The sequence below is a fragment of the Haliotis rufescens genome, unplaced genomic scaffold, assembly GCF_023055435.1.
Source record: "Haliotis rufescens isolate VD_foot unplaced genomic scaffold, xgHalRufe1.0.p SCAF_11, whole genome shotgun sequence".
In the NCBI taxonomy this organism is placed as follows: Eukaryota; Metazoa; Mollusca; class Gastropoda; order Lepetellida; family Haliotidae; genus Haliotis; species Haliotis rufescens.
This window is the reverse complement of record NW_025963791.1, coordinates 19,121,167-19,244,742: the sequence shown is the minus strand read 5'-3', so window position 1 is coordinate 19,244,742 and position 123,576 is coordinate 19,121,167. Positions and strand designations below refer to the sequence as shown.

General features: G+C 41.8%; 4 protein-coding genes and 1 long non-coding RNA gene across 14 annotated transcripts; 1 reads left to right on the top strand and 4 right to left on the bottom strand.

The window, feature by feature from the left end:
• Positions 1–1,320: 1,320 nt before the first annotated feature.
• On the bottom strand, positions 1,321–16,462 carry LOC124137299 (ankyrin-3-like). Of its 2 annotated transcripts, none has more exons than XM_048392386.1 (4): positions 16,319–16,462; positions 12,945–13,119; positions 6,696–6,776; positions 1,321–6,366 (listed from the first exon to the last, which is right to left on the bottom strand). In XM_048392386.1, the coding sequence occupies exons 2-4, from the start codon at positions 13,054–13,056 to the stop codon at positions 3,260–3,262; spliced, it is 3,300 nt and encodes a 1,099-aa protein (XP_048248343.1). In that variant the 5' UTR covers positions 13,057–13,119; positions 16,319–16,462; the 3' UTR covers positions 1,321–3,259. The 2 variants fall into 2 exon arrangements, with proteins under 2 accessions (XP_048248343.1, XP_048248344.1); XM_048392387.1 differs by lacking the exon at positions 16,319–16,462 and adding an exon at positions 15,663–16,042.
• Positions 16,463–29,578: 13,116 nt separating this feature from the next.
• Positions 29,579–41,545, bottom strand: LOC124137295 (serine/threonine-protein phosphatase 6 regulatory ankyrin repeat subunit B-like). 6 transcript variants are annotated; one of them, XM_048392385.1, is made up of 5 exons: positions 41,326–41,545; positions 36,387–36,517; positions 36,340–36,347; positions 35,235–35,315; positions 29,579–34,923 (listed from the first exon to the last, which is right to left on the bottom strand). In XM_048392385.1, exons 2-5 carry the CDS (start codon positions 36,452–36,454, stop codon positions 30,560–30,562), a joined length of 4,521 nt encoding a protein of 1,506 aa, XP_048248342.1. In that variant the 5' UTR covers positions 36,455–36,517; positions 41,326–41,545; the 3' UTR covers positions 29,579–30,559. The 6 variants fall into 6 exon arrangements, with proteins under 6 accessions (XP_048248342.1, XP_048248340.1, XP_048248338.1 ...); XM_048392383.1 differs by adding an exon at positions 40,889–40,973 and having other exon boundaries at positions 36,340–36,530; positions 41,326–41,542; XM_048392381.1 differs by adding an exon at positions 40,889–40,973 and having other exon boundaries at positions 36,340–36,517; positions 41,326–41,542.
• Positions 41,546–55,355: 13,810 nt separating this feature from the next.
• Positions 55,356–56,721, bottom strand: LOC125378075. Its single transcript, XR_007220004.1, has 2 exons — positions 56,343–56,721; positions 55,356–55,968 (listed from the first exon to the last, which is right to left on the bottom strand). It is a non-coding gene; the product is annotated as an uncharacterized LOC125378075 (long non-coding RNA).
• A 3,487-nt stretch (positions 56,722–60,208) lies between these two features.
• Positions 60,209–98,956, bottom strand: LOC124137273 (regulatory-associated protein of mTOR-like). Of its 4 annotated transcripts, XR_007219956.1 has the most exons (33): positions 98,684–98,956; positions 97,961–98,063; positions 97,041–97,201; positions 96,190–96,270; positions 93,182–93,328; positions 92,668–92,843; positions 92,381–92,440; positions 91,290–91,390; positions 90,062–90,206; positions 88,266–88,446; positions 87,369–87,452; positions 87,013–87,123; positions 86,415–86,489; positions 85,927–85,992; positions 81,930–82,028; positions 80,901–80,993; positions 79,236–79,376; positions 77,392–77,551; positions 76,395–76,472; positions 74,261–74,496; positions 73,416–73,519; positions 72,729–72,921; positions 71,408–71,645; positions 69,564–69,681; positions 68,522–68,646; positions 68,298–68,405; positions 67,783–67,889; positions 66,247–66,377; positions 65,711–65,797; positions 63,841–63,957; positions 63,430–63,559; positions 60,399–62,600; positions 60,266–60,322 (listed from the first exon to the last, which is right to left on the bottom strand). XR_007219956.1 is itself a non-coding variant. In XM_046503508.2 (32 exons), exons 1-32 carry the CDS (start codon positions 98,831–98,833, stop codon positions 62,532–62,534), a joined length of 3,975 nt encoding a protein of 1,324 aa, XP_046359464.2. In that variant the 5' UTR covers positions 98,834–98,956; the 3' UTR covers positions 60,209–62,531. The 4 variants fall into 4 exon arrangements, 3 of the variants coding, with proteins under 3 accessions (XP_046359464.2, XP_046359465.2, XP_046359466.2); XM_046503508.2 differs by having other exon boundaries at positions 60,209–62,600; XM_046503509.2 differs by having other exon boundaries at positions 60,209–62,600; positions 77,422–77,551.
• A 211-nt stretch (positions 98,957–99,167) lies between these two features.
• On the top strand, positions 99,168–122,522 carry LOC124137272 (suppressor of fused homolog). The gene is made up of 10 exons (XM_046503507.2): positions 99,168–99,353; positions 103,338–103,472; positions 103,769–103,905; positions 104,868–105,013; positions 106,763–106,848; positions 108,171–108,317; positions 108,976–109,182; positions 109,936–110,074; positions 114,753–114,821; positions 117,015–122,522. The coding sequence occupies exons 1-10, from the start codon at positions 99,175–99,177 to the stop codon at positions 117,123–117,125; spliced, it is 1,356 nt and encodes a 451-aa protein (XP_046359463.2). The 5' UTR covers positions 99,168–99,174; the 3' UTR covers positions 117,126–122,522.
• Positions 122,523–123,576: the final 1,054 nt, after the last annotated feature.

Here is a 123,576-nt window from a genome sequence, read left to right as displayed (position 1 = left end):
CAAACAGAAAGATGATGTGTCTACAATTCGCGAAAACCTATGCAAAGCACATAAACGTAGCGTTTGGGGATCAATTTTACAGCTTCATCCAAACGCAACCGCCTGTAAAAAACGTGCAGCACAGGATCCTGCATTTAGGCATGCAGGCCCCCCTGCAGAATGGGTATAAAAATCCACATCAACGGCTGTTCATACAGTCCTTATAACGGCAGTAGAGGCGGTGACAGAATGCCAAGACTGAATGCAGCTCAACGGAACAACGCCATTGGGAGATTACAAGCTGGAGCAACTCAGCAAGAAGTGGCCAGGCTCTTTGGCGTATCCAGACAGACAATCTCTGCACTGTGGACCTGATACAACAACACCAACAGAGTTGATGATAGACCAAGGTCAGGAAGACCAAGAGTGATAACCCAAGCACAAGATCGATACATCCGGCTGCGACACCTCCGAGACCGCACTACCACAGCCACGTCTACAACCACACAGATCCCTGGGGTACACAGAATATCAGATCAAACTGAGGGAGGCTGGACTTTTTGCACGAAGACCTGTTCGACGTCATGTATTGACCCCACGTCATCTGGCGGACTGTCTGCTTTGGTGCCAACAGAGGGTTAGATGGGCACGTGCAAGGTGGAGAAATGTACTGTTTACTGACGAGTCCCGTTTCCTACTCACACATGCTGATGGGCGCGCACGTGTCTACAGACGTCTGGGTGAGCGTTACGCCCCCAACTGTGTGCAGCAGGTTGTCCCATTTGGCGGCGGGAGTGTCATGGTATGGGCCGGAATTCATCACGGTGGTAGGACGCCTCTCGTGCATGTGGCAGGTGCATTGACAGGTATGCGTTACAGAGCCTTGATCCTACAGCCTTACGTTCTTCCTCACGTCAACGATCATGGCGGACAGTTCCAGCAGGACAACGCTCGACCGCATATTGCACGTGATTGTCAGGACTTCTTACAGCACAACAACATCCAGATATTACCTTGGCCAGCCCGGTCACCAGATTTGTCCCCAATTGAGCATCTGTGGGACGAGTTGGATCGACGCGTTCGCAGAAGGAATCCACCGCCCCAAACACTTCCGGCGCTTCTTGATGCACTTCAGCATGAATGGCAGCAAATCCAACAGCGTGTTATTGACAACTTGATTGCATCTATGGGTCGTCGGTGTCAAGCGACGATTGATGCACGTGGTGGGCACAACCGATACTGACATTTTCTGTACCCCTGTGACATAAACTGTATCGTGTACGTGTGTCTGTCTAGGTCACACGATTTATATTTTGAACATTGTGTACATTGATCTTCAAACAGTGTTTCAATTATTGTTTCTGTGTCCTATTTTGAAACAATCGCATTATATTACATTTTGAAGGTCAGTGTCAAGTTTCTTTTTTTGAAGAGTATACATCCTTACTTCTTGACTTTCACAAACTTGAGGAAAAATACACCCTCATTCTTTGAAATTGTATTTATACTGTATGGTGCACATGGAATGTGTTGTCTGAAGCTGTTGCACCAAGCGACATTACCAGCTGGTCGTTACAACTCATGGTACAAGGTATCCTTATACGGATGTTTCATCAATCACATGCATGGTTTTAACATGAACATTGTTATATGCAAAATTATGAAACACAACACACTATTGCCATAGCCGAGGACGACTTTAACATGTCTTCAGAACATGCTGGCAAGAGTTTCCTAAAACATTGAAATTCACTTGAGTTTCAAAATAAAAAAAATCCAAGTGGACATTTATTGAAGATATTTTTGTTTTGATTGTTGTTGAACGCCGAACTCAGCGATATTCCAGCTATATGTGACGGCGGTCTGTAAATAATCGAGTCTGGACCTGACAATCCAGTGATTGATACGTGCATTGATCTACGCAATTGGGATATGATGACATGTATCAACCAAGTCAGCGAGCCTGACCACCCGATCTCGTTAGTTGCCTCTTAAGACGAGGAAGCATTTCTGAAGACCTGTTCGGAATCTTCACAGGACTAATTGAAGATAATGATATTGAGGCATGAATAACTAACTGACTGTTAATTCATGAAAAATAATGGATCATTTGTACAATAGAGTGATGTCACAGATATGTTTTAAATGTTGGTAAACATGTTTCAAATAAGGCCATACTTGGTGACACTGGTCTTGTACTTTATATATTTCTAGCTGTCAACATTTGGTTGAAATGAGCAAAGATGGATGTACACAGACACAGGATTCACCACATGACACGTCGCCATACAATATGGTCAATGTACTTTATATATTTCTAGTTGTCAACATTTGGTTGAAATGAGCAAAGATGGATGTACACAGACACAGGATTCACCACATGACACGTCGCCATACAATATGGTCAATGTACTTTATATATTTCTAGTTGTCAACATTTGGTTGAAATGAGCAAAGATGGATGAACACAGACACAGGATTCACCACATGACACGTCGCCATAATTGCCATTAGCAGGTTACATCTTTACATTTTGTCTTTAATTGTGATGGTATCAAGACTCAGCTACAACTTGAATAATACTTAACTACATTACAAGATAAAGCATCAAGAAGAGCATTTTGTAAATTCAGAATGTCCTTGCATAATTTTCACATAAATATAGTTCGTAGGTCTAAGGATATTGAAGGTATTAATGGAGTACATGTATGTACAAAGTGTTGTAGTGGTTATTGAAGATGGATGTCATGTTTAATAGATTTGTAATAGTTATCACACGTGGGAAGAACATATCTTCCTGGTGTGTGTAAAAAGCATGATGATAAGCAATTGAGGATAAATCATCTTCATTCATAACACATTACCATTTTCTACAAAGCATGGTGTATTCATATCATAAATCATTGATGTAATAAAATATATAGCTATTTTCTAAAAACATATAAAACAAGGTCAGATTGTTTCACAAAACCATGTGACTAAGTCACTCGAACATGCGAAGCAAACTGTACTATGAATATTATTTATCTGCAAGTGAAACAAACATCTCTCGATGAACATCAATTGCATGTTTCTGTAGACGTCAAAGTCAATGTGACAAAACACAACTATTCATTTTCACCTCATCCAAGTCATCTTGAAAAACTGAAGAAAAACTTTCCAAATGAGTTCACAGAAGAAACAGATCTTGAACAATTCCTCTTTCACAACGTTGAGTGATAACATTGTGTTTCATTGTAATATCTGGGTTTAACACTGTGAGCATGTGATAGTTATTATACTATTGCCGCCTTGGCCGAATGGAAGGCAGAAAAATCTCAACTACTAGTATTGCTATCCATTGAGTCAGGTCAGCATTCCTTGATATGAGGAGGTCAAACACACTCTCATGACCTGATAGAGCTGCTATCACAAGTGGAGTGTATCCGTTTATTCCCCCGGTATTGATGTTAGAAGGTGACACAAGATGTTGTACTATGGCCTTGTTACCACCCTGACAGGCAAGATGAAGGACACTATTACCATCTCTCTCCACAGGTGTCAGGTCAGCTTGCTTGGATACTAGGAGGTCAAACACACTTTGATGTCCTCTGACAGCTGCCATCATTACTGTTGTATATCCGTTCTGTCCTCTAGTATTGATGTTAGAAGGTGACACAAGGTGTTGTACTATGGCCTTGTTTCCACCCAAACTGGCAAGATGAAGGACACTATTACCATAATTGTCTACCAGTGTCAGGTCAGCTTGCTTGGATACTAGGAGGTCAAACACACTTTGATGTCCTTGGAAAGCTGCCATCATTACTGGAGTGTGTCCATTGTGTCCCCTGGTATTGATGTTAGAAGGTGACACAAGATGTTGTACTATGGCCTTGTTACCACCCTGACAGGCAAGATGAAGGACACTATTACCATCTTTATCCACCAGTGTCAGGACAGCTTTCTTGGATACTAGGAGGTCAAACACACTTTGATGTCCTTGGAAAGCTGCCATCATTACTGGAGTGTGTCCATTGTGTCCCCTGGTATTGATGTTAGAAGGTGACACAAGATGTTGTACTATGGCCTTGTGACCACCCTGACAGGCAAGATGAAGGACACTATCACCACTCTTGTTCACCAGTGTCAGGACAGCTTTCTTGGATACTAGGAGGTCAAACACACTTTGATGTCCTTGGCCAGCTGCCAACATTACTGGAGTGTGTCCATTGTGTCCCCTGGTATTGATGTTAGAAGGTGACACAATGTGTTGTACTATGGCCTTGTTTCCACCCGCACAGGCATGATGGAGGACACTATTACCATCTTCGTCCACCAGTGCTAGGTCAGCTTGCTTGGATACTAGGAGGTCAAACACACTTTGATGTCCTTGGACAGCTGCCATCATTACTGGCGTATGTCCGTTCGCTCCCCTAGTATTGATGTCAGAAAGTGACATAAGATGTTGTGCTATAGCCTTGTTTCCACCCTGACAGGCCATGTGAAATAAATCATTTCCATATTTGTCTTTGGTTTTCTTGTTAGATATTGATTGCAATACCTGATAACACTCATAAGATCCCATGCCTGCTGCAATCATTAGTGGAGTCCTTCCTTCGTCATCAGTAGAGTTCATTACACCTTGCTTCACGTCATCAGTAAAGACTTTGCTGGTGTGTTCTTTCAGTACCGTTAGTGTTTTCTTATGTCCAAACATGCATCCTATGTGTATGATGTTTCTCTTGTTTTCATTAACGGTAAACACATTGGCACCATTTTCTATCAGATAAACAAGTGTTTCAGAGCTCCCACAAAGACCAGCCAGCAAAAGCAACAGGTTCATGGCAAAATCAGTGCATGGGTGTTCAGTCCTGGAGAAGAGCCACTTCAGTACTGCCAGGTTGTTCTTCATAACACAACCAATCGTGCCTTCTCTGATCTCTGTTTGAGTAAATTCTCCTCCAGTTATATTTTCGATTTCTAAGACAAATTTTTCATTGTGTCCAAGAACAGCCCAAAACAAAAAGCACCTCCCCTTATCACTTTTGTGAAACCAACTCTTGGCCATGGATCTATCACGGTGCAGTTTTTCAAGCAGTTGAAGAGCCACCTTTTCTTGTCGGAGGATGGGGTGTGTCACTGATTTAGAAAACTGCCCATGCTGCATTGATTCTGCAAGTCGAGTAGTCAGGATGTCATAATACTTTTCGGAGACGTATATTAGGGGGAAATGATCATCAATTTTGCTTTCCTCCACAGGATGTGGTTGCACTCGTTCATATATGAAATTATCACTGCAGTGAGTCAGCACAAATGTTGGACTGATGTCATACAACGAACAAGCACAAGCATCATATATGGAAGAATGGGCAAATCCAACAGCATCACCACGTGTAAAGAATGTTCCTCTAAAACACTTTGCTGCCTCGTACATTCCTAAACGTGAAGCTGACGGCAGCAACTCTAAAACAGTTCTGACCATGTTGTCCAGTTTCTTGTCCTTGCCGTCTGCTTCCAACTTGGCCAAATCTATCCTATCTTCACATAGTAGCATCAGAACTAATATGGCTGATCGATCAGTTTTCGCCATCAGTAATTGTCTGAGTTCTTGCCTAAGATAAAACAGTGGTTCCTTGAAAAATTTCTTTGTATTTTGGAAAATGGATGAAAAGTCAAAAATAAGTTTACAAGTGAGAGGAAATCCAAAGATATCGGAATCCATCTCCCACAGTTCGAAGTATGGTATATCCTCATCAGAATGGTCTCTATGTATGTCCCTGTGGTGCTCAAATATAGCCTGTTTCTCTGCTTGAGTATATCTGTGTTTCTCTTGAGTGGTTAAATCCACCAGTGTTTGTCCCTTGAACAGCGAGAATCTTTCATACTGCAGCTGATCAAGTCCATCATGGAAGTTGTATGTCTTGGATGTGAAGACAACACGAATATCCTTTGTGGCTGGTTTTATTGGGTGAGAACCTCTACTTGATTCATTTTCATGTTTATCTCTTCCTGGTTTAGCTTGCTGTTCTTTTTGTGATTCCCACTTCTTGGTTGACTTTTTGCAGTGTTTTAAGTGTCTATCAAGCCTATTGAGAAATGTTTTCAGCTGTGAAACATTTGTCGATAATCCAACAGTACCAAACATATCATCTATGATCAGAAATACTCTAGGTGAAGAACTCAAGAAGCTGTCCAAGTCAAACTGTTCAATTCTGTCCACAAGTGCAAGTTTGTACCCCCTTTTTCTATACTGAGAACCAAGCTTGAGAGCTGCTGTTGTTTTGCCTTCTCCCGAAGCACCACAGATGGTGACATGGCCATGCTGCTTCAGTTTTTGTTTTACAGTCCTGAAGCTCTCTGTTTCCACAAAGATTTCTTCAGCATCACTTATTTGAAGGTCAAGGGTAGCTGCAAATGAAAGCAACCATCATTAAATGATTTATTTATGACATTATGTTAAAAGTACTCATGCTCTGACAGCTATGTGGTTTTAAAACCTATTTTACATAGGCTCTAGTGTCTGATCCAGTATGTTTGGCTCTGTAAATTTCTTCTCTGAAATTGCCACAGTTAGGAAGCTTAACTTTGGCATGTAATTTTCTACTACTGATGACATCATATTTAGTTAAAAGTGCCAGTTTTTGGCCCTCGGTATTTATGCAGAAAATACTTTGATATCAGATCTGACAGAATATTTTCTGCATATGCATAACCAGTGCTGACATGGCATTACCTACCTTCACCAACTGTCCCTGCAGGGGTTGGTCCAGTAATTATGTTCTGTGTCTGGACGAGAGTGAGGACCTTAGGGGCATCACCTGTCAACATTTCAGTGACACAAATGCATTACACTGCTTAATAATAACAAATAATCGAAAAGCAGGACAATAACCACATAGCTCACCTTCTACGGGATAAGGGGCGGTCGGGTAGCCTAGTGGTTAAAGCGTTCGCTCGTCACGCCGAAGACCCGGGTTCGATTCCCGACATGGGTACAATGTGTGAAGCCCATTTCTGGTGTCCCCCACCGTGATATTGCTGGAATATTGCTAAAAGCGGCGTAAAACCATACTCACTCACTCACTCTACGGGATAACATGTGCAGATATCTTTAATTGCTATCAGTCATCATTCAAATTCAAATCTTTATGGAACAAGTTTCATGTGTCTAACAAACGTTGCTAACTGTTGACTGGTCCTGTTTTGTATCATATTTACTATCACCATGCGAGTTCTAGGTTAGAATTGGTCCCAGACAACCTGTACTGGTTGTAAGAGGCGACTTAATGCAATATCTTGGTTGAAAGCATATCATTGTACCCCGACAGTGTGGATCAATGGTGCCAGGGGAACAGACTCAATTATTTACAGGCCGTCATCACATTAATAGTATAGTTTGTTTGTTTGTTGTTTAATGCCGCACTCAGCAATATTCCAGCTATATGACGGCAGTCTGCACCAGACCATCCAGTGATTCATATCATGGGCATCGTTCCACACAATTGGGATACGATGACATACATCATCCAAGTCAGCGAGCCTGACCACCCAATCCCATTAGTCGCCTCTTACGACAAGCATAGCATGGGTTGTGTCTAGTGGTGTGCCATTTAACTGAAATCAGCAAATTAAACAGATTGTTAATTTTGATAAAGAACAAAGATTCTATAACAGCCTTAGACTGATTGTACACAGTGTCATCGAGAAGTATACAACAGAATTGATATCAAATTGTTAAGATTGCTTCCATTTAATTCAAATTTATATTTATTAACTTCATCTAAAAACAAAAAGAACTGTACCTTACATGTTGGCAGGGTACAGTGAAATTTAGTAAAATCTAAATATTTTTTACATTTGTATACTTATCCTGCATTACTCCGTATTGCATTTACTGCTATGTTTGACAGAGAGACGAACTGTGTGAGATCCAGCTGCTGAAGAAAGTTGTCCCAACCAGCCCAGGAGGCAGCGCCCTCTCACAGTCGGCACGTGACCCGGAAGTCATGACGTCACACAAAAAGACATAACTGCTTTAAACATAACATCTGAAACTTCGTGGGGAGGTAGCGTAGCGAAAGGGAGGGCACTTAGACTTCGTAATGCAGGATAAGTATACAAATGTAAAAAATATTTAGATTTTACTAAATTTTTTAACTTATCCTGCATTACTCCGTATTGCATCTTTATCAGACGGCTTGGCCGGTGGGCATACCTGCAGATGTGAACCATATTTAACCCTCGTCAAGGTCCGATGAATCCGCACCGCATACAAGTGATGACCGGAACATCTAGGACCATTCCTGTCTTCAGGAAACAAGAGTCGATGCAAAAACGAAACGCCCGAATAGGTAACCGAAATACAATGAGGCGTGTAGCCAAAATATATAACTTACCGAAGAGCGAAAGCAAAACGCAGTAGAACCCTCTAATCTGAGGTGATAAACACCAGAGAGTTCGACGGGCCCGCTCGGGGAATCGAAGAATCAGCGGCGTCGGCAGCAAAATCTACGACCAATCCCAAGAGCGAATGCGAAACGCAGGAGAGCCCTCTAGGCTGGAGGCAAGGAACACCGGTGAGGTCGACGGGCACCGCTCAGGTACCAGAGAAGCCGCGGCGTTGGCGTCGGCGCCAGTGTCCACATCTACTACCATTCCTGTCGTCAGGAAACGAGAGTTGATGCAAAAAGTAAAACCCGGATAGGTGACAGAAATAGAATGAGTCGGGTAACCCAAAACTAAAACTGACCTAAGAGCGAATGCGGAAGGCAAGAGAGCCGTCTCGTCTGGGGTGATAAACACCAGAGAGGTCGACGGGCCCCGCTCAGGGTATCGGAGAATCAGTGGCGTCGGAGATAGATGACCTGTTGGGCTACAACCAGGGACCAAAACTGTGAACGTCGGCGACAACTTTCAAGGCTACATCACGGAAGTAGTGGTTGGTGAAGGCGGTGTCCGATCGCCACGAACAGGCTTCCCTGAACGACGGGATGGAACAGTATACCGTGAAGAACCAGTGTAAATACGATCGCCCTGATCTCATTTTATTTCAGGTAATAGCCTTTGGGGGGAGGGTCCAATCCGGCGGCTCATACGCTTTAAGGATGACCGCCCGGAGCCACAGGGAAAAGTATTCCGGCTGACCAACGACAGCGACGAAGGGGAGACCGGCAGAAAAAGGTGTTTCCTAGACTTGCGGCAGTCTTTAGATCGTAGAATAATCTTCAGTGCCCTTACTGGGCATAATGACGCTCATCCTCATCCTCGGCACCCACACTGGACGAGGGGGGAGGGGACAAGGAATGATCTATCAGGCTGTCCTGGGAGTTGAGTCTTTACGCTGACGTCCCAGTACGGTCCATGATGAACGGCGCCCTGGGTACCGCATTTGAACCGGGCATGGGAGACGTCGAGGGCGTGCTGTACATGGACTCGAGCGGCAGTAGTCAAAACCAGTAGAAACACCCGTCTTCTACTTAAGGTCGTAGAAGGAAGACGAGGGGAGTGGTTCGAAGGGCGTTGAAGACCACATTCAGATCCAACGCAGGCGGTCCGAACTTGGTCTTCAGGTCTTCAAGACTGAACGAGCGCAGCCAGGCCCGTAGGTCGGGAATTTTCGTCTTTCTCCGATCGTCCGGGATGGCCAGAACGGAGTAGATGGCGACCAGGTATGTGGGGGTGGTAAGCCCTTCAACCGACGGGTGCTACACAAGTACAGAACTGATCCAGGATCTACGGTGACGCTGTCATCGGATCCTGGTGTTTGTCAGAACAAAATGCCTGGAACAAGCATCATTTATCAGCATACAGTCCCCCTGTAGATGGACGGTGGGCTGAAGCAATAGCCTTGGTCGCTCTAGCCGAATAGCCCTTGGCTTTCTGCATGTGTGTCAGGCCTGCAGACGATAACATGCGGGTATGAGGGTGTGGCAACAGACCGTGTGGTTGGACCACACCGGAAGTTCCAGGGGTTGTCTCTGGCTATGTTTCGGAGGTCGATAACCCAACTTCTGGCTGACCAATAAGGCGAGACCAAAGTCAATGGCAGGGGTCGAGTGGCCTGGATCTCTGAAGAACCGTGGGAGGGAGAACCGGAGTCGGAAAAGCGTACGCGCGTAATCCTTCTCAGGAACGATGGAAGGCTTCGACTGCCACAGCGGTCGTATCCGGCACAGGTGGAATGGAAGACGACAGCTGGCCACATTCAGATATGAGGCAAACAGATCTAGGGTTGGGGTGTCGACCGTTTCACATAGTCTGGCCCGAGGCGCCGGAGAGCGTGAGGCGTCGGAGAGCTTGAGGCGCCTGGAACGCCGAAGATGGTGATTCTCGGGGGGGGGCCGGTCGAGTTTGTAGCGCCGGGAGAGGGGCGAGAACTCTGGGTCCGCGCTATCGTTCTTATAGCGAAGGGTTGATGAAACAAGGTTCCTCGTGACAGCCGTGTTGGTAGAGGAGGTCTATTGTTTCCAACATCCGTGCATGGATGGACTGCGACAGGCGCCTGGTTGAGTGGTATCACCAAGCGTACAGGTAGACATGGAAACCAATCTGTAGAAATACATGGCACCCCTTGCCATGGTAAGTTGACCTAAATCCGGTCGGAGTTGTTGACAGTCCGAGTACTTGACACGTGACATGTAAATCACTCTGCGCAGTAGCCGAGAAAACCGCCTTGGAGTCGGAACTGAGGTGCAAACTCCACACACAGACAATCCTCAATGAACTGTGTGAGAGACGATCAAGTGGTGTACCCGAGTTTTGCGATAAAACACGGAACCCCATGGGCGTCGTGGAAAACCCGGGGAGCGCCGAGGAAGAGTCTCTCTCAGGAACGCTGGCGCTAGGGTAGGGTAGAACAGCGTTGATGTCTGCGATGTCGACGAAGTAAACTCTTTGTAAGTGGATGTCGTCGTCGAATCTGATACAGACGCTGTTCACATGACGCTGTTTCGATGGAAACCCGCAGGTCATCTCTCCGGAATCATAGCGTTTTAAACGACAGGATTATGGATAACGTCTCAGTGGGCAAGTTGAATCAGACCAACTGTCTATTGGTTGAAATGATTCCACCCAGGAAGTAGAACGATAGTCACGATCCCGAAGACCGACGGGAGAGTAGCGACAGGAGCGGCGACAGTTGTTTCACCATGCTTCTCCGTGTTACGAGTTATGAGACGGCAGCAAGAGAAGAGGGCAGTGGCGCCAGGGAGGCGATTGCCGATGGTGCCCCTTAAGCCGCAGTAGAAGATCGGATGGTCGGCTCGTTGATCTGAGCTTGATAAAGCTTGTTGATCTGAAGCTTGTTGAGCGCCGAAGACATCAGAGGATGCGGAGGCGCCGGAGCGCGGAGACATCAGAGGCGCCGAGACATCAGCGGCGCCGAGTCATCGGAGGCGCCGGGAGCGCCGAGTCATCAGCTTGTCATGAACAAGTCATGAAGCTTGTTGAGTGCCGAGTCATCAGAGGCGCCGCGTCATCAGAGGCGCCGAGACATCGGAGGCGCCGGGGGCGCCAGGGGCGCCAGGGGCGCCGGAGACATCAGCGTTGACGGTGTTGGAGACCGTGAACGGTCGTATGTCGTGCCAGGGGAGGCAGACTCTACGTTGGGAGCGCTGGAGCCGCCGGTGGAGTAGGAGACCGTGAACGGTCGTATGTCGTGCCATGGGAGGCAGACTCTACGTTGGGAGCGCTGGAGCCGCCAGTGGAGTAGGAGACCGTGAACGGTCGTATGTCGTGCCATGGGAGGCAGACTCTACGTTGGGAGCCGCCGTGAAGCTCCGCTGAGCGCTGCTGCCGTCAACGTAGGTGGGGGTCGACGAGCACGTTGAGCGAGGTGTGTCCTGGATACTCGCATGAGCTGAAGGATCACAGCGACGAATGACTGCAACATCGGCACTGCCTTGTGAAAGTACAGGGCGTCGTACAATCAGGGCAGAAAGGGGCGGCCCCGACCAGATTTGTTCCCGCGGCAACAAGTGCAGCGAGGCAGAAAATCTGGAATTTAAGCAAAACATAACTATGTGGCAAAGCCACAAAGTGCGGGAAGCATAATGTGTGGCCAATCACAAAGTATGGGAAGCATAAAGTAACTCAAAAACAGTATATTTTATTAAAGTTTATGAGATAAACAAGTACGCTAAAAGGGAGCGAAAAGGCAAAGCCTTAAGCAAACACGTAACCATGTGGCAAAACCACAGAGTACGGGAGACATAATGTAACTCATAAACTTCGTATTATATTGAAGTTTATGAGAAGAAACAATTACGCTGAGAGGTAGCGAAAAGGCAAGGCTTTAAGCACACCAAAACAACATACATAAATGTAATGTATTACCCAAGCCAAAGAGAGAATTCAAAACGCAGAACACGACATTACGTGGCCACGTGGTGAATGGCCAAAATGGCGGGAAAGAAAACAAAATGGCGGGAACAACATTGCGCCCGTAAATTACTATGACGTGAGCCACAGACGAGCGATAAACGTTACAATTTACGAATGGGAAGACCCTAAGGTCACGGCCCATAACAGGTAACAATGTAGCAGCATATAATGAATGTAGAAACACGCAAAATATAAAAAACAAATAATAAGCTTTAATTTCCACAAGGGATACAAAGTACGTCCGTCCGTGGAGGTGACAAAGCAGTTATGTCTTTTTGTGTGACGTCATGACTTCCGGGTCACGTGCCGACTGTGAGAGGGCGCTGCCTCCTGGGCTGGTTGGGACAACTTTCTTCAGCAGCTGGATCTCACACAGTTCGTCTCTCTGTCAAACATAGCAGTAAATGCAATACGTAGTAATGCAGGATAAGTTAAAAAATTAGTAGAATGGGTCTCAGCCACTCAGATTCCGACAAGTACAATGCTTTATGGATGGGTTCATATGTTGGGGTCATGTTGTTTTAAATAAGTATCTCTGGATTTATTGAGGTCATGAAACTGGGCTACTTGATTCTATGTTTTATGAGATGGAAATGATAACGTACCAGGGCTGTCTCTCAGCGGAGTACCTCCGCTGATGACCTCAATCGTCTGGTCTTCAAGGTCCTCCTCCTCCTGTGTCAAGGCCACACTTGTCACATCACTTGAACTGGCCATCTCAGTCTAAGGTCTTTACACAGCTATGTCATGCAGGGATGAAGTTGCTATTGTCAGGTCCATCTGAACAAACAAACTATTTTAATATAATTCACAACCACTGATCTAACTTTCAACCGATACATACAACTGCATTACCTCCGAAGAGTATTTTGTTTATGTTAATATAGTTAAAGTTTGTTTGTTGTTTTACACCGCACTCAGCAATATTCCCGCTATATGACGGCAGTCTGTAAACAATTGAGTCTGGAGTCTTGAGTACGGATTAATGACATGCATGAACCATGTCAGCGAGCCTGACCATCCGATTCCGTTAGTCGCCTCTTGCGACAAGCATAGTCGCCTTTTACGGCTACCCCGGATGTTGATGTGTCTTTTGTTTATGTACTCATCAGGTGACACATTTTATTTTTGGGACTGTGGCACTAAAATGCTTCCATACTGATCAAGTCGTCGCTGTATGGCTGAAATAACGCTGATGCGACATTAAATTTTAATTCACTCACCCATACTGATCAAAGGATTGGTGAGCTCAAATGTCTGCTTATCCTGAATCATACAAATGTAAAGAAAAAGAAATACCCAAATAAAATACCATACATAAGAAGTAGATTTAAATGTAAAATGTTCAACAATTGTATAATTATAATACTTATCCCATCTAACATTTCTCTGTTCTCAGCCGATCATAGAGTGGAAACGATTAAAAAAACACCTCACCCGAACACATCCCAGGTATCACCACTAGCTGTTGCAAAACATGGACCTTCGCTACCTGACCACGTGATCTGTCCTGCCAACTTGTTGGAAGAGAGTTTGTAGGCTTGCGTAACTGAGAGGCTGGGATGGCTGGGTTCAAGTTTTTCGTGCGATAGGATGCATTTTATTAAATGTGTAAATTATACAATAAATTGTATATTCATATTACTTATTGAAATAGCCTATGTTAATCCATAAATTATTGTAAATTCATATTATTGTTATTAATTAAACAAAGATAACTTTCAAATTTAATATGCTAGTTGTATTCATATGAATGAAATACTGGAATTTATCAGTGACGATACAACTTTTTTATATCAGTCACTAGTGACTGATAACTTGATCTATCAGTCACTACACACTCCAGCGCAGTGGTGACTCAGCATAACACCACTGCCACAGGCTAATTTGCATATCATGTGACTAGATTTTTCTCTTGTTTGTAAACAAATGCGCTTTTTCAGAAATCAGTATAGAACAGACTAATGCAAGTATTTGGGGGAGCTTAACATATTGTTTTGCATAATTATATAGATATGCTACTACAACTGGGACAGTGAACTTCATGACAATATATATTTATACATCAATGTGACCATATCGCTAGCTCTCCGTTGGCCTTCAATGACAGCACATGGAGATGTACAACCAATGTAAACAAACGATAACTACGCAAAAGCAAGTAGATTTTCACGTTTTAGGATACTTTCTAAATGAACCGTAACCATTCTTTGACAACTGTTTATCACAAAGTGAAAGCTTGTCAAAAATGAAACGGATGAACAGCATATGCAATATCTTGAATGGTCTGTGAAAGATGTGACGAATCGTCACATGGTGCTGGCCTGTGGCAGAGGAACTATGCTGGCCGCAAGGAACTCTGGGTAGGAGAGCGCAGTCACTAGTGACTGATATAAACAAGCAAGCTCCTTCCCAGCGCGTGACACCTTCGTTACACTCTCGGTAACATCGCTGCCACTAGTGTGGGCGCAGCCATTACAAGAATCTTGAAATTTGCCCTCTAACCCCAAATGTAGAAACGTCGATACTTTTGTTTATATCTTTAGGAATGCCATGATATTTCATTTCGAAAAGGTTTACGACTGACCATGTTTTCCAGATGAATTTACTTTGTTGTTTTAATGATCAGATTGGTTCGAGATTGCAGACTAACGGAAAATCAACCAAATTCTCCCTTACATTCTTACTATATCAATAACACGATAGTTTTTAATGAAACAGAAATTCAAATTGACAAACGAAGAAAGTAATTGAGCAGTGATAAGTGTATTCGGCGTCATGTCAGTCATCACTTGTTTGTAAACGTAACGGTCATTTGGTTGTGAGTTCAACTCCAAGCATGGTTGTGGCCACCTATTCACAGTGGGGAGTTTTGACTGGTGGTGGCGATAGTATTAGAGAGCTTAACGAACGGGCTATTGCTGTGAGGAGCTTGATAAACAAGGTGCCGGAACTACTTTCTCCTGAATCAAAACATTAAAGAGTTATCCCACTTTGTTTACGTCTGCTTAGCAACAAGAAATAATGTAACATGTTTATAATAAATAGAAAATTTAATGTGTTTTCTCAAATATCAGACATGGAATCTGATGTCTGGAAATAACATCTATGGCAATGTTAATATCACTCTTGCGCCGGACATGCTTCGCCAGACATAAGGCACAACTGGCGACAGCGAGACGCACCACCGAGGCGAGAAGCGCCCGCTTGAATTTTCTGAGAATTGAACTTTCCTAATTTAATTCATGACAGCAAGCAACAATGTTTCAGTTCAAATGTTCGGGGTTCAATAAATGTGTTTATGTCAACTTTTTTATACTTACCTGAGAGAAAATCTGATCGAATTTTGCGGATTTTGTAAACCTGGAGAGCGCTCAGCTGATCGTTCGACATGGTCACAGTACTAACTGTTTATGTATTCCTACGCCAATAAAATACTAGCTGTTTGAAAATGATTTCTGTTTTCATTTTAAACAGGAATGTTTAATTATGACAAACAAACATGTCCACGGAACTTAATACTCGATATGAAATAATATATTTCGCATAACATATATTAACAGGGTTAGTTTTATTCACGAACTATATTCTTTTCGCAAACCCCCTTTATACGGTGGTGGTAAAAGGGCGACAGGGAGAACTTGGTTATTTATCAGACACTGTTTTCGAAAAAATATAGAAATTGCAAGTAATAAAAATTAAACATGTATATATAATAAATAGAAATTTCAAATGCCTGCGTCACTCGCAGGCTCTCCCCACTTCACTCGATGAGATGAAAGTTGTATTTGAGAAAACACATTATATATCCTCTATTTAGTATTATATGTCATTGAAAATATTTATCGTTTGGTTGTCCTTCTTCCGATTTCGTTATGTGTTTGAATTCGTCAGCATAATTAACAGTTCATTGACATTTCAGTTGATTGATATGTACATTTTCCTTATGTATTTACCTCATATATCGCTCACTTCTTACCTTTATTTACCGTTCAGTTTTCTGTAGAAAGTATCTTCTTTGCGGTGTTCCATTTCCTGGTTTGTAGCAAGCCGCCATTTTACGTCACAGCCTGAGTTGACTTTTAGTTTCGTATCTCGCATTTTGGTTATTCAGTAGCTTCAACTCAATTTATTATCATCTTAATATTTGTTTTAATTATTCTTTTAGAGACTTAGTTCAAGTGGGCTTTTATTGCTTTATGCTTTGCTATATCTATTGTACCTGGTTTGGAATGAGTTCGTTGATGACGTCACTCATCAACAGTGAGTTGATTTTACGACGCTTCAATTTAAGCTTAGTTTGGTCAAGTCTTAATTTATTTCCATCTTTTCTCTTGTAATAAGTATTGTTCATAATTATAATATTTATATAATTATTTATTGGCTTTAATCACTTGTTGGTTTTATGTTTGTGAAATATATTTAATTAACTGTGAGTGTTGGGGTGATTGAGATTAACATCCCCAAGCCTAACCCTGAGACCGTCACACTTATCCATCTCACTCTTTGCATTTATCCCATGGTTGGAGAGTGGGGCGCAGATACCCAAGCGTGAAACAAACCTCAACGCGAGGGAGCTGGTCCTAGAACTGTCCAATAAACGATTGTCACATTATCTGAGCTCGTCCTGATGAGAACGCGTGTGTGGGTCTTTCTAAACCCCTTTGTGCTACCAGGACAAACTATCATAATGTCCAGTAACATGTGTTCTGTGTCTTCGCACACTGTTCCAAGGAACTGCCGAGTAGCATGAAATGAGGGCAAACTCGTTTAGCCATGTCTTGTAACATACCCCAGATGCTAGAGAGAGCATCCAGACTTTGGTTCATCTCTGGTACAGAAGTGACGTTCTTCAAACTGACCCATACATCATACAGACGTAAGGCGAACAGTTTGGAATGTCTTTTGACGCTTTGTTCAACCAACCAATTACGACCGCAGTGGTTGATCAAGCATGAACGAGAAGAGGAACGATCGACACAACCTCTAAGGCACTTCAAACCAACCACCCAGACTAACAATACTCCTGGAGCAGAGGATAGCGAGTGGTGGGTTCGATGTTGTAGCCTAGAAGTCTCTACAGACGATTATCATCCCTCCACAGGAAATTCAAGTCTTGGTAACCCCAGTAACGAATAGCAACAAACAGACTTTATTTCATTATGTACAAGATTTGACAACACGATCAAGTCGGGGGTGGTGTTGTATTTATGAGGATGACTTCCTCATCTGGGCTGACAGGCTGCAGTCAATTGTTCAGCCAGTACAAGTGATCTCAAATAATGCAGACCCTGGAAACCCGAAACATGTCTCTCAGACAGTGTGAGGCAAACAACAATCTTCGATGATAGCCGTTAAGGTACAGTTGGTATGAAGTGCCATGGTTGATGCCATTGCCCTACTCTCATGCGTGTTAGATGCCAATGGAGGTGGTAATCGCTCAAAGGTATATGCTTGAAGGATGAGCGAGCACAACCAAAAGGACACTATTGTCAAGGATACCTATGTGGTCGGAGCTGTCAACAAGGAGATGAACAGACGCTTGCATCAGATCTTTCAATGCTTGAAGGTATATTTTGAGGGCTCTAACTGGGCAGAGTGAAAGATCTTCCTGATCGTCTGGGATTAAAACTGTAAGCAGCGGAGGGATGGTATATAATCTGTCTGTCTGTCCTGGGAGTTAATTTATAGCCACAAAGACCCACCGAAGGAACATTTGACCATGGCGCTTCCTCTCAAAACAAACTCTGTTGACGTCCAGTGCTGTGGCTAATGCTAACCAAAAGACGGTCCTGAGTGAAATATGCTCAAAGTCTTTATTAGCCAAGGATACATAATCCTCAGATGACAAATTCGTAAGATGACAATCAAATACCAAACTGGTGGTCTGAACTTGGAAGATTGGTCCACCAGCTTGTACGATCATAGCGAGGATTGCAGTTTCACCACTGACTACTCTGGTTGTAGCTATCACCGAGTTAAAGGCAGCTAAGTAAGTTGCAAGCGTAGAACCTTTCAACTACCTCAAATTTCTCAAGTGCTGAAGATATTCAGCTGTCTGCTCTGGTGATGCTATAGAAGGGGAACGGATGTTTCGAGCCTTGAAATATTCTTCGAATGCTTGACCCTCATGATCATAGAAAGCGAGTCAATCAGTTTGAAGAAGATCATCGTGTGAAGGAGTGATGCAGATTGTGTTGATCCCATCTTGTTTATGTACCCTACGACTGACGAATTGTCCGACTGAGGATTGTAGTGTCTCTGCCCAGTGTGTTACAACACCACTTGGAATTTGAGATTGTTGATATGTAAGCTTTGTTCGTCTGTCGTGTGTTGGTGTCAAAGAGACTTTGTTGCCCAAAGCCCTCAATGAAGGTGATGCTGCAATGACGTCAGGAGTTGAATCTTGAGCTTGTGGTTGTCCTTCTGCAGAAACGTCTTTAATGGCTGAAGTTGAAGCTTACCTCTCGCTGTGAGAGCCTGGGCAGAAGTTAGGAGATCTAAACCTTCTTGCCACTGATGAGTTGTCCGAGATTGTTTAGTACCAATGGCACTTGTGACTGTATCTTCACCCATCTGTCCCATTGAACAAACATCTTGCTAGCTTAGGTAAAATCTCAGGGACCTGACATTGGGACCTAATGTTTCTATTGCATGCTTGTCTCACAATGTACCTATTGTGTCTCGTGGAGCTAGTACTTGGCTGGCTACTTGTCAGCAGTGGTGTTGATCTTAGTGGCAGTCAGTGTTGATACAAAAGGGTCATCCAGTATTGTCAAGTTGGATGCAAAAGTCCCAAGTCTTCCACCTACTGGTGTATCGTACACTGGGGGCAGTTGACAAGTCATTGAGTAGAGGCGTCAGCACATGATGCTGATTCTCCTTTGTCATCCAAACTTTGATTGAAAGTGATGTGCCTGGAGAATGTGGCCACTAGACGCCAGCCTTTCTGACCTCAATGCTTGTTCGCACAAAAGTTAGCATTCTTGAAGTGCAAGTCCTCCTTCAAAATCTTGTGCGATTGTACTGAGCCGACCTCCTAAGATTCCTGCAGGTCGAATTGTGAACTACTGCTGATCCACAAGGGGCAGGTTCATTGAATGATAAAGGGGTTTGACAATTCTGATGCACCATGTCTGATCATCGAACCTGTTCCAATCCCCTTGAAGGTTCATTGACACATTGCTCCTGACGACTGTTAGATTTATCCATCTACATCCCTGGGTCTCTCTAACCGATGCTCCAATTTGTCCCTCATCAAACGTGTAGCACAGTTAGGGTTCGTTTAACCTCTCTGAAGATAATGTTGCAGGTCATCATGATAAGAAGCCAAAGATGGTGACAGGAGCTGGCTTCTCTACTCTAATAACAACCGATCAAGGCATAACAGATGATTCTCGAGGTAAGTCAGACTTAAAGAAAGAGTCAGAACCTTCTTTAAGGGAGAGTGACAGATCATCGACGAAGGTATAGCCCTTCACCAAACCCAAAAGTACTGCTTTCTATGTAGACCTTTTGGCTTTCTTGGCTGCCAACAGTCCTTGTTCATCAGACATAGTTTTTGAGCACATTTTCTCTTGTAGACGGACACATCGTCATCATTGAACCCTCTACTCCCGTTACATCTGTCTGACCAAATTGTGTAGTTAGTAATGGGGCTCAATGTTCCGTTTCCATGTGATATTGTGTTTTTGACCTTGATCTGATTGACCTTTGTACTTCAAACATACTGAATGCTGAAACTTTTCATAGCTGAAATTTAGTATAATGTGTAATTGGTCGTGGGGATTTCTTGCCTTTTTCGTGATATTTTTTTTTTTTACCTTTATTTGACTTTTGCACTTTGACAGTGCTGCACTTCCTTGCACTGTAAACATGTCATGAGAACTAACAGAACCAGTGAAGATGAAACTCAACATGATTGTTCCCAGTACTTATGAAAGCTTGTCGTTTATTTCTTAAATACACAACTAACAGACTAATAACATATTTGATGGCTTTTTGAAATTAACCTGTATTCACTTTTTACAAGACCAATACACAGGAACAGGTTTGTAAATGCTTTGTTTTATATCATTGTATGAAATGCAGTGTCAAAATACCTCTGAATTTGAGAAAATATGAACTTTTTAAAAATCCCAATTTTGAACAAAATAACTTTCTTTTCCCAGTTTGCCTGCCATAGGCACTTAGTTAAAAACCTGTATAAATCCATGTCGTCATCATGGTCATTTATGGATTTGTGTCGTATCTCTATCAGGATGCTGACCACTCCGACAGAGGTGAAATTGGGTTTAACGTCCCGTCCAAGATTATTGCACTTATATAGCGACGTGCATGCACGTGTATGTGTGTGTGTGGCTGCTTGTACTAGTCCGGACTGATGCCGATTTATAGTGCTAGCTCACTGAGATACCATGCCGCAATTTAACATGAATACCCCACTCAGACACAGTATACTGACTCCGAGCCGACCAGTCCTTGTTTTAGCCCCTTAATGCCGACCGCCAGACAGGGTAACAACAAGTACAATCTTTTAACGTCTTTTTGTATGATGCGGCCCGGGATCGAACCCTGGACCTTCCGCTCTCCGGGCGGACGCTCTACCACAAGACCACGGAGGCGGTCTCACACCCACAGAGGACACATGGCCAGGAGTGAGTAACTTGCCAGATTACAAGCCCACATTCCCTGCCTGGAAGTCCAACCAGCTGGCCGGCTCCGTCAAACAACTCGACAACATGGGACTAGATCTCCTCCAGGTACGGTAGCCACACACAGCATTAGGGCATGTAGGAATGTAAAAACAATGGATAACATAGCTGGAGACTCGTAGAGTTCATTATTAGCTCACGTAACTAGGAAGTCAAGTGAGCTAATGGTATAGTGTGTTCACTTTCGTGCATATCTCATCTCAGGGTTCGATGTTGCTATATCAGAGCTGCACCAGTGCAGGTAAAACATTGCCAGTGCAGGTATTTTTCATTGTCAGGCTGCACCCAGTGCAGGTAACATTTTCCACCACAAGTGCATAGCAGCAGTTTGTATAACTTCCTGTGAAAATGAATTACCGGAAGTAAAAAAAATAAAAAGTCACTTCTCATGCCCATAAATCAGTTACGTAGACCACACACTGTGTATGCAATCCATTGAAGTTTCATGTAACATCAGAGAGGTCAGTGTTGTATGTCACCAGCAAAGGCTATGGTAATTTGGATTTGTGCTCACAATTTTGTTACGTTCCGTGCAAGGTCAGAGGTCATTGGATAATATGTCACCCATGATGTTGAATTTGCCGACAGCTTTTCTCACTGTTTGTACAGAAAAGAAGTTAAATTTATGAATGAAAATGTCGGTTGTGTAGCAACCATCTATCAGAACATTCTTCCAGACATCCAGTAATGTGAGCAGTACTGGGGATTGTCAAGTTGACCAGAATACACCTCTCGGCCTGCTGTCAGTAGCAGCGACAGGATTGTTTATGGCCCTGTCAGTGAAACTGCCAACACAAACGCTTCTAAATGTAGAAAAAAAGGCTGTGTCCTAGTAGTATCAGTAATGATATCAAGAAATAGCTGGATGAATGGTAGAAATTGGCATCAATATGAAGAAATAGAAAGCTTGATATACTGTCTTTTAGAACTGGCTACAAATCTTTTAGACTCCAGGAAATAAAGGTTTATGAAAATAGTGGAATTCACAGGTCTGAATGCTGTGATTTGCAGAACTTTGTGCCAATACTAATTTTTCACAATTACCACTTGAAACATACACTCATGAGGTTACAATCCGGACAAACAGACACTTTGAAACTTCTGTGTAAGGTTGTTTACAGGATGGCAAGAGGTGAGAAGTCTTATACAAATTTCTGCAAACTATACTCAACAAAAAAAAAGCTAGGGACCACTTATATTTCCTTCCCAAAGTAATGGCATAAAAAGAAGAAGTTATATGATCATGATGAGTATAGCACAAACAGATATCCATAGTTAGGGCCCTCAACACCCTTATATAACGTCACATGATGCACGTGCATGGAGTCACAGAGCATGCCCAGCATGAGATTACTGTCACGTGTTGTGGAGGAGAAAAACACTGTTAGTCTTTCCTAATGTGTGCAATACTTACAGAAGCAAAATGCCTGGTAGGCGCCATCTCTCTACTGAAGAAGCAGGTAGAGCCACAAGTTTAATGGAAGCTTCTCTGGGAAATGTGAAGTTGAATGTCAATTCAACATCAGCCATAGTGTGATAATCAGATTGTGGGAGAGGTATCAGACAAGCGGGTCGTGAAGAACAGGACAACCAAAGAAAACCACACTCCAAGAAGATTGACAAATTGCACTTCTTGCAAAGGGAATTTTTTTTTTTTTCTGCAAACTCCCTGAATAATGAAACATTACTGGCGTGTGCATTTCTACTCAGACAGTTAGGAATATACTTCATGCAGCTCGTTTAAGCACCATAGATCTGCTGTAAGTCCTCCATTGACCGTTCGACATCGACAGCGCCATCTTGACCTATTCTTTTCACTGACAAGTCTTGCTTTTGTCTTGACCTTTAGACTAGGGCTTCATGTTAATGGATAATGCCAGACCTCACTGTGCAGAGGGAACGTATTGAGAGATTAGACTGGCCGGCCTATTCACCAGACTTGAGCATGCCTGGGGTATCCTGAAGAAATTAAATTTAGATCATCCTTTAGCACCGAGACCTTTGGATGAGCTGGCGGATGTGCTGGTAGAGGAAGGACAATGAATCCCACAAGCTGCTTTCAGGAATCTCGTTTGTAGCTTCACCAGGCATTTTCAGGTCATGATTAGAGCTCGTGGAGCCACACTCAATATTGACATTGCTGTGAACATTCCTGATATTGAAATCAAGACTTTATGTTGACAGTCGGTTAGCGATGTTATTCTGACTGAGTGATAGTTTCACGAGATGGAGACTGACTTCAGTTTAAGGCTACAAAGGATGGTAACTGGACATGCTACATCTTTCTTAAAATATGGTGGTGATATTTAGGTTTTTAGGGATGATCCTTAACTTTTTTGGTTGAGTATAGAATAAACTTCTTAAGTTTATTTTCTTCTTTAATTTATCTAATATTAAAACCCCTGAAAATACTGTTTTTGATTTCAGCTAACATGTGCAACCATTATTTTGGTGGTTCAGCCTGATGAATTCTCTTGGTTGCACCAGGTGCAGGTGGTAAATAAGAATGAAATTGTGCCCTGCATCTGAAACACACAAGGCCTATGATGCTGAATGGTGTCTCCCAAATGTGCTCACAGAATTCCATGGCTGTCATTTTGGGAATGTCAGTTTTCTCCCTGATTGATTGTTGTGTCCATGTGATGTAGAGACCCAAATTAAAAAAACTGTTGTTTGTTCCAGAAAACCCTGGTGTATGATCCCGCTGCACGAATCTCTGCCAAGGACGCCCTGAACCACCCCTACTTCAAGGACTTGGACAAGTCTGTGTTGCCGGCAGCTGCCCAGCACGCCTCATAGTCCCTCTCACAAGGCGTGAGAGACGGGCGACAACCGACCGACTGACTGACTTGTGAATGACTTGCATCACATGATGCTACCTGCTCCTTGTGTTCCAGGCATCTGTGAGAACATCACCAACCCGAAAGGCAGCAACAGTGGCCTGCTCTCGGCGGCGCGGAATCTATGAAATTGCATATAACAAGAGTGCGAACATGGTGTATTTGGGGACAGCTGTTAAGCAGTATTTTGTTGTGAAAATGATAAACAAGATATGCTGTTACTCTGAAAAAGTGCTATGGGAAATTTAGAATTGAGGTAAAGTAGCAGCAGCAGCAGCAGCATCAAGTCTGAAAATGGGAATTGATGTTTTGTGTGGACTTTGGTTAACATGGTTAAGGGTTTCTGTGTTAACACAGGGTAGACCCTTGGGGTGAATCGATACAGCAAGGTCACGATACATAGGTCACGACACATAGGTCACGATACATATTGCAACCTATGCATGTTCACGTCAAATTGTGTGGAAACTTCTTGACTATAAATATTTAAGCGCAGGTTAAAAAGGAAAAGCTAATTGTAGACACGTTAGTAGCGGCTATTTTTATCATGGAACTTAAAACGCTAATTACCATACATTTTACGATATTTGACTGACAAACACTGGGGGAGTATATTAAAAGAGTAGTAAGTAATTTATTTTTTATCCGGTGTATCATCCTGTATCGATACAAAACAAATGTATCGTGTATCGTTTCACCCCGAGTAGACCCATTGCAAGATGTGCTCAAGTATTCCCTTTGTTGTGATTATGTCTGGGGATGTTACTGTATGCTGTATCCCTCGTAGAATGAAGTCTGAAAAGTGTTAGTGTGCTACAGTATTTTTACACTTTCAGACATATCAGGATATATGGTACTGTGTGTCACAGCTTGAGTGAAGTACGTGTTGTACAAGTTCAGCATTTACCATTAATTCATTCATTATTGAATCAGGTCTCATTTAAACCAAATCTGTAATTTCCACGTCACTAATTATATCATGACATTGTTGACCTTTCCACTCTGTGAGCTCCATGTGTATGGAAGTGTGTGAGTGTCAGAGAGTTTGTCGAGTGTGGACGACCCTGAACGTCAAGTGCAATACCTCGTCTGTCTGTCTCTCTCTGTATTCTTCCCTCTCCTGTCTTATCTTCCTTCCTTCATGTATAAATGCCATAACACACTCAATAAACAATGGTTTATCCTTGTTCTGTTGGAGTTGTTTATCAATGCTCATTCTACTATGGTCTTAATCAGTGTAGCTAATGTTTACATCCTCTTGGGCAATGACTGATAAGGTTATGTGGTTTATTTCCATTTACATATGTCCCTAGTAGGGTTGGGACAAGTCTAAATATACCACCCAGGTATCCGACCCCCTTTTTGTCGATCCTGCTGGGTACCTGCTGTAGGTTTCAAGAGTTGGGCACAAAAGTGAGACGTATAATATGATCTGATCATTCATACACCGAAGTTGACTGAAATGTTATTTTTTCTCAAACCTAAAATTCAGGAATATGTGCACAGTCAGAAAGTGATACGGACATTAGCAACTTGTAATGTAACCATGGAGTTTTATTGTTATTGTCATCAAACAAAATATCCCCGAGTCCTTCTCAGGCCCCACTTGATAGGGGTACCGGAGTTACCTGTCCCAGCCCTAGCCCAAGTATACGAACATTAGCGACTTCTGAATGTGCTTGAAATTCTACAAATTACTTCATTTTGGAGTGTATACCTGAGTGTTTCATTTTGACCTGCATCAGTTCCCAGGGCTATCCAGCATAATGAACCAAATAACCTGACCTATAATTGTACTTCACAGATTGTCATGCCTGAGTGTGGCGTGGACAACGATCTCAGTATTCCAAAAAAGCTTAACATGACGGCAATGGAGGGGACTTAATCATGATTTTGGGTGGGATCAGTAAAGCTGGAAGAACTGATCTCCATGTCCTACAGTGGGGCACAGTGACAGGTGTGCGCAACAGAGATATGTACGTGAGCCAGCCCTGTCACCAAACCTCAACCCTATCGAACACACGTGGAACGAGTGACAGATTGCCCTTTCACAACGCTCTGTCCTTCCAGCAACTCTTCAGGAAATCAGCATTGCTCTCACTGAAGAGTGGAACAATCACTCCTTGGCAACCAGCAAGGCACTTATTGAGAGAAGGTGCCAGGCTGTGATCACATGATTTGGATCACATACACTGACACCACATGCACTGGAGGAAGTAGAAATGACAACCCCAAAAGAAAATTTAAATCAATTATTTATTACAAAGAAAGAAATCTTTTTTTACATAATTTCTATTAGCTTCTAATTTCTTAACCCACATGGGTACAATGTGTGAAGCCGATTTCGGGTGTCCCCCGGCTGTGATATTATTGCTGGAATATTACTAAAAGCGGTGTAAAAACCTTACTCACTTGTCCTCCATGATAAAAGTTGAATTGAACTCAGTCAATGTATTGTCTATAATGACAACAGTTAGTCACTTGTAAATTGTCCTCCACAACAAACGTTGAATTGACCTTTGTCAGTTGATGACATGCATCAACCAAATCCGCGAGCCTGACCGTCTGATCCCATTTGTCGCCTCTTACGCCAAGCATAGTTGCCTTTTATGGCAAGCGTGGGTTCCTAAAGACCCATACTATACCACTATTACTAATAATAGCAATAGTAATAGGGATAGTAATAGCAGAAAAATACAAAAAACACAGTTACAATCTTACTCATTATTTACATTTACAATATACATTCTACTAATCAACAAAATTTGATTATTTACAAACATTAAAATAAACAATTTTACAATACATAAATATATAAATGAATGAAGAAATGATGCCCAAAGGGCCTAACACTATCCTACAACTACATATATACTGCTGCTACTACTACACAACCACTAACCTACAAGAAATGCTATTACACTACTACTAAGACCCTACACTTTTACTATAACACTACACTACCAATACTACAAACACTAATTTCTTAAGATTTTAGACTAAACTACATTTTCATCTGCACTCGAATAGTACTTACATATACATTCAAATATTGGTACAACATAGCCATCATTGTGCTATACCACAGCAAATCAAATGCAATAACATATCTATAATATACAATCTAAAAGATTCAGGAATATATTACATGTTATTTCACATCACAAAGGGGGCGTTGGGGTAACCTAGTAGTTAAAGCGTTCGCTCGTAACACCGAAGGCCTGGGTTCGATTCCCCACATGGGTACAATGTGTGAATCCGAATTCGGGTGTCCTCCGGCTGTGATATTATTGCTGGAATATTGCTAAAAGTGGTGTAAAACCTTACTCACTTGTCCTCCATGATAAAAGTTGAATTGAACTCAGTCAATGTATTGTCTATAATGACAACAGTTAGTCACTTGTAAATTGTCCTCCACAACAAACGTTGAATTGACCTTTGTCAGTTGATGACATGCATCAACCAAATCCGCGAGCCTGACCGTCTGATCCCATTTGTCGCCTCTTACGCCAAGCATAGTTGCCTTTTATGGCAAGCGTGGGTTCCTAAAGACCCATTCTATACCTCTAGTACTAATAATAGCAATAGTAATAGGGATAGTAATAGCAGAAAAATACAAAAGCACAGTTACAATCTTACTCATTATTTACATTTACAATGTACATTCTAGAAATCAACAAAATTTGATTATTTACAAACATTAAAATAAACAATTTTACAATACATAAATATATAAATGAATGAAGAACTGATGCCCAAAGGGCCTAACACTATCCTACAACTACATATATACTGCTGCTACTACTACACAACTACTTACCTACAAGAAATGCTATTACACTACAACTATGACCCTACACTTTTACTATAACACTACACTACCAATACTACTAACACTTATTTCTTAAGATTTTAGGCTAAACTACACTCTCATCTGCACTCGAATACTACTTACATATACATTCAAATACTGGTACAACATAGCCATCATTGTGCTATACCACAGCAAATTAAATGCAATAACATATCTATAATATACAATCTAAAAGGTTCAGGTATATATTACATGTTATTTCACATCACAACGGGGCGGTGGGGTAACCTAGTGGTTAAAGCGTTCACTCGTAACACCGAAGGCCTGGGTTCGATTGATACTCATTATTTACATTTACAATATACATTCTACTAATCAACAAAATTTGATTATTTACAAACATTCAAACAAACAATTTTACAATACATAAATATATAAATGAATTAAGTACTTATGCCCAAAGGGCCTAAGATGTAGCGCTGACCCGAGACGTGTACCACCTTACATAACCCTGCACTCGCATGGACGATCTGCCTTCACAATGGTTCAAGCTACACGAGACTAATAAGTATAGATATCATTTTCTACAGCCTCCACTACATTTGACTAAAATTGTGCCTGCTTCATAATATACATCCGAAATATGGGGAAACAAGTATTGCTAATCCATCAAAAAAATTAACGCTTTTTTACTTAAGGAAACAACAAAATAGTAACTGTTGGTTCCTGAATAACAAATATCTTTTTTTCACGAGCCGACACGAGTTACAAAACACAATCCGACTTTCTCCAAATTAAAATACATCCTCACTTCTTGACTTTGACAAACTTGAGGAAAAATAAACCCTCATTCTTTGAAATTGTATTTATACTGTATGGTGCACATGGAATGTGTTGTCTGAAGCTGTTGCACCAAGCGACATTACCAGCTGGTCGTTACAACTCAAGGTACAAGGTATCCTTATACGGGTGTTTCATCAATCACATGCATGGTTTTAACATGAACATTGTTATATGCAAAGTTATGAAACACAACACACTATTGCCATAGTCGAGGTCGACTTTAACACGTCTTCAGATCATGCTTGCAACAGTTTCCTAAAACATTGAAATTCACTTAAGTTTCAAAATAAAAAAATCCAAGTGGACATTAATTGAAGATATTTTTGTTTTGTTTGTTGTTGAACGCCGAACTCAGGGATATTCCAGCTATATGTGACGGCGGTCTAAATAATCGAGTCTGGGCCTGACAATCCAGTGATTGATATGTGCATTGATCTACGCAATTTGGATACGATGACATGTATCAACCAAGTCAGCGAGCCTGACCACCCGATCCCGTTAGTTGCCTCTTTCGACAAGCATGGATTTCTGAAGACCTGTTCGGAATCTTCACAATGTTCACAGGACTAGTTGAAGATAATGATATTGAGGCATGAATAACTAACCGACTGTTCATTCATGAAACATAATGGATCACTTTTACAATAGAGTGATGTCAAAGATATGTTTTAAATGTTGGTAAACATGTTTCAAATAAGGCCATACTTGGTGACACTGGTCTTGTACTTTATATATTTCTAGTTGTCAACATTTGGTTGTAATGAGCAAAGATGGATGTACACAGACACAGGGTTCACCACATGACACGTCGCCATACGATATGGTCAATGTACTTTATATATTTCTAGTTGTCAACATTTGGTTGTAATGAGCAAAGATGGATGTACACAGACACAGGATTCACCACATGACACGTCGCCATACGATATGGTCAATGTACTTTATATATTTCTAGTTGTCAACATTTGGTTGTAATGAGCAAAGATGGATGTACACAGACACAGGGTTCACCACATGACACGTCGCCATACGATATGGTCAATGTACTTTATATATTTCTAGTTGTCAACATTTGGTTGCAATGAGCAAAGATGGATGTACACAGACACAGGGTTCACCACATGACACGTCGCCATACGATATGGTCAATGTACTTTATATATTTCTAGTTGTCAACATTTGGTTGCAATGAGCAAAGATGGATGTACACAGACACAGGGTTCACCACATGACACGTCGCCATAATTGCCATTAGCAGGCTACATCTTTACATTTTGTCTTTAATTGTGATGGTATCAAGACTCAGATACAACTTGATTAATATTGAACTATATTACAAGATAAAGCATCAATAAGAGCATTTTGTAAATTCAGAATGTTCTTGCACAATTTTCAAATAAATATAGTTCGTAGGTCTAAGGATACTGAAGTTATTAATGGAGTATGTACAAAGTGTTGTAGTGATTATATTGAAGATGGATGCCATATTTTATAGATTTCTTATTTCTTATGGTGTGTGTAAAAGGCATTATGATAAGCAATTGATGATAAATCATCTTCATTCATACCGGTAATACATTACCATTTTCTACAAAGCATTGTGTATTCATATCACAAATCATTGATGTAATAAAATATATAGCTATTTTCTAAAAGCATATAAAACAAGGTTAGATTGTTTCACAAAACCATGTGCCTAAGTCACACTAACATGCGAAGCAAACTGTACTATGAATATTTTGTATCTGCAAGTGAAACAAACATCTCTCGATGAACATCAATTGCATGTTTCTGTAGACAGCAAAGTCAAAGTCATTGTGACAAAACACAACTATTCATTTTCACCTCATCCAAGTCATCTTGAAAAACTGAAGAAAAACTCAGTTTTCCAAATGAGTTCACAGAAGAAACAGATCTTGAACAATTCCTCTTTCACAACGTTGAGTGATAACATTGAGTTTCATTGTAACATCTGGGTTTAACACTGTGAGCATGTGATAGTTATTATACTATTGCCGACTTGACCGAATCTTAGGCAAAATGAAGTAAACTATTAGTATTGCTATCCATTGAGTCAGATCAGCATTCCTTGATATGAGGAGGTCAAACACACTCTTATGACCTGATAGAGCTGCCATCACAAGTGGAGTCAATCCATCGATTCCCCCGGTATTGATGTTATAAGGTGACACAAGATGTTGTACTATGGCCTTGTTTCCACCCTCACAGGCAATATGAAGGGCATGATTACCATGTTTGTCCACCAGTGTCAGGTCAGCTTGCTTGGATACTAGAAGGTCAAACACACTTTGATCTCCTTTGAGAGCGGACATCATTACTGGAGTGCGTCCATGGTGTCCCCTGATATTGATGTTAGAAGGTGACACAAGATGTTGTACTATGGCCTTGTTTCCACCCTCACAGGCATGATGAAGTATATTGTCACCATCGTTGTCCACTAGTGTCAGGTCAGCTTGCTTGGATACAAGGAGGTCAAACACACTTTGATGTCCTTTGAGAGCGGACATCATTACTGGAGTGCGTCCATGGTGTCCCCTGGTATTGATGTTAGAAGGTGACACAAGATGTTGTACTATGGCCTTGTTACCACCCGCACAGGCAAGATGAAGGACACTATTACCATCTTTGTCCACCAGTGTCAGGTCAGCTTGCTTGGATACTAGAAGGTCAAACACACTTTGATCTCCTTTGAGAGCGGACATCATTACTTGAGTGCGTCCATGGTGTCCCCTGATATTGATGTTAGAAGGTGACACAAGATGTTGTACTATGGCCTTGTTTCCACCCTCACAGGCATGATGAAGTATATTGTCACCATCGTTGTCCACTAGTGTCAGGTCAGCTTGCTTGGATACCAGGAGGTCAAACACACTTTGATGTCCTTGGGCAGCTGCCATCATTACTGGAGTCTGTCCATTGTGTCCCCTGGTATTGATGTTAGAAGATGACACAAGATGTTGTACTATGGCCTTGTTACCACCCAAACAGGCATGATGAAGGACACTATCACCACTCTTGTCCACCAGTGTCAGGTCAGCTTGCTTGGATACCAGGAGGTCAAACAAACTTTGATGTCCTTGGACAGCTGCCAGCATCACTGGAGTGCCCCCATTGTATCCCCTGGTATTGATGTTAGAAGCTGACACAAGGTGTTGTACTATGGCCTTGTTACCACTCGAACAGGCATGAATAAGGACAATATTACCATATTTGTCCACTAGTGTCAGGTCAGCCTGCTTGGATACCAGGAGGTCAAACACACTTTGATGTCCATGGACAGCTGCCATCATTACTGGAGTGCGTCCATTGTTTCCCCTGGTATTGATGTTAGAAGGTGACACAAGATGTTGTACTATGGCCTTGTTACCACCCACACAGGCATGATGAAGGACACTTTCACCACTATTGTCCACTAGTGTCAGGTCAGCCTGCTTGGATACAAGGAGGTCAAACACTCTTTGATGTCCTTGGGCAGCTGCCATCATTACTGGAGTGTGTCCATTGTTTCCCCTGGTATTGATGTTAGAGGGTGACACAAGATGTTGTACTATGGCCTTGTTTCCACCCTCACAGGCATGATGAGGTATATTGTCACCATCGTTGTCCACTAGTGTCAGGTCAGCTTGCTTGGATACCAGGAGGTCAAACACACTTTGATGTCCTTTGACAGCTGCAATCATTACTGGAGTGCGTCCATCGTGTCCCCTGGTATTGATGTTAGAAGGTGACACAAGATGTTGTACTATGGCCTTGTTTCCACCCTGACAGGCAAGATGAAGGACACTATCACCACTCTTGTTCACCAGTGTCAGGTCAGCTTGCTTGGATACCAGGAGGTCAAACACACTTTGATGTCCTTTGACAGCTGCCATCATCACTGGAGTGCCCCCATTGTGTCCCCTGGTATTGATGTTAGAAGGTGACACAAGGTGTTGTACTATGGCCTTGTTACCACCCCAACAGGCATGAATAAGGACAATATTACCATATTTGTCCACCAGTGTCAGGTCAGCTTGCTTGGATACAAGGAGGTCAAACACACATTGATGTCCATGGACAGCTGCCATCATTACTGGAGTGCGTCCATTGTGTCCCCTGGTACTGATGTTAGACGATGACACAAGATGTTGTACTATGGCCTTGTTACCACCCAAACAGGCATTATGAAGGACACTATCGCCACTCTTGTCCACCAGTGTCAGGTCAGCTTGCTTGGATACCAGGAGGTCAAACACACTTTGATGTCCTTTGAGAGCGGACATCATTACTGGAGTGCGTCCATCGTATCCCCTGGTATTGATGTTAGAAGATGACACAAGATGTTGTACTATGGCCTTGTTTCCACCCAAACAGGCAAGATGAAGGACACTATTACCATCTTTGTCCACCAGTGTCAGGTCAGCTTGCTTGGATACCAGGAGGTCAAACACACTTTGATGTCCTTGGGCAGCTGCCATCATTACTGGAGTGCGTCCATTGTTTCCCGTGATATTGATGTTAGAAGGTGACACAAGATGTTGTACTATGGCCTTGTTTCCACCCTCACAGGCCAGGTGAATTAAAAGATTTCCATATTTGTCTTTGGTTTTCTTGTTAGATATTGATTGCAACACCTGATAACAGTCGTAAGATCCCATGCCTGCTGCAACCATTAGTGGAGTCATCCCTTCGTCATCAGTAGAGTTCATTAGACCTTGCTTCACTTCATCAGTAAAGACTTTGCTGGTGTGTTCTTTCAGTACTGTTAGTGTTTTCTTATGTCCAAACCTGCATGCTAAGTGTATAATGTTTATCATGTCTTCATCAGCAACCAACACATTGGCACCATTTTCTATCAGATAAACAAGTGTTTCAGAACTCCCGCTTTGAGCAGCCAGCCAAAGCAACGTGTTCTTGGCAAAATCAATGTGTGGAAGTTCAGTCCTGGAGAAGAGCCACTTCAGTACTGCCAGGTTGTTGTTGCGAACACAACCAATCGTGCCTTCACTGATCTCTGTTAGAGTAAATTCTCCTCCAGTTATATTTTCGATTTCTAAGACAAACTTTTCATTGTGTCCAAGAACAGCCCAAAACAAAAAGCACCTCCCCTTGTCACTTTTGTGAAACCAACTCTTGGCCATGGATCTATCACGGTGTAGTTTGTCAAGCAGTTGAAGAGCCACCTTTTCTTGTCGGAGGATGGGGTGTGTCACTGATTTAGAAAACTGCCCAAGCTTTATCGATTCTGCAAGTCGAGTGGTCAGGATGTCATAATACTGTTCAGAGACATATATAAGGTGGAGATGCTCGTCAGTTTTGCTTTCCTCCACAGGATGTGGTTGTACTCGTTCATATATGAAATTATCACTGCAGTGAGTCAGCACAAATGTTGGACTGATGTCATACAACGAACAAGCACAAGCATCATATATGCAAGAATGGGCAAATCCAACAGCATCACCACGTGTAAAGAATGTTCCTCTAAGACACTTTGCTGCTTCGTACATTCCTAAACGTGAAGCTGATGGCAGCAACTCTAAAACAGTTCTGACCATGTTGTCCAGTTTCTTGTCCTTGCCGTCTGCTTCCAACTTGGCCAAATCTAACCTATCTTCACCTAGCAGCATCAGAACTAATATGGCTGATCGATCAGTTTTCGCCCTCAGTAATTTTCTGAGCTCTTGCCTAAGATAAAACAGTGGTTCCTTGAAAAATTTCTTTCTATTTTGGAAAATGGATGAAAAGTCAAAAATAAGTTTACAAGTGAGAGGAAATCCAAAGATATCGGAATCCATCTCCCACAGTTCGAAGTCTGGTATGTCCTCATCAGAATGGTCTCTATGTATGTCCCTGTGGTGCTCAAATATAGCCTGTTTCTCTGCTTGAGTATATCTGTGTTTCTTTTCAGTGGTTAAATCCACCAGTGTTTGTCCCTCAAACAGCGAGAATCTTTCATACTGCAGCTGAGCAAGTCCATCATGGAAGTTGTATGTCTTGGATGTGAAGACAACACGAATATCCTTTGTGCAGTGTTTTAAGTGTCTATCAAGCCTATTGAGAAATGTTTTCAGCTGTGAAACATCTGTCGTTAATCTAACAGTACCAAACATATCATCTATGATCAGAAATACTCTAGGTGAAGAACTCAAGAAGCTGTCCAAGTCAAACTGTTCAATTCTGTCCACAAATGCAAGTTTGTACCCCCTTTTTCTATACTGAGAACCAAGCTTGAGAGCTGCTGTTGTTTTGCCTTCTCCTGAAGCACCACAGATGGTGACATGGCCATGTTGCTTCAGTTTTTGTTTTACTGTCCTGAAGCTCTCCGTTTCCACAAAGATTTCTTCAGCATCACTTATTTGAAGGTCAAGGGTAGCTGCAAATGAAGGCAACCGTCATTAAATGATTTATTTATGACATTATGTTAAAAGAACTTATGCTCTGACAGCTATGTGGTTTTAAAACCTATTTGACATAGGCTCCAGAGTCCAGAGTCTGATCCAGTATTTTTGGCTCTGTAAATTTCTTCTCTGAAATTGCCACACTGAGGAAGCTTAACTTTGGCATGTAATTTTCTACTACTGATGACATCATATTTAGTTAAAAGTGCCAGTTTTTGGCCCTCGGTATTCATGCAGAAAATATTTTGATATCAGATCTGACAGAAACTGACATGGCATTACCTACCTTCACCAACTGTCCCTGCAGGAGTTGGTCCAGTAAATATGTTCTGTGTCTGGACGAGAGTGATGGCCTTAGGGGCATCACCTATCAACATTTCAGTGACACAAATGCATTAAACTGCTGAATAATAACAAATAATCAAAAGCAGGGCAATAACCTCATAGCTCACCTTCTACGGGATAACATGTGCAGATAGCTTTAATTGCTATCAGTCATCATTCAAATTCAAATCTTTATGGAACAAGTTTCATGTGTCTAACAAACGTTGCTAACTGTTGAATGGTCATGTGTTGTATCGTATTTACTATCACCATGCGAGTTCTAGGTTAGAATTGGTCCCAGACAACCTGTACTGGTTGTAAGAGGCGACTTAATGTAATATCTTGGTTGAAAGGCATATCATTGTACCCCGACAGTGTGGATCAATGAGGCCATGGCACAGACTCACATTATTTACAGGCCGCCGTCACATTAATAGTATAGTTCGTTTGTTTGTTGTTTAATGCTGCACTCAACAATATTCCAGCTATATTACAGCAGTCTTTAATAATGGAGTCTGGACCAGATCATCCAGTGATTAATATCATGAGCATCTTTCCACGCATTTTGGATAAGATGACATACATCAACCAAGTCAGCAAGCCTGACCACCCTATCCCGTTAGTCGCCTCTTACAACAAGCATAGCATGGGTTGTGTCTACTTGTGTGCCATTTAACTGATATGAGCAAATGAAACAAAATTTTACTTTTTATAAAGAACAAAGATTCTATAACAGCCTTAGACTGATCATACACAGTGTCATGGAGAAGTATACAACAGAACTGATATCAAATTGTTAAGATTGCTTCCATTTAATTCAAGTTCAAATTTATTAACTTCATCTAAAAACAAAAAGAACTGTTCCTTACATGTTGGCGGGGTACAGTGACATTAGTAGAATGGGTCTCAGCCACTCAGATTCCGACATTCATGTGTAAGTACAATGCTTTATGGATGGGTTCATGTGTTGGGGTCATGTTGTTCTAAATAAGTATTTCTGGATTAATTGAGGTCATGAAACTGGGCTACTTGATTCTATATTTTATGAGATGGAAATGATAACGTACCAGAGCTGTCTCTCAGCGGAATACCTCCTGAGCTGATGACCTCAATCGTCTGGTCTTCAAGGTCCTCCTCCTCCTGTGTCAAGGCCACACTTGTCACATCACTTGAACTGGCCATCTCAGTATAAGGTCTTTACACAGCTATGTTATGCAGGGATGAAGTTGCTACTGTCAGGTCCATCTGAACAAACAAACTATTTTAATATAATTCACAATCACTGATTTTACTTTCAACCGATACATACAACTGGATTACTTGTAAAGAATGTTTTTGTTTATATACTCATTAGGTGACTGTGGTACTTTTGGAATGTGGCACTAATTGGCTTCCACACTGATCAAAGGACTGGTTAGGTTATGTGTCTGCTTATCCTGAATTATACAAATGGAAAAATGTTTGCCCAAAGAATATACCATACACAAGTAGATTTATATGTAAAATGTTCTGAAAATTGTTTATTTATAATACTTATCCCATCTAACATTTCTCTGTTCTAAGCCGATCGTAGAGTGGAAACGATTCTTGAACCCGTTTCAAGCTTCAAAAAACACCTCACCCGAACACATCCCAACTATCACCACTAGCTGTTGCACAACATGGATCTTGGCTACCTGACCACATGATCTGTCCTCCCAACTCGTTTGAAGAGAGTATGTAGGCTTGCATAATTGAGAGGCTGGGATGGTTGGGTTCGAGTTTTTCGTGTGCGATAGGATGAATTATATTAAATCTGTAAATTATACAGTAAATTGTATATTAATATTACTTATACCATCTCACTCTTTGAATTTACCCCATGGTTGGAGGGTGGGGCGCAGATACCCAAGCCTGAAACAGACCTGAATGAGAGGGAGTTGGTCCTAGAACTGCCCAATAAAAGATTGTCACATTATCTGAGCTCGTCCTGATGAGAACGCGTGTGTGGGTTTTTCTAAGCCCCTTTGTGCTACCAGGACAAACTATCATAATGTCGAGTAACATGTGTTCTGTGTCTTCGCACATTGTTCCAAGGAACTGCCGAGTAGCATGAAACAAGGGCAAACTCGTTTAGCCATGTCTTGTAACATACCCCAGATGCTAGAGAGTGCAACCAGACTTTTGTTCATCTCTGGTACAGAAGTGACGTTATTCAAACTGACCCATACATCATACAGACGTAAGGCGAACAGTTTGGAATGTCTACTGACGCTTTGTTCAACCAATCAATTACGCAGAGGTTGATCAAGCATGAACAAGAAGAGGAACTATCGACACAACCTCTAAGGCACTTCAAACCAACCACCCAGACTAACAACACTCCTGGAGCAGAGGATAGCGAGTGGTGGGTTCCATGTTGTAGCCTAGAAGTCTCTACAGACGATTATCATCCCTCCACAGGAAATTCAAGTCTTGGTAACCTGAGTAACTAATAGAAACAGACTTTATTTCATTATGTACAAAATTTGACAACACGATCAAGTCCGGGATGGTGTTGTATTTATGAGGATGACTTCCTCATCTGGGCCGACAGGCTGCAGTCAAATGTTGAGCCAGTACAAGTGATCTCAACTGATGCAGACCCTGGAAACCCGAATATCCATAGTGTGAGGCAAACAACGCATCCAATTTCTAAAGGCAATCTTCCATGATAGCCGTTTAGGTACACTTGGTATGAACTGCCATGGTTGACGCCATTCTCCTACTCTCATGCGGTTTAGATGCCAATTGAGGTGGTAAAATGCCTCATGGGTATATGCTTGAAGGATGAGCGAACACAACCTAAAGGACACAAAGGTCAAAGATACTAAGTGGTTGAAGTTGTCGACAACAGGATGAACAGACGCTTGCATCATCGTCTCAGATCTTTCGACACTTGAAGGTAGACCTTGAGAGCTATATCTGGGTAGAGTGAACTATCTTCCTGATCGTCTGCGAGTAAAATTGTATGCAGCGGAGGAATATCATATAATCTGGCTGGCTTTCCTGGGAGTTGACCATGACGCTTCCTCTAAAAAAATACCCTGTTGACTTCCAGTGCTGTGGCTAATGCTAGCCAAAAGATGGTTTTGAGTGAAATGTGCTCAAAGTCTTCATCAGCCAACGGTTCATAATCCTCAGATGACAAATTTTCGTAAGATGACATTCAAATACCATGCTGGTGGTCTGAACTTGGAAGATTGGTGGACCAGCTTGTATGATCGTAAGGATTGCAGTTGCAAGTATCGAACCTTTCAACTACCTCAAACTTCTCAAGTGCTGAAGATATTTATCTGTCTGCTCTGGTGATGCTGTAGTAGGGGAACGAATGTTTCGAGCCTTGAAATATTCTTTGAATGCTTTACCCTCATGATCGTAGAAAGCGAGTCAATCAGTTTGAAGAACTGGATCATCGTGTGAAGGAGTGATGCAGATTTTGTTGATCCCATCTTGTTTATGTACCCTTCGACTGACGCATTGTCCGACTGGATCATCAGTTGTGAGGAATGTAGTATCGCTGCCCAGTGGGTTACAACACCACAGCTTGGAATTCAAGATTGTTGATATGTAAGCTTTGTTTGTCTGTCGACCATCACCCAGCAACATGGAATGAGCTCCCCATCGCCAGGCCTCGACGAGAAGGTGTTGGCATCAAATAGATTTTGTTGCATAAAGCCCTCAATGAAGGTGATGCTGCAACGACGTCAGGAGTTGAATCTTCTGCAGCACCCTCTGTGATAGCCGAAGTTGCAGCTCACCTCTTGCCGTGAGAGCCTGGGCAGAAGTTAGGAGACCTAAAACTTCTTGCCACTGACGAAATGTCCGAGATTGTTTAGTACCAATGGTACTTGTGACTGTATCTTCACCCATCTGTCCCATTTAACGAACATCTTGCCTGCTTGGGTAAAATCTCATGGACCTGACATTGAGACCTAATGATTCTATGGCATGCTTGTCTAACAATGTACCTATTGTGTCACATGGAGCTGGAACTTGCCTGGCGAATTGGGGCGTTGGTCTTAGTGGCAGCCTGTCAGGAGTGTTGATACGTAAGGGTCATCCAGTATTGTCAAGTTGGATGCAAAAGTTCCAAGTCTTCCACCTACTGGTGTATTGTACACTAGGGGTGGAATGTTCCAGTTGTGCTGTGCTGTACATTTGACATGTCATTGAGTTGAGGCGTCAGCACATGTTGCTGAATCGCCTTTTGTCATCAGATCTTTGACTGAAGTGGTGTTTCTCGAGAATGTGGCCATCAGACTCCAGCCTCCCTGACCTTGATGCTTGTTCCCATGAAAGTTAGCATTCTTGAAGTGCAAGTCCTCCTTCAAAACCTTGTGTGATTGTACTGAGCCGTCCTTCTATGACTCCTGCAGGTCGAATCGTGGAACCTCTGCCGATCCTCCGGGTGAAGGTTCGTTGAATGATATAGGGGTTTGACGATCCTGATGCCCCATGTCTGATCATGGAACCTGTTCCAATCCCCTTCAAGGTTCATTGACACATTGCTCCTGACGACCGTTGGACTTATCCATCTACATCCCTGGGACTCTCTAACCGATGCTCCAATTTGTCCCTCATCGAACGTGTAATGGTTGTGTGGCAAGTCGTCGCGATCAGAAGCCGAAGACGTGACAATAGCTGGATTCTCCAATCTAATAACAACCGATGAAGACATTACAGATGATTCCCAAAGGTACGTTAGGCGTTAAGAAAGAGTCAGAACCTTCTTCTAGGGAGAGTGACAGATCATCAACAAAGGTATAGCCCTTCGCCAAACCCGAACATACTGCCTTCTTTGTAGACATTTTGGCTTTCTTGGCTGCCAACAGTCCTTGTTCATCAGACATAGTTTTTGAGCACATTTTCTCATTTAAATGCAGGTCACCAGAAAATGTCAGTTTACAGCGGTCACAAACTTTTTTTTCACGATAACAAAAACTCAATAGATAACTAAAATATTTAAGAGATAAGTTTGATTTTCCTGCAGAATAATCTCCAATCAAGAGTGAGTGAGTGAGTGAGTAGGTTTGGTTTTATGCCGCTTTTAGCATTATTCCGGCCAATCAAGAGTGAAGAGAAAGAGAATAAGGTGGCAGGGCAGGTCACGTCAGGCAGCACGAGGTCCATGCATTGCAACATCTGGTGGGACCATGGTTATGGCGGGGATGTGTTCGGGCAGGGTTTTATTTGAAGCGGGAAATGATTTAAGTGTGAGATAATAAGTCACAACTGGATATAAACAATATATTTCACTCTTATAAATCATTTAGGATATTTTGAGGAGAGTCAGGGTAAACGAGTGGAATTGCGCAACAAATGAGTAGTTTATAGTCATTATACTGCATCCCAATTGCGTGGATCATGCAGTCAATCACTGGATTGTCTGGTCCAGACTGGAATATTTACAGACCGCTGTCATATAGCTGGAATTTTGCTGAGTTCGGCTTTAAACAACAAACAAACAAACATTATACTGCAATTAATAAGTCCAGCTTCATTCAACATCACAACATATTTGGTCGGCTGTGGATAAAGGCTTGTCTAGGAAAAGGCTTGGGTACAATACAAATTGCTTTCAAAGTGCATCAATACTTGACATTGAACTGCTGTTGTCCTCAGCACCTTCAGAACATGAGTGGTCAGTGATTGACATCCAACTGCTGGTGTCCTCGGGATCCTGCAACATGAGTGGTCAGCAGCTGTACAATAAATAACTTTTATTGAAAACTTCTGAGTCCTGTCAGCAGCATTTAAACCTCTGCCTGCCTGACCTGCCCATCCACTGACTGAATGGATTCAGGGCAGCCCTAAAGTGCCTGATTTTCCAGATTGTGTTTGTTTCTCCAATTCTTGATGTCAGAAGTTTTCAACAAACTAGGCCTCATGATCGCCGCTCATGTGATATTTGAGTCACTTATGCTGACAATGTTATTCATAAAAGAAGACCATTTGTACTTTAATATGATATTGAAGCTGACATATAACATATTATTTCATACCAATAATGTATCAAGAACGTGTATACTCACTGCGCATTTGCTGCAAACAACGCCCAGTCCTAGCATGTGATGACTGGACTGTGGCCTGGTAATATTTCTACAGGTGTGATAAGGGGGTAGTCAAGTGCAGCTGTGATAAGGGGTTAGTCATGTGCAGTTGTGATAAGAGTGGGTTGTCACATGCCTGTTTTCAATGTAGGTCGAGATGAGTGCCTCATATGACAATGAGACATCGTTATGTTATCAGGTTAATCAGCTGTTGCTAGTTGGATCTACTGGTAGATCATACCGGAAATATTTATAATATTGTAAGATTGAACTGTGATCAGTCGACATTGTTGTTTTCTCACTGGTCCAGGACAACGCAAAAACATCTCTGAGTGAGTGAATGAGTATTGTTTTACGCCGCTTTTAGTAATATTCCAGCAATATCACGGCGGGGGACACCAGAAATGGGCTTCACACATTGTACCCATGTCGGGAATCGAACCCGGGTCTTTGGCGTGACGAGCGAACGCTTTGACCACTAGGCTACCTGACCGCCCCACATCTCTGAGTGTCTGTACTAAAAATAATTACACTTAAAAAGAACCTGTCGTTTATCATGTTTTGATTTAACTCTTGCTTTAATAATGATAATACTAATAATGGTAATTTGTAGATAATGAATATTTAAAATATACTCCACAACAAAGGTTCCTGTGACACCAATATTTTAGTGTATTTTTCAAACAAGTAAAGTTTGGTTTTCAATATTCTGGTACATGTATGGAATCCAGTCACAAAAACGCAACTGCTACAGAAAAGCATGCAAAAGTTGACTTTTATGCAAGCCCCATGCATTTCACTACCCAAGAATGGGTATAAAAACATGTGCGTTAACGGGATTCCATATGCATTGTTTAGCTTCGTGCTGCACACCACCACTCAGAAAAACAACAAAATTACGCAATTATTCAACATTACGAAATGCCACGCCTGTCTGAAAATGAGCGTCTGCGAGCCATTGGTATGCTTGAAGCAGGATCGAGTCAACGTGATGTTGCAAGAACATTTAACGTCCACAGAAACACCATTTGATGTTAATGGCAACGTTGGCAACAGACGAATGCAGTCAGAGACCATCTTCGGAGTGGCAGGCTACGCGTAACCAAAAATCGACAAGACAACTGGATTCGAACAACACACCTACGAAATCGATTCCAGCCAGCAACAGTGACTGCAAGAAGCATCCCTGGCCATCGACGAATATCTTCACAAACCGCACGTCGTCACCTCAGATGTGCAGGGATTGTCGCCAGAAGACCCACCAGACGTCCCATTTTGACAGGAAACCACCGTCAAGCACCGTTTTTGCGTCGTCATGGCCCAGGCATTGCCTTTCAACATGACAACGCCCGGCCTCAAATTGCTCGACTTGTTCAGGATTCTCTTCAACAAAACAATGTGAATGTCATCCCCTGGCTGGCTCGCTCCCCTGATCTCTCACCAATCGAGCACATGTGGGGTGAGATGGATCGGCGCCTTTGACGTCAACCACGTGTTCCACAGACAACCCAGGAACTTCGAAACATGCTCCAGCAGATATGGACAGATATCCCACAGGACTTTGTGCGACGCCTGGTCAATTCCATGAGACGAAGATGTGTTGCTTGCATCGCAACCAGAGGTGGACACACACGCGATTGATTTGTAAATTGACATTTTGGCATTTTCATGGTTTTTTTTATGAAATCACGCATTTCCTGAAGTCAGTGTGGCAAATTAAACCATTTGAACACTTACAGGAGTCTTTTTGTCTGTTGCAAACCGAAATTGTTTCAGATTTGGTAAAAAAACATAACTTTGCATTAAATCTTATTCAATGTCACAGGAGCTTTTGTTGTTTAGTATATTTATCCTATCTTACACTATGATTGATTGATTGATTGATTGATTTTTAGAAAGTTTTAAAGGTGTTCGGGCAACTAGGCCCATTTACACCTTGCCCATAATAAAGGTTTGCTAAGTACCTAGATAGTTCATAGAGTAGTGAAACTGCCACACGCTTTAAAAGCACCACACACTACCTTAAGATTGGCTGACATATTCAACAGAGACCTATGGTCATCATAGATAGCAATATCATTATTATAGACATTAAAAATGGAGACTGATTTTGTATCCTTCTAATGAATAATGACTTCATTCCCTTGTAATTGGGATGGTGGAACCTTATTTCACTAAACGACAGTGAGTGAGTTTAGCACTACCACCTGTAAAACCAAACTGACGATCTTTACGTAGGCAGACATAACCTTCCCAACGGAATTGCTGGTTAGGAGTTAAGAATGTCTCCCGAAGACAAAACATCTGGCTTTGGGTCAAGACTTAATACAAACTTTAAATCCTGGACCGTTAGCACTGAGTGATCTCGCATCAAGAGATCCATAAGAAGGATGGATTAAGACTTCCATTGTTGACCCTTAACCATGCTCGTCAGATCATCAGGGGACAATCTTAACCCCAAAAGGGACTGGGCAGCTGACGCTATCATCTGAAGACCATCAGACTTGAATGCACGAGTAGAGCCAAGATTAGCAACTATACAAATAACAAAGTTGAGAAAGTCAACAGGAGAGACATTGTTAAATAGAGGTTTGCAAGATGATTCAGGCATGATGTCAACAACAGGATCAGTCTGACATTCAACTTCAAGAGTCTCAGTCTGAGTACTAGCAGTCACCATGACTGGAGAAGACACAACATCAGAAATTGTAACAACCTGAGACAGTGGTTTAGCTGCAGGAGGTGGCTTAGGGACTGCTGGAACCTGAGCGACATCAAAATCTCCACGCACCTGTCGAACAGCCTGAGAATAAGACAACTTACCCTCCACTCGGACTTTCTGAATCTGGACAGCTTCCTGGTATTTAATGCAACCTTTATATGCCGCAGAGTGTGCACCACCACAGTTCTTACATTTAAGGGAACTTTCATTGCACTCCTCGTATTTGTGCTTCCCTTCACATTTAGCGCACACATGATGAGTGCTTCTACACTTAGCAGAGACATGCCCAAAGGACTGACACTTGAAGCATCGAAGAGCAGGAGGAACATATATCCGGATTGGAAATCTCTGGAAGAAAATGACAACATGATCTGGTAAAGACTGGCCAGTAAAGGTAAGAAGAACAGATTTGGTGGGAACTTTATCAGGCCCACGAGTCAGACGCACAGCAGAGCACATTAGAGGTAACACAGGTTTCAACTCGTCCTCAATTTCATTCATCTCAATATCCAGATCAATACCATAGATGACTCCACGTGTTCTCATTAAGGATTCAGGCTCATGAGGGGTGACAAAATGTTCATCAAGTTCTGTGACTTGCAAAAGTGTTTTGGCAGCCTCAACGGTTTTTGCAGTGACACTAACATCTCCCCTGGCCATCCGCTTAACACTGACTATTTCTGTAGTGATCTTAGCCAAGGCTCTAGCCAAAGCACGCTGTGTCATAAGTTGACAGAGGGTCGTTGAACCATCATCATATTCATCTACATTGGCTTTGAAGATAACAGTGGTTGATTTGACCCGCGCTGGCTCATCAAAGACAAAAGTGAGATCAGACCTTGCAGTAGGAGAAACAGTATTTGGTTGCTTGGCAACACAGGCTTTTTTAGAAGTACCATCTGGAATACGGCCGATTCGCTTCCTCCCTGAAGCCACCACTTTAAATCATTCCTCACATTCCATTCTGTTGTCAGCCATTGCCGAGGACAATCCCCAACAACTGACTGTAACAATCAGCAAACACCAAATAGAAATTAAAAGGTTGAATGCACTCTAACACTAGAGAAATCAAAAGCCAAAAGAACCAAAGAGGAAGTATCATAAACAATCAAGGGTGTTGTATAACACTAGACAAGTTGCTGAGAAGCAAAAGACGTCCGAACTCGACGGCAGTCAAGACCGAACTCCTCTATGCATTTCTCATTCTTCTTTGGATCCTAAGTTGAAACAAAGGTTTCCAGCTTCTAAGAAACAATTCACCCGAACACACATAGCATCGCCATGGTCGCCTCCAATCTATCTGGGTCATGCACACTTTTCATGCCAATCGACCTACACCTGCTAAACACTGATTTCCCCAGCCAACTCATTCTCTAGTGAGTGAGTGAGTGAGTTGTGTTATATCACGGCGTGTCAGCTTAATGTGGGGGGAAAGCCCGAAGTGATGCAGGTCACAGACGTTTACCACTTCGGTGAAACCCATGAGCACGGGTATGGTGCTGACAAACCTAGAAACATAATCGGGGCGAAACGGGAGTCGAACCCACAATCATAGCTTTCTGGTGTGCCCAAGGGACGCAACTCTGCACAGCGATCTCTTTCTAGAGCTAATAGGCTAGAGAAATGTTGATGCGGGCATACAGTAACTGAGATAGAATAGTATTATAATTACACAATTTATTGTAAAATTTACAAAATTTTAACTTTTCCTTTCTCACACTTTGCATTTATCCCACAGTTGGAAGGTGGGGCTCAAATCCTTAGCCTATAAAGGCAACAGCCGTTTTATAATTATACAATTTATTGTAAAATTTACAAAATTTAAACTTTTCCTTTCTTACACTATGCATTTATCCCCACAGTTGGAAGGTAGAGCTCAAATCCTTAGCCTATAAAGGCAACAGCCGTTTTATAATTATACAATTTATTGTAAAATTTACAAAATTTAAACTTTTCCTTTCTCACACTATGCATTCATCCCACGGTTGGAAGGTGGAGCTCAAATCCTTAGCCTATAAAGGCAACAGCCGTAGAATATGCATGAGGAAGCTGGAGCTAAACAGCGATACAGAACCATATTAAGTAACACTGTCTGGTGTCATAACACAAAGCTTCGTTGACTGGGATGAAACACTCCAAAAGAGTCTTGTGACCCTGACACGTGAACAGAGGAACACACATGAAGTCGGGCACACTATGTGTAACGTGTTCATATATGTTCATATATGTAACTGAGCGTAATTGTCAAGCCAGACAATACAATGTACGACTTATATTCGATACAGAAATGGTATCCGGCCAATTGAGTGAGTGAGTGAGTGTGTTTGGTTTTACGCAATATTCCAGCAATATCATGGCGGGGGACACCAGAAATGGGCTTCACACATTGTACCCATGTCGGGATTCGAACCCGGGCCTTCGGCGTGACGAGCGAACGCTTTAACCACTAGGCTACCTGACTGCCCCTCCGGCCAACTGACTCTACAAGACGGGTAGCCTATCACTATCTCCTATGGACGATAGGACAAACCAGCTTGGCATCTCTTTCAACGCTTCATCAAAACACTCAATTACGCCTCAGGGATTGCATCAATAGGTTAAGACGAGAAGAGGAACAATCGACGACATTCACAAATGGATCGTCGACCCAATACATAAAACAACACATGCCCAAAGCAGAGGTGAGTGAAAAAGAGGTTCCTGACGGCGACTTCCAGATCCTCCAATCGATTATTCAGTGTGGGAAAAACCCGAAAAATCATTACAAACTAAGAATCGGGCCAAGGTTTATTATATCTAGAGAGTGACGTAGTACAAGGAACTGGATCGGACAAGGATGCGCAGATGTGTCCTGGACACTTGTTGTGCGAGATCCAATGGCACAAATTGACGCAGACCTTGGACGTCAGTCACAGATGTCTGGGAGATAGTGGGATGCGAAAATCGTATCAGGTTTACAGAAACATCCTTCCATAATTGCAGCTAAAGTACAATTACTATACTCACACGTAAAAGAAACGCAAGTCGAGTATGCAGTATACATGTTATTTATTTTCAACAGTAAAGACAAGAAATACTAATAGGACAAGATTGACAAAAATTTGACTGAAGACAGTTTAATGGATTAAAAGGCAGATGACATAATTATTTTTTTCAAATGTTAAGGGCTTACACAGTTTCGGGTCAAAACTCAAATTGTCAGTCAATACCTGGTGTGACCAACATTAGCATTGATAACTGCCACACATCTCCTGTACAATGGGTGGTTCAGACGATTTGTAAAGGCCCTAGGGATCCTCCTGCACACATCCAGAGCAGCTGTGCGTAGTTTATCGGCAGTTGTAGGGACAGGGCGCACATTGTGCAGACGCCTTTGAACCACATCCCACAAATGTTTGATGGGGTTCAGATCTGGCCACGGTAGAACACGGATGTAGTGTTGTTGCAGAAAGGCCATGAGAGTTCTGGCACCATGGGGACGAGCGTCGTCCTGCTGGAAAATGTGTTGTTGATGTTGTGCAAAAAATGGAACAACGTGGGGTCTGATCACTTGGTCGATATACCGCTGAGCAGTGACACCGTGTCCCCGACCTTGACCAATATTCAGAAAGCACATGGGTCCAAGTCTCGCATTAAGTCCAATCCCTGCCCATATCATGACGCTAGGTCCACCCCATGGATCCCTTTCCACAACGTTTCTGTCAGCGAAACGATCACCTCGACGCCGCCAAATTCTGACTCTTCCATCTGCATGGGAGACACAAAAGAGATTTTCATCAGAGAAGAAGAGATGCCTCCACTCACGATGACGCCATTTGCGACGACCCTGTGCCCACTGAAGTCGTGCTTGTCGATGCCGTGATTGGAGAACAGGACGACGTGCTGGTCGTCGACATCTGAGGTTGTTGGAACGGAGACGTCGGATCAGTGTCCCGGCTATAGTGTCGATTATGTGTTCCTAGGTTTTGTCGAGCACCGTCACTTGCAGTTAGGAATGGAGGTCGCTGGTGTTGACAGGAAATCTGCCGATCTTGTCGAGGTGTGGCGACCCTAGGAAGACCGCTCCAAGGAAGATCATCTGTGGTCTGTGTTGCATTGTATCGATGCAGGAGACGGTAAATTGTGGTTATGTTAACGTTGAAATGACGGGCAACATCTTGCAACCAAAAATATTGATTCCACCATCAGGCTTCACTACATGCTAAAACTCATATCAGTTTATAGTTCCGTGTTTGTTACCTATTTGCTTAAAACCACTAGCGTTTCTTTTGCATGTGAGTATATATCAATCTATAGTAGAGGCGACAGCGCGAGATTCATGATGGGTTGGAAAACCTTTCCCATGAAAAGTACATTCGAAGAGAACTCTGTTGACGTTTTATGCTTGAACCTCACTCAATCAAAAAGCCGTTGCGAGTTCCAGATGAAAGTGGTTCGTTATCAGCCAAAGTTATAAGATGAAATATGATGTTAAGATCACAGGTGAGTGGTCGAAACTAGTCCGCCAACTTGTAAGATCAAATAATGATTGCAGTTCAGCAACCATAGTGAGTGAGTGAGTATCTGCACATGTTATCCCGTAGAGTGAGTGAGTGAGTATGGTTTTACGCCGCTTTTAGCAATATTCCAGCAATATCACGGCGAGGGACACCAGAAATGGGCTTCACACATTGTACCCACGTCGGGAATCGACCCCGGGTCTTCGGCATGACGAGAGAACGCTTTAACCACTAGGCTACCCGACCGCCCCTTCAGCAACCATAGACACTTTTGATCCCGTTGCGGTAGTGATGACAGAAGTGATTGTAGCAAGATACCGTGGCAATCTGAGATGATGGAGGTATTCAGCAATTTGTTGTAGAGAAGCAGTAGTGAGTGTAAAAACATTAGGCTTCAAAAGCCTTCAACTCAATGACGTACAGTGACTTGGTTGACGATCTACGAGACTCGGAAATGGTCTTGCCTACCTTTCCTAAAGAAAACCCTTTGCAACAAGGGATTTCTGTAAATGCGCCAGACGCACAGATTGAGGGTTTTGGGCGACGATTGGAGCCCCTGATAGTGAGGTGAAGAAGATAGCCTCTCAGAGGTAGATGATGAAACCTTCTGTCAGGGAGTTGTATGAGCGTGGCGATCCAAGTCCTTGTTGGCCAATGACGTGCGATCAGAAGCAGTGTGAGGTGACTGGCGGACCTTATCTTCTGCAGGTTCTGAGGTAGGACGGGGGAAAAGGTGTATAGGTATGTATAACGTATAGGCCCTCCCACGAGATTGCTAACATGCCGTGGTCCCAAGCCAGAGGATCGGGGATGGGAGATGTGAACCGGGAGAGCTGAGTGTTGAAGCTGGTTTGCGAAAAGATCGCCTTTGGGTCATGGATTTTTTTGTAGCAAAATCCAGATCATTGGATGTAGACACCATTCTGTGGGAGATGGTTTGTCGGGTTGACACAAGGAGTTGGCTGTGACATTGGAGACGCTGAGGATGTGTCTTGCTCTAACTTGAATGCTGACTGAGTTGATCAGTTGAAATAAGTCAAGTGCCAGAGAGAGTTGTGACATTGACTTGGTGGAGCCAATCTTGTTTATGTACCGGATGGCGGATAGGTTGTCAGGCTGGATCATCAGATTGGGGGCACGAAGAAGCGTCACCCAATGTGACACCGCCAATATCACTGCTTTGAATTTTGTAGTTCCTGACAATGAGCTTTCCAACCCACAGTTGAGGCATCGACGAAGAGATGCAGAGGTGGGATAAACGGCCATAATTTTTATGTTGGCCTGAATGCAGTCATTGATATATGATTCAAAGACGATGCCTCGAAATCATGTGTGCAGCACGTGTAGGTCAATCAATATGAAAAGCGTGCATTACCCAGATTGATGGGTAATGCACCATCAGTACCATGGTGATGATAAGTGTGTTCGAGAGAAATAGAGATGCTAGCATTAATACTGGGCTCCAAGCGATACCTGTACGCAATGGAATACCAGGTGTTCAATTTGACATACACAGAAGTCCATTTGGGAGGTCCACCAGTTGACTGCCAAAAACAAATGCACTGAACTGAAATTCTCCATGGCTTTAGTGAGTGAGTGACTATGGTTTTACGCCGCTTTTAGCAATATTCCAGAGAAAATGGGCTTCACACATTGTAGCAACATGGCTTTAGCTCACTTAGCATTCAGACATTTATGTCAGTTTGGTCCTGAAATAGTTAGCGATCTTTGAGTTATGCACCCCATACTACTCTGTGGCAGAGTAATGGTTTGAAGTTTAAAGAAACATATCCCCACAACAGAAGACTTTCAAGATTCCACATGGTTCTTGTGTCAATGGAAGGGTGGATGTAAACAGCACGAGCATCAATGTAAGGCCAGTTTGAAGCATAAATATTTTTTAAAACTATTTTCGGGGATTGTATTTTTTTTCAATCCGAGCTGCAGAGCTGAATAAGAAGAAATACAGTGGAATCTGTCCAATTCGGACTTGGTAAAAAGGTCTGGTACAAGAAGTTTTATCGAAGACAAAACAAAAAGCAATATGATATTGGAGACAGTCTGCTTACTGATGATCTCATTAAGCTGAGCTTCACATAACAGGTGAGTAAATTCTACTTAACTAAGCGGACAACAAAGTGTTAAGATCAATAGGATTACATTCTGGATTATTGTTGTTTAGCCTGACAATCACTGAGCTTACTTCAAAGAGAGAGAACATTCGGTTTGGTTGTTGGGACCATAATTTTAGTTCGAAGTCTGAAGTGTAAAAAGTCTGAATTAGGGACTTGTAGGTCAGTTTGAGTAATGATAAATTATTAAGGAACTGAGGGGACTGGAGAAAAAGTCTGGTTTTCACCGAAATCCGAATTTGAGATTCCAATTTGGATAAGTTCAACTGTATTTGATGAAAACACAGTACATAACAACGAAGTTGGACACTTTCTTTATTGATTTTTCAATTTATCTACAAGTGATTCTTCAATATTATTTACATAATAAACACAAATTTACACTAGAGGCAGTTCATCCCCATAATCACATAATTCTCGTATTTACAATTATCTGTACATTTGAACACAATCAATAAAATGATTATTATATTACAATATCAAAGGGTATTCTTTCTCACAATAAATGTCAGTTTCAGTCTTTTACGTTTTGCTAAAATTAAACCCTGAAAATGTGTTAGACAGAGTCCACATCATTCAGGCAGCACAGCCCAGCAGAGACTGCAACCGATCATCTGTGCATCAAAGACACTACACAAGAACTACAATGAACTTTTGTATCCTTCAGAATGCTTGGAAGGAGAAAAACAGTTATCAGTTTAATTCGATTGTCTTCACCTATTTATTCAGGAAAGAAAGACCAGAGGATCTGTTAACTCCCAGTAATGCTAGTCATTTTATGCTAAGCAGCTAGCTCTTTCCCCAATACCCAAATACATTAGTAACCATGGTAACACAAGATAAGTAGCACCTAAAATGTAAATAAAATTTCAATACACTCAACAAATCTAAAGGAAATGACAGTACATACATTGAGAGTGATTAGTCTATAGATTAACCAAAACTTAACAATACATAAAATGGTATTTTGAAGCAACAAATCATTGACAATCAACTATAGTGCCAGGTCAGGAAGACTAAATTATGTCAATAATGTAACAAATAACGATTGGCCTGGGACCACAACATAACTCAACATAATAACAGAACCACAGTTAGACAGAACCATTCATTCCTAGCAAGCAATTGTACTGCTTAATACAGTAAGACCATGAGGTTAGCATGCATGTGGCTAGACATCTGGGATTATCAAGTGTGTTCTCCTGGACTCATACGCTAAGGCGTAAAAAAATAAAAGAATTGGGTCTCAGGCAATGGCTTTTGAAAATATAGTGCAGGCGTTGTTGGTTTTTTTTGTGTTTTTTTTTTTTTGGGGGGGGGGAAGTTGTTCAAGCTAGTATGTAACCAAATTTTTGTTAGAATAATTTGTTGTTCTCATGTATTGTAGCATTTGCCGGGGTTGTGTGTTCAAGATGTGGAATATTTAAAGATTTATTCCTTTTTTTTTTAAATGGAAATTTAAACGTGTGGACGATTTTATGATGATGTGGGTGGTGCCTGAGAACCAAGCATATTTTTTTTTTTAGCCTAACATAGCTTTTCTTTTCTTGTCCAGGGTATTCATCCCAATAGAATGGAGACATACACACGAGGATGGACAGCTTGACAGTAGTTTCAGTATTATGCAATCCACCACAATCCTCTACTATACAACACGATTCAGCACTAATCAAAGGTGTCAATGACGACATTGTTAATATCACAGTTTGTGTCATGACACGTCTTCGCTGAAGGCTTCCATAACTGACAGAAAACATCAACGTCAAACATCTTCACATGTCAGTTCTGTTTTCATGTACTTCATACATGCTATCTCTCCTCCCAAGTACATATGATTGCCAGGGCAGATCAAATCCCTGCAACTGTGTTGAAAATCTCCAGGAACTATGGCCTGAGAGTGATGGTAGGGAACCAATGCAGCCATCTGACTACATGGAGTCAGGCTCTATTGTCATCATCAGTGTTATGTCATATTAAGAACAAAAAGGTCCATCCTACCCGGTACTAAACAAATCAAACAAATAAGGATGAACTGGAAATTGACAGCACAGCCTGATGCAAGTTCACAAATGTCTTAAAAACAGCCATTACCTTGCTGTGTACAGTTCTCACATCTTTATACTAAAGCAGTGTGAAAGTTGGAAATGCCATAACTATGTTTATGAGGTATATGTGTGAAGAAAGTAAAGCTGTTTCTGTGATCTGAGACCAGGGAATCTAGTCAGGGACAAAGTTGCATCTCTGAGTCTTGGGTAAGTGAATTTAAAAAAAACTCATCAGCGCTAAGGTAACCGTAAGTTCCATACTTTAACATAGGCTTACAATTGTTGTAGCGCTAAGGAAACTGTAACTTCCATTCTTTAACATAGTCTTACAATTGTTGTAGCGCTAAGGTTACCTTAACTTCCACACTTTAAGATAGGCTTACAATTGTTGTTGCGCTAAGGTAACTGTAACTTCCATACATTAACATAGACTTACAATTGTTGTAGCTCTAAGGAAACCTTAACTTCCATACATTAACATAGGCTTACAATTGTTGTAGCACTAAGGTTACCTTAACTTCCATACTTTAATAAAGGCTTACAATTGTTGTAGCGCTAAGGTAACTGTAAGTTCAATACATTAACATAGGCTTACAATTGTTGTAGCTCTAAGGTAACTGTAACTTCCATACTTTAACATAGGCTTACAATTGTTGTAGCGTTAAGGTTACCTTAACTTCCATACTTTAATAAAGGCTTACAATTGTTGAGGCGCTAAGATCGCTTTGTGGAGCGGGGACCAGGGGAGGGATTCTAGCCAGGGGTAAGGAGATCACCAAAGTTGTATCTGTGCATCCTGCAAAGGACACAGTAACATGAAAAAAGAAACAAAAAACACAATCATCACAGTTGTACAGATGTTATCTACAGTCAGGGATATGTATGGTTAATCTACAAAGAAGTGATATGGTCCTGATCCGTGTCCAACTAGTTTCCCTGACTACAACGTCTACATGGATCATCTACAGGTAGTAATAGGTCTAGTGGGATACTACAAGAATGTCTCTCGCTCTCACATGCACACACACTGGGATGGCACCCGTGAAACAATGAATATGTACACGCTTGACAACTATCACAAAATGATGAGATCACCATCTACCAACCATTCTAGGATTTCTCAAAGCACTGTCAACACAGCCATAGCCTAGGTATTGTGTAACACTTCCACACCTGTCAACAGTCATATGTTCTGTGTAACACTTCCACACCTGTCAACAGCCATGTTCTGTGAAACACTTCCACACCTGTCAACAGCCATGTTCTGTGTAACACTTCCACACCTGTCAACAGCCATGTTCTGTGTAACACTTCCACACCTGTCAACAGCCGCATGTCCTGTGTAACACTTCCACACCTGTCAACAGCCATATGTCCTGTGTAACACTTCCACATCTGTCAACAGCCATATGTTCTGTGTAACACTTCCACACCTGTCAACAGCCATATGTTCTGTGAAACACTTCCACACCTGTCAACAGCCACATGTTCTGTGTAACACTTCAATGCCTGTCAACAGCCATGTTCTGTGTAACACTTCCACACCTGTCAACAGCCATGTTCTGTGTAACACTTCCACACCTGTCAACAGCCACATGTTCTGTGTAACACTTCCACACCTGTCAACAGCCACATGTCCTGTGAAACACTTCCACACCCGTCAACAGTCATATGTTCTGTGTAACACTTCCACACCTGTCAACAGCCATATGTTCTGTGAAACACTTCCACACCTGTCAACAGCCACATGTTCTGTGTAACACTTCAATGCCTGTCAACAGCCATGTTCTGTGTAACACATCCACACCTGTCAACAGCCATGTTCTGTGTAACACATCCACACCTGTCAACAGTCATATGTTCTGTGTAACACATCCACACCTGTCAACAGCCATGTTCTGTGTAACACATCCACACCTGTCAACAGTCATATGTTCTGTGTAACACATCCACACCTGTCAACAGCCATGTTCTGTGTAACACTTCCACACCTGTCAACAGCCACATGTTCTGTGTAACACATCCACACCTGTCAACAGCCACATGTCCTGTGTAACACTTCCACACCTGTCAACAGCCATGTTCTCTGTAACAATTCCACACCTGTCAACAGCCATGTTCTGTGTAACACTTCCACACCTGTCAACAGCCACATGTCCTGTGAAACACTTCCACACCTGTCAACAGCCACATGTTCTGTGTAACACTTCCACACCTGTCAACAGCCACATGTTCTGTGTAACACTTCAATGCCTGTCAACAGCCACATGTTCTGTGTAACACTTCCACACCTGTCAACAGCCACATGTTCTGTGTAACACTTCAATGCCTGTCAACAGCCATGTTCTGTGTAACACATCCACACCTGTCAACAGCCATGTTCTGTGTAACACTTCCACACCTGTCAACAGTCATATGTTCTGTGAAACACTTCCACACCTGTCAACAGCCACATGTTCTGTGTAACACTTCCACACCTGTCAACAGCCATGTTCTGTGTAACACTTCCACACCTGTCAACAGTCATATGTCCTGTGTAACACTTCCACACCTGTCAACAGCCACATGTTCTGTGTAACACTTCCACACCTGTCAACAGTCATATGTTCTGTGAAACACTTCCACACCTGTCAACAGCCACATGTTCTGTGTAACACTTCCACACCTGTCAACAGCCATATGTCCTGTGAAACACTTCAATGCCTGTCAACAGCCACATGTTCTGTGTAACACTTCCACACCTGTCAACAGCCACATGTTCTGTGTAACACTTCAATGTCTGTTAACAGCCATGTTCTGTGTAACACTTCCACACCTGTCAACAGCCGCATGTCCTGTGTAACACTTCCACACCTGTCAACAGCCGCATGTCCTGTTAAACACTTCCACACCTGTCAACAGCCATATGTCCTGTGTAACACTTCCACATCTGTCAACAGCCATATGTTCTGTATAACACTTCCACACCTGTCAACAGCCACATGTTCTGTGTAACACTTCAATGCCTGTCAACAGCCATGTTCTGTGTAACACATCCACACCTGTCAACAGCCACATGTTCTGTGTAACACTTCAATGCCTGTCAACAGCCATGTTCTGTGTAACACATCCACACCTGTCAACAGCCATGTTCTGTGTAACACTTCCACACCTGTCAACAGCCATATGTTCTGTGTAACACTTCCACACCTGTCAACAGCCACATGTTCTGTGTAACACTTCCACACCTGTCAACAGCCATATGTCCTGTGAAACACTTCCACACCTGTCAACAGCCATATGTCCTGTGTAACACTTCCACACTTGTCAACAGCCATATGTCCTGTGTAACACTTCAATGCCTGTCAACAGCCATGTTCTGTGTAACAATTCCACACCTGTCAACAGCCATATGTTCTGTGTAACACATCCACACCTGTCAACAGCCATGTTCTGTGTAACACTTCCACACCTGTCAACAGCCACATGTCCTGTGAAACACTTCCACACCTGTCAACAGCCATATGTTCTGTGTAACACATCCACACCTGTCAACAGCCATGTTCTGTGTAACAATTCCACACCTGTCAACAGTCATATGTACTGTGTAACACTTCCACACCTGTCAACAGCCACATGTTCTGTGTAACACTTCCACACCTGTCAACAGCCACATGTTCTGTGTAACACTTCAATGCCTGTCAACAGCCACATGTTCTGTGTAACTCTTCCACACGTGTCAACAGCCATATGTTCTGTGTAACAATTCCGTACCTGTCAACAGCCATGTTCTGTGTAACACTTCCACACCTGTCAACAGCCATGTTCTGTGTAACACTTCCACACCTGTCAACAGCCACATGTCCTGTGTAACACATCCACACCTGTCAACAGCCACATGTTCTGTGAAACACTTCCACACCTGTCAACAGCCACATGTTCTGTGTAACACTTCCACACCTGTCAACAGTCATATGTCCTGTGAAACACTTCCACACCTGTCAACAGCCACATGTTCTGTGTAACACTTCCACACCTGTCAACAGCCACATGTCCTGTGTAACACTTCCACACCTGTCAACAGCCATATGTTCTTTGTAACACTTCCACACCTGTCAACAGCCACATGTTCTTTGTAACACTTCCACACCTGTCAACAGCCATATGTCCTGTGTAACACTTCCACACCTGTCAACAGCCATATGTTCTGTATAACACTTCCACACCTGTCAACAGTCATATGTCCTGTGTAACACTTCCACACCTGTCAACAGTCATATGTACTGTGTAACACTTCCACACCTGTCAACAGTCATATGTACTGTGTAACACTTCCACACCTGTCAACAGTCATATGTCCTGTGTAACACTTCCACACCTGTCAACAGTCATATGTACTGTGTAACACTTCCACACCTGTCAACAGCCACATGTCCTGTGTAACACTTCCACACCTGTCAACAGCCATATGTTCTTTGTAACACTTCCACACCTGTCAACAGCCACATGTTCTTTGTAACACTTCCACACCTTTCAACAGCCATATGTCCTGTGTAACACTTCCACACCTGTCAACAGCCATATGTTCTGTATAACACTTCCACACCTGTCAACAGTCATGTTCTGTGTAACACTTCCACACCTGTCAACAGCCATATGTTCTGTATAACACTTCCACACCTGTCAACAGCCATGTTCTGTGTAACACTTCCACACCTGTCAACAGCCATATGTTCTGTGTAACACTTCCACACCTGCCAACAGCCATGTTCTGTGTAACACTTCCACACCTGTCAACAGCCATATGTTCTGTGTAACACTTCCACACCTGCCAACAGCCATGTTCTGTGTAACACTTCCACACCTGTCAACAGCCATGTTCTGTGTAACACATCCACACCTGTCAACAGCCATGTTCTGTGAAACACTTCCACACCTGTCAACAGCCATATGTTCTGTGTAACACTTCCACACCTGTCAACAGCCATGTTCTGTGTAACACTTCCACAACTGTCAACAGCCATGTTCTGTGTAACACATCCACACCTGTCAACAGCCATGTTCTGTGAAACACTTCCACACCTGTCAACAGCCACATGTTCTGTGTAACACTTCCACACCTGTCAACAGCCACATGTCCTGTGTAACACTTCCACACCTGTCAACAGCCATATGTCCTGTGAAACACTTCCACACCTGTCAACAGCCATGTTCTGTGTAACACATCCACACCTGTCAACAGCCATGTTCTGTGAAACACTTCCACACCTGTCAACAGCCATGTTCTGTGTAACACATCCACACCTGTCAACAGCCACATGTCCTGTGAAACACTTCCACACCTGTCAACAGCCACATGTTCTGTGTAACACTTCCACACCTGTCAACAGCCACATGTTCTGTGTAACACTTCCACACCTGTCAACAGCCACATGTTCTGTGTAACACTTCCACACCTGTCAACAGCCACATGTCCTGTGAAACACTTCCACACCTGTCAACAGCCACATGTTCTGTGTAACACTTCCACACCTGTCAACAGCCATATGTTCTGTGAAACACATCCACACCTGTCAACAGCCACATGTCCTGTGAAACACTTCCACACCTGTCAACAGCCATATGTCCTGTGTAACACTTCCACACCTGTCAACAGCCGCATGTCCTGTGTAACACTTCCACACCCGTCAACAGTCATATGTTCTGTGAAACACTTCCACACCTGTCAACAGCCATGTTCTGTGTAACACTTCCACACCTGTCAACAGCCATGTTCTGTGTAACACTTCCACACCTGTCAACAGCCACATGTCCTGTGAAACACTTCCACACCTGTCAACAGCCACATGTTCTGTGTAACACTTGCACACCTGTCAACAGCCACATGTCCTGTGTAACACTTGCACACCTGTCAACAGCCATGTTCTGTGTAACACTTCCACACCTGTCAACAGCCATATGTCCTGTGTAACACTTCCACACCTGTCAACAGCCATATGTCCTGTGTAACACTTCCACACCTGTCAACAGCCACATGTCCTGTGAAACACTTCCACACCTGTCAACAGCCACATGTTCTGTGAAACACTTCCACACCTGTCAACAGCCACATGTCCTGTGTAACACTTCCACACCTGTCAACAGCCATGTTCTGTGTAACACTTCCACACCTGTCAACAGCCATGTTCTGTGTAACACTTCCACACCTGTCAACAGCCACATGTTCTGTGTAACACTTCCACACCTGTCAACAGCCATGTTCTGTGTAACACTTCCACACCTGTCAACAGCCATGTTCTGTGTAACACATCCACACCTGTCAACAGCCATGTTCTGTGTAACACTTCCACACCTGTCAACAGCCATGTTCTGTGTAACACATCCACACCTGTCAACAGCCACATGTTCTGTGTAACACTTCCACACCTGTCAACAGTCATATGTCCTGTGTAACACTTCCACACCTGTCAACAGCCACATGTTCTGTGTAACACTTCCACACCTGTCAACAGCCATGTTCTGTGAAACACTTCCACACCTGTCAACAGCCATATGTTCTGTGTAACACTTCCACACCTGTCAACAGCCATATGTCCTGTGTAACACTTCCACACCTGTCAACAGCCACATGTTCTGTGTAACACTTCCACACCTGTCAACAGCCATATGTCCTGTGTAACACTTCCACACCTGTCAACAGCCACATGTTCTGTGTAACACTTCCACACCTGTCAACAGCCACATGTTCTGTGAAACACTTCCACACCTGTCAACAGCCATATGTCCTGTGTAACACTTCCACACCTGTCAACAGCCACATGTTCTGTGTAACACTTCCACACCTGTCAACAGCCACATGTTCTGTGAAACACTTCCACACCTGTCAACAGCCATATGTCCTGTGTAACACTTCCACACCTGTCAACAGCCACATGTTCTGTGTAACACTTCCACACCTGTCAACAGCCACATGTTCTGTGAAACACTTCCACACCTGTCAACAGCCATATGTCCTGTGTAACACTTCCACACCTGTCAACAGCCACATGTTCTGTGTAACACTTCCACACCTGTCAACAGTCATATGTTCTGTGAAACACTTCCACACCTGTCAACAGCCACATGTTCTGTGTAACACTTCCACACCTGTCAACAGCCACATGTTCTGTGTAACACTTCCACACCTGTCAACAGCCACATGTTCTGTGTAACACTTCCACACCTGTCAACAGCCACATGTTCTGTGAAACACTTCCACACCTGTCAACAGCCACATGTTCTGTGTAACACTTCCACACCTGTCAACAGCCACATGTTCTGTGTAACACTTCCACACCTGTCAACAGCCACATGTTCTGTGTAACACTTCCACACCTGTCAACAGCCACATGTTCTGTGAAACACTTCCACACCTGTCAACAGCCACATGTTCTGTGTAACACTTCCACACCTGTCAACAGCCACATGTTCTGTGTAACACTTCCACACCTGTCAACAGCCACATGTTCTGTGTAACACTTCCACACCTTTCAACAGCCACATGTTCTTTGTAACACTTCCACACCTGTCAACAGCCACATGTTCTGTGTAACACTTCCACACCTGTCAACAGCCACATGTTCTGTGTAACACTTCAATGTCTGTTAACAGCCACATGTTCTGTGTAACACTTCCACACCTGTCAACAGCCACATGTTCTGTGTAACACTTCCACACCTGTCAACAGCCACATGTCCTGTTAAACACTGCCACACCTGTCAACAGTCATATGTCCTGTGTAACACTTCCACACCTTTCAACAGCCACATGTTCTTTGTAACACTTCCACACCTGTCAACAGCCACATGTTCTGTGTAACACTTCAATGTCTGTTAACAGCCACATGTTCTGTGTAACACTTCCACACCTGTCAACAGCCACATGTTCTGTGTAACACTTCCACACCTGTCAACAGCCACATGTCCTGTTAAACACTGCCACACCTGTCAACAGCTTTGCTTCATCTCTTGTGGAAATACCTGTTTTCAGGGTAAATCTTGGACTTTGATGGCTGTTGAAACAACCTGATCTATCGCTGTGTATATGTATGGATGTCCAGCTACTCCAGAAGCCAAACCATGCAAAACTTCGGAACACGTTCTGACGCTGCACACATTGGTGAAATGTTTGTAATATTGCACAGAATCATGAATTACAAGTTACACTTCATGTTTATCACGTTGTTGCACCTGTTAATGCGACACACTTTTCTTGAATTTCACAACAACACTTGAGAAGATACATAATGACAAAGAACAAATCCTGTATATTGGGTAGGAGAGTTTCAAAACAGAAGGAACGAACAATACCATAATCTTCGGGAAGAAGTTGTCAGATCAACATATTTCAGCAAGCCCATCCATGAACAATTCCCAAACTTGAACTGGAGCTCTGTCTAAGTATTGTGTGTACTATACTGGAGTAGATGAAGAGTATTAAAACTGTGATGCTTGCCAGTGAGATGTGGTAACCCAGTGTTGACTGCTTATGTTACCTTCATATTCACTAGTTTCAACTAATTACCAAAGTGAAACCACACCTTGGATATTCTGCTCAAATGTGAACCTTATGAAACGGATAAAAACGACAAACTTATATTTCTTTGGTATAAAGTGATTTTGGTGAAAATACACAATCAAGTGTGTTGTAGTGACAATGTGTTAAATTATAATCATACTCAATTCATCTTGATAAACTGCTAGGACCTTTCATAGAATTCATACACAGGTACCATGATAATTCAAACACACAGAGGATGCGCTGTTGCTGCAATCTGTAACATTCACTTCGTCGCTATATGAGCAATTTGCCTAGGATATCATGATTAATCAGCGCTTTGTGCATCATATTGTTACAGTCTCTAAGAGGGATCTAAACACTGTAGAAATGCAACCCAGAGTTCAACAATCATTCATATGGCAACACATTCATTTAAATTGGAGGTGTTTTTCTGTTCCAAATTTTCACTATCCAACAATTTTTTTTCAAAGGACAGAAGTACTCCTGTCCATTCCTGAAGCATGTGCAGCACTACTCCTATCCAAATCATGAGTTGGAGATTCTAGGAGAGCTTCCAACACTGCTGATTTTGCACTCAAACAAGCTAATATTTAGTTGATGTAATCATGGTAATGTACAACATGTTTTAACTGCAATGTGCGGAACTTGTTAATTAAACCCCACATAGATCATATCCTGTCCATTCATCAAGTTTTAACTGTCACATCACAGGACTGGTGTAATAAAGATTTTGATTGACAAACATCTAGAAGGTCTAGGAAGCATCACTAAACATTAGTCATGGGACAATACACCGATGCATCGGTGGATCACGATTTTTTACTTCTCGATACAAGTATCGATCACAGTCATACACCAAGTAAAAAGTATTGATTCTTACCTTAAACATTTGCTTTAATAACTGTTCCACAAACACTAATTATTAGTGACACTAGTGGTGAAATGTAAATATTGTCATCCATTGCGCCTATCACTTGACACTATCAACTGTAAATCGTCAGTGTGCCAGGTATTTGGCCATCCTTTCTATGAAAACAATGGCTTACACACCACAGATATAAGCACATACAAGTATTGTGATACGTATCATATCAAGAGCAAGGTATCATGATACGTAGGGGATCAAACAGTTGGTGTATCATCCGAGCCCTACTAAACATGAGGTCATACTTTCTCTACAACATTCAGGAACACACAGCAGCTGTGGTGGCAGTAGATGTGACGGTTCTCTCAATGCTAGTCATCGCTAACGTCAACTCCTCTTGGCTGGGCTGGAGTACACGGAGACAAACGCGTCATTGCTGCCAGCAGCCAGTCTCACCTGCAGACAAACACACATGGCAACTAGAATTGTTTATTTCAAATACAGAAGCAGCCCCTCCACCATCATTTCCAGAAGGCCCCAGAAATCATTACGGACTAAAATGTCCAAAAGAAAGTCTCAGAGCCCTAGCCACATTTTTAGGAAGGTTATATGCACTAATGATTCAGTAACATCACTTCTGATTTGGGGTCCTTTCCACCAGGTGATATGAAAGAGAATGAGGGTGCAGGGAATGTCAGGTGATCGGATCGTACGGGATCGTATCACTTGGGGTCGCACGGTATGGGAATGCAGTTGCGAGTGACCCATGATCACAGTGGTGACTGTAGTGATATATGGGATGTGTTGGGGCAAGATGTTTTTTTGAAGCTGGAAACTTTGTTCTCGGACGTTTCAACACCAGGATGGAAGAATAAATTGGAATCCATTGGTTAAGTTTAAATATTGCCTATTTTGTTCATGTTCATTCTCATGGTGACCTCCTGACTGTCATATCAATCCCAGATTTGCTGCTGCCAGCAATATTCCATCTACATGACAGCAGCCTGTAAATAATCAAATCACGACCAGACAATCCAGTGATTGATAAATTTTGTATAAAGATACACACTGTCGGGGTCTGATGACACGCAATCAACCCAATCACTGAGCCTGACCAGGGTGCCATTGTACAAAAAACCTTAGCGCTACGGCTGTCTAAGTCTATGTAAGGTATGGATCATCTCAGCACTCAGATCGCTTTGTACTCCATAGGTTGGTGGGAACCTATTCTAACCCAGAATCCCCATGGGGGGCTGTAGGATGTAATTTGTTGCAATGTACTCACTAAGTAGGGATGAAAGGTCAGACAGCTGATGGTGCCGATGCGCTGGCCCAGGAAACCCTCGTGGTACTTGATGAGACTGAGGCTGTCCCCACTCTGGTTGTACACACTGATGGACTGGTTCACCGACCCACTGGAAGTAACACGCTTCAATCAGGTCTCCTCGCACATAATAATATCTGTAAACTTGATGTAACTATAGTCAGGTGCTATTTTGGAAGAGCAGTTAGGGAATTACTGTAGATTTTTTTCGGCGGTTCATTGAGGTATGTAAGTAGCGTTGTGTACGTACCATGCTATAACATCGGCCAGAGGGTGGACAGCTATCTATGTAAGTAGCGTTGTGTACGTACCATGCTATAACAACGGCCAGAAGGTGGACTGCTAACTATGTGTGTAACGTTGTGTACGTACCATGCTATAACATCAGCCCGAGGGTGGACTGCCATGGATGTAATGCTGGACTGGGTGGAGAAGCTCCGCACTGACTCTGTAAATCGCGGGTCCCACATCTTGATGTCACCGCCAGCACTGATGGAGAAAGCAAGAGTGGGGCTTGCAGTTTGGAAAAAGTTCAAAACAGATCACAAACAACATTCTGATATGTTCTCCAGTGGTCACTTCTCACAGAGATCTTTAAATACCTTGGTAACTTTATATACCTTGATAGCTTTAAATACCTTGATAGCTTTATATACCTTGGTAACTTTATATACCTTGATAGCTTTAAATACCTTGATAGCTTTATATACCTTGATAGCTTTATATACCTTGGTAACTTTATATACCTTGGTAGCTTTATATACCTTGATAGCTTTATATACCTTGATAGCTTTATATACCTTGATAGCTTTATATACCTTGATGGCTTTATATACCTTGGTAACTTTATATACCTTGATAGCTTTATATACCTTGATAGCTTTATATACCTTGATAGCTTTAAATACCTTGATAGCTTTATATACCTTGGTAACTTTACATACCTTGGTAGCTTTATATACCTTGATAGATTTATATACCTTGGTAACTTTATATACCTTGGTAGCTTTATATACCTTGATGGCATTAAATACCTTGATAGCTTTATATACCTTGGTAACTTTATATACCTTGGTAGCTTTAAATACCTTGGTAACTTTATATACCTTGGTAGCTTTAAATACCTTGATGGCTTTATATACCTTGATAGCTTTAAATACCTTGATAGCTTTATATACCTTGGTAACTTTATATACCTTGGTAACTTTATATACCTTGGTAGCTTTAAATACCTTGATGGCTTTATATACCTTGATAGCTTTAAATACCTTGATAGCTTTATATACCTTGGTAACTTTATATACCTTGGTAGCTTTAAATACCTTGGTAACTTTATATACCTTGGTAGCTTTAAATACCTTGATAACTTTATATACCTTGACAGCTCTAAATACCTGGATAGCTTTATATACCTTGGTAACTTTATATACCTTGATAGCTTTATATACCTTGGTAACTTTATATACCTTGGTAGCTTTAAATACCTTGATAACTTTATATACCTTGATAGCTCTAAATACCTGGATAGCTTTATATACCTTGGTAACTTTATATACCTTGATAGCTTTAAATACCTTGATAGCTTTATATACCTTGGTAACTTTATATACCTTGGTAGCTTTAAATACCTTGATAACTTTATATACCTTGATAGCTCTAAATACCTGGATAGCTTTATATACCTTGGTAACTTTATATACCTTGATAGCTTTATATACCTTGGTAACTTTATATACCTTGGCAGCTTTATATACCTTGATAGCTTTATATACCTTGGTAACTTTATATACCTTGATAGCTTTATATACCTTGGTAACTTTATATACCTTGGCAGCTTTAAATACCTTGATAGCTTTATATACCTTTGTAACTTTATATACCTTGGCAGCTTTATATACCTTGATAGCTTTATATACCTTGGTAACTTTATATACCTTGATAGCTTTATATACCTTGGTAACTTTATATACCTTGGCAGCTTTAAATACCTTGATAGCTTTATATACCTTGGTAACTTTATATACCTTGGTAGCTTTATATACCTTGATGGCATTATATGCCTTGACAAACAGAATTTTCTATCATTGTCATCGGCTGATTTCCAGAGGGTGGTCCATGATCCTAAATTCTCTAGCTGTTCACAGCCATATTTGAAATTTTGTGAAGATTGACAGGATTACGTTAATGTGACTGCAGCAGACCAAGTGTTGCTGAGCAACTGTTGAAGGACACAGCTTCCTACCTGGCACTGATGATCTTTCCTTCTGTTCCCTTCTGTAGGTGTACGTTGACCACCCAGCCGGAGTGTTCCTTCAGGGTCATCACTCGGCTGGAAGCAGGAATGAGGGATGACACTACTACATCATCACTGGCACAGCGGCTACACTACCACATCATCACTGGCATAGAGGTGACACTACCACATCGTCACTGGCATAGCGGTGGCACTACCACATCGCCACTGGCATAGAGGTGACACTACCACATCGCCACTGGCATAGCGCCTACACTCTAATGAATTGGCTCAAATTACAGTGGACAATATTTTCTTCACGTAGGACTATGAAATAACAGTATGCAGTGAGAAACGCTACATATTTTCCTCTGCCCTGTTACATGGTCTTGATAAACACATACTACTCAAAATTTGGTAGGGAGTTCCATGCCAAAATCGCATCCTATATGTACACCCAAAACTTGAAAACATCCAGTCCCACCCAGGCACTCAGAATATCCCTATCAAAAGTTGAGCTGTATATTTTATATGTGTAATCTCACCACTCCGTGGGAGCAAGTCTCCTGTCAAAGAGGCGAACAGTCCCGTCTCCACAGCCAGCAATCAGCAGTGATCTGCCCATAGAGTCGCACGCCAGACTCGTCACACAACTGTCGGCGCTGGTTGGAATATCCTGCAAAACAGCATCATTGATAGGTCATATTTCTACACCACCTTACGAGACATGCTGGAAGCAACAGTGTGAACAGCTCCAGTTCATGTCTACGGTAATAATACCTGTAGCTTCATCAGCAGCTACAAAGTAACACATTTTTAGATCACATTTGAGAAAAAAGCAAATGTCAGTTTTTAAGATCATCTCTCCAAATTGACTTTATATTAAGACCCTACTGTCTGGGTGTGTTCAGTGTTGGCTCAACCTGTAATACACTGTATATGCTACTCATATCAGATTTACAGAACACCCACAACTGGGAGGATGTGTGTTGCAACATCCTTCAGGCACAATAGAGTAGGTCTATTGTCACATGAAAAAAATGGGTGTTCTTTAACTTCCATTGAGTAGAACTGTATGTTCCCTTTATTTTACATACAGTCAGCAATAATTCACTTAAGTCACAACAACTCGTAGATAATGGAGCAGACAGACATGTGGTTAATCCAAATCACCCCGGTATAAGGCAACACATTATGACCATTCAATCTGCATTTAAGCCAAATCTTAAGTGATGTTCACTACCAGAAATATCCCCAATGCTTAACCAGTACATAATGCTTAACCAGTACATAATGCTTAACCAGTACATAATGCTTAACCTGTACATAATGCTTAACCAGTACATAAAGCTTAACCAGTACATAATGCTTAACCTGTACATAATGTTTAACCAGTACATAATGCTTAACCAGTACATAATGTTTAACCCGTACATAATGCTTAACCAGTACATAAAGCTTAACCAGTAAATAATGCTTAGCCAGTACATAATGCTTAACCATTACATAATGCTTAACCTGTACATAATGCTTAACCTGTACATAATGCTTAACCATTACATAAAGCTTAACCAGTAAATAATGCTTAGCCATTACATAATGCTTAACCAGTACATAATGCTTAACCTGTACATAATGCTTAACCATTACATAATGCTTAACCAGTACATAATGCTTAACCATTACATAATGCTTAACCAGTACATAATGCTTAACCAGTACATAATGCTTTATAACATACTAGTAATATTCAAGCTTAATAGGAGCAGTCTGTAATACTCAAGACGGGGCCTGACAAGACTGAATGCATGAGCAACAAGCTTTATCACTGAAAATGATAACACAATCTGAAAGCCTGACCACCTAGTCTTGTCCAGGCTTTATCAACAAGCTTTGTAACCTGCACATGATGACACACAATCTGAAACGATGACCACCCAATCTCATCTAGGCTCTATCAACACGCTATCTGGTACTGGCAACCAACTACTCCCGGGCATCCCCGTGGGGTTTGTCTATGATGGTTTGAGTTGCTGGTAAGCTGATGGATCCAAGCCTACAGGAAGTCTCAACACCTGTACCTGTAACTTCATCTCTTTCTGCGTGTCCCAGAGTCGAATGACTCTGACATCCCCTGAAGCCAGCAGCATCCCGGAGTCCTGCTCCCACTCACACACCAGCCCTGAACCTGTACACAAGACAGAAAGAGAGGGTCATTGTGGCATCAAGCTTTCTCAACACAGCATTCTTGGGCTCAAAGGGAGGGTCTAGTTGAGAATAGTCAGGGTCTGTATAGGAGTGGAGCGGAGTGGAGCGGAGCGGAGTGGAGTGGAGTGGAGTGGAGTGGAGTGGAGTGGAGTGGATGCTATATCAAGGTGTATAAGCATGAGTGGGAGGTAAGCCTGAAGTGATACAGGTAAAGACTGTTACCACATTGGTAAACACATATGACAAACCTAGAAACATAAACAGGGCGAATCTGACACAACAGAGGGACTTAAACCCGCATACCAAATTGTGGCACTTAGACATCTGGGCTACCCGTGCCCCCAACACGACCAATACAACAGAGAAGGAATTAAGGTGCAGAACTTGCCTCTAGATAGCGGCAACATATCAGACAGTGCCTGAAAAGCTGTCACCAGTTCCTTCCCTTTGCCATCATCAACCATATACTTCCGCCAGATTCTCACTGCACCATCATCTGTAAAATAATCCGCAATATACACAAATTCCACATACGGAGCAAAGGGTTCACCAAAAACATATATGATGCTTTCATTTAAGGGACAGAAGAAAATAGGACCTAGTCGGCATTACCTGATCCACACATCAGCAATGCTTTGTCATGAGCATTGATATAGTCCATGGCGGTGATGCGGGTGGACTTCGGATTGTCATTGATGATGTAGCTGAGTCTAGTGCCCTGCTCCCAGTTCCAGATGCTGAAAGACGATACAAACAGTGAGCTAAGCTTACCAAACAGTCACCCTCCAGCTACACGGTAAAACACCCTCCAGCTACTCTGTAAGCACTCTCCAGCTACTCTGTAAATCACCGTACAGCTACTCTGTAAATCACCGTACAGCTACTCCGTAAATCAACCTTCAGCTACTCTGTAAATCACCATACAGCTACTCCGTAAATCACTGTACAGCTACTCTGTAAATCACCCTCCAGCTACTCCGTAAATCACTGTACAGCTACTCTGTGAATCACCCTCCAGCTACTCTGTAAATCACCCTCCAGCTACTCTGTAAATCACCTACCAGCTACTCTGTATTGCCATTAGATACGTTCAGTTCACTGAAGAAAGAAATAATACTGTTCATTATTTGTCAAAACCCTAAATCATTAAAAGGCACCAGTTCACCACCAGGCTGATCTGCATAGGTTCATAGTTTCAACAAGAAATATTCAACAGTTGAGGAGTTCTGTTCTAGAAACAGAAAATGGATGGAGGACAGATAAACAGACAGACAAACTGATCCCCGTTTATTCAAAATGTAGGGATAATGAGAGTAAGTAGGGAAATGCTGTTTTACACTACAATATCACTTGAATAATGGAGTCTTGAACAAACAAAATAGTTGTCTGAGCTGAAGGTATAATCCACTCCATTCAGGAACAATGTCACACAGCCACCCAGGGCCCCGTTCCACAAAGTGATCTTAGCACTACGACTATCATAAGCCCATGTTAAAGTATCAGCACTAAGATCGCTTTGTGGAATGGGGAACTGGTCTCATACTGGGGAAAAAACAGATCCCCATCTTATTCAAGCATAAGACACAGGCAACCTTTGCTGCTCTTTCCCCATGCAAACTCGTCATGAATGTAGTGTGCGAGTGACCTTACTGACCTGACACCAGACTCCTTGTCTGCCACGGCTATGTGAGACTTGTAAGGGTGGAACTTGACCACCGACGGAGGGAACTGGTTACGGTTCACAAAGATCTGGTCATCCAGTCGACTAAAACCTGGAGATATACATCACATCAACTTGGTTGTACATTGTAAACTATACTATTGGTGTTACTATGAATAATCATATAATTATTTTTGTTTCCTTGTTGTTTAACTCCATAGTCCAGCTATCTGACATCTGCCTGTAAATAATTGAGTTCCGGCTAAACAATCCACTGATCGATATTGTAAGCAGCAATCCAAGCTGTTGTGGTAAGATGACACTCCACTGTCCAAGTCACTGAGTAGGTCCTCCCAATCAAATAAGTCGATTCTTAGGACAGGCACAGGTGGCTGGGGAGGAGTTCTAACCCGGCATCCTCACAGGGTATGTATTAAGTATTATTCACACCATAACAAATTAAGCAGGAAAGCCAAGGGCTCCTTGTCATCATATCAAATATATATAAACCTAATCTTTAATGTCTGAGAAGGTCCCAATATTCAAATACTACAGGGGCAAACCTGAACAAGTAATTGTCACAAAGTGACGAAATGTCCCCCGCCACCTTATGCGATATGTGTTTTTTCTCTCCAAATATTTTATTCCTTTTGAATAATATTATATTCTGTGTTAGATACCTCCATGGAACTATTTGTCGTACCATTAGAAATAATTACCCAAATTCCTGCAAATCAAATAACAGATTTCCCTGCTGTTACCTTGAAAATTAAGTTACGGTTACCAAAATCGACTGGTGTCTGCGGAGTCTGTATATACACCATAGTACCAAATATGAAGACAATCCAGCGATTAGTTCTTGAGATATTGCGGCAACACCGTTTTCCAACTCCAAAAACAGATTTGCCTGCTGTGACCTTGAAAATGGGGTCAAGGTCACCAAAACCGACTGGTGTCTGCGGTGTCTGTATATACGCCATAGTTCCAAATATGAAGACAATCCAGCGAACAGTTCTTGAGATATCGCGGCAACACCGTTTTCCAACTCCAAAAGCAGATTTGCCTGCTGTGACCTTGAAAATGGGGTCAAGGTCACCAAAACCGACTGGTGTCTGCGGAGTCTGTATATACACCATAGTGCCAAATATGAAGACAATCCAGTGTTTAGTTCTTGAGATATCGCGGCAAAACCGTTTTCCAACTCCAAAAGCAGATTTGCCTGCTGTGACCTTGAAAATGGGGTCAAGGTCACCAAAACCGACTGGTGTCTGCGGAGTCTGTATATACACCATAGTTCCAAATATGAAGACAATCCAGTGTTTAGTTCTTGAGATATCGCGGCAAAACCGTTTTCCAACTCCAAAAGCAGATTTGCCTGCTGTGACCTTGAAAATAGGGTCAAGGTCACCAAAACCGACTGGTGTCTGTGGAGTCTGTATATACACCATAGTTCCAAATTACTTCTAAATAGTGATAACACATAACAGTTGTTCACAACACAATCATTTGTGAATTTATTAAATCCATACCCGATTTCATATAGGAATACTAAACTTTGACAAACACAGTAAAGTACCTTATAACTAACTCAAAGGGACCACTAATTTTTTTCCGTTATAAACGTAGTTTGTTATTAGCATTTCAGCTAAAACATACAGTAAATGTCCGGGACATAAAAAACAGTTCTTTATATAGGTCAGTTCGTTAGTTGTTCGTCATAAACATAGTTTACTGTATTGAAAAAACAAACATATTAATGAAAATAGAGTTTATAACTTCTAAATAACCAGTGATTATTGCCATGTAAATAACATGTGAGATGAAATCAAGGGACTAACCAGCTCTGTTCTGGTCTTCGCGTGCGTCTCTGCGGACATGCGAGTTGCGCAGGAAGCGGAACTCCCGCTGGTGGTGCAGCCCACTCTCCGGGTCACTCATCTCCCTCATTCTGTGAACCGGCTGTGCGAAGTGACGAAAACTCCACTGGAAAAACTCGGTGGAAACAGCGCCCAAGTTCGGCGGACTGGCGGCGGTGGTGGTGGTGATGGTAGGAACTTCCTCCTCCTTCTCCTCAATCTACAGCATCATAGCATCCTTTCACACATGACATCATAAGATTGCGGTACAGGTTTTGTTTTGTTTGTTTGCAATACTCCAGCTATATGACTGCGGTCTGTAAATAATTGAGGCTGGATCTGACGATCCAGTGATTGACGTCATGAGCATCGATCCATGCAATTGGGATAGATGACATGCATCAACCAAGTCAGCCAGCCTGACCACTCGATCCTGTTACGACAAGCATAGTCGCCTTTTACGGCAAGCATGGTTTCATGAAGACCTATTCTAACCCGGATCTTCACGGTACAGGTATCTGCATTGCAGTACGTATTTTTCAGGAGCTGAAGTGTTCGACTGTGATTGACAATGATTGTACATGAAGATCCTGATTTCTACATGCTGAAGTGTATATTACTCTGGATGGTCCCTTGCTGCCATGTTGTATGCTGGGTCCATACATAAACATAAGGATGCAGAGGTCCACACAGTCTCACATTAATAACACCTAAGTACCTTTCACCATCACACACAGTCTAATCCATATGGTGCAGCTATTATAATAGAAGGGTAACGCTATTTTTCAGGGCATTATCATTTGCAGAAGCCCGAGGTTTTCTATTAACTGCCCGACGAAGGAGGGCAGTTGAAAAGACCGAGGGCTTCTGCAAATGATAATGCCCTGAAAAAGAGCGTTACCGTTATTATAGCTAAAATGGATGGAATTTGTTATCAAATAAAAAGAAACAACATCGGTTTTGAAACACTTACTGCAATCAACACGAATGTCACTGACCACATTTTACAAATATGGAAACGTCATTGAACAAACCAGATGAAGTCACTATAATATGTGACGTCATTTTCTCTACCCTATGACGTCACCTAACAACGGGCTTGATAATGGCCCGTCGTCAAGCAATATGAGGGCATTATCAAGTTACAGTGGCCCGCTCATTTTTGATAACGTGCGGGCGGTTTAATGATAATTCTATCCATTTTAGCTATAATATGATGATAAGTATGAAAAACTGTTTCAAGACATCATTCCATATCAAATATCTCTTAAAATTTTTGTAGCTGAAAGAACACGTAACTCACTGGTGTTGGGCCTTTATCGAATATCTTCCTGTGTCGCGAGAACTGCATGGAGTATGGTTGGTGGGGGGGCTGTGCGCCCTGCCCGGAGCCTCGGACCGGGGTAACGAGCATGCTGGTCCGCCCAGGGGACTGGTTGTCTCTGTTCCGAACTTCATCCACACTGTTTATCATGTCCAGATTCTGGGGAGGTGTTCTGGGTCAGACAAAAGCAGCTATGAACAGCTTTGTTTGTTGTTTAACGCCGCACTCAGCAATATTCAAGCTATATGACAGCAAGTTCAAAACTCAACTGCTATGATTCTCACACGGAATACCTGACTCAGACACAGTATACTGACTCTGAGCTGACCGACCTTGTTTTAGCCCCTTAATGCTGAGTGCCAGACAGGGCAACATCAAGTGCCATCTTTTAACATCATTTGGTATGACGCGGCGGGTATCGAACCCTGGACCTTCCGCTCTCTGGGTGGTTGCTCTACCACTAGACCACAGAGGCGATCTTTCTGGGTAACTGAGTAGGGGTTCAACACTCCTTCCAATTGTTGTCAGTACTGGTAATATCCAGGGATCCCTCATCTGAGTGTGAAGGAATGACCAACACAATCGATAATGTTTCAAGTGCCGTTTAATTCTAATGACCAACGTGATCAGCACACAAGGGATGTAACTCTGCAATGACATACATACCCAATCATCATGTTGGCTGGTGGTTTGTTTGAGGGGCTGCAGGGAGCGGAGTGAGACATCTGACTGTTCTGAATCACCATCTTGGGCTTGGCACACAGCGATGCCTGACAGGGCAGAACAAGCATACTACACAAGACATACTTCAACAATCGATGCACAACTGAAACTGTAGTGTATATGAGTGTCATATTGACAGAATGTAAGCCCTTTGACACCGAGAATCATAACTAAAATTCTAAACATTAATGGCAAAAAATTCCCATTTTACAGGCATGCTAAATGGATGGGGTAGGCAACATTCCTAAACTTATGGAATGTAACCTGGCTACGAAGTCTCATAGCGATGTATAACATAATAAATTGAAGGTCGCTGCATGTTAGAAATTCAGAGAACTATGTAAATGTGCACATTATCAATTTATGGAGCAAGATAGCACATTAGTGAGTGAGTGAGTGAGTTGGGTTTAACGCTGCTTTTAACATTATTCCAGTTATATCGCGGTGTGTCAGCTTAATGTGGGAGGAAAGCCCGAAGCGATGCAGGTCTCAGACGTTTACCACTTTGGTGAAAACCCATGAGCACGGGTATGGTGCTGACAAACCTGGAAACATAATCGGGGTGAACCAGGATTCGAACCCACAATCATAGGTTTCTTGTGTGTCCAAGGGACGCAACTCTGCACAGCGACTGGGCCACCCATGCCCCCAGATAACACATTAACATAAACATATGACAGAGTATCCTTTTAGACAAAGGTTTATTCCCTAATCTGGTAAAAACAACTTATCACTCAGGTAAGCTAACAGTGGAACAGAGTTTGTTGAATGTTAAAGACTAGACTGACCCTGAGTCTGACAGAGTTGACAATCTTCTTGGCCATGTCGGCCACCTCTGTGTGCGGGTCCATGGCCAGCAGCAGCAGCGAGCGCCACACACACATGTGCACGTTCTTGAAGGCCAGGCCACTGAGGGAGGATGACGAGGAGTCTCTCCGCAGACCGTCATGGCTGCCGGCACTCTCCACGCTGGTAGAGCTACTGCTGGGGTAGCTCTGTAGGGACGTCACGGTGGTGGGAGTGGCTACAACATCAGGAGGGCCATAGTCTAACAAGTGAAGTGTGTGCCTCATTCCAACAGCATATCAGTATATTGTGTTGTCAGGTAAATGAAGGAAACATAGAGCTACGTCAACGTGGCTCACCTAGATATGTAGACAACATGATAAAATGACAACAAACACAGATGACCAAAACTAAAATCCTAATGACTTGAAGAAACTATGATGCAATCATGAGAAGAAACATACATGCCAAAGTATAATTTCCTTAGTCTGGCAACTTCAGAAAAAATGTTTACAGATCCAAATATGCATTAAAAATTAAAAAAATTAAAAGCATAGTCAAAAAAGAAAGGTCAAATCAAGGCAAAACTTCACATATTGAGGCAAAAAGCAATCAATGTTGAGCCCCACTACTAACTACGCATGTACCAAATTTGATCAGTTTGAATTCTTTTTACCATGAACAGCTTTCTCAATATGGCTGTCATGGCGGCCATATTGAGTATTTGATTTGAACCTCTTGAACAAATCCAGGTGTCATCATTGGTGGAAAATAGCATGTGAAGCTTTAGCTTCATTGGTCCAGTGGTATCTGAGAAGATGATGTTTACTGTGCTAGGAAATGCATTTTGAGATCATTTAGTAGTAAAGTCAAATAGGTCAAAATATAAAAATATAATGAACAAAGGAACATATGAGTTGAGCCCCACTGCTCACTACACTTATACAACATTTCATTACATTCTGAACAAAAAGATTGAGTAAAGCCTATAACAAGTTTCAAAGGTCAAATATAGGTAAAAATTTCATTACATTTTTAATGAAAATGACTTCCGTGATGACCATCTTGAAAATCAGATTGTACTAATCTAGGTGTCATATAAAGCATGTAAAGTTTCAGCTTCATTGGTCCAGTGGTATCTGAGGTTAAGATGTTTAGGCAAATTTCTGCTTTTTCCAATATGGCCACAGGCAGCCCTATCTGATTTCCAATCAAGATGCCTTGCACAAACTTGCAACTGCATATGGTGACAATCTCACCAACCAAACATCAGACCTCTGGCGGTTTAAAAGTCTTGAAGATTTTTTAACATTTCCTTTTGAAAATCAAAGATGGCAACTGGCAGCCATATTGAATCTATGGGATTCAAACCTACTGCCAGCAGATCCCGACTAAGTAAGGCACTAAATGCTGTTCCAGAGACCACTGAGCTACCCTGGTTCCAACACTGTCATTTCAAAAAAGCCAATTCAGCATCTAATCATAAATTCATATAAATACCTAAACACGTACAAGGATAAAAAGACAAAGCATTATATGTTTTTGACATTTTCACCACTGAATTTTACTGAATTGTCAATTACAACATTGTAGGGTAGTTGTTCTTGTAATTAGCAGCCCCATGACATCACTTAGAAATCACAACATGCCGTCAATAGCATCATCCTTTATGTATCAAGTCTCGCCCCATTGCTGTTACATCATTAGAAATATGCATGACTTCTTTCTGGAGAACTATCTGTCCAACATACACAGGGATTTTGACATTTTAACTTTTGAAAGGAAATTCTTCAATACCTCCAGCAAATTTGAAAAATACCTATAGGACATTTTGGATGACAATCAGTCATTGACCTAGAAAAATGACCCAATCTCAAACCCTGATGAATAAATATTGTCAGCTCACACAAACTGCTTTGGACCTTCATCCTGTGTTGACTTCCAACATCACTTACATCGCAACATTTCATCAAATATTGTTTATATAAAAATTACTCCGGCTGCTTGAGTACCCCCCTTGAGGGTGTTAAGTAACAATTTGTAGTCACACTTAGTTAAATGGGTAGACATCTAGTGAAAGCGGAGTGAAAGGCAGAGGAAAAGGTTCCCATAGTGCAAGTGGGAGGAATATCTTACAGGATAGCATGCCCTTCAGGCTACCGCGAGAAGCACTGCGCCGGATGCCAGCTGCACTCATAGGAGAGAGCAAGCCATCTGGAATACAAGGTGAAGGTCATATGGAACCTTAAGGTGAAGGTCATAAGGCTGGTAGGTCAAGGATGTATTGGATGGGTGCTGACTGTAATTTCACTCACAAATATATATTCAAGACAATATCTGTATTTAATTCAGTTCCATGATGTTACATATGTTCCAACATTCATGACATTATGATTAATATTAACTAATAATTCAAACATCAATAGTTACATGTTTACTCCAACCAAGCAGATGATTGATGAAGAACACATAAAGCATAAATGAAAATAAGCACTGTTTTACGCTTCAGTAATGAATTAGATTAAATAAAAAAGAGTCTATGCACTACATTCATGTATTAATGTACTTACTATCACAAACATGTGACTCTACATCGCTACGTTAGTGAAACCTACCAAACTAAACTTCAAGCTATATGATGTTCATCAACTAAAGCCAACGGATGCAGACATGCTCCCCATCCCAACAAACACCAGTTTGGTTATTACATGCTAACATTGTGTAATGGTGGCAGGTTTCTGGAAAGGTTAGAGATGGGAATACAAATACTAAGCTCAAAATAGAAAGAATCTTGAAGCATTGAATTCATTTAATCCAAACTGATTGCGCTTGACAACTCACAATTCAAAGATACTTCGGTTTACATTGAATAGCAAAGTGTTCGTTCAACTTTATCAAGTGTCAAAAATATGCTCAGAACTTGTTTCGTTCTCCAAATGTGGGTTGTAACACTGACAAAAATAAATTTAGCTACTTTTGCAGAAACATTTACTGAGATACGAGACAAGTAGTTAGCATGAATTTAAAAAGAAATGACAATTATAAAACAAATGGGATCCGTCAGATAATGAGTACTTTTTTGGCGTACTGGTTGTGGTGACTTTGAGCAGAGTATCTGTGAAGGAATGCATACCAGTGCCAGGGGTGACAACATTCCACCCACCGGGGGCCTCGGCTGACACGATCGGCGTGTTGCGATCCTTCAGCTTCTCCTCCTCCAACATCTGAGAGGCTACAGCAGCGAACTGCCCTTCAAACTGCACCACTAGACCACCAAAAGCCACAGCCAACTCCTGCAAGCCACAGCCACACATATATACACAGTCAATCCAGGGGGGACCAGACCCGTCTAACATCAAGTACTGGGGTAACACTGCAGTGTGGCCATTTAACATCAAGTACTGGTGTAACACTGCAGTGTGGCCATTTAACATCAAGTACTGGTGTAATACACTGCAGTGTGACCATCTAACATCAAGTACTGGGGTAACACTGCAGTGTGGCCATTTAACATCAAGTACTGGTGTAACACTGCAGTGTGGCCATTCAACATCAAGTACTGGTGTCACACTGCAGTGTGGCCATTTAACATCAAGTACTGGTGTAACACTGCACTGTGTACATTTAACATCAAGTACTGGTGTAATACACTGCAGTGTGACCATTTAACATCAAGGACTTGTGTAACACTGCAGTGTGACCATTTAACATCAAGTACTGGTGTAATACACTGCAGTGTGACCATTTAACATCAAGTACTGGGGTAACACTGCAGTGTGGCCATTTAACATCAAGTACTGGTGTCACACTGCAGTGTGGCCATTTAACATCAAGTACTGGTGTAACACTGCACTGTGTACATTTAACATCAAGTACTTGTGTAATACACTGCAGTGTGACCATCTAACATCAAGTAGTGGTGTAACACTGCAGTGTTGCCATTGAACATCAAGTACTGGTGTAACACTGCAGTATGGCCATTTAACATCAAGTACTGGTGTAACACTGCAGTGTGGCCATTTAACATCAAGTACTGGTGTAACACTGCGGTGTGACCATTTAACATCAAGTAATGGTGTAACACTGCAGTGTGGCCATTTAACATCAAGTACTGGTGTAACACTGCAGTATGGCCATTTAACATCAAGTACTGGTGTAACACTGCAGTATGGCCATTTAACATCAAGTACTGGTGTAACACTGCGGTGTGGCCATTTAACATCAAGTACTGGTGTAACACTGCAGTATGGCCATTTAACATCAAGTACTGGTGTAACACTGCAGTGTGGCCATTGAACATCAAGTACTGGTGTAACACTGCGGTGTGGCCATTTAACATCAAGTACTGGTGTAACACTGCAGTATGGCCATTTAACATCAAGTACTGGTGTAACACTGCAGTGTGGCCATTGAACATCAAGTACTGGTGTAACACTGCAGTGTGGCCATTTAACATCAAGTACTGGTGTAACACACTGAGAATGTAATTCAGTTCATTTAGTTGGTTTTTTTTCAATTTTTGACATATGCGAACATAGGTTAATAATTAACATATCAAGACTGCTTATGTGAAATCCCCTGTGATCCATGTTCCGCAAACATTTCTCGATATTTAATATTTGAATAATAAAATGCCAAAACAACATCACATGGCAAAAATTGAAGGCAAAAATTCATAGAGATACAAAGTTCAAACAATAGGATTTTTTAGAGAAACAAAGTGTGACGGGCAGACGGAAGATGTGCTTCTCAATGCTGAGGTGGTGGTAGCACATGACAGGGCAGTCTCTTGAATGTATTACCTAGAACAAGCTGCCAGACAGTGACAACCACTAAACTCTCTTCTGCTACAGGACCGTCTTCAAAAGAGTCTGAATGATGAAATTGATCGCTTTTACAATGGCTGTGACAGAAGGTTCGTGTTTCCACCTTGTTGCCATGGTTACTGACACAAGCAGGTGTGAGGGCCTTCCTTACCTTCCTGACCAGGGGACTGCCATCAGAAGCCACCTCTGCCAATCTCATCCCGACCCCCAGGTCGATCTGGATTGCATGGTCACTTCTTTCAGACCTGTTGCTTATGAATGCCCCTAGGGCAAACACAGCAGCTGCACGAACCTATGGCAAGAAGAGAGTGCGAGTGAGTGAGTGAGTGAATACGTTTTACTATGCAGTCAGCAAATACAGTCCAGGCCAAGTGAAGATACCAATGCATCATGGTACCATAAAACACAAGCATGAAATACTCATATCCCCCCCGGCCAATATGACATGAAATGAGCACTGCAGCCATTTTCAGTCTAAGTCAACGTCGTTACCATGGAAATTCGAAATATAAATTTAAAAAAAATCCCAATATCTTAAGGCACCAGTTTACCACTAGACCTAGCTATGTGCTAAGTTTGGTTAGCAGATGTCTCATGGTTTTTGAGTTCTGCTCCGGAAATGAAACGTGGAGAACAGACAGCACCCATTCCCAAGAGGAACTTCGTGGCAGGGGATAATTAACCAGGTCATGCATTGTAACATTCAATCCTAAATAATTTTTTAATTTGAAGTTTACATGATATACGGCTTTTCCATTGGACGAGAGGTCGGTCACATGACCGCGAAATTGACGTTCATAAGTGTATGAACGACACAATTTGACGTTCATACGTTTTTCACAAGACTATGTTCTTGAAATGACGTAAACACTGACGGACTACTTCCACATTCCCGGGGAAACCCCTGGGAATTCCTAGCACGAAAACATGCATAAGCATTCTTTCTGATCACTTAGAACCTTTATTCTTGGTCTCAGCATTTCAGTATACATTGAGAAATGCCAGAGAGCGTGACTGCATGATTGTTCACGAATATCCTCGCTAGACTTTATTCACCTTTCAATGATCGGCCAGTTGATCAATGATGACTAACACATGTAACCGCCACTGGTTCATTAACAACTTCGGAAATCTCTTGCGACGACGTTCATACAGTTTGGCCCTCACTCTATGAAGGTTCATACTCCAATGAACCCACACAAAGTGAAGGGCAATTCTTAATTGATGACAAGCATAGGGGATCTGTGGGTGATGACAGAAGAAAGAGGCTTCTCTAGACTCACTTGAACTTTAGCATCATGTGTGAGCATGGCAGGTTATTGTAAAGGTCAAAAAATATTTCTACATGTTATGGTGTAACGCCACATTCAGCAATATTTCAGCTATATGACGGCGGTCTGTTAATAATGAAGTCTGGACCAGACAGTCCAGTGATTGACATCATAGCATCCATCCACGCAGTTGGCATATGAAGACATGCTCCTACCAAGTCATCAAACCTGACAATCCAATCCATTTGTGGCCTCTTACAACAAGCTGCTGAAGGCCAATTCTAATCTGATCTAACACATACCTTCACAGGTTTTAGACGTCATGTATATCCTCACATTTACATGTGAGTGAGTGAGTGAGTGAGTTGGGTTTCACGCCGCTTTTAGCAATATTCCATCGATTTCACAGCGGGAGACACCAGAAATGGGCTTCATACTCACACAATGTAATGTCATGCAGAAACTAAAATGATATTCAACGGATCAAATACCCATGGTTTCACTGCATAGCCATACTGTAAAGACACCCCCATTGCACAGCCTACCTCCGGTACTGGATCCAGCAGTAGTTTGTAGAGCTTCTCATGTGCGCTATCTCTCACGCCGCACCACCTCGCATTGTCAAAGTTAGTCCACACCTTCAGGAAACATTATTTGTTTGTTAGCAAACAATTTAAATTATTACTAGTTCCACATTAATTTCAGCATATATAGTTTGACCAGACATTATTGAGAATGAGAACATAAATTATTAGATTTACTAAGTGTACACTGCACCAGTCATGTTACCTTCAAACCACAGACACCAAACCACACATGAAATTAAGGACTGTACTTTGTAAATTGTTTTTCCTGTACCTTTGGTCTGCAGTTTGGATATAGCCACACTGAACTTTCATCTGAGAACATAGCATTGTCCAAATTGAAATTTTTATGCTTCAAACACCATTTTAAACTCGTTCTTGCTGTACAAGTTTAAAGAAGAGGTCATGGAATTCAACGGGATTTCTGCCAATCCATTGCATACAAATGCTTTCTTATTGTCTCTTTAGAAACATGAACTGTTTCTCTCTTAATCATTACATGCCTAAGATTTTCTATGCTCAGGCGTTTTTTTGACTCCAATACACCAAGCTGCTTTCTGAATTGTCTTTTCTCTCTGAAAAAAGGGCTGTGCTGATCTGATTCCTTGATTGTATAATTCAGAAATAATCTTTCTTTTTCCCCAAAGTGCCATTTCCACAGTGGTCTTCTTTGCCGTCTGCTAGCTTGTTTACCAGGGGAGACAATTCCTTAACAAATATGACAAGCAGAGCTGTCTCCCTTGAATCAAAGTCAGAATAAGTTCTACATACACCTTTGATATGGTAAATAATGATGACCAAAATTGTATGAAAAATTCTCAATAATTTCTGATCAAACTATATAATCCACAGGAACAATGAGATGTTTCATATTTAACATATAATTACAACAACTGAGTACGGCGTATCATGGAATAAAAGAAAGATCCCCCTCCACAGATGAGAATATTCACGGCCTTCCAAGTGGCAACCTGTCCCAAGTAGACTCACCTTTCCTAGACAGAGAGCCAGCCACTGTCGGAGGGTGGAATTACGGTCGCCCAGCTGTTCCAGGCATACTGATATGACTCCCCCTTGTAAGGCAGCTTCCTGGGGAAACACATACACTACTTCATCATCGTTACATAATCCAGCTAATTGTCAAAATCCAGCCTGTTTAGATTTGTTTTGTTTGTTTGTTGTTAAACGCTGCACTCAGCAATATTCAAGCTACATGAAGGTGGTCTGTAAATAATAAAGTCTGGAGCAAACAATCCAGTGATTGACATCATGAGCATCGGTCCACACAATTGGAATACGATGACATGCATCAACCAAGTCAGACCACCCAATTCAGTTAATGGCCTCTTACGACAAGCATAGTCGCCTTTTACGGCAAGCATTGGTTTCTGAAGACCTATTCTACCCCAGATCTTCGCAGGTTCTGTTTAGATACTGTGACGGTATATTGTTGGATGTTACATCACTCGCTTGTCATGTCACCATTAAGGTGTTCGCACATTCTGTTACCACACTGAGAGTTCGGTGGCCATCACAAGATCTAATTGTCAGACAAATATATCAGGGAATGTATTTTTATTGTGAAAATATCATTTATACAGTGATCCCTCGCTATTGGGCTCTTCGACAAAGCGCTACCTCGGTTACTACGCGCGGTATCGCATGGCTCCCAAAATTTATGTACACTTTTAATACTGAGAGTTTTACACAGCCGTGATTGTATTGTTGTTCGTTGTTCATTTGCACATAACGCTTCTCATTGCATAATCAACCGTTTATCTCTGAATGGAGTACTAATATAATCTGTTTGAAAACATCCGCGGCAAGTCCCGGAAATACGATTGTTCTACTAGTTAACTTTTCACACTATACATCCTTTGATCTTAGAAGCGCATGCATGATATAAAAGAGAACCACAAACGAAGTTTATTTTCTTAATTAGTGGGCAATCCAATTTGAGGCGACACTGTCAACTCACATGTAGTTGCTGTCACAACACGGCGGTCATTCTTTTTGATTCAGATCAAGTAACCGTATCAAACCAATTAATCTGGCTTGAATGTGTATCTATATTTGCATGAATGTGTATGAATGCACATAGTGCTGGTCAAAACTCTCGTTTTCCGTATTTTAAGCAAAATGACCAATCAATGCCACTGAATCACTCTGTACTTGTGTAATGAATTGTGATTGGCTCTTCACTCATAGCGTCTGTTACTACCATTATCGATCGATATTTTCATGTAAGTAGACTACATTCACATTGAATGTGACAGTTAAGGCATGTAAATAATAACAAACGGCGAAAACATAATGGATATATATTTTTACACTATGAACGGTAAACAACTTGTATCACTGCAATGTGCGAGACAAGGCAAAGATCATGAGATTGGCCGAGCGCGCTCCCCTGCCTCGGCCTCGGTTAAACGGCTCATCGTCTATAACGCCCACCAATTATTTGGACCCCATTGGTAACGTTGTAGCGAGGGACCACTGTACTTATTCTGACTCATACTATTACTTATCTCAATTCATTTCTGAAAGGTATTGGAAACATCTTGAACTGTGTTCCTGGAGAACTGTCAAAAAACCCAGATCATCTGAACGAACCCCCTGGTTTGCACCTGTGCACCAGAAACACGTGACAAGCCGGTATACTCATCACGCTCTCTTTTCACTTAGCAAACGACGGAAACACAGGGGAAGAGGGGACGGCTGGGTGGGCGCTATAGCGTATGAGTCAGGATAAGTATAAATGATATGTTTACTCTGAACAATACATATTTTACCTTATCCTGACTCATACTATTGCTTGAATTCTACGGAAGGTGGTGGTGGGTTCCATCAAGATCTGTTATAATCTGCTTGTTCTGGAAACTTCTCCTGAATTATTCCAAGATAACTCTTCTTACTCTTTGCCTTCTGGAACTTGTCCTCTACAGGTAATGTTTAGTGCTCTCAAACGGGACACTGGCATAAATCTTTGGTGGGCATCTGATACCAGTATGGATGAGAGTGGTGGGACATGAAACTGTCCGTCTGGTTGACCAGGTAGCTGATTCTTGGTGATCAAAACCCATCTCAGGCCGAGATGAGCAAATACATGATCACCACTGTTGAATCTTGTATGGGAGAAATCAATCTCATGTATCTGACATCCTGGCTGCTGTGGCTAGGGCCAGTAGAAATCACATCTTCTTGGTCAGATGTTGAAAATCCGCCAGTTGTAGTGGTTTATACGCTTTGCCGGTAATTTGGTTAAGTACCACAGGCTTGGGCTCTGACTTTCTTTCGTTGATCTTCAAGCCTCTGTGATCTTAATAAGGCTATCAATTCTGGAACTTTGGTGAGCTTGATTCTGTTACAGAGGTACCTGAAGTCGAATCCTTGAGATTCCTTGTACTTCTTAAGTGCAAAAGGAACTCTGCTACTTGTCGCAGAGTAGCTTCAGTTGCTGTGAATCCCTTGGATCTTGCAAGCTGGTCAAAACTCTTCCATTCATTGTCATATAGACTTCTTGTGGATTTGTGAAGCGCTGGGGATACTGCCTTGGCTGCTCTGGCTTAATATCCTCTTCGGGTTAGGTTGAATGTAATTTGTTCCATACATGAAGTTCGTAGAGATCTGGTCTTGATGAACTTGCTTGGTGTGAAGATGTAGAAGGAGGTTTGGCTAGTTTGGGAGTTTTAGGGTTGGCAAAAGCAGGAGTGGCTTCATGTCCTTGATGATGTTCTGTAATATCAGCGGCATCAGTGCTGGTGGTTGGAACACATAAGCGCGAAGTCCCTCCCAGGATATCGTGTGTTGACTGCCGAGCTTGCAGGTCTGGCACTGGCGAGACAAAGGATGCTATCTGTCTGTTGAATCTGGTTGCAAACTGGTCCACCGATGGACAAGCTCCGTCTCTTGTCACTGGTTGGAATGCTTCCGGATGGAGCATCCATACTGTTGGTGATGGCTTGGATGGCCTTGATAGGGTGTCCGCTTGAACGCTAGACACTTCTTGGATGTGTCTTGTCTTTATCGGTAGGTTAAGACTGTCTCGGAAGGGCCGCAGATCTTGTCGTTCCTTGGAGATTTATGGAGAATAACACAGTTGAGGTGTCTGTTCTTATCATCAAAAACTTGTCCTTCAGCTGTGGAGCCGAATGAGATATAGCTCTGATGACGGCCTTGAACACGAGATAGTTGATGTGGAGGAGTTTTCTTCTGGTGACCATATCCCTGAAGTTGCTTCTTCATTGAAGTGAGGGCACCATCCTAGCAGGAAGGAATCTACGAACAAATGGTGGTTGGGATCTGGTTCCTCCACAGACATTCGACTTGATTGTCCACTAATGCAGGTATTTCTTCCATCATTGTGGAAGTCGATGTTTGAGGTCTGGATGATCTAGGAATGGTCTTAAGAATCTCTGAAAGGGACATAATTGCAGTCTGCCTCTTACTGTCAGTGCTTGAGCGGACGTGATTTTAAAAAATAATTGTTAGATATGATGAATAAAGGTTAGTAGAATGTCATCTGTCAAATGTCATTTTATGAAAAAGTGTTCATTTTGATAGGATGGTTCGGATTACAAAGCTCAGGATTTTTTTCCCCAACCACCCAGTAGGAATGACAACGAGAGAGTGAGGGGTATACTGGCTTGGTCACGTGTTTCCTGTGTGCATGTGCAGACTAGGGGTGCATTCGGGTGATCTGTTTTTTTCCTGTCCTCCAGGAACACAGTTCAGGAAGTTTCCACTACTTTTCAGAAATGAGTGGAGATAGGCAATAAGTACGAGTCAGGATAAGGTACAATCATAAGACTACAGGAAACGTACACCCGGATCACGTCAAGATGTCAACTTTCCTCCTCTAACAACCACACAGCCGCTCCAACACATCAATTATTACGTCGTTGCCTAAGCCTATGCATGTTTTAGTCTATAAAACGATAATGGCACTTATGGTGTCAGATCCACGCAGGTACATGACAACACTCACCTGACCCTGCTGGTATTCATTCACTATCATTGCCAGGACAAAGGCTGCCATCGTCCGGTGCTCAGCCTGAACAAATACACATAAATGAGTGAGTGTGTTTGCCTTAACACTGCTTTGTATGGTGTTTCAGATATATCACAGCGTGTCAGCTTTATGTGGGATATGAACCCAAAGTCAGAAGGAATGCAAGTGCTGTGAGCATTAATGGTCATTGTGAACAGTTGATTTACCTGTTGGACTAATTGCTGACTAAGTTGTACCATAAATTAGATCGCAAAGAAGACAACTGTGGACAGATAATTGTTGTTCCTTAGACTACATGGGAGATACCACCCCACACATAATACAAGTAAAATAGTTTCACTTCAAACCACTTGAGACATGTGGCTCTCTCCTGTACAGATACTTTATTCCCAATCATGTTTATATTAAACATGTAGAACTATCACCAAAATCTACAAAACTCAGAAAATGAGGAGAACAATTACCGGTAAATACGGATCAGCCAGTATAGACAGGAAATACTTGTGGCCATTGTCCTTCACAAGGTCGGCCTGGCAGGACTGAAAAACACACACAGATCAACATAAATTTAGGGACTTCAAGAATGACATCACAAAATATGCTAAATTCTAAACACTATTCACTGTTTTGTTTGTTTGTGGTTTAATGCTGCACTCGGCAAAATTCCAGCCGTGACGGCAAACTGGAGTCAATATAAAGGCAACATAACAACCAGTGGTCGATATAAGGAGCAACATCCACACCATCAGGGTACTATGACACACAATCAACTTAGTCACTGAGTCAGACCCTAAACATTTAGTTGCCTGTTATGACCATGATGACAAGCACAGGTTGCAGGGGACCAAGAATGACCATGGGCAGCGATAATTCTAGGGTGGGGCCTTGTGCTTTTAGACCCTTAATTTGAAAAAATGCCCACATTTTCAAATACCTGTATGGGCAAGTGTGGGTGTTCCTCTGGAATATTTCAAATTTTCACATAAAGGGCCCATGTTAGAAAATTCCTAGAGTGAATTCCTTGCATGGGGTTTTCCTTCTGTAAATAGCCTGGCTACTCACACTATCCACAGCCAGTATTTTGGCCCAAATGAACACCAGTAGCGGTCGAAGCTCTCTCGCCGAGCTCTGGAGGAGCTTCAACACATAGGGGAAGATGCCAACTGACAGCGCCTGGAACATGAAGAAATCAGCTGATGAGAGCTTACCTCAGCTTCAGTGATGACAGTGCCTGAAAAAATCTCATAGTGTTCAAGCAATTTTAATTACCACGTATTCTCATCTCCAAATTCTGTTGATCCATGGGCATTATTCCAGAAGAGGTTTCGCAAATCATAGCTATGTAGATTATTTCATGCATTTGTTTGACATGATTAAACAATATGGGACCTAAACGCCCTCCTCATGTAATGACGTACCAGACTCACAGCCCAGGGGCCGAGGTCCAGGAACTTGCCCAGCAGATCAAGGGCCCGCAGTCGATGAACTTGACTTAGCAGCACCTGGAGAAGTCAGTACAACATGTTCAAGTTCACTGGTATCTTTCTTTGAAGTAAAACTGTAAATGTCATTCATTATACAGTTTGATGCTCACTATTCTGAGTTACATGAATCCTCATGTCTTAATTTGCAAAAGCATAATGTTAAATACTTTTGGTTGTGACTGAGTGGAATGTTTTTGTTTTCTGCTACAGTCCGCAAAATACCAGGGACTGCATAGGATCATTTCTGCCCTGGAATGTCTGCCCGGGAATGTCTGCCCTGGAATGTCTGCCCGGGAATGTCTGCCCGGGAATGTCTGCCCGGGAGATGTCTGCCCAGGATATGAGTGAGGCTGTATCTCAAGCTTCTTACACACTGCCCAAACTGTTCCTGATACACTGAGAAATGGTGACAAGCAAATATAGTGCATCTGCACCAGCTTCCACTGTCCATAATAGCTAGCACATAAATGACAAACAGTGTCAGCATCAACCAGCCTCACCACCCAATCCATTAATCACCATGTACAACAATCCCCGGCTGCTTTACACCTATTCTAAGCATATAAAGTAGACAGGGTGTCGTAGAAAAGAAGGTGAGTAAGTGATTTTGATTTTACGCCGCTTTTAGTAATATTCCAGCAATATCATGGCCGGGGACACCAGAAATTGGCTACACACGTTGTACCCATGTCAGGAATCGAACTTGTGTCTTCGGCGTGACGTGCGAACGCTTTAACCACTAGGCTACCCGACCGCCCCAGTAGAAAAGAAGGGATTACTACTGATAGTCAACATACAATAATTTATTGTGTCCTAGAAGGAGATAATTACCTGTAGTACAATAGGCAGTTGCTCAGGGGGCCTGCGATCTTCCCTTCCAAATGACAGCCAAACCTGAAAAGCAGTCAGCTGCTCAGCAAAGAAAGGGCTGTGCTTGAATGCTGACCCATCTTCCTCATTGACTCGCGGCAGTTGGCAAAGACAAAGGTCTAGAGCAAGATCCCATGCTTGCCTGAAACAAATCATGTAGAGATACAACAGTTAACCTTCCCAAGACCTAATTTACCACTTCACAAATCTGAATATTAACTTGTCATCTCATAGTACACCATCTTCTCGAGGCAAGGGCGTTAACTGACTATAAAAGTCCAGTTTCCATCCTTGCTGAACTAGGCAAGTACTTCCCACTGTAGAGTTAACAGTTAGGCCATGTTCTGACACGGGGACAGAGATCAACTGAAGGAGGTGGTGCGGGTAGCCCTCCCCAACAACTCTGATTATTGACCAGTGTATCAGACATGACAAGTGTAGTCATATATCATCCAACATTGGCTTCCACAGGAGATATCTCTTTGGGCCTAGGAGATACTGCTACAATGAAACTGCATCACAATGCTTTGCAGACCATTGTGACATTATCGGTTACCATGACATCTCAGTCCATCAAATAATCACTAACTCTCTGACCCCTGAAGATTCAGGTTAGAATAGGTCTTCAGCAACCCATGCTTGCTATAACAGGGATCGGATTGACAGGTTTGCTGACTTGGTTGATGCATGTTGATGTATCCTAATTGCGTAGATCGATGCTAGTGATATCAATCACTGGATTGTCAGGACCAGACTCGATTATTTACAGACTGCCGTCATATAGCTCGCATATTGCTGAGTGCGGCGTTGAACAACAAACAAAACAAACAAAACAAGTATTTGTCACAAAGTGACGAAATGTCCCCCGCCTGTATATACACCATAGTACCAAATATGAAGACAATCCAGCGATTAGTTCTTGAGATATTGCGGCAACACCGTTTTCCAACTCCAAAAGCAGATTTGCCTGCTGTGACCTTGAAAATGGGATCAAGGCCACCAAAACCGACTGGTGTCTGCGGTGTCTGTATATACACCATAGTTCCAAATATGAAGACAATCCAGCGATTAGTTCTTGAGATATCGCGGCAACACCGTTTTCCAACTCCAAAAGCAGATTTGCCTGCTTTGACCTTGAAAATGGGGTCAAGGTCACCAAAACCGAGTGGTGTTTGCGGAGTCTGTATATACCCTATAGTTTCAAATATGAAGACAATCCAGCGATTAGTTCTTGAGATATCGCGGCAACAACATTTTCCAACTCCAAAAGCAGATTTGCCTGCTGTGACCTTGAAAATGGGGTCAAGGTCACCAAAACCGACTGGTGTCTGCGGAGTCTGTTTATACATCATAGTTCCAAATATGAAGACAATCCAGTGTTTAGTTCTTGAGACATCGTGGCAACAAACAGGTGGGACGTACGGACGGACGTACGGACGTACGTACGGAGGGTGGTGAATACTATATCCTCCGCTCATTGCTTTCCCGCGACGGGGGACAAAAACAAACGGTAGACACTGCAACAAACGAAGCTGAACAAACAAACACAATTCTCTCTGCTACTGAAACTGGTCTGCTGTACTTTTTACACACACGATACTGGTTACTTCTGTTTAAAAACTGCAAACGTAGTCAAACCTCGATGTCTAAAACTTTCATCAACTTGTTTTAATATATCTGACATCAAAAGACATTGGAGAGACATTCTCTACAAATACTCCAACACGGCGCTATTTCTACTTCAACAAGGCCCTCACCACATGGGGTGCTGATAGGTTGGAGGTAGTTTCGGACTAGAGATTGGGGTACAGTTGTAGGAACGCATAATACGCTCGGCAAGCAGGAAGTTCCGGAACAAACTCGCCACAAGCAGGTCCTGGCGAAATAACTTCTGGAACAACTCTGAAACAAAAAAACAGAATAAGTGGGAGCCCTCTGAGTTTAACATCAGACGACAGATGACAAAAAGAATCATTTCAGACCCCCATAGTATCATGATAGTGTTTGTTTGCATCAAAATTTGTTTGTTTGTTTGTTGTTTAACGCCGCACTCAGAAATATTCCAGCTATGTGACGGCGGTCTGTAAATAATCCAGTCTGGACCAGACAATCCAGTGATTTTGACATCATGAGCATTGATCCACATAATTGGGAAACAATAACATGCATCAACCAAGTCAGTAAGCCTGACCACCCGATCCTGGTAGTCACCTCTTACGACAAGCATAGTTGCCGTTTACGGCAAGCATGGAGTGATGAAGACCTATTCTAACCTAGATCTTCATGGGTTGTTGCAGTAAAAGCTCAAAAACCATAGCTCAGATATCTATGAAGGATCTATGTAACAAATGTTATATTTGGGATAACACTTTCTAAGTAAAGTACAGATTCTGTACTTTTTTGGGTAGAGTCCCATACCGGATTCAAACACACACTGTCAGAGTGAGGCACCTAATTGTCAGTACACAAAGTCAGCGATCTAACCCACTCAGTCACTGAGGCTTGCACAAAAACGAAAGTCCGACAACTGGTAGTCCAGATCACGTACTTTGTGTACACCTCTGATAAGTGTAAATGGGCATGGCTCCCATAGCCGAAAGCTATGAATACTTGCCATTTTTATTTGCGATAACACTTTCAAAGTATTAAGTAAAGTACAGATTCTTGTACTTTTTTGAGTGGAGTGCCATCCCGGAAAAGAATACTAAGAAAGTGTTATATCAAACATATGATTAGTTACATTTGATCACTTTCTAAATGGCATTGTGTATTCATATGAAGGATCTATATTTACATGATTGCAAGTTATATATACACCTTATGTGTAATAATTCATACATTTCTTTTCCATGTTTTCAAAATGTTAAAATTCCTTCTTTAAACTCTTTCTCCATGGTACCACTAATCAAGAGATTCCTATTAACAGTTAAACATGGACAAGATCTAGACAGCAGAGTGAGAGTTCCATGAGACAACACAACCCACCTTTAGGGAGAATGTTCCAGGCAATGGTGTCAGTGATGGCTGTGAAGATCCAGTTCAGCTCACCCCACATTGTCCGCCGGTCATTCTGCTGACCTGGGATCCTGATGATGTCAATGCATGTTTTTTTAATTCAGCAGCAATGTTTAGTTAAATCAACTTTATATTGACACCACAGTTGCTGCCAATAAGTTAACAGGGAAATCCCTTGTCTTTGCCATGAGTAAGGAAAATCTACCGTATTAGACGTAATAAGCGCCCGGAGTGCTCTCAAAATTAGAAATAGGGGGCTCTTATTAGAACATAATTTTGGTGAGAGAATAAAAAGAGTTGAAAGATCGTAAACTTCATGGTTTATGCTGACAGCCTGAAATGATAGGAAAGAAAGATATGTGCATATCATACACGACAGATATATTTTCCAGAATTTAATTGCCCATAATTAAGGGTGCATATAACACACGAGTGCATATTAAACACGAATAAATAGGTCTTGTGTACACTGATCAATCGGAAGGGGTGCTAATTGGGATTGTTCACTAGACAATATATTAGCACATATCGCTGTGGGTGCTTATTAGAGTGGGGCTCTTATTACGTCAAATACGGTAATTAGAAACTGGTTTAGTGGTCTAACACAGCTTTGAGCATGTTGAGCAGTCATAGCACACTGTGTCACCATAATATGGTAGGAAAGCCTCAAGTGATGCTGGATGTACCGGTAGATGTTTACCACTTCGGTGAAAGAATTAGGACACCTATTGTTGACCCTATCGGGATAGGGGTTTGGAAACCATGCTCACTGGATTCTGGTGGAGGTAAGGGATGCAACTCTGCACAGTGCATTACAACCTCTGCACTTTGAACACATGCAGCAGCTTAATAAATGAAATTAATCTTCAAGATATCCTACTCATTAATGAGTACATGATTAACAACATCAAAAAGTACTACAATCTACAGTCTTAAGATCATTGTCTATCCAAATATATTGCAAAGTGACAAAAAGGGTTTCTGCAACAGATTCATCAAACCATGAAGTCTCAAGTTAACCAAACAGCCAGCAACCCTAGGCAAAGTCAATATGGACTCACTTATCAACCATTTCCAGTGTGAGACCGGGCACCAGCTTGCTTGTATTCTGAAGAACATACCTACAAAGAAAGAAAGGACAAGCTGACGTGGTATGAATGCACAATCATGAAATGTAAACTAATTAACTTCCCAAATAAAAAGACCACATCTGTAGACTGGAAGAGTCAACATGAAAATGTCCACTAATAACTAAATATTTGAGGTGTATATAATCAAAGAACTGAAATGTATATATCATCAAGCATGTCAAACAGCATCTACGAATGATCCAGCAAAGGAAGCCTACCATCTAAGAGCTATTTTTATTGGTGTAGTTAGACATGATGTGAAGAGGTCAGCAGGTAGTTCTGGATTCATGGGCAGCAGTTCCTTGGCCCCACAAGCTGCTAGTTGTATGCAGTGCTTGTTGGAGGAGGGGGGACCCTGGCCACTGTACCACTGACTGCCATTTGTGGTTTCACTCTGAAAGAAAGACATCATCTACTGTAACATTCTGTGCAAAAACTTCAGGGTCAGGCTTTCAATAAGTGGCTGAAATCGTAGACTGCTAAGATCTAGTACACATTAGTAAAATCTAAATATTTTTTACATTTATATATACATACTTATATGTACTTATCTTGCAGTACTGCTTCAGGTAAGCAGTACATGCATTAAGGAGTAATGCAGGATAAGTAAAAAATTAGTCATTATATTCATTTCAGATTGCTATCAAAACAATTGTGTTATCTATTAATTAATCACTGTTCAGTGGAGCTGCATTAACTTAATGTTATCATGGAATCTGTTATAGATCTTACATCGATTTCCTGGTCTCTCTGTTGAGAGAACTGTCTGAAAGACTCCACAATGATGCCTGCATTGGAACAGTCAAAGACGTAGATGGAAGGGCTCCCCATCCAGGTCTGCAGGTCGTACACTGACAGTGGGATGTATTGCGTGTAACTCTGTAGAGACAAACATCATCACTCCTAGTTTAAATGGTTACCATGGTTACTTCTGTTGTCTCACATTGTGTACTTGGTTTCACTGTGGTAACTTTTTTCATTGTTCTTTCAACATGTTCAAATGCATGGGAACATGTCAATGAGTAAATGGCATGGAAGTATTCCAGGGTTACTGCACAACAAAACTCTAAAAAATAATTTTACAATAAATTGTATATTAGTAAAAACCTATCCCCTCATTTCTCGATCCTTGTATGGAAACGATCTTAAAAACAAGTTTCCAGCTTGAAAAAAAGAATGCACCCCAAGATGTCCCAGCTGTCCCCATGACAACCATCAATAACAATGGGCTGTGAGCTGACTACTTCTGGCTCAGTGCGATCAAGTCATGTCCCAAGCTTACTCATTCTCTGTCGAAAACCATACAGGATTGTGTAACTGATCATGGTGATGAGGGGATGGTTGGGTGGGTGTTTGCAGTTTAGCGTGTAAGATAGGATAAGTGTTTATAAATATACAATTCATTGTAAAATTTACAAATAATTAAAACTTATCCTATCTGACACTGTGCATTTATCCCACGGTTGGTGGTGGGGTGCATGTACCCAAGGCAGTAACTAGGCCTCAACCGTGAGATGAACACGAGAAAGACGGTCCTAAACCAAGACAAGAGAGTCAATCATCCCTGCCTGGTCAGTAGAGTTCTTCAAGACTGCCCCCACACATACAACCTTTTGATGCAAGGTGTAGCAGCCTTGGCATCTCTTTTTTCACTTTGTTAAAGCTATGAATCACAACCGCAGTGACTGAGTACGCCAGAACAAGAAGAGGATAACGATTGACAACCTACCCTGAGAGAGTGAATCATCCCTGCCCAGGTCAGTGGAGTGCTACAAGTACCGCCCATACACTTATAGTCTTTCGACATAAAGTTTAGCAGCCTTGGCATATCTTTTTTCGCTCTGTTAAGCTATCAAACACCGTCGCAGTGATTGAGTATGCTGCTATAACAGGAAGGGGAATGATCGAAACAAACCTCACGGTCCTTCAGACCAAATACTTTGTCCCAACACATCGGCTGGCAAGCAAAGGGTTCGGAACACCATTTCTTGAGCATGCATTGTGACGACTGCTCATATTGTCTAAGACAAAAAGTCTCCACTGACGAATCTCATCCCTCCATTGGGTATTCAAGTCTGAAAACCCCAACTGTAAGGACAAACAAGATGCTAAATTCAATGATTTATTCTTGTATGTACACGATACGACACACGATCTCATCGGATGCATGTATCAGTCTATGCTATGGGGCTGCTGTCAGTTGTTGAGCCAGAACGAGAGTTCCAAACTAGTGCAGACCCTGTACATCTGAGACGGAGATGTCCCTCAGGAAGTGTGAGGCAAACACTGTGTAGGACTTCAAAAAACACCCTTCCATCATCACTGATAATGTGTGTAATGCCATAGTTGATGCCACTGCCTCTCTCTCAAGTACATTGGAAGCCACTGGAGCAGTAAATCCGCGAGGGCGTAAGCTTGCTGAATGACTGATCGGAGCCATAAAGACAGTGTGGTTCCTGGAAACTTCCATTGTCGCAGCTGTAGACAAGGGAATTAACACCCTTCTACATATTTGTCACACATTTTTAGGAGCTTGAAGGCATATCCTTAAGGCAGATTGAGAGATCTTCACGATCATCTGGGCCTAAAATCAAGGGAGCGGAGGGACGGTGAATAACCTATCCGGCTGTCCTGGTAGTTGGTTCTTCACAATCAAATCCCTTCTAACATGTCTAAAGCCTAAGTAAACTTGCTTTGTCTTTCAATCATACCCTGTTAATATCCAGGGCATGGATGTCGCTGACATGAGCTGCAGTAGCTAATGCCAACAAAGAGACTCATTTAAAGGTGACATGTTCAAAGTCCTTATCTGCCAATGGTTCATAAGCTTCAGATGATAAGTGGCATGGGGAGATGTTTAGATCCCAAGCTGTTGGATGGAATCGAGACATCTGTATATTTGTTTAGGAAGTCTGCTTTCAGGAGAGTCTCTTCCACTAGCTACAACATTCAGTTATTTTAGCACTGATCATGACAATTGCAACAAATGGAGTGTGAGTCCAGCGCTTCACAGCCCACTGTTGGTGATGGCTGTAGTGGAGACAGCTCAGATGTGTTGCGGCGCCTTGTTTTTTCAGCTGGAAACTCTTTTTAAGGATCAAGAAAGGAGTGGAAATGCCCAGTATGAGAGGGGATAAGTTTGAACCTTTTTTAGTTTTATGAAATGTGTGACAAGACATTTGTTTACATCATTACAATGTGGTTGACAACCCCATGATCTTTCATCCAAGCCACCACTTCTGGCAATATTCTAGCATTTACACAGCTGGAGATACCAGAATCCATTCAATGAAGATTTTCATGTTTGTGTTACGCACAAGACATGTCCAATGCCTAAAATCACAGTTAACATGGTTAATATGTAAAAATTCTCAAACATGCACTGAAACGGGTTATCTATTACTAGAGAATCAGTTCACAAACATGTGAATAAGACATTGTCATGAGAATGAAATGATCTTTTAAACTATTCACCAAACTATTTAAACAATTCACTAAAATCACAGTTAATACGTCAACATTGTCAAACATGCACTGAAACAGATGATGGTGATACCCAATAATCCACAAGTGTGCAATCTGTGAAATGTATGCGGCTTCTTCAGATCAGGCATAAACTGCCACATCCAAAATAACATGATCATGGGTGTTTCACTGCATAAAGTAGATACTTCATCATCAGGATAAAAACAACTGGCAGAAAATAAGCGCCATTCCTCAATTCATAACATGCAATGTACCTTGTTAAACACCCATATTTCTCCATTTACGGTGGGTCGAGGTACACCATGTCCGTTATAGTGAAACAGGACTCTCTCCTCCTGAAATAGTACCATATACCATTAGTCATAGTACAGTAAACTATGTTTAATGTAGTTTAACGAACACGCTCATAATGAACTGACCGATATAACGAAAATAATTATTTAATTGCTGCCATTTGTTGCATATATGCTGTATATATATGCTTATAACTATGGTTATTAGGAACTAAAATAAGTAGTCCCTTTGACTTTGTTATAACCATAGTTTACTGTATTAGCATTCAAAGCAGCCAGGGCTTATCTATTACTAGAGGACCAGTTCAAAAGCATGTGCATAAGACATTGTCATTAGAGTGAGTGAGTGAGTTGGGTTTAACGCCACTTTTAACAGTATTACAGTTATATCGCGGCGTGTCAGCAGGTGTGATGCAGGTCTCAGACGTTTACCACTTCGGTGAAACCCACGAGCACGGGTATGGTGCTGACAATTCTAGAAACATATTCGGGTTGAACCGGGATTCGAACCCACAATCATAGGTTTCTGGCGTGCCCAAGGGATGCAACTCTGCACAGCGAATCACGGCACCTTAGGCGACTGGGCCACCCATGCCCCCCATTGTCATCAGAATGAAATTATCTTTAAAACTATTCACCAACATTTTGCCTTCTATCATGTCTACAGCATATTGACAACAGCACTTGAAACTCTGAGCGAAACGAGAAAGGACAGCTTCCCACTGTTGTAGGACTTACAAAGATAGCACATGTTCATTGTTATTTATAGCCCTCAGCTTGGACAAAAGAACTGGATGACATTTCCAATATACCTTGGCATTCCTTCTGAGAGATGTACAGAGTTTCTTGACCTCATCCACTGTTGGGTCGAGGCTCTGTTTGTATCGAGCTCGGGGTTGCCATCGCTCATACTGTTTCTGTAGATTGCCTCCAATAGATTCTAAGGCCTTTTGGGGGCTTGTGGAGAGAGGATCTGTGCACAGAAACACCACCAACTATCACCATGTTGACCACAGTGCAATCTCATTAAAATCAGATCTTAGTTCTCGCTACCGCTAAACAAAGATCTGAGGACACCCCATTACAGGTCAGGTCAGACTGACCTTGAGCGAACTTTGACCATCCAATGGAATGACTGACAAAAAGTCGACATTAGCCAATCAGAAAGCAGCTTCCTCATGAAGCTTCGAAACATATTTTGACAAATTCTTGATTAAAACTTTTGAAACCTGAACAAAAGAACATTCTGGAATGGCTAATAGATGGTCTAGATTGTATGGATTTGTATCGTTTGGAATACCCCATGTTAATGTTTTCGAGCTTGCATGATTAAAAATCACATTCCGACTGTCACGTTCATTTATCTGGTCGGATGAAAGGCCGTTCTGACCTGATCCATAATGGGATGTCCTCAGATCTTTGTTTAGCGGTAGCAAGAACTAAGATCTGATTTCAATGAGATTGACCACAGTATTAACTATTACTTGTGATTTAACTTCTACAAAAGGTCACTGGCAACAACTAATGAATAAAATGTACCAGTATCCATGGGAAAAAAATTAAACTAATGACATCTGAAATCTATCTTGTAGTTTTAACGTAATCAATATTTTATTATATTATAGCAGAGGATCATTTTATTAATTTGTCTTGATCAAATCAATCTCATTAATGATTAATGAGATTGATTTGATCAGAACAAAAATGACACACACTATTTGTCTGTACAGACCTATCCAGCATTCCAGTCTGGCACAGGGAGTTGTCTTCACTACATCCGGAGGGTCAACACCAACGTTGAGACACATGACGAGAGCCACACTGACAGTCTTCATCTGTGTACAATAATAAATCATGATCAGTGATGATAACATTGTGGTTTTCTAATAAAATGATCTCATTTTTCTACGTTGTTTTACACTAGTCAGCACTAGGGGTACGCGGTATTGCCAGTTTATTGGTAAATTGCAATATTTCAATTATATGACGGCAGTCTGTAAATAATCACATCTGGGCCATACAATCCAGTGATAGAGCATCATGAGCATCGATCCACACAATTGTGATACGATGACAAGCATCAATCAAGTCAGCGTGCCTCGGTGTTATAAACATGAGATCAAACAGCTTATAGATGACTTCCTGCCAGGGGGGTTTCCATAACCACGGTAGCGAGACAGCGATGGTGCTGTGCTTGGTAGGTAATTGAGCTGTTGGTAGATGGCGAAGCTGCACCCAGTAAACTTCAGATGCAACACACTTGCTTATGTTATGTGACAACTGGTCACAACTTGGACAACCAAGTTTACTGGTTATGGGCTGACACTGGTGATGGCATTCGTTGTGTCATATTTCTCTAAGACTACGGATAAACAGCATGGCACATATTATCAAGACAAGGGTACCCTCGTCCAGGTACATTACCCCCGCCAAATTTATTGACAATCATGCTAACCCTTTCTTTCATCCTCCATGTTTCAGTTACTGGACGAGAACCTTCAATCTTTTCCGTGTGTCTATTTTCGTTGAAGGCAACCGGTAACTGCCAGTCCACCAACTCCCCCTCCCCTTCTTCGTACACGTCACCGTCGTTTTCACCTGCCATGTTAATTTTCTAAAAGTAAAACTTTCGTAACTTTGAAGGAAATTGTGTTAGAACGCGTAATCAAGTAATTAGTTCCATGCGTAAATTTCTCACGAACGGCATGGGCATCCGCCATTTTGTCTGTTATTGGAAGAGAATACCCTTTAAATGGAATATTTATCTGAATGTTACACTATTTTATAGCACAGAAATCATTTATATATATCTGATTGCGTGTGATTATAATCAAGATATCGTTATCATTAGTTCTTTAAGAAAGTTAGAGTAATAAATTGTTATTATTTTCTAGTACGACATGGTTTGAAGAGTATATCTCAAAGGGAGATCACTGTATTTCAATCATGGAAGCAGAAAGTTTTGGAGATCTTGGAGTGTCGGGGCGAATGGGAGACAGTTCTGAAGAATCTGATGATCTTGATGAATGTGACAGTTATGGTTATGAAGCTATAGACAGATCTTGCAAAATTGTTTATGCAGATCAACTCAATCCTCTACAGTATACACCAAGGGTGCAAATATGGTAGGCTGCAGATTGAGCTGGTAAAACGGGTTAAACTAGTAACTGGTTTCTGAACTATGTTTATTGCTACTTGGTATTTGTCACAATGATGAATGACAATAAGCTTTTGTAGGAACATCTGAAGATTTAGCAATGAGATGTTGCTGAGCAAGGAAAATGTCATTTCAATTCAAATGCAAATTGATCTTTTGTGGATGTGGTCTAGTCTAAAAACTCTCGGCCTAACACTAAAAGTTGTTTTTTTCATGGTTTTGTTCCTATGTTGCCACACATTTTTAGATACTACATTGTAAATCCAGTCTGCTGTAAGTTATCTCAAACAGTCAGGATTGATTATAAATTTTGGTATTCTGAAATTTATGAAAGTAAAGTTTGTTGTTTTTTATGAACAAAATTACATGATCTGTCTGGAGATGCTTATATGATAGTGCTCACTTAACCCTCATGGTGCCTGTCCATCAGTCTACCTGCATTCTGCTCACTGCCACACTGCTGACATGCTTACAAACACGTATATTGTATAAAAAGTGTCTCAATGTTTTTGTTTATTCACACAGTATCACCAAATTCTACAATATAATACATTTTAATATAGTCTTTTGTTAACTATAAAAAAATATTGCACCATGAATTAGTTTTCATTCTGATGCCATTGTCAAAAGTGTGGGTTTGCTAAATTTTCCTGTTTTTCTTATTTATTGTGAATACGGAAACAACCCATGGCCATATAAATGCTGGTACTGTGCCTTTGTAATATATCTGTGTTATTTTTAAATTAATATCCTTCTACAGAAAATACCTTTATGGTTTTAAGCATATGACATTCATTTAGATTTTGTTGACACAATAATGTTATTTTGTAACACCATACCTGAGAAAGGCCTGTGTTGGACTGTGAAAGCTCGCTGTAGACACATGTTCTTAGCGACTATTTCTAGTAGTGAGCTTGAAACCCTAATTTCAACACATTTCGTGATATTTGACAGACAAAATGCTGGCTGTCAGTACTGTCATAAAACGACTAGTAAGTAAATGCTTTTAGCAAGTGTATCGATACAGAAAAACCATATCATATCATCGCTTGAAAACTCACAGTTCACTGATGTATCGTTCCATCCCTAATAGACAAACTTGGTATTTGTTGTATTGCATGTATGTATGTATCATACTTATCATGCTTATGTGACATTTTATTCAGTCAATATTTGCCAACATTTACCTCATGACAGATTTAATTCCAAATTGCCGATTGCTTGTCTTCCCGTGTCCAGTGCATATTTTGGTCTCACATTAATCATGACTTGAACAATGATGCAATTTATATTACTAGATTATATAGGTATATCCTTGCTTATCCGGGGTGGTCGGGTAGCCTACTGGTTAAAACTAGTGGCCCGGGTTCGATTCCCGACATGGGTACAATGTGTGAAGCCCATTTCTGGTGTCCCCCACCGTGATGTTGCTGGAATATTGCTAAAAGCGGCGTAAAATCAAACTCACTCACTTGCTTATCCAATAATCTATCAACTAAAATTAAATACTACTTACATTAATATTTATGTATTTTGGTCCATTGTTGACTTTTTGTGGAAGTATTTGCAAGGACAATTAATAGCAGACATGTTTATTTTTGTGTCTACATGTGTGTAGCAATAGAATTTGAACGCCACAAGATATTTTTCAAGTTTGTCATTTGGCTACCTCTGAATTTTAGACAGTAGACAACTTGAAATTTAGGTCGCATTGGCGACTATTTTAGTCGCAACTTTGAGGCCTGAACATGTCATGGAGTGTTAAATGTGAAAATGTGTGCATGCCAAATTGACAATGTACCTCTTTGTTGAATAATACCTGATTTAGTATATTTCTGAGACAACTTTAGTATTCAAATAATTTGTAAAAACCATCCCATTGCAATCTATTTCCTAATGTTTTGAAATTCGTAGTTCTTTTAGTCTGATATTCATGATATATAAATCATGGTTATCAGCTGGGCAATTTTTAAATGATAATGAGTTATCTCCCCTTGACCATCAGATATATATAATTGTGCTTCCACGTTGAATTGTCATCATATACAAATATGTAAAGCTATCAATGTGTGTAGAAATGTGAATTTAGGTCACAAGAAATACTGGTTATGTAACATCATGTCAAGTAATCCCTGATTTTATAACTGCTGAAATGAATCAATATAATCATAAAAATTGTACAAATAAGATCTGTCTGAACATGCTTGTATGACAGTGCTTACCTAGTCTTGTTAAGCATGTGAGTAGAATTTGAAAATTAGTTTACAAAATGCACTATGATATTATTAGATATTCTAAAAAGTTGTATCTTGTTTTCAGTTTTAGTTGTTCAGAATGAGTTAGGACCTGCAATAATAGTGGTGATGTCAGGGTTGTAAACAGAACTCTATTGTAAGCTAAAAGAACCTGGCCATCCCCTTTCAAACACTAACTGGCTAATCCCCACTCCATTGTCTGTACTGCATCTTTGTCTACACAAATGTAATCAAAGGGTGTGTAAAGTAAAAAAAACGAAAGCAATTTTTGTGTGTACATCAGTTGTTCTATATGTATTAAGTCAATTTCTAAGGGGAAAAAAAGTTCATTATAAGCATATATACAGCAAATGACCGGGATGGTCACTTAACTCCCTTGCCTTGTGCAGATGGTAAACTGGACTTTTGTGGTCACTTAACTCCCTTACCTCGGGCAGATGGTAAACTGGACTTTTGTGGTCACTTAACTCCCTTGCCTTGTGCAGATGGTAAACTGGACTTTTGTGGTCACTTAACTCCCTTGCCTCGGGCAGATGGTAAACTGGACTTTTGTGGTCACTTAACTCCCTTGCCTCGGGCAGATGGTAAACTGGACATTTGTGGTCACTTAACTCCCTTGCCTTGTGCATGTTGTGCAGATGGTAAACTTGACTTTTGTGGTCACTTAACTCCCTTGCCTTGGGCAGATGGTAAACTGGACTTTTGTGGTCACTTAACTCCCTTGCCTTGTGCAGATGGTAAACTGGACTTTTGTGGTCACTTAACTCCCTTGCCTTGTGCAGATGGTAAACTGGACTTTTGTGGTCACTTAACTCCCTTTCCTTGTGCAGATAGTAAACTTGACTTTTGTGGTCACTTAACTCCCTTGCCTTGGGCAGATGGTAAACTGGACTTTTGTGGTCACTTAACTCCCTTGCCTTGGGCAGATGGTAAACTGGACTTTTGTGGTCACTTAACTCCCTTGCCTTGGGCAGATGGTAAACTTGACTTTTGTGGTCACTTAACTCCCTTGCCTTGGGCAGATGGTAAACTGGACTTTTGTGGTCACTTAACTCCCTTGCCTTGTGCAGATGGTAAACTGGACTTTTGTGGTCACTTAACTCCCTTGCCTCAGGCAGATGGTAAACATGATAAAGAGGAAGATGTTTTAGTGCTCAGTTTCACATTGTTGCTTTGTATACAGTGTTAAAATACATTGCTAGTGTACTTCTGAATTTGAAATAAGAACTTTGAGCATATTCAGAAAAATCCTAATTTTCAAGAAAATAATTATTTTCCTCCAGTTTTCTGCTAACGGCACTTCGTTTGGAATCCACAATTAATAATACAGCCTGTAATATGATAATTATTTAGCGCCAGCTCAAAGTCAACTCAGGCACTATCTGATCACAACCAGTATCTGAATTCTGTATTTCAAAAGAATTTAGTCAAGTCAGTTTTAAGTCAAAAGTTAACTTAAATCATTCTAGTATGCCAATGTGTCAAGTCGATAATAAATGACGTAACAGAGTAAGAGATCTGATTATATTCAGAATGTATCTACGTTACATCAAATGTATTAATGAAATGCTTCCAGATAACAAATAGACATGTTTGACTGTTGTCATGGTTATTGTTTGTTTTTCTCATTGTATAGTGTTTATGAGTTACATTATGAATTGAATTGGTATGGAATACATTGCTCATTATGTTTTCAGGTTAGGTGGACCAGACCCTCTCGACATTATCCGCATTTATTCCAATGAAGGAGATTTGTCCAAGAGCATTCCCCCTCACTGGCACTTCATCACTTTCGGCTTCAGCGACTTGTATGGCGATGAGAGAGTTCACCGGTAACATACTAACTTGTTGACCAACATTAAACACATTATAATTCACTTTGAAAAGCCCGGTGTGCCATGATTAGGTTTCTAGGCTTCTAGGTAAATGTCTGAGTCCTGCATTGCTTCAGGCTTTCCTTCCACGTGAAGCTGACACGCTGTGATATATCGTCAGATCATCGGTTTTCAGATGTCATACGTTTTCGGATGGCTGTGTTGCTAAGGCTCTGACTTTTAACATGTCTGATTTAGATTTTGTCTGAATACATTTCTTGGTTAGCCCATCATGTCTGTGTGATGTGTTACAGGCGAGTAGAGCGTGGAGAGCCGAGTGGCTTCGGGTTTGAGCTGACACTGCGTGTTCGGAGGAACATTGAGGATACAGATCCACCAGATTGGGGCTCCACGCTCATCAACAAGCTGGCTCGCTATGTCTTCCACACAGGTCAGAACATCAAACATGAGGCCGATAGTTACACACTGTTACATGTTGTACTGGAAAGTAAACTATTCTTGGCACTATGGCAACTCACTTAAAGCATGTTACTATTGCTAAATAGGCTAAAAAACATAATAGTCTTGGTTCTCAGGCTCCATCCATATCATCATTAAGTCTGCCACATGTTTCGTTTTTTTATTTCCATTTAAAAAAAAAATTAAAAATCTTTAACTATTCCACATCTTGAACAAACAACCCTGTCCTTAATTTTAGGGATGGGGCGGTAACTGCCCCTGAAAATCCCACACGATCAACTTACCTGACTTCTCAATGTTTTATGCTGGAAAGCTGAGAGAGAAAGCAGTTACCTCGGCCTGCAAGCTCCTCGTGTCCTTAGCACAACTGGTTATGTAAACTGTAATGCAAAAGGATTCGCCAGGTGTACTATTAGGAGTTGTCATTAGATACATCAGGTCATTCGCTCGTCACGCTGATTCCCGACATGGGTACAAAGTGTGAAGCCCATTGCTGGAATATTGCTAAAAGCGGCGTAAAAAACATTCTCACTCATGAAGTTTTACCATCCAAATAATCATGTGATGTGAACTTTTCAATGCTCATTTGTATGTGCATTTCTGGTTTCATCGTTCCAGGATATTGTTCTAGTTCTTATAATAAACACATGGAACTGTACTAGAATATATTCGTCATTCTTCGTGACAGTGTGTTTTTGAGTATTACAAGGAATTCAACATTTTCAGAAATATTTTTTTGGGTGAGGTTGGGGTGTCTCAAAACCTATGGAATGAATTTTTTTTATTCCACGTTGAAGTATTGAACTGGTCCCAATTTGAGATTCCCACATGATTTTTACATTAAATTTGATATTACACTCACCATCCTCAGGCAATCTTTGTGAAGTTACATATAGAAGTTAGTGTATAGAAGTGTTGTTGTATCTGTGGCAGGCAATGTGTTGCATGTTGGAGATCACATCCCTTGGCATAAGCCCCTGGATGGGGAGAGCTGCTGTAGGATACAACACATGCTGGTAGCGGAGGACCCCCAGCTCCTCGACCTGGACACGCCGTACGGCACCATCGAGTTCAGACAGGTACCTCCACAAACCTTCCTTATCGACTGTAGGTTAGAACAATTTCTTTGACAGGCATTTAAAGTTGGAGTAAGTAAGGATAAAATATATGGATGAACAACTTCTTTATTACAATTAAGATCGACGTTTCAGTGTAGGTTATAACACCGTTATCAAGCAAGTGCAACCTGGACATGCCGCCCGGCACCATTGTGTTCAGACAGGTACCTCCACAAACCTTCCTTAAAGTACTTAGCACTTTCCAGTAAGGGATGTACAGTGGACCATTTTGTTGACAACCAGGGGTAGACACCATTGGCCTCATCCAACTAGTCCACGACTCCAGCATATGTAAAGTGACAAGGTTGTTACAATAAACACTCAGTCCTCTTGACGTTCACTAGTCCTCCACTAACAGACTATAGGTCATGTCTATCCCTGTGACAAGTATTATCTTACCTCCATGGCAGAGTGTTCACATCTGATTGGTTAATGTGATGTGGATAACACACTGTGTATTCTGCTTTGGAGGGAAATAAATTTCAGAATGTAAGAATGAATCCCTTGTACCCTGGTATGAAGTGAAAAACTGCACATTGTTTACATGTTAATGACTCAGTACAAGTTAACTGCAGGTCAATCGAACAGCTGTTTTCTACCAATTTACAATTTGTTTAATTTTTGTTACAATGGCAGATTGAAACATTTCGGCAAGATAAATTTGTTGTTGTAGTATCACTTGGGGTATGTGTTATTTTTTGCATCCCTGTTAGGTTTATTAAACCTGACTCTGGCTCGTGGTATGAAACTGAACGTGGGACGCGTAAACCACATATACCCCCAAGTGATAATGTCATCAAGTATTGTGACCCAGGATCAGTATGCTGGCGTTGTATTTTGAGGTAGCCTTTCCATATTAACCAGCAGCTCATTTTTCAGAGCAATTGTAGTGCTGAACATTCATTTGTCTTATGTATGGCAGTTGCAACAGCCACATTGCCAGGATTCTTTGTGGGACGAGAACCACAGTTAGAATACCCAGAGTAGTTTTCATGGTGGCAACCATTCTTGGTGTTATATCAGTGATTTTGTCAGAGACAAATGGCATTATCATACCTCCCCATCAGAATGATGAGATCTGATTGGTCCACATGATCTTGATAAAATACTGTGTAACCTGAATTGGAGGGGAATACATTTCTCAGCAGGGGAAATCAGGCTGCACATGGAATTCTTAGAGACAGAATAAATCCCTCATACCTCACTTCAAAGCAAAAAGTCGCCCGTCATTGGAAGTCACGTGACAGAACGCAAGCTTACCTCAGCTCAATCGAACAGCTGTTTTCTATCAATTTTGACTTTGTTTGAACTCTTTTACAATGTCATATTAAAACATGTTGGTAAGATAAATTCGTTGTAGCAGGATCACTCGGGGTACATGGGGTTTTATGCGTCCTCATTAGGTTTTATACCACGAGCCGGAGACGCATAAAACCCCAAGTACCCCAGGTGATGCTGCTACAACTTATAATAGGACATGTTCATGATTCTATAAACCTTTTATATCATTACCAAATTTGAAAGATATGTTTAGGACATTTTGGATGTCAACCAGTCAGTGTCCTAGAAAACGAACTGATGTGAAACCCTGGGTATAGCTGCAATATTGCATATAGAATTATAAAGCCTTCACTGTGACATGTAGTGCAGTAAAGTAGTGGCCAATTGTTTAGCGTGTGGTGAGTGCTGTACCTATTGCTGTGTTGTCAGTTGGTGGGGGTGATGGATGAGGAGATCAAGGCAGCACAGAAGTGGAAGGGCGCTGGCATGTTACACCTCCTGCAGGAGTCACCAGAGTGAGTCTTGTACACAATTCCACTGGGAATTTGGAAAATACTACATTCTGAAGGGTCAATCACAGGTTTCAAATTACAATAACCATCTCTGATTGGAACAGCTGATTTGATGACCACTTCAAGCTAATATTTACAACAAAAATACCTTTGTCTCAGTCATTGTCAGTAGGCATTTTGATATAAAGCTGTGTACAATCAAAGGTTACGAAATGAAGAGTTGTTGTTACTGTAATATTCAAAGCTGCATGTTAGGTTGCAAATTAAATTTATTGTGCTTAAATCTATAGGTAATTGGCACTATATTGAAAACACAGTATCTTTATCTCGTAATTAACAAAACAATCTCTTGCAATTATGCCTGTGTTAGAATACAAAAAATGAAACTGTGTTTGGTAACGAAGTACCTATCTGGTGTTTATGCAGTCAGTAAAAATATAGCTATTCTTTACAACTATTGGAATAAGTTGTTATGACAGTAGTATTGTGAATATGTACATTGTTAGATGTCGAATTTTCTTGTACATTAACAAATCATGATTCACAAGTAACTTGAAAATATTCGTTGTGAAAACAGCCATGAGGATATATGCTCATAAATTTTATCAAGATTTATTGAAGTAGGTACATGTATTTCATTTGTAATTTGTCAGCTGGTGTCGAAACTGTTATATCATGTTCATGTTTATTAATAAAATTGAAAATGAAAGTATTTTGGTTTCTAAGATCAGGACTTGAGAGGAAGTATAAATAATTATATGATTTACCTGACCTGACACTACACAGTCCTATAGGTGTAGCCTATAAAAGTATAAAACACTGCATTTAATCAGAAATGCTCATGCTGCTCAAAAGAAGTTAAGGACCCCTAGTTCTTTAGTTTTACTATAGTAATCTGTCATGACATGACACATTAACTATCGTAATATGAAAGAATCAGGTGTTCCTTAACTTCTTTTGAGTAGTATATATGTATTAATATGTTGTAGGTAGTGAGGTTGGTTTAAGAGTGCTTACTGTATCTTGTTCTGTAAATTCGCCGTAGAGAGTTGTGTCCCTTGGGCACGCCAGAAAGTCCCTTGGGCACGCCAGAAACCAATGATTGTGGTTTCGAATCCCGGTTCGCCCGGTTATGTTTCTAGGTATGTCAGCACCATACCCGTACTCGTTGGTTTCACCAAAGTGGTAAACATCTGAGACCTGCATCACTTCAGGCTTTCCTCCCACATTAAGCTGACACGCCGTGATATAACTGGAATAATGTTAAAAGCGGTGTTAACCCAACTCACTCACACTGTTCTGTAATCAGACATCCCACTTTTCAGTGTTGGCCCATTCTTTGTAACTGACATGGATCGTAAGAAGTCCCTGTTTGAGAAGAATCCCAGTTTACAGGCGATGGTGATGGAGGGGATAGAGAAGGATGGGTCCAACATGGGGCACGTCACGGCTGTATTCAGATGGAGGCTCTTGTACGTACATAAGTACCGGTACACACATCAATGTTTTCATTCTATTATGATAAATACCAGAACCCATTCACTAGCATAGTTTCATTTTGAACTGTATTTGAAACATACCTAAAATACCTGTCCACCAGATTGCACCCATATGTGAGACAAAACCTTTGCAAGTAAGTAGGATTTTCGTTGTTGTTGTTTCATGCTGCTCTCAGTCTGTAAATAATCAAGTCTGGACCAGACATGTATCAACCAAGTCAGTGAGCCTGACTACCGATTCTGTTAGTCGCCTCTTACAACAAGCATAGTCGCCTCTTACGGCAAGCATAGTCGTCTTTTACGGCAAGCATGGTTTGCTGAAGACCTTTTCTACCCTGGATCTTCACAGGGTGCAAGTGAGTAGTAAGAGAGATGGTGATGGTGACATTATTTCCAAAATGAAACTTAAGTGGCCAGTGGGATAAACGAGAATATACGATGACATGTATCAACCAAGTCAGTGAGTCTGACCACCCGATCCTGTTAGTCGCCTCTTACGACAAGCATAGTCGCCATTTATGGCAAGATGTAAACTAAGATTCACGTCAGTCATGTTTGGTCCTATATAAGAGGGTGACATAACTGAGTGTTTTTTTAACATGATTTGACATGAGTTGTTATTTCCTGTCAGAAACCAAGAGTCGGGTGAACACACACCCAAGAGAAGTTTAAAGATGAAGGAGACCGGGGCCACTCCTGCCGATAACAACAATGACAATAAGGAGAACATTGTCCTGGATGAGGACCAGGACGACGACCTGCTGCACGTGGAGCCCATCGATGCCGTCCAGCTGTGTTTTGATGCAGAGGCTGCTGAGCTGCTCCCTATGGTGGTTAAGTGGGTACACATCACATGTATTGTGTCTTCATGCAGCTCATCACATATAGTGTCTTCATGCAGCACATCACATAAAGTGTCTTCATGCAGCACATCACATGTATTGTGTCTTCATGCAGCACATCACATATAGTGTCTTCATGCAGCACATCACATATAGTGTCTTCATGCAGCACATCACATATATTGTGTCTTCATGCAGCACAGGGCGGTCGGGTAGCCTAGTGGTTAAAGCGTTCGCTCGTCACGCCGAGGACCCGGGTTCGATTCCCAACATGGGTACAATGTGTGAAGCCCATTTCTGGTGTCCCCCGCCGTGATATTGCTGGAATATTGCTAAAAGTGGCGTAAAACCAAACTCACTCACTCACTCACTCATGCAGCACATAACATATATAGTGTCTTCATGCAGCACATAACATATATAGTGTCTTCATGCAGCACATAACATATATAGTGTCTTCATGCAGCACATCACATGTATAGTGTCTTCATGCAGCACATAACATATATAGTGTCTTCATGCAGCACATCACATATATTGTGTCTTCATGAAGCACATCACATATATAGTGTCTTCATGCAGCACATAACATATATACTGTCTTCATGCAGCACATCACATATAGTGTCATGACATGGTTGTATTTCTCAGACTAGCTGTTTCAGCTTTATATAGGTAATATTATTAATTTAAACTTTAATACTGAAGATGTTTTTGAATTAATTCCTTTTTTTCATTCTTTCTTTTAGAGCTAGGTTAAAGAAGGGTAGATTTTTCATCTTCCGTAGTGCGGACAATCATGCTGTCCATCTGGTTCCGTCAACACATGACCAAACTGTGTTTGTCAACGATGTCCAACCCATGAAGGCCATGGGCACAGATTTACAGGTGTGTAGCATTAAGCAAAGCTACAGACTGTTTGTGAATATTTCTGGCTTAACCCTTGAAGATCTGGGTTAGAATTGGTCTTCAGCCAGCTTTGCTTGTCGTAAGAGACAACCATCAGGATACAGGTGGTCATGCTCACTGACTTGGCTGATGCATGTCATTGTATCCTACTTGGGTGGATCGATGCTCATGATGTCAATCACTGGATTGCCTGGTCTAGGCTTAGTTATTTACAGACCGTTGTCATATTGTTTGACTAGTGCTGAGTTTGGCATTAAACAACAAATAGAACTTGTGGCCTATGTTACTCACTAAATGTGAATACACATACACATACCATATTTGCCGTATTAAGCACCTTGTTCCAATAATCACCCCCTGACCATATTCTAAATCAACCTATAAGTAATCTTCATAAACACCCCTACTGGGCTGAAAATTTACATGATAGTCCATATTTTCTTGTGTGTATTACATGATAGTCCATATTTTCTTATGTATATTACAGAAAACAGAAGCATAGAGGGGTATAAAAATGCCTAGAGACAGTTGTTGAAAACATTTTTAGTGTCATCAAATTTGTTCACTTTAATAAGCGCCCCCTTTGTCACTATTGTCAGTGCTTGGAGCACTTATTACAGCGAATACTGTAAAGGTCCATTGGCCCAAATTGTGACCACAAATTCCTTGGGAAACTTGCAATCTGAGGCACTAGCCGAATGGGTATTCATCAGGAGCCTGGCTATGGGTGTTATAGGGATAATATCAAGTATAGTTTCATATTACCGTATTCGACGTAATAAGCTCCCCGTTCTAATAAGCACGATATTTGCTATACTAATATATTGGCTAGTGAACAATCCCAATTAGCACTCCTTCCGATTGATCAATGTACACAAGACTTATTTACTACGCACTTGTGTGTTATATGCACCCTTAATTATGGGAAATTAAATTCTGGAAAAATATATTTGTCGTATATAAACATATCAGGCTGTCAGCATAAACCAACTCTGTTTTTTTTCCACCAAAATAATATGCTAATAAGAGCTCCCTATTTCTAATTTTGAGAGCGCCTCGGGCGCTTATTAGATCGAATACGGTAAATGATATTATATATTACTTAAATATATATCCAGACTTCACTGGCAACAGGATCAAGTATGTCCAGTCAGTTCAAAGTATATGATATTACATCATAAGACATAGATTTATAGTCAGATCATTTGAAAGTTTTCAAAAACATTTTTTTTACCGGTACATTATCATATGGTTCAAATTTTTTAACTTATCCTGCATTACTCCCTATTGCATTTACTGCTGTCTTTGACAGAGAGACGAACTGTGTGAGATCCAGCTGCTGAAGAAAGTTGTTTCCATCTGTCCAGGAAGCAGCGCCCCCTCCCACACAGTCGGCACGTGACCCGGAAGACATGACGTCATGTCAAAACTCATAACTGCTTTGTCAACCACATGGATCGGACGTGAACTGTATCCCTCAGTGGAATTATTAAAGCTTTCTTGGTCCTGACTTTCTTTCGTTTTCTACGACAAAAGTCTGCTGTATTACCTTTGCCTTCATTATATTGTTAATTGGTAATGTTTCTCGCTCGGGTTGTGACTCTCGTCACGGTTTTTCTGAGCGTATTGTTGTTTCCCGCCATTTTGGTTTACCGCCATTTTTTCCCGCCCTGTTGCGATTCACTACGTGTCCACGTACTTTCGTGTTTTGTGTCTTGAATTCGCTCTATGGTTGGAGTTTTACATTAAGTTTAATGATTGTTTTTGGCGTGTTTGAAGCGTAATTGTTTGCTCTTATTAACTTTGTAACAAGAATAAGTTATGTTGAGTTACATTATGTTTCACGTTGTGTGTTTACACATCGTTATGTTTTTTGCTTCAATTCCAGTATGTCTCGCTGCTCTCGCTGCCGCGGGAATAAATCTGGACGGGACCCCCACCCCTGCTGCCTGGACTGTACAACCCCGTGTACCCTAACAGAGCGTTGCAGTTATTGTAGTCCCCTGTCGCCAGTCTCCTTCACCGCCTACCTAAGAGTGTCTCGGAAACGATTCACCCAGCGTGTGCGTCGACTCTCCAACATGTCATCCAACGTAGAGTCTGCCTCCCATGGCACGACATCCGACCGTACACGGTCTCCTACACCACCCTTACTGTCGTCTGCTTCGACATCATCGTCTGCAGCATCGCCCGTTTCGGGTTTCCTGTCACCTCTACCATCTACGACAACTCCGGCGCCTCCGATGTACCCGGCGCCTCCGGCGCCTCTTGGTCCGGCGCCTCCGATGTATCCGGCGCCTCTTGGTCCGGCGCCTCTGATGTATCCGGCGCCTCTTGGTCCGGCGCCTCCGATGTATCCGGCGCCTCTTGGTCCGGCGCCTCCGATGTATCCGGCGCCTCTTGGTCCGGCGCCTCTGATGTATCCGGCGCCTCTTGGTCCGGCGCCTCCGATGTATCCGGCGCCTCTTGGTCCGGCGCCTCTGATGTCTTCGATGTATACGGCGCCTCTGACTACTTCGGCGCCTTTGACTTGTGCTGCGCCTCCTACTTATGGACATGCCCTCCCGTCATCGTTCATGGATCCATCTTGGATGCAAGCTTGGATGCAGTCATTGTTTGCGCAAGCTCAACCCACCTCAGCGGCGCCGACGGTGCCTCCTGCGACGCCGGCGACGCTGACGGCCCCGACTACTGTTACTTCGATTCCTGCGGCCCCCTCCACATCGGGTGCTTCTCGGTCTCGAACATTGTACACCTCGTCGCCTCCGACTGTTTCTCGGCACTCGTCCAAGTCTGCTCGTTCCCGTCGACGCTCTCGTAGTCGCTCACCCGTACATAGACGACGACGTCGTTCCTCCTCCTCGGAAGGATCATTTCGCCCCAATTATGACCCTCCATCTCCCGAGATTGATACACACTTGGGCCTTTCACAGGTTGCTGATTGGTTGGCGGACCGTCTGGCCTCCGTCGCTCCCTCCCCGGGCTCCGATGTGGATAAAAAGTTGACGATCTGGTCTAATCCGACTTCTCTACCACCCGATCCAATGCTCACTGACCTGGTTACGGCGTTGGACGAGGACTTCGCTAAGTTGTCCCTCACGCCGTCGTTCAAGGCTCCGCGTTTCCGGCGGGAAGATTTCCCCGTCCACTCCTTTGACGTGGCCGACGGTGCACATATCCTTGACGAGGACTTACATCGAATGACCGGGTCTTCCCAGTCCGTCACCATACGTATGCCGGACTCCCGACTCGCTTTCGTGGAAACAGAACTGCGCCGTACTTTGAAGCCACTATCTACACTTGCCTCATCTGCCAGAGCCATTGACCAGGATCTCGCTGAATCCAATCCTAACAGGATCGACCACTTGCGCACGGTTATGACATTCCAACTTCGCCAGATCGATCACATGCGCAATCACCTGAGACGTCTCTCGGGTCAGGTTCGAACGCGGGACTCATGGAGCAGTTCATCTTGGGCTGTGCTGGGACTTCATCGCAAAGAATCAACTCCCCGGACAGCCTGATAGATCCTTCACCATCCCTCCACTTTCGTCGATTGTGGGTGCCGACGATGTGGAGGAGCTTTTATTATACCCAGTTAGGGCCCTGAAGGTTTTCCTGCGACGATCTAAAGCCTGCCGTAAGTCTAGGAAATGCCTTTTCCTACCGGTCTCCCCTTCGTCGCTGTCGGAGGTCAGCCGGAATACTATCTCCCTGTGGCTCCGGGCGGTCATCCTCCAAGCTTATAAAGTCGCCGGATTGGACCCCCCCAAGGCTAACAACCCCCACGAGATTCGGGCGGTCGCGTCTACCATGGCTCTGCACAGTAACTGTTCCCTCAAATCTATCATGGAAGGCTGTTTTTGGCGTTCCGACACCGTTTTCGCCAACCAGCCTTGGAAGATGTCGCTGGCGTTCATAGCTTTGGTCCCCTGGTGGTAGCTCAACAGGTCACCAACCCCCGACGCCACTGATTCTCCGTTACCCTGAGCGGGGCCCGTCGAACTCTCTGGTGTTTATCACCACAGATTAGAGGGCTCTACTGCGTTCCGCATTCGCTCTTAGGTCAGTGCTAGTTTTGGCATTCCCGCCTCATACTATTTCTGTCACCTATTTCGGGTTCCCTCTTTTGCATCGACTCTCGTTTCCTTTGACAGGAATGGTCGCTGGTGTTCCGGTCATCTCTTGTCCATGCGGTGCGATTTCATCGGACCTTTGTCGAGGGTTTTCTTCTGGCTCACATCTGAAGGTATGCCCACCGGCCGTGCCGTCTGATAAAGATGCAATACGGAGTAATGCAGGATAAGTTAAAAAATTTAGTAAAATCTAAATATTTTTTACATTTGTATACTTATCCTGCATTACGAAGTCTAAGTGCCCCCCCTGCGCTCCGCTTCCTCCCCACGAAGTTTCCGATGTTATGTTAAAGCAGTTATGAGTTTTGACATGACGTCATGTCTTCCGGGTCACGTGCCGACTGTGTGGGAGGGGGTGCTGCTTCCTGGACAGATGGAAACAACTTTCTTCAGCAGCTGGATCTCACACAGTTCGTCTCTCTGTCAAAGACAGCAGTAAATGCAATACGTCGTAATGCAGGATAAGTATACAAATGTAAAAAATATTTAGATTTTACTAATATTGTGAGCTTTTGTTTTAGATCTTCTGCACCCAAGCCCTGATAGAAGAAATGTCTGAAGCTTTGGAAGAACTCCAAACTGTGGATGAGGTGAGACCTTGTCAAATAGAATAATGTCCTGTGCTGAGATATGATTCTCCAACATGGGTATAGACAGTCATACTTACTCCTGCACACTGTCGGGGTTCCTGGTTGGTTCCCAGCAGCCCATGCTGGTTGTGAGAGGCGATTCAGATGGGCAGGCTCAGTTTAGCATGTTAAAACAGAGCGAGTATGGTTTTATGACACTTTTACTTTTAGCAATATTCCAGCAATATCAAGGTGGGGGACACCAGAAATGGGCTTCATATATTGTACCCATGTGGGGAATCGAACCTGGGTCTTCGGCGTGACGCTTTAACCACTAGGCTACCCCATCGCCCTAAGCGTGTTAAGACATTGATCATTGCTCATTATATCAAACACTAGATTGGTCCAGGCTTGATTATTTACAGGCTGCTGTCAAATAGCTGGAATATTGCTGAGTGTGGCTTTAAACAACAGACAGAAACAATTTCTCCAAGATCCAATAGAGCTTTTGATGATGTTCAGCATGTAACAGGACTCTCACCTTACATCCGGACCACTCACAAGGGCTAGGACGATACACCAACTTTGTGATCCGATACATATCACGATACCTTGCTTACGATCTGATATGTATCACAATTCTTGCATGTGCTCTTATCTGTGGTGCGTAAGCCTTTTTTTTCAAGATAGGATGGCCAAATACCTGGCACTCTGATGATTTACAGCTGGCAGTGTCAAGTATGGTGCAATGGATGAAAATATTGACGTATTCACTACTCATTTTCACGAGTGATTAGTGACTCCCTCAATAGAATCCGATCTCTGCAATGTCGGACAGTCCATTTTAGGCACAGGTGGGTATTTCCCGCATATTCTCACGATCCTAATGTCGATTACCTGTACCTTTTCTCCCAATACCGATTGTCACATCTCTCATGCTTTTGAATGTGATCGTTTAGCCTTCGTGTTTATCTGCGTTGCCCACCTAGATCTATGGGGAACGACTCACTAGACACTCCCCTCTCAAAAATAATGTCTTCCATTATACAACGTCATCAAGTTCTAGCGCATGTTCGAATCTCCAGAAATGACGTCATGATATACAATGTTTCATCGTAAAATTGACCACACTTTGTATTTCATTGTTCTTTGCGATTTATCGCATAGCTATGTTATATTTCCATGTATAGAACATTTAGAACCTACTAATATACTGCATGTTGTGATGATGCATCCACTAGGGCTGGGATGGGTAATTCAGGTACTCTGGTCGGGTCGGGTTCGGGTTCCCACAGGACTACCCGGACCCATGGTTAGTCATGTGATATATTGTTTAATGATAAACACTCACTATAGCTCAGTGGTTACACTACAAATTGCTAATGTTCGCATTTCTTTCTGACGATGCACATGTTCCTTTTGACTTGTATATGTTTGAGTAAAGATAAAGCTTCAGTCAACTTCAGTGTACGCATGATCTGATCGTTTGATACATGTATCTAAATGGATTTGGCTGTGGTAAAACAATTCTAAATTCTTGTTCCCAACGCTTGAGATCTTCAGTGGGTACCCGGGTAGGGTCGGGTAATCATGGTAATAGGGGGTCGGGTACCTACGTAGTAAATTTGGACTCACCCTAGCCCTAGTATCCACCTCTGGTGATTAATGTACAGTGCTACCTTGTTAGTGCCAACTCCCTCATGTTAAGATTACCGTAAGGTATGGTTAAGGAGATTTATGAGAACTATTGACTGATATTATCACCCTGCTTGTCTTGTCACGCCAAAAACCGGGTTCTATTCCCCACTAGGGTACAGTGTGTGAAGCCCACATCTGGTGGTGTTCCACGTCGTGATATAGCTGGAATATTCCTAAAACCCACTCACTCACACTATGGAGAACTCACCTGAAGGACAAAGTAGACACAATTCATGGATAGCAACTGTTTTGTGAATGCAATTGTTGTTACTGTTAATCCTCCACCTACTATATATATTCTGTACCATGTTCTTCATTCTGTCTTGACAATGGTATAAAGATCTATACTGAAACGTCACCTTTATAATAATTAGAAAAGTTGTTATCCATAAATTGTGTCTACCGGTACTTTGTCAACCGTCAACTCCTAAGTAAGTAACAATTCATCTGAATGAGTTTGAGTAAACCAGGTTTCACTGTTATTCAAACTGACGACAATTTCATGACTTGTTTCAGGACCTATCCAGATATCCGAAGCTGTTTCAGTTTTCCAGTCCATCAGTTCAAGTGGCTGTGTATCCTCGAGGCCAACTGTCCATGTCAAGGAAAGACAGTCCACCAAAGTAATTCATGGCCAAAACTCAGCCCCAGAACACTCACTCAGCATGCAGCAGCCCCAGCTGAATGAGCCTAGTAGAGGACGCGTTTGCTCATCACACTGAGAGTCCAGGTTCGATGCTCAACTTGGGTATAAATGAAGCTGGCCTTTTCATGGTGTCCTTTTCTCTGACACCAAGGCAATACTGCTAAAAGCAACATTAAACCTTACTCAGCTGATAGTCGCTCAACCACTGTTGCAGTTTGTCATCCACTCATTTCAGGAAAGTGCCTACGTGAGTGTCGAACATTGTGTAGTATTCTGTATGAAAAATGCAGTAGGTGTTGGTTGTATAGCATGAATACTATCTAGTGCTCCAACTTTTCCAAATGAGGAGTATGTTCTTTTTTAATCTGCAGCAGATGAGTACTGGATTTGTTAGATCTCTCAACTGGAGATGAAATTTTCAGACCAAAATTTCATTCCTATTACCCAGCTTTATGTACACGGAACAAGTTCAGGGTTTCAGGGTATTGTTGTTAGCAATAGAGATTCATTTCTGCTGATAAGTGTTTGCCTTCCATCCAGGATTTCATTGGTACATACAAAGGAAATCCTGATTAACGTCAAATGTTAGGAAAGATGATTTTGAACCATGAGGAGAGTACCTGGTACTGTAGAAATATGAAAGGAGGCCTCAAAAGCTGATTTACCCCAATATTGGAGATACTATTTTATAATGTAGTCATATTTGCTTGTTGGCTATACATGCATATGCCAAACCATAGATACAACCATGTCTCCAGCACTGGAGTGTGTGTTGAGATTGTAGTGTTACAGCACTAAGACCATTAAACTCCTACAGACTTAACTTTGAATGTCAATATGTATGCAGTGTAATTTCCTGAAGGATTTCAGTCATTGATGATTTGACTGAACCCAGATTGGAGATTTGAAAATGTGTTGCACAGCCTCAAGACATTTAGGCTTAAAAAAATAAAAGAACTGGTTCTCAGGCAATGGTTTCTGAAAATATAGTGCGGAGAGGTGGTGTCTTTTTGTATACATTTTTCTGGTTGTTCAAACATTTGTGTAACCAAATAAACAGTTGTGTACAATCAACCTGGGAAAGGGCCTCCCTACATAAATGTATTCCTTGATGAGTAAAATACTGGAATACAGTATTTGAAAACGGTTGGACTTGGAATATTTAAGGATTTTTATTTTTGTTTTCAAAATGGAAATAAAAATGAAAAGAGACTATTATTTTTTAGCCTCATTCAACTTATGGGTCACAAAACAATTTTCTAACACATAAATATATCGTGTATGAATGATATAAAATTCTGTCAGTATGTCACATCTAGAGAAGATTATCTGTATAATCATTTAATAATATGTCATTATATTTGAGATTGTACCACGGGCAGAGAAAGTGACTTAGTATGGACTATGGAATGTACAAGTTGTGCAGTCTGTTGTGTGGTGAGGCCTGCTAGTGGTGTAGCTCACCTGACAAAGTCCAAAGGCAATATGTCATTAATGTTTAGTGATATGAAATAATTGTTAAAGTTATCCAGGGATCATGGGTTTTCAGACCTCCTAAGTTTCAGAGGGCCATGTTTATCGCGAGTACTCACGCTATAACAATGGGTGTGGCATCACATTTTAAATACTCAGATGATGACCTGTTTCTAACATAAAGCCCTCTTTTATAACTGAGTGAGATATTTCATAGTTGTTCTTGTGAATAGCGAGAAAACTACGAATGTTTCTTAAGCGTCCGAAAACCCATAACACGAAGATACTTTCAATCTAGAAACAACATGTTAATGCAAATATGTCAACTGAAACATCTGGTTTGCCAGTCCTATGAGCTCTGATAATGTGGCACATGTAGGAGTTACATTATGTACAGAGGAGCACCAATACAATACAGTCCAGGGCGCACATGCACAATGCGATCTTAGCGCTAAGATGATCGTAACTCCCATACTTCAACATAGGCTTACCATAGTCTTAGCGCTAAGATCGCTTTGTGCAAGCACATCCAGGCAGGATCAACAGTTTAAACATGAAAGATACTTAAACAATAATTCATGTTGTGTATGCTTGTATTTATTAGAGCATGTCATTTGTAGTTCATCACGTATAGTGCTATGTAATATTCATACATTCCATTTAATGTATCTGGGGGGTGTAGTTACCATGGTTACACTGGTATGTAGGACTCAGAACTAGGGTCTGCTGGCAGATTGTGAATCCCATATATACTCACTGCCAAAAGAAACGCGAATACCATGCATGTCGGTTAATATATGGAGAATTACTCATATTCAAGATATATTAGATTGGTTCGATACACAAACAAACATATAGGTATATTGTGTGAACCGATGTGACGTCGTAGATCCTTGACTCGTGCAGGATTAGCGTGTAAGTTTGGAAATTACGTGCAGCATATAGTGAGAAGAATAAAAATGCCCTGTGGTACCACTTGACAGATTGTTAGTTTTGTCATTAATTGCTACACATTGGAATCTCTTCTTAACATACATACTTCTCTATATGTTTCTGTGGTTTGCGTTTCTTTTGGCAGTGAGTATATATGCCCACAATAACAGTGGAATACTGCATGTTAGATTTGCATAATGCTAATGATGGTTGGGGTCTGTACACTGAACTGATGGAGGATATACAGTTGATTTGTGACGATAGTGTACATGAGAGTAGACATGAGAGTAGTCATGGGAAGTAGGACTGCAGATCTGAAATTCTGCCACAAAGTCCTACTCCTGATCTGAGCCCTCTGCATGAGACCAGGTTAATTCAGACACTGCCATCTCTCTGAACACAGATCTGTGTATGTATGTCGACATTTCAAACTGTTGAAACAGTCATAGACCAGGAAATGTTTCCAGACTAACCTGTGTTTGTCTGTATGAAAATATTTTAGTCATAATTGTATATGGTTAGCAGGACTAAACCTGTTTTGTTTGATCTCCCTTTTCAATGCTATGTTGCAATGGTCATTCCCATGCTGTCAGTATGCTGATCCGTACTATATGTTACATGTGTTATTGTTACACTATGCAAACTGTTCTGTGATATTCTTCATTCATTAATAACAGGGTATTTAGGCTTTTCGTTGTATATTGACATGTGCCTGTTTGTATTTGCATATGATCTCATAAGCCTTGTGTCCAGACTGTGTTTGCCCTATCCTTGTCTTGATGAGTTGTCATTGAAGCACAGCTTAAAGCCCTTAACCAGTGAGAGGTCGCCATTTGACGGTGGCATGTGGAGCTGTGTACAGCACAAAGTTTTGCAGCATTGCTCGCAGCATGTAGTTGCATGGGTGACAGTGTTTGGTGGCTTGACTCCTGAGAGTTTCAAGGGTCCCACAGTGAAGCACATGTAATACTTTGTTTGAAATGTGCCTCTGTTCACCAAGTAGTGAGTGGGTACCCGGTAGGATGAGATGGTAATGTGACTGTTAACCATCTAGCACCTTGCGAACAGCTTGGGTTGTATACTCTTCAGGGAGCTGAGAATGAAAATCAAGAGCACATTGATCCATTGGCCGAAGTAATAATATAGTACTTTGGGCATGCTTTAAGATTATTATTATTATTATTATTATTATTATTATTATTATTATCTGATCACATATGACTTTATGAGAAAGTCCTGCATGTTTCCTCCACAGAGCAGTATCAGACATCTGATGTAAATCCTGTATGGCAGCGTCCACTGTCTGTCAAATCAGCACTCACTTACAATTTTATATTCTAGTACTAGTCAATTCGTTTTAAAGATTTACCTGTCTGTTTATACATCTACACCATGATTCCATGAACAAATGGTGAGATACGCACAACATTGTCTCCCTTTACTAGAACTAGAGATCTGACACCATCCTCAACTTGATACCAGTCAGGTAATATTTCAGCAGCCTCTTTGATATGCCATTTAGAAAGTGGTCAAATGTAACAAATGTTAATTTGGGATAACACTTTTAGAGTAAAGTACAGAGTGAGGCACCTAATCGCCAGCACACAAAGTCAGTGATTTAACCCACTCAGCCACCGAGGCTTCCACAAAATAAAAGTGTGACAACTGGTAGTCTAGATCATGTACTTTGTGTAAACCCTCCGACATGTGTAAATTGGCAATGAGGTGTGCAGGCAATTAGTGTGCTGGCGATCAGGGGCCTCACTCTGGCAGTGTGGGTTCAAATCCCAGACAAGACTCCCCCCAAAAAAGTACAAGAATCTGTACTTTACTCAGAAAATGTTATCTCAAATATAACATTTGTTACAGCCTCTTTTGATGTTTATGGGCATGCATAAAAAGTTAGGGACATTTAGTGTTTCATTTAATATATGTAAAACATTTTTAGTTTGATGTGAATTGTGTTTTTGACATAAATGTAATTTAAATAAGAATGAAATGTTTCCAAGACAATTAGCTGTGTACCACATTCCTTATGCAAAACTTGCCATGTGCCTAAGAGGAATGAGTAACTAAACCAAATACAAGAATACCAAATGTCATAATCTTATACATCGTACCAAGCTGTTGGGTTTTGGCATGCTTGATGCCTTGTAGTGATTAGAAACTACACAATAGAAAACTGATGGCCATTCTTGGAAAACGTAAAGCATAATATAATTGTTTTCTTTCTTATTCAATTCCCATTGCTATTCTTATTGGTAGTTTCGGGGAGTGATATTTAATGTGTTTTCTCTTGGCTATCATGGTTAATATTCTGGATTGCTCAACATAGTGCCATGCTCAACGTCTGTGTGAACAATAGTGGGCTTCCCCTGAAAGATGCAGAACTATTATCACCATTATGTCCACTGCATTGTTCCTACTGACTGCTGTGCAGAGTTGTGTCCCTTTGCTATGACAGGATCTGGTAGTCAAGAGTTCAAATCCCAGATTACTTGGTTTGACAGCACCATATCCATGCTCTTGGGTTTCACCAAAGTAGAAAACCTCTGTGGGACCTGTTACCCTACCACATGAAGCTAACGCATTGTGATATGATGATACAAAAACATTTTGCTCACTCCAACTGCCCATCTTAATCATAATACTGACTATATCTAGGATAAGTGCTGTAGTTACATCAATATCCTGTAAAGTATTTTCTATGATACAATGTCAATATGCTTCCATCCATATTTTATTTGTTCATGGTTTTGCTATGATGCTATACCATTGCTTGTTGATAAACTGGCAGCTTGTTAAACTTGTTTTATTTAACTTATGTGTTTTGATGGTGTTGGAGTTTTCTTCCTGTTATTAGGACATAATGAATGTTAATTATGCAAATGCAAACATAATATATAATCCTATTTTCTAATTGTATTTTAAAGAGTTTATATATTGAAGGAAATAAACCTATTGTTTGACAATACATGTGTTTCTTTGTGAAAAGAACATCAATCATCTATCAGTGCCCCATGGGGCCCGAGTACTATGAGGTGAGGTGAAACGGGGTTTAACATCGCGTCCAAGATTATTGCACTTATATACTTGTGCGTGTGCCTGTACTAGTCAGGACTGATGCCGATTTATAGTGCTAGCTCACTGAGATACCATGCTGCAGTTTAACATTAATACCCCACTCAGACACAGTATGCTGACTCCGAGCCGACCAGTCCTTGTTTTAGCCCCTTAATGCCGGGCGCCAGACAGGGTAACAAGTACCTTCTTTTAACATCTGTTGGTATGAGGCGGCCAGGGATCAAACCCCAGACCTTTCACTCTCCAGGTGGATGCTCTACCACTAGACCACAGAGGCGGTCCCTGAGTACTAGGATCAGTGTCAGTCCCCGACCCATCATTTTCACAGGTCGTGTTTGTTTGTTTGTTTGTTGTTAAACTCTGCACTCAGCACTATTCCTACACTATGATGGTAGCCTGTAAAAATCAAGTCCGGACAAGACAAACATGTGATTGATACCAGCAATGACCCATGCCACGAGGTTGCGTTGACATACTACCACCCAAGTCACCGAGTCTGACCACCTGGTCCAATAAGATGCCTTGTATTATAAGCATGGGTTGTTGGGAACCTATTCTAACACAGAATCCCCAGGGGGCACAGGTCAAAGTGCATGTCTCATGGGTATATACAACTTTGCAGATTTGGATAGATTTGGCAGATTAACATCGTTAATGCAAATATCGTATTCAAAACATCGAAAACAGTGCATAAATAAGGTTTATTTCGATTTTATCCTGCCTATCAATTTCAGAGACTGAAACGAAAATACAGCGGAGGCGGAGCCTTTATATACCATGGCTCCATATATGGTTTTGTTGGAAATTACCTCCAGAATTACAAGCTTGATCGCACAAGCCCGCCCTTCCTTTTGCACTCTAGCAGGCAAGCTTCTGTTCATGGTCATGGTCGGCTACATACGTTTTCAGGAAAGCTTACCTATTCTTCATTCTTTAACCTGT

Bases quoted from the DNA above. Each gene is read 5' to 3' on its own strand.
- LOC124137299 (XM_048392386.1), bottom strand. From the start codon at position 13,056: ATGGCCAGTTCAAGTGATGTGACAAGTGTGGCCTTGACACAGGAGGAG. The intron at 6,777-12,944 runs GTACGTTATCAT...AAATGTTGACAG, and splicing joins TCCGCTGAGAGACAGCCCTG to GTGATGCCCCTAAGGTCCTC. The intron at 6,367-6,695 runs GTAGGTAATGCC...TTTCATTTGCAG, and splicing joins TGCAGGGACAGTTGGTGAAG to CTACCCTTGACCTTCAAATA.
- LOC124137295 (XM_048392383.1), bottom strand. From the start codon at position 36,454: ATGGCCAGTTCAAGTGATGTGACAAGTGTGGCCTTGACACAGGAGGAG. The intron at 35,316-36,339 runs GTACGTTATCAT...AAATGTTGATAG, and splicing joins TCCGCTGAGAGACAGCTCTG to GTGATGCCCCTAAGGCCATC. The intron at 34,924-35,234 runs GTAGGTAATGCC...CTTCATTTGCAG, and splicing joins TGCAGGGACAGTTGGTGAAG to CTACCCTTGACCTTCAAATA.
- LOC124137273 (XM_046503508.2), bottom strand. From the start codon at position 98,833: ATGGCAGGTGAAAACGACGGTGACGTGTACGAAGAAGGGGAGGGGGAG. The intron at 97,202-97,960 runs GTCTGTACAGAC...TTCTGTGCACAG, and splicing joins CAGACTGGAATGCTGGATAG to ATCCTCTCTCCACAAGCCCC. The intron at 88,447-90,061 runs GTGAGGGCCTTG...GATTTGTTTCAG, and splicing joins ACCTATCAGCACCCCATGTG to GCAAGCATGGGATCTTGCTC.
- LOC124137272 (XM_046503507.2), top strand. From the start codon at position 99,175: ATGGAAGCAGAAAGTTTTGGAGATCTTGGAGTGTCGGGGCGAATGGGA. The intron at 103,473-103,768 runs GTAACATACTAA...GATGTGTTACAG, and splicing joins GGCGATGAGAGAGTTCACCG to GCGAGTAGAGCGTGGAGAGC. The intron at 105,014-106,762 runs GTACCTCCACAA...CTGTGTTGTCAG, and splicing joins GCACCATCGAGTTCAGACAG to TTGGTGGGGGTGATGGATGA.